This window comes from Sceloporus undulatus, chromosome 3 (genome assembly GCF_019175285.1).
Source record: "Sceloporus undulatus isolate JIND9_A2432 ecotype Alabama chromosome 3, SceUnd_v1.1, whole genome shotgun sequence".
Taxonomy (NCBI): domain Eukaryota; kingdom Metazoa; phylum Chordata; class Lepidosauria; order Squamata; family Phrynosomatidae; genus Sceloporus; species Sceloporus undulatus.
The window spans coordinates 177,713,267-177,857,445 of NC_056524.1; the positions used below are offsets into that span (position 1 = coordinate 177,713,267).

Here is a 144,179-nt window from a genome sequence, read left to right on the forward strand (position 1 = left end):
CGCATTGCTTTGGGGTGAAGTAATGACCACAGTTCTGGGATACATCAGTCATGAAGCAATGATGTGTGGTTTGAAATGTTAATTCTCCAGTCCCATAAAGCAGATTGATAGATGAGGCATAAAATGGTTCCAGATGCTGTGTTTTCCTAACTGTTCAGCTGTGCTCGCTTTCCCTATCTCTATAACCTGGAGCTATGTTACTGTAAGTAGGCCACCTGCAACTTCTGATTTACCTGCATGTGAAAGAATGTCCTTGAATGTATTTGTGAATTAGTTATGTCACTGTTTTGCTTTCTCTCTGAATGGCAGAAAAACTGTTAAGCAGGTAACCTAACTTGGCCAGAACTACTTACAATATCACTAACAAGGAAAAAATGCATCTGAGGAGGCAGACTTAAGCCCACAAAAGCTCATGCTGCCAACTTCTTTCTTTTAGTTAGTCTCAAAGATGCTACAAGATCTCTCTACATACATACTGATTCCACAGACTAATACGGCTATATCTCTGAAGAAAAAAAAGTTCGATAGATTAGTCTGATAGTAATGTGATTTGTCAGAGGTTGATCCTTGAGTAAATCCATATACTGTACCTTGTTATAACATATAACAAACAAACAAACAAACCTGTCATACCTAACAAATAAATACCTAATAACCTTCTTCCCCCGTCCCAAAAGCAGCATAGTGAGGACTCAACATACTCTTTGGGGAAGAGAGAAAAGAAGGCTCAGATTCCCCTCCACAGATCCCTGGGCGTCCAGGCTCTCCTGTGTCTTCCCATAGTTCCTCTGGAAGGAGCCTGCAAAACCCATGCCAATAAGCAACAATAGAAATAGTCAACAAATATCACATATTATTGAATTATAAGTCAATAAGGAAAGAAAAACTAGGAATAATAGTGTTAAGTGCCACACTTTGTTGAAAGTCTATTTATTAAAGCCACATACAGGCAGGTCTCAGTTTATGTCAGGGCTGTATTCCTGGACTTACAGTGTAAACTGATGTAAATGGAGGTAGCCATTTCAATAGGAAGTAACTTGAGATCGGGAGAAACATTCTGACTGAGGTGACATAGCCACAAAGTTAGCACTTTTACTCAACCCACCACTAGTTTTAAAGACTTTTTAAATCATAAAATATCAGAGCTTACTTGTGACATTTTCAGATGTTCTCCAGTGGGACCACAAGAGGCAGCAATTGCTGGTCCCCAAGAGGGCTGGGCTTGAGTGAGGTGGCTTGATATTAGACAATAGATGCAGCTACACTGTAAAAATAGTGTAGTTTGACACCACTTTAATGACCCCGGTTTCATTCTACAAAATTCTGGGATTTGTAGTTTTGTGGGGCACCAGCACACTTTGGCAAAGAAAGCTAAAGTATCTTGTAAAACTGCACATCCCTGGATTCCATAGGATGGAGCTACAGCACTTAAATTGGTGTCGAACTGCTTTATTTCTACAGTGCAGATGCACCCAATACCTCCTCTTCAGAGGAGCACATAGATAGAGAGCAAGTGGTAAGACCTGTTTTCTTCTGCTGTGCCTTCTCCAATAAACTTCCCAGATGGAGAAAGTACATTGGGAAAGAGAGGAAGAAGTAGCACAATCTCCTACTGTGTCTTTTGCAGCTGGTGCAGAGGGCACAACCAGAAGAGAGGCAGCATATCTCCTGAACAGTAAGCAGCTGTGCTAGTAAAGTTTTAAAAAGTACCTTGCACAAAACCTCCCACTGATTTCTTCCTACACAGTCTTGAATGATAAGCAGCCTTTAAGAGGCCACAAGGCTCTTTCTTTGTTATTTTTTTACTGTAGTTACCCATTTTGACATTGATATTGTGACAGGGTTACCCACTTGCTCTTTTTCCACATCATGACCCTGCTCCCCTAAGCAGAGGAAACTCTTCCCTCCAGTCACATCCAAACATCAAGATTCCAGTTTCTTCCTCCCCCTCGCACCTAAACAGACAAAGGAAAGCCCACGACGGCAGTTGCTTTCCCCCAGTCTCCAAACGTGTATTGTATGTGTGTGTTTGTGCCTTCAAGTGTTTCCGAGATATGGCATCTCTATTATGGGGTTTTCTTGGCAAGATTTGTTCAGAAGAGGTTTGCCATTGCCTTCCCCTGAGGCTGAGAGCATATGACTTGCCCATGGTCACCCAGTGTGCTTCATGGCTGAGCCAGGTATCGAATCCTGGTCTCCAGAGTCGTAGTCCAAACTGGTAAAATAAATCCAATCCAGTCATCCTTTCTTACACCAAAATGCCAACTTACTTCACCTGTCCCACTCAACTTCTCAGGTGCATTGGGAGAGCTATGCATTGTGGGTGAAATTTTCATTTGTTTCTTTATTTCTGGAGAAATGTGGTAAATGTGAAATACTTTAAATAATATAAATTAGGACTTGCCTGTATCTCATTATTAAAGTTATATATGCGTCCCAGTAAAAAGTCACAGTATCACCACATTGGCTAAGTATATCCTTAAGTCTGCCCCTAGTGTTATGATATCTCTAATACTTTAATTCTGACTAGATCATGCCTGGATAATCAGAAGAACAATCCTAGGGCCCATTCAGACTCCCTTTTACCCTGGATCAGAAATCGATCCTTTCACATGAAGTTCATATTCGCTCTGAATCTGTCACAATCCATTTCGAGGCATGCACAAGGAAATGCCCTTTAGCGCAGGTCATCCAGATTCGGGGAAACGGGTTCCGCAAAATATGAACTTACCCATGATCATGATCAGGGTCAAGTTTAGGGGAGGGATTAAAGTCAGAGGGCGGGCAAAGGGCAGAGCATTCCCACCCCTTCATCAGAGGAGGAGGAGGAGGAGGAGGACGGAGCCTTGGGATTGAAAAAGGGGTAATGAGAGGAGGCAAAAAAAGGGTAATCAGGGTGAGAGGAGACTCAAGGGTGACAGGAGGCAAAAAAGGGAAATTGGGGTAAGAGGAGACTCAAGGGTGACAGGCTGCAAAAAAGGGGAATTGGAGTGACAGTGGTTTTTGCTTCAGGGAGGGTCGGAAGGAAGGAGGAGGAGGTGGAGGATTGCCAAGGGAAATCCGAATGCAGAGCCAGAAGGAAGGAGCCTCTCTCTCTTTTTTATTTTTGACAGTCTATGTGCATGATTTTTTGGGTGACATAGAATGTGTGTGTGCTTGCTTGTGCTACTTTCATTCCCTCTTGCTCCTGGAACTTAAGAGCCTTTATTATTATTATTATTATTATTATTTGTGTTATATGCAGATGCTACAGTCAGAATGCCTGCGCTGCATTTCCCTTTTATTCCCAATTGATTCCATGGGTCAGTTGGAACTGACAGGTCACTCTCTCTCAGCCTCAGTGGAAGGCAATGGCAAACCTCCTCTGAAGAGAACGTAAGCAGGAGGAAAAGGGTCAGTTCAGTTCAGGTCAAATGCAGGGCATGAACGGCGCTCCCATCAGGTACCTTCCCCCCCCCCTTTTTTTGTTTTAATTTTTTAAAATTATTTTTGGCAAAAAAATGCACATGTTTTTTTGCTTGAGGCAGATATATAAATAGAACGTGGCTAGTCGCTTGTTCACTTTCCCTTTCATTTCCTTGCTTCCAGCAAAGGAAATGTTGCAAAGAGCACTTTGCAAAATACTTTCTTTTCCTTTGCGAATGAATGCTACATTTCGAATGTTACAATGTTTCTCTTTCCAATTTGGGCAAATTGGCAAATTGATACATGCCTTTGCTACCATCTCTAAGGAATTCAGGGGCATGGCATCGCTTCCTTTTCTGGCATTCTGAGGTGAGGAATTTATTATTATTGTTGTTGCTGTTATTACATGTGTATGAGGCATTCTGGGGTGGCAAGGAGGAGGGATACAGGATGCAGAGATGGCATTAGCTTGCATTTTGGGGTTGAAAATGGGGCCAAGGGCAGATCATAACCTGCACTGACCCAAATGTCTACAACACACACAGGAGGTTTTTACATTTTACAAGTGGTGCCTGGTCCTTTAAAAAAAAAAAAAAGGAGGTGGAGAAGCACACTTCTGATGCCCCAATGAGTGCTGCAAACTTCACCTATGACGATCGCTTGATTGACAGCAGGTGCCTTCATTTTAAACCTGATTTCCCCAAGAGGGCATTCGGGTTAAAATGCCCCTGATTTGTAGTGGGCACTTGCTTATGGAGAGATTCAGGAGGCCCCCCCCCAAATCTGCCCAGTTTCTTCCAGGTAAAAAGTGCCAGTGAGAATGGGGCCTACTAGTTTATTTACTCCACTGCAGTAACACATAGGGTTTTTAACTCTGTTCACAAAACTGGGATTAGATAAATAGGAGTACTGTATATCCAGTTTTGCTAATGACAAGGAATGGAAAGTGGATGTGGAGAACTTTTACCCACATTAAATCCTACCTATAATAATAATAATAATAATAAATTTATTTATATCCCGCCCCTTTGAGGTCAATCGGGGCGGCTAACAATAATAAAATACAATACAATATATACAAAAATGTCCCTCTCCCCCGCTTAAAAAGTTATTAAATCACTTATAATTAAAACCAACAAATTAAACAACATAACACATACACACCATTACAAAACAGACAAAAACAAAACCTACTGATTTCCAAAGCCACTCATGCTAACTATGAGTATATTAAAATGATTTATTCATGCCTTAGGCTACAGTAATATATAGAGGGTCCTTGGTATCTGATGGGTGTCTGGTTCTAGGACCCCCATGGATACCAAAATCCATGGATTCTCAAGTCATATTAAATACAGTGGCATAGTAAAATGGTGTCCCTTATATAGTATGCCAAAATCAAGGATTGCTTTTTTGGGATTTATATTGTTTTTGAATATTTTTAAGCTATGGATGGTTGAATTCATGGATTAAAAAAATCTGTGGATATGGAGGGCCAACTGTATGCCCATGCTTGGGAGAAACTCCCTCTGTATTTAGTAAGATCTATTTCCAAGCAAACAAGTTATTAACTCACCTACAGAATATACATGTTTTAGTATCTGGCCTAGACTGGGCTATTGTTATGTGCTTTATGTGGCGCTGTCCTTGAAAACCACATGGAAACCTCAAATGGTCCAAAACATTTCTGCTGAGGTGTTGTCTGAGACTGGACCGATGGAGCATATTACCTTCGTTCTTTGTTGGCTGATTGTTTGGGGGCCTCATACAGGATGCTGTTTCTTTTTTTGTTGTTCTTGTATGCCTCCAAGTCATCTTTGACTTATGGGAACTCTAAGGCGAAACTATCATGGGGATTTCTTGGCAAGTTTCTTCTGAGGGCATTTGTCATTGCCATCCTCTGAGGCTGAGAGTCTGTGACTTGCCTAAGCTCACCCAGGGCTTTTTTTTATGTTTGAGCGAGGAATGGAAACCCGACCTCCAGAGTCGTAGTCCAATACCCAAATCGCTACACCACACTGACTTTCCTGTCTGCTTTAATATTTGCTTCATTATGTAATGCTTCTCCAAGTAAAGTTCTGCAAAGGTTGAGTTACCTGTAAAGCCCTAAAAGATAGGGACCTGGGACCTTGTAGATTATATCCTCCCATACGTTTCTTTTCTGTGTAGGCTAGGGATGGAGCTGGTTCTGCTATGATGCCTGCCAGAACATTGAGTCCTTTATTTTTGTTCCAGGGTCTAGTGGATGTAGCTTCTAGACAGATTTCTGTCATTTTGCTGCTGTTGTGCCAAGGATGTATCACCATTTTCATACAACGTTTGTGATTGTCCTGATGTTATGATTGCTCTTTTTTATATATTAAAATCTGCTGCTGTTAACCACGTTTGACTTCCATTTAGAAAGAAAATTTAGATTATTTCCCAGAAAAGGAATGAATAAAAGTCCTCATCAAGTAAATATTCTGTCTTCCCCCACTAATAACAGAAACAAATGGTGTTATTGAGATAAGTTTGAGATCTATATTTTTAAATCTGTCATGTAAAACCTGTAAACTGTTGGTCACGCAAGCTGCAAATGGCCATCTAATTTCCATTTAATTTGGTTTATTATGTAATTCCACACACTCTTTTATCTCTTTTGTTGACATTCCCTAAAAGAGAGTTATGTGACTCATCTTGTCGTGTTCTTTAAAGTGGGTGGGGGAAATGGAGGGAGAGCTGTTACCAAACCAAACAAAAAACAGGCTTAGAGGAATCTATTTCATTCCACTTGAGAGGCGAACAGTTCATTATAAAGCTCATATATCTTTATTACTCCTGGACATTCCACTTTTATGGGACTTTAAATTTACACTGCGCTTTGCAAACACAGATTAAGATGTGTCCTTTACCCAAAAGAACTTGAAATATAAATAGCCACTGTTAAAGGTGACCTGCAAGAAGAAAGCTTGAGTTGATACCATTTTGCCCCTAGCAAACTTGATGTACAAAAAGGCAACTTATTTGTAGTAAGTTGTTATGCTGTGTGTCTGATTTAATATTTCCTCCATTATTTCATGCTTCTGCAGGTAGGGTTCAGCAAAGGGTGACTCTGGACTTGAATTGGGACAAAGTAGGGCTGGAAAACAAGATGGGTAGCTTGCTTTTGGTCATAGGAATACAGAGACATGTTCTAAATGGCGAGCAATATGACAAACTCCCTAGCCCACCTCAGGGCTTGGTAATAATTGTTTTTACTATCCCTGCCTCTTCCTCCCCAGCCTCCATACTATCAGTTAGAGCCCTTTACTGGAAGCTTGTTTCATTAATAGAACTGCTCCTATCAATGGGAACAGGAGGAAGGCAATTCCTCCTTCCATCTCCCCAGGGCTCATGATCCTCAGGTTTGGGAAACCTTCCATAGCAGATTTTCAGGGGAAGTAGGTTTGGCTGATCATGCTACGTAGTCTGACACTAGAGTTATTTTTTGTCTTCAGCTGGTGGGTTTGGCACTTATTTTTGCTGCCACTGCAGAATTAATGTAATTTGGCACTGCTTTAATTTTCATGGCTCCATCCTAGGGAAATCTGGGCTTTGTCATTTGTTCTGGGCACTAGAGCTCTCTGACAGATAAGGCTAAGTATCTCACAAAACTAGAAATCCCAGAATTTCATAGCTTTGAGCCATGGCAATTCAAGCGATGTCAACCTGCATTCCTTCTGCAGTGTAGATGCAGCTGGGTTGTACTTTCAGCCCGTCTTTCTTTATGTAAGGATTTCTTTAATGGGAGAAAGTGAGTGACAAAGAGCAAAGACAAGACAGACACCTATGGCGAAAAGTTAAAGTGAGTCTTCTGTTGTAAGCTGGGACTAAGCATGACTTCAAAAAGGGTTGAAAAAGGGTCTTCATTATAGATCCTTGTTTAATATGGTTCATTTGGCAAAGGTAAAACAAAACAAAGCTCAGGACTACTAAGTCAGCAGTGAAAGGGCAAGGTGCCAAGCACCTGTTCTTAATCTTCAGAGAAATCCAGCTTCCTCCTATTGTAACCATTGCATGCAATCGTTAGGAAATCACTGATGAGGTTTAGCTTTCCCCCGAAACATTGAATCCGTCTTCCTCTAAAACCAATTGTCTTCATAGCATGCTTTCCCCCCTTTTTTTTGTAGGCTGATGTTCTTTGGAGGTGTGGATGATGTCTCAGGCCCACATATCTACACTGTAATGGCAACAATGCCGTTGCAAATAAAATTGTATTGTCCTACATAGGGGTTTTCCCCATTTCTGAAATGTTTGTGGACAGAAACCTGCATACGGCAGCAGCTCTGGCCTTTGGACAGACCTTGTCATTTTAAGTGTTTTTATCACTTCATCACTTCACTCCATCTGTTGTTTCTGGCTTTATATACGCATTTATGTAACTTCTATCCTGCGTCTTCGACATTAATGCGTATTCTCAAGACGGCTAACAAAGTAAAAAGAAACACTAATGGTTAACAAAGTAAGGCATTTTTCTCTCTTTTTCAATACTCTCCTCCCTTGCACAATCTAAGGCGTGCACTAGATGTGTCCCTGGAGTCTCCTAGATAGGAAATAACCTTGAAAATGCAAAAGCGTTTTTAATTAAAAGCAGGTACAAATGGGTTCAATGAATACACAATTGCACAATACTCACAAGAATCTTTGGGAGGTAGAGGATATAGGAGAACAATTGAAACTAAACCACACCAAATAAATCCCAGAGGGTAGCCAACTTGACTTACAACAACCAAATATGTGTGGGCATAAAAAAACAGTTTCTAAAATGTAGACTTTCCCATCTATCACTTTTTGTATGGTCATAAATTTCACATGATCAGCTCACCCCCACTCTGGAATATCTCCTGTTCTCTTTTAATCTTTTATTTGTATATCTTATATATCTTTGTGTAATTTTTAAGGGTCCTAGCTCATTGGATAATATGACCCCCCAAAAGGAAAAACCGACTTCTGTTTTTGTGTGAAGTTTAAGCCTTTCCTTCCCATTGATGATTCCAGCACTACCTTCACTCCATGCCAAACAGGATGCCAATGGCAATAGCAATAACAATAGCATTTACATTTCTATACCTCTTAATAGTGAACTCAGCACTATCTAAGTGGTTTACAGTTTGTAAGCCAGTTGCCCCCAACAAGCTGGATACTCATTTTACCAATTTATGAGAAAAGATGGAAGGCTGAGTCAACCTTGGAGCCCTGGGATCAAACTCACAATGTTGTGGCTGCATTAACAACATTTAACCACCGCGCCACTAAGAACATGCCAAGAAAACCCTATGATAGGTTAGCCTTAGGGTTGCCTTAAGTCAAAAATGACTTGAAAGGCATACAACAACAACAACAACTCCGTTCCAAGTACTAACCAGGCCTGGCCATTCTTACCTTCCAAAATCAGATAGGATCTGGAGTCTTCAAGGTATTTAGGCCTCATGCACCCGTACCACTTGCATTTGATGTAAATTTTTAAACAATGCACCCAGATAAGGTGGTTCATAAAACATCAAAGTCAAGGTAGGAACACAACAACATAACATGGAATAGCCATTCTAGTAGTTTCATTTTGGGGCTCAGTGCAAATGTTGTTGTTGTGTGCCTTCATGTTGTTTTTGGTTACTGGATCAGAACATCTACAGGGTATCAGACTAGGGAAAACTGAATTAGAAGAAAGTAAAAACGAATGCTCGCTCTCTGTAGCTTTCTGTGTTCCTGTTAACGTTTGTTCTTCTGCAACAAAACAGATAGGGAAAAAAAATCTTGGGAGCTGGAGGTTTTTGGTATGGGAGCTGCTGGAAGGAAAACACGTGTATAGCATAAAACACCGCAAATGAAAGACATGAAATCCATACATTATGACACTGTAAAGAGAAGCTTGTAACAGTTCACTTAAGGTAGGAAAATTGCCAGAGAACCAGTCAGGCCATCAAGCAACAAAGGCATGAGGCAACCACCCAAGGCAGGAACACTGCAGAGAAACTAATCAATTCTTTTCATCTGCCCCCACAAAAAGGAGACGGCAAAGGACCGTCAAGTGGAAACATCATTTAGTAATATAAAAATTGTTTATAATAAAATATGTGTGTCTGTTTGTATAGGAGGGAGAGGACCCCAGCTTATGGACAGTCCAGTAAGACATCTCAAGCTTCTGTGAGAGAGACAACAGGACAATTGGTTTTTAAATACTGGCAATACTAATTATTATTATTATTATTAGGACACGAGCAAATACAAATGCTCGAAACACTCATATAAATATAAATCAAGTCATGCTCAAGATGGAGGACCTTTTGGAATTCCTCCTGGGTGGAATGATGAAACGTAGGAGGGCATGTCCTGGAAAAGGAGGACATTTGCTCGCCCTAGATTTTCTTGGTGAGATTTGTTCAGAGGTTAGGCATTGCTTTGCTCTGAGGCTGAGAGAGTGTCACTCGCCTAAGATCACAACCGGTGGGCTTCATGCAAAGTGATCAGATATCCTAACCCCAAAGGAGGGCAAGGCGCCTCAAAATGTAGGGCCTGTGAGGGAAACGGAGGACACAAGCAAATAAAAATGCTCCAAACACTCATATAAACTCAAGCTTTTCAGTCATGCTCAAGATGGAGGGCCTTTTGGAATTACTCCTGGAGGGAAGGTTGAAATGCAGTATTTATTTACTATATTTATATGCCGTTCTTCAGCCAGAAAGGCTCTCAGAGTGGCTTACAGATATGTGAAGTCGAAGGCTTTCATGGCCGGCATCCATCATTTCTTGTGGGTTTTCTCTGTGGCCATGCTCTAGAAGAGTTTATTCCTGTCGTTTCGCCAGCATCTGTGGCTGGCATCTTCAGATATAGTTCATTAGACATTTCCCTGGTGCCCTCTGGCTTACAATCTAAAAAGACATGGCACAAAAGGAGAAGAAGGGAATAGCAGTGTCGGAGGGGACTAAGTCCAGCGGTTCTTCTCCCTCTCCCTCTGAGGCCTGAACCATGGCAGATGGACTGGAAGGAGGGCAGGTCCTGGAAAAGGAGGACAGGCTCTCTGGCCCCCCTGAAGTGCCTTGTCCTAATGGTGGTTTCCTCTTCCGAGGCAATAGGTGGCGCTGTAGCCCTCCTTCCTTCCTTCCCTCCATGTCTTTCAGAGAGAGACTTTCCAGGTTGGAGGGAGAGCAGGCTGGATGCTTATGGCTGGCACTTTCCGCCTTTTCCCTCCTCCTCCTCCTCCTCCTCCTCGCCCAGCTTCCCTGTTTGCTGGGCATGGGAGACTTTCCTGCCAGCTCCTGGGCACTGAGAGGGGATCAGGCACTCAAAAGCCAGCAGGCGCCCTTTTGCAGGCTTACAAGTGTTTGTGCCTAAGGGACAGAAAGAGGAGGGAGGGGACAGACACATATATGACCCACATCTGATCATACATATCTATATACAGTATATATAGATGGGTCATATATATATATATAAGGGCCTCTGAGAGACCTCTGACTCAGAGATGGGTCATATATATATACAGTATACTGTATATATATATAGGAAAGAAAGAGGAGGGGAGGCAAAACCTTCATGGTGCAGATGGATAAGACTGATTGACAGATTGATACATCTGATCGTATATATATCTATATGCAGTGTATGTAGATATATATGCCCAGAGATGGGTCTCACACACACACGGGTCCTCAGCTCTTTCTCTCCCTTAAGCACAAATACATAGATAAGACCAGAGGTGCTCCTCCTTTTCCAGGATGCATCCTCCCTTTCAGCTTTCTATCCAGGAGGAGTTCCAAAAGGTCCCCCGTTTTGAGCAGGACTAAGAAGCGTGGATTTACTGTTTCTATAAGTGTGTGGGTTTAATTTTAATAGCGACCCTGCAGTTTTATTGTAAATGTATGTCGTTGTTGTATGCCTAGTAAAGGCTGACTGACTTTGCTTCATCCCGAGGATGACTTGAGAGGCACGAATGTGTATTTCTCTGCTTGCCATGCCCTCCATTTTCCTTCAGTGCCCTCCATTTGGAGCAGGACTAAGAGGCATGAGTAATAATTTCTATTGAGTGTTTTTCAGCTTTGAATTGGGTCATGTCCTCAATTTTCCTCCAATATCCTCCATTCTGAGCAGGGCTAAGAAGCGGGGATTTAACACTTCAGAGTGGTTTTGCAGCTTTGCATTTGGTCGTGTCCTCCATTCTTGTTCAGTGTCCTCCATTCTGAGCAGGATTTAGTATTTTTAGTCAGTGCTTTTCAGCTTTGTATTTGGCCATGTCCTACCACCTTTTCCTTGAAGGTCCTACATTTTGCGGTGCCTTGTCCTCCTTTGCGGTTAGAACATCTGGTCATATATATATATATATATATATATATAATCTTTTCATCTTATGGTTTTTTTCCTTGGCCAAGACTGCAGGGAAGCAAAACACCCCACGAAGCTCATGTGGGAGGATAATAACACCCCAAATCCACAGAACAGTGATACATGCTAGATAGGGCCAACCAAAATTATTATTTATTACTATTGTTATGCTTTATTTATATAGCGCTGTAGATTTGCACAGTGCATGCGTGACAAGAAAGGATGGCTACCAGGTCAATCAATCAATCTTATTAATCTGTCAATCAATCTTGTCCATCTGCACCATGAAGAGGTTTGTGCCTGCCAAAAAGGGAGCAGAGCAGCAGACCCCCCCCCCAAAGTCATTTGGCACCTATATGTGTATGTATGCATGTGTATGTATATATATGGACCCCCCTCTCTCTCCTTCTGAGAGGATGATGGTATATATATAATCTCCCATCCTCCCTGCAAATATATATGTATATAGGGTCCTTTTATGTATATATATCCCATCCTCCCCTCAGAAGAAGAAATATATATACTGTATATAGAGGGGGGTTCCTTTTACACACACACACCCTTCAGAAGTAATATATATATATATATATATATATAGAGAGAGAGAAAGGGGGGTCCTTTCCTTCCTCTCTCTTTATATATACTGTATCTCCTATCTTCCCCTCAGAAGAAATATCTATCTCCCATCCTCCCCTCAGAAGAGGAGGAGGAGCGTGGAGCCGAAGCCTCGTCACGTGACCCCCGTAGGGAATTAGTCCGTCGTCGTCACCGCGACGATGAGGCAATCGCCTCTGGTATATCCCTCCGCCCCTCAGAACGTGTCGACGCCTGCGCGCGCTCCCTTCCCTTCCCTCCCTCTTTTCTCCCCTACTCTTTCCAGGAGCGGAAAACGCAAAGGCAGACCCATCTGGCTTTATAGAAGCCGTGGAGTGGGGGGGCATCTTAAAAAGAGCCTAACGTAAAGAAAGCGACGGAGGAGGAGGAAGAAGCGGTGATGTGGCGGCGGAGAAGGACTCGTTTCTTGGTCGGCGGCGGAGGGAGCTGACGAGAGGAGTGCTGCCATTCCCTCCCTCTGCGTCCCCCAACCTAGTCGTTCGGCGCTGTGTTCCCCTTTTTGTCCCTCCTCCCCTCCCTTACATCTTTCTGTGTCGGAAAAGCTGCAGCCATGATGGTGACTAGAGGCTGAGGCGGTTGGCGCTGGGGAGGAGGAGGAGGAGGAGGCGGGGCGGAAGGGGCTCGAGCCACAGCCCAGCTGAGGGGGGAGGGGCAGAGGAAGAGGAGGAGGAAGAAGAACGTTCGAAGCAAGCAACCAACGTTCGGAAAGAGAGAGAGAGAGAGGCACACACAGGAGGGGGGGAGGGAGAATAAAGGGTGCTTCACGCGCACGCGCAGAAAGAAAAGAACATTCGGAAAGGAGGAGGGAAGAGGGAGAGAAGAAAAAAAATTAACAAGGGTGCCTCCCTCGCGTCCGACGCGCACGCGCAGCTAGAAAAAGAGGGTGCCTCGCGCCCAACGCGCATGCGCGTCAAGAAAAGAACGTTCGGAAAAGGAAAAGGAGGGAGGGGAAAAAATTAAAAGAGGGTGCCTTGCGCCCAACGCGCATGCGCAGTAGCAGCAGCCTGCCTATGCGCGAGGAAGGAGGAGGAGTGCGAGCGAGAGCGAGAGCGCGCGCACATCGCTGCGCCGGATTGACTGCGCGCGACAGACAGAGAGACAGAAAGGAAAGGAAGGAGGAGAAGAAGAGGCGAAAGCAGCGGCCGAGGCAGCGGAGGAATGACACTGGACCGCCGCCGCCGCCATAGGAGCTGAATGCTGCCGTCCCCTTCCCCCCTTCTTTCCAGGCCCCGACGCCCATTTTGAGGAGCCGCCGCCGCCGCCGCCGCCGTCGTCTTCGTGGGAGAAGAAGAAGCAGAATCCCTGCACCCTCCCGACCTTTCTTCTTCCTCCCCCTGAGGACCGTCGCCTGTTACCCGGCCACCGGCCCAGCCCCCCGCCCGGCTCCCGCCTTCCCCGGGGGTGCGGAGCGGGGCGGGTGAGGGAAGGAAGGAAGGAAGGGAAAAAGGGGGGCTGCTTTCTCCGGGGGTCCCGCTGGAGCGCAGCCGAGAAGCCAGCGGAGGAGGAGGCGGAGGAGGCCTTGGCAGCGACGACGGTGGTTCCTCTTTACCCTCTTCTTCCTCCTCCAAGGCCCTCATTGCTTCCCTGCAACAGCCCAGAGGAGGAACCGCGTCGGTGGCGGCAGCGGCGGGAGGATCTCCTTCTGGCCCGGCCCCTTTGTGCTCAGCCGCCGCCGCCGCCGCCGCCGCTGTGGGAGGCGGAGGAGGCCTGGTCCACGGAGCGGCGGCGGCGGCGGTGGCTTCTTCATCCTCCTCCTCCTCCTCCAGCCGCCGCCGTCGCCCTCCTCACCGTTGGCGGCCAGAAGAAGTGGGAGCCCCCCTTCCTCCTCCTCCCCCTCCGCCTTCTCAGCCTCGGCTCCGGGCCATCTGTGCCCTGCAGCCGCCGCCGTGCTTCTCCGCGCTGTTCCTGAGCGGCGGCGGCGGCGGCGGGGGCCGGCTCCCAGACATGACCGCCATCATCAAGGAGATCGTCAGCAGGAACAAAAGGCGATACCAGGAGGATGGCTTCGACCTGGACCTGACATGTATCCTAGCAGGAGGACGGTGCCAAAGGATGCATCCACGCTGCAGGAGTCAACCCGGTCTGGCACCGCTTTGTCTGCCTCTTCGCTATGGAATTCTGGGAGTTCAACAAACTCCAACTCCCAGAATTCCATAGCGAAGAGGCAGACAAAGCGGTGCCAAACTGGGTTGATTCCTCCAGTGAGGCTGCTGTGATTTCCCTCCCCCCCCTCTCCCTTTCCTATAGGCCTTGACGCTCAGAAGGTAGAAATTATATACGTGTATATGTAGATATATGTCTTCCTTCCAAGTGGAAATGGGTTCCTGCAGGTACAGCTCTTGCATCAGAATCCCACAGAAGCAGCAGCAGTGGCAGCCTGACAATGCATCTGAGGAAGTAGGCCAGAGTCTATGGCAAGGCTCCTGCTGCCACCTTCTTCCTTTCAGTGAGTCCACTCTCACAGGGGCTGCAAGGTCTCTCTCTAGATGAGGAGGAGGAGGAGGATCATGATTATATCCAAATGCATCTCAGGAAGTAGACTTAGGTCTAGGAACACGCATGCTGCCAATTTCTTTCAGTGAGTCTCAAAGGTGCTACATTACTATTATATCCGTATTATATATTGTAGACTGCGATCTACAAAAGCTCATGCTTCCAACCTCTTTCTTCCAGTGAGTCTCAAAGGTGCTGCAAGATCTCTCTGCTTACTGTTTCCACAGACTAACACGGCTATATCTTTGAATTCTACATCTCTTTTTGGAGAGGCTGCCCTGGTGGTATTTATGAGAGCAGTTGTGTGTCTCTTTTGTGTGTGTGTGTGTAAAGATTTTATCGTTCACGCTGACAAAAGATCTGGGCACACGCCACAATGCCTTTGTCTTCTGGGGGACTTTCTAAAAAGGGTTTCTTATTGTGGCATACAAAAATGCACACTCCAGGTCAATATATATGTATTTTCCCTTCCCTGGCTGTAAGGACCATAGGCACTTAGTAATACTCTGCTTTTTGCATGATCTACTTCCTCTGCAATTAATAGCTGCTAAGGAATGTAGGATGTGGATCAGGGTATATTTTACACACAGCAAGTGATCGCGAAGGCGTCACTGTCGATTTTGGGATTATCTATTTATTATTTACTCTATTCCCCACTCTTCAGCCCTAAAGGCTCTCAGAGCGGCATTCAGACAGTTCCTTGCTCTCAGTGATGTGGTTGTCTTTGCTTCTTTTGTGAGAGTTAACCTTCTGCTGAAACGATGCTCAAACGGGGTTCAGATAGGATTAAAATAATTTTTTATTTCAGTAAACTCTTTTTTCCCCTTGCGATTTCTGGAAAGAGAACTCGGTTTGAATTCAGCCAAAGCTTATTCAACCGAAGGCTGTTTAAAACCTTGCACCATTGGAAGTTTTGATTTTCTGGTGACTAGGAAAGGCGACGTTATTTCTTCCTTTCTTTGGTAGATTGATCGCTGGAGGTGTGGCCAATGTACACATGAACATAACTTCTTTGTGTCAGCTGATGGAGTCGTTTTAAATAGGTAGGGATGCAAAGATTGTCAGGCGATAGCCAAATGCTGCATCCTTGCAGCATTTGGCCATCGCCTGACAATACACTCCCAGCAAACAGAGCAGGAAACTGGGCCTTTGAACGACTTTTTAAAACAGTCTGTGTTGCAACTACAACAAATATTAATATTTCTTAGAAAAGTTAAAGCAATAGGGTCGAGCCTATCGAATTATTTCACTTCTCTGGCAAGAGAATAAGGTTTCACGTAGCACAGTATAGTGGTGGCACTGTGTCTTAAAGGATACTTTGAACGTTTAGGCAGCGTTAACTGAAAGTGGAGGGGCATTTGTTCGTTGGCAGGTTAAATGCCAAAGCAACACTTTAAGTGGACTACTGACATGGTACACAATTCTGTTTTCTTCATCTCATACGTATTTATTCATTTTACCCCTAAATTCTTAGGAATCTGTGTGCTATTCTTTGGATATTCGAGGTATTCTGTCTTGTCATTTAGATCATCTCTCTTACACTATTATGCAGTTATCTGAAAACCAGTTAATTTATTCACAGTGTACAGCACTAGATATCACTTCTATTGAGCTGTATATGAAACATAAATGATATAAACAAATTATGGATGCCAAAGTTTACTTCAACTATAGATGCCATCATCCCCTTTTCACAATGATAAGTGGAAAATATGAAGGGTCAAACTATTATTTTAAGATGAGTACAGCTGACCTATGAACTAGATATAATAATTTATATGCATCAACATCAAGGTATTAGCCTTTCCCTATCAAAGATCTCTACAACTCTTTCCATTCCTCAGCCACTGTGGCTAATACAGTATTCAGGCATTTGGGGGCTTGCAGAATAGTGATGAAATGTGCGGTTCGTAGTTGTGTTTGGAAAACGCATGGATCCTGTGCTTCGAGAGAAGGCCCTTTTGTCCTAGGCTTCAGTCCTGGGAGAGTCACCTGTCCAGGGTTGCTTGCAGAACTGGCTTATGCCATTTGATAGCGTCTCCCATCTTTTGACACTTAGGCACACCAACTGTTTTTTCATAATGACGTTTCTGCTGATGGGCACGTATTCATATTTTAAAAAGCAAAAGGTTGTTAAAAATATTGAATGCAATTTACCTATTGGCTTCCCACATCTGCGGTGCAATTGTATTCATACTTTTAACTCCAAAGATGGTTCATCTGTACTCAGTGGAGCTTCTGAGTTTGTCTAACGCTCGGATGTTAGAATGCAAGTGAGTGTTTCACCCGTGAATGGAAGTGATAAAACTATTCCCCTGATAATACTGATTTATATGTAGGATAGGATTTGGTATTTGAGTGAGAAGATTCAGGATACCTGTCTTAATATGTGTGTGTGTTAATTAAAAATAAAAACTATGTTGTCCCTGTCAAATACTGTAATATTCTGCAGCATGGGACAGGAATTTACTTGGACTTTCTTCTGACTAAACATAGCTAGGATTGTGCTGATAGATTCGGAAAACTGGTGCAAACGACTTCTTCAGGAATATTCCTTTGGATCCTAAATACAGATTAAATTATATACAGACATACTCTATTAATTGGCAGCGAATACAAAAATGAAATTGCTTAAGTAATGCAAGAAATTACTTCAATATTTTATTTGCTGCTCCTAGTGAATAGGCCTGATTCAGAATTATACTTCTGGAATGAATTGCCTGGAGATTCTGGCTGCTGTAATGTGAATTTTTCCTCAGATGTAGTAGATCATTTTTTTCTTTTGGGGGAAAAAGATACGATTTGACTTTCATGGGATTATGAGAACAAGACATCGTGTGATGTGTGTGTCAGTATAAAAGGCAAGCGAACACCGTCAAATAATAGTCCTATCCGTAGATATTATGCAATTAAATTCAGGAAGATGTTGAATTATTTTGAAGAAAAATAACCATTTTTAATTTATTATAAATCCCATTCAGTTGTCTTCAGTGGAACATAATATAAACCTAGACATAAATTTGCCTCTAATGTATTGGCGTTTTGTTTAAAATTAACAAAATCTTGACTTCATATACATAATTTCACATAGTGTAGTATGTTCTGGTCTGGAGTGTGTGTGTGTGTGTATGTGTGTATATATATATATTAAGAGAAGGGGGCATTGTCAGACCATCAGATTAATACTTACTTACAGTCCAAATATCAGAGTAGCAGGGTATATTTCTTTGGATGTAAGCCTCTCTGTGCAGTAAGATTTACAGTACTTTAAGATTCACAATAAACTTATTTAGATCCACAAACTAGTATAAGGAGACATTTTAATTTGAGAGGCTTGCATGTGTTTTTCCCCAACGCAGCAGTTTGTGTAAAAAGTGTCTATGCAGTAATGTGTGACAATGCAAGTGTGTATTTACTCCAAATGCAACTATCATGCTTCTTAAAATATTCAGTTCTTTAAGGCGTTTGACAAAAGGATATTTTTAATTATGCAGTTTTCCTAATGCAGACGTTGCTAAAATTAATATTAATTCCCTTTGCGTCTGAGATCCTAGTTTGATATATCTGGCATATTGAGCCATTAAATATCTATTTAGTCATTTCTTCTAATTTTGTGAATTGTAGTCTGTCAAATACTGTGGAACAGTATCCCTTTAAGTTGGCATTAGCTGGCTTCTGTGCTTTAAAGTTGCAGTTAAAATGTGTGGATTTGTAAGGTTATGCAAACTAAATCTAAAGTTAAAAATTAACAAGCACTGTTTGTGTACACAGTTAAGTCACAACTCCTGGTCTTCTTTGGGTCCACAGTAGTTGACAGTGCCACTAGTCTGTGTTTTAATAATTGTGTGAAACAGAACTGAAATTGAACACAAGTCTTTCTTGGTATATTTTTATGTTTGCGACTGCACATATTATGTATGAAACTCTTATATACAGTCGGGCCATTGGTCCACATAGGCTGTTATTTCCTACTCTGATGAATAGTGGGTCGGTCTCTCAGGCCTCAGGGACAACTCTTTTTCCGCTGTGACACTAGAGATCCTTTTAAATTGGAGATATGAAATATTTAACTTGGGAATCCGCGGGTGCAGAGGCTGTGCTGTACTCTGCCGCTTATACATTTATAATCTTATTTCATTTTAGTTTTGGGAGTCTGCTGTCGTATGGGAGTGCGAATGTTAAGAAGGATTTCTGAGTAAAACCAGAAAGGAATTATTAATAAAGCCGGGCTTTATTTTAGATCTGAGCGGGAGTCATGTAGCCTTCCAGATGTTGTTGGACTACAGGTCCCAGGAGCCCATGCCAGCAATGAGAAATACTGGGCATTAAGTCTCCAAATACTGTACCTGAAAGGATGTGTTATTTTTAGCCATTTTACCCCAAGGGTTTTTAGTTCAAAACATCACATTTAAAATATTTCTAGATTTTAAACTTCATTTGAGTCAGAAGCCACTGCTATCAAGGCAGCCTTTTCCACCTTAGAGCCAAATGTTGTTGGATTGTAAGCCCCAAAATGCCTAAATATTAGCCACAGTGGTTGAGGAATGGAAAGAGTTGTAGGTTGGGAATTTCTGGAGATCTTTGATAGGGAAAGACTAATGCCTTGATGTCGATGCATAGAAATTATTATATCTAGTTCATAGGTCTGCTGTATTCATCTTAAAATAATACTTTGACCCTTCGTATATTCCACTTATCATTGTGAAAAGGGGATGATGGCATCCATAGTTCAAGTAAATTTTGGCACAATTTGTTTATATCATTTATGTTTCATATACAGCTCAATAGAAGTGATATCTAGTGCTATACACTGTGATGCTAACACCTTAATGTTGATGCATATAAATTATTATATCTAGTTCATGGGTCAGCTGTATTTATCTTAAAATAATAGTTTGACCCTTTGTATTTTCCACTTATCATTGTGAAAAGGGGATGATGGCATCTATAGTTGAAGTAAACTTTGGCATCCATAATTTGTTTATATCATTTATGTTTCATATACAGCTCAATAGTAGTGATATCTAGTGCTGTACACTGTGAATAAATTAACTGGTTTTCAGATAACTGTATAATAGCGTAAGAGAGATGATCTAAATGGCAAGACAGAATTCCTCATAGCGCACAGATTCCTAAGAATTTAGGGCTAAAATGAATAAAATTTCAAAAATACAAACGAGATGAAGAAAACAGAATTGTGTACCATGTCAGTAGTCCCACTTGTGCACACAAGTAAGTGTTGTTTTGGTATTTCTTGGGAACTGCCTTGGTGTAGTGGTTTGAGAATTGGATTAGTTCTCCAGGAGTCCAGAGTTTGAATCCTCATTCTGTCGTGGGGAGTCACACTCTCAGCCTTAGAAGAGTCCAATGGCAAATCTCTTCCAAATAAATCTTGCTAAGGAAACCATAAGTCAGAATCAGTTTTAAAGTGTGTAGCAACTAAAAGCTGGCATGGTGCCCATATTGGGAGAAAGATGGGAAATAAAATAAATAAATGAATGAAATCCAGTGCTTCAGAGCACACTGCTCACAGTGGAATAAAAGGGCACAGCGATGACTCTGGGCCCATACAGACAGGCCAAAATAAAGCTGCTTTGGTTCACTTTGAAGGTATACTGTTTAAACAATGCATACGTCCTAAAAGGCCAGAAGCTGTGCTAAAGCCACACTCCAGTCCTAAGGACATGAGTGCAGCTTTGGTGCAGCTTCTGACCTCTTAAGATGCGTGTGTCATTTAAACAGCATACCTCCAAAGTGACCCGAAGCAGCTTCATTTTGGCCTGTCTGTATATGCCCATCCATTTGTAGATGTAGTTTGTAGTGGGATTTACTACATGATGCCCATCAAGAAGTGGAAGGGCATCACAGGCAGAAGAAATTTCCCTTTCCCTCTTGAGCTCCATGAGGACCTTCACCGTTGTTCCAAAAAGTGTTGAAGCAGCATCAGTTAGATTTGGGTGAACTATAGGGCAATGAATGTCCACTTGGAATAAATAGGGTGCAACCTCTCATTAGGTGCATTGTGTAGTATAAACATGATGAACATGTCCAGTAATAATCTGATCTCATCCAGAATAGGACGGTTCGTTTTCAATGTTACACAGTTTTTAGCTGAAGTGATAGTTGCTCTTTATGGGAAGTTCATAAAATACCGCTACAACAAATTCAGTTTCATTGATAAAAAGTCAGTTAATAAAATAATTGATAACTAACATCAAGTGATGGCATTGTGCTAATTCCACTAGAAAGCTAGTAGTTTTTAAATATGAAAGTAGATGTGAGAATGGCCTCTTTTTTGGTGTTGCTGTATCAAGGAGCACTTGATTCTGACTGGCATCTATAACATGAACTGGCCAAACAGTAATGTTTCTGTGCATACCTAACTATACTGATAGGACTTAAAATAAAATCCATTTATATCAGCTAGTTTGTCATTATGGTTTCTGATTGCTTAGCTTCCATATTTTAATCACATTTTTATTCCTGTCTCTCTAAGGCTCTTGAGAATGATATATATATTTGCTATTGCAGCAGCCCCATGGGACAGGATATGCTAAGAAGAGTCCAAGGTGAGCTTCATGAGCAGTATTTGAAGCACCTCTTCTCACCTGTATGTCAGATATTTATTAGCTGCACCATAATGGCTTTTATCATTGAAATAGATAATCTTCTGATAGATAGAATATCATCTGCTACAGTGGAAGAAAGGCACTTGGAATTGTAGCAAGAAAGACTTTACCTTCTTGGAGATTCCACCCATATATACAGTGTATGTTGCTAATACATAATTTCAACAACATATTTTGGCACCATTTTGGCTCTGCAAGAACCCATATTTATGAAAAATTTAGTGTGTATGTGTGTTTAATGGGAGAGTTATAGATAACAAAATCTTCCCATTGCAGATGTATGGTGGGCAACTCAAGCCATCACCCCAACAGTGTTTCCAAGCTATACAGTTTCCTGTTAGAAAGAATGCATCATTTGGCAGTGGCAAAGTTTGGCCGTGTCTTCCACTTGCATCTATCTGATTTAATTTGCAAAAAAACCAAAGAGAATTCTATTCTAGAGCTGACATTTATCTGAATTTTCCAGAAAGTTGCTAAATGGCTTTCTTACAGGCTTCATGCTTACCAATCTCTCTCTGGCTTTGCTTTGCGAACGAAAATTCAGGAAGGACTCATCCCGCGCTTTGTACAAGCGCGTTGGTGACTAAAAAGACCAATCCGGGATAAATGGGTCCGGTTGCAGAAAGCACAGCGGAAAGTCTCCTTGGGTGATGTTTCCAGGTTGCGGTTCTTTCTGCATTGTCGTTTCTCTTCAAGATTCATTCGGTGTGGGCTTTCGAAAAAGGCTGCAGCATAGTGGATAGTGCGTCTCCATGCCTCCTGATGGCTTACCAATACTGATAAGTGAAAAAAGTAAGACTGGTTCCTTTGATACTTATTGGTTTGGCCCTTAGTAATCATATTTCTTTATTTACATCTTGCTTTTCTCCTGACTTGGGAACTAAAGGTAGCTTACAACAAGATGAAAGCAAGGTGCAACCAAAAACCTGATAATGACATTGAAAAGCAATTAATATAATAATTTACATGTAATATAAAAACACCAATAACTTGAAACAGTATAAAATGCTTTAAAAATAGTACTGTAAAGATAAAAGGATAAAAAAGCAGTGCACCCACCCCATTGGATGATTCTCCTGCACAAGGAGGGTATTCACCAAATTCCTGTTTTACTAAGAAGGGCTTTACCTGCTGGCAGAAGGAGAACAGAGAGAGGTCCAGGAGTTCCACAGCCTAGGAACAGCCATGAAATGTGGTTGCTGCAGGGGGAATACTTTATGTCAGTATGGGTAACTAAAAATACTGTGGTTGTGCTTGTGATGTATATGTTCTTTGCTTTCCTCAGTTGAATTTTTCTAGGAGTAAATTCAAAGCTATGGGTTTAAAAACAACTATTTTAGTACCATTTGACAGAATTATTCAGAGTGAAACCCAATACCAAACAATCAGTTCTAGCTAATGCATGCTTTTCATGGTTCTGTCACAGAAATATTGGGAGGGGGGAGTATTTTCTTGGACAGATACAACCTGTGCTGGTTCTTCTGTGAAATACGTTTAAGTTGGCTGATGAGACGTTAAAAAGGTGACCTGTTTTAACATATATGTTAATGTCAGCTGAATAAAAAAGCAAGAAAAGATAAGTATGTAGCTGGAGACTATATATGGGGTATTTTGAGTAGATTGCATGTTTTTAAATTGAAAAATGTACTTGTCATACATGTACATACTTTCAAAACATATATTGTTGGATACATCTTTTAATGTAGACAAATATCCTTTTAATATTTTCCATGGAAAGTAATTCTTCTGGGGAAAAAATATGCAAAATGAATAGTGAATGAAAATACTTTCGGTTTGGCTTAGGAGATCTTTTTTCTGGTGTCTTTTCTAATATTTCCAAAGGAAGTTGTTGTCAATGATAAATTAATAATAATGCCCTAGTGCTGCTTTGGTAAATGTTCTAGTGGTAGCAACGTAGTTCAGTAGCGTTAAGAAGGTGGTGGAAAATTCAGATAAATGCCAACTGTACACTGTGATTTTCTTCTTGCTTTGATCCTGGTTTTAAAAGCCCTTTATATGTAGCCCAAGTCCATGAAACTGATGGATCTCTTGTATTTCTTGTAATGCAGTTGCCCCCCCTAACTCGCAGATCTAAGATCTGCAACCTCGATTATGCGCGGAGGGGCGACCTCCATTATTTCTAATGGCGTACGTGCCATATTTAAGCCTATGAGACTGTTTTCGCGGGCCCCCCCCCCCCCCAGAATGGATCCCCCATGCAAATAGAGGGCCAACTGTATAGTACTCTGGCAAATTTGAAATCTTTAAGCATCTGAAGAAATATAACAGAAGAATTAAAATATGTGCAAGGTTATAACTGAGTCATTAAGACATAAATGATGCACAGTCTAATTAAAATGTAAGTTTTTAGACGTGGTGTATTTGTTTGCCTGCACTAATATCCTGAACTGTTTTCCTACAAGGAACTAAGCTAAAATGCATGCCCACACTCTAGGCTGTGAAGTCTCAGCTAATATGCTGAAGGTTTCTTTGAAGTAAGCCTACATTAGGCTACAGTCCCATACCCACATCTAGAAGTAAGACCCATTGAATTCCCTTGGACCTCCTTCTGAGTAAGCCTATATAGGGTTGTGCTTTTGGTTTACCTGAAGTGGAAGTTCCAAACTGATTGCTGTCATTTCAGCATTTGAATATAATATCCAGCCATTTTTTCCTATGTGCCCTTACTACTATTAATATTTAATATTGTTATTAGAGTAAACAAATCAAGGTGTGAACATTCTTGTTTAATTGCCTGGACAGTATTTGGCAGAAGTTTTGTTTGGTTTTCTTATATGTATGTACACAATGATTTCTACACAGGCAACCATTTTCTTAGGATAAAAACATGTCAAACATATTACAAAGAAACAGCCAAATTATTGTGGAGTGATTATCATACTTCTATGTGGCAACATGTTATGTCAGTATTTATTCTGACACAAACTGTTAATATGCACATTGTCATGACTTTACTTCCTAGCATTAGAGAAGTTACTTGCTGCTTTGCCTTATGAGGAGTTGGGACATTCTCATAAATTAATGCTTTTTCTGTACAAACTGCTTGGATTAAATTTTTCATCAGCATCATGCAAAATGAATGTTCAGGCAGACTTCTTAAAAGTATTTGTGCCATTGTTTGCAAAAGAGTCCATGGATTTCTTATTCCAGGGGCCTCCACAGCAGTTGGTGAACCCTTGCACCTTGCCACTTCCAAATTTACATTGCTGTAGAAAGCAAAGCACTGGTTTTTAGCTGCCTCGTGGCTCATACACTTGGGGGGCTAGGGGGGACTAGCTGGAGATGCTGAGAAAAACAAGTTGGACCTTCTGTCTATACCTTTTGAATGCGTTTCTGTGCCGTCTTTCTCCCCAGAGGGACCCAAGGCGGCTCACAGATAAAACATTTAAAATCTCAATAAAATTCAAAACAATTAAAACACCTACATCCAGTATAAAATCACATAACATATACAGATGTTAAAAACAAACTGATGGCCCACCTGCTCCATAAAAAAACGCCCTGCTATGCATTATATACAAAATGCCTTCTCCTGCCTCTCGCAGGTTCATATGGGGAGATTTGTGCTTTGTATTCATGCAGTTCTCTCGGGAGTATTTTGCCTGTTTCTACTACTTGCTTTCTGTGGGGTGTAGGATTTGGGGGCACTTATGTGGAGGTATGTGGTCTTTCAGTATGTATTTGGGGGTACATGTTTGCTTATGTATAGTGTGCAGCAGCATCAGTCCCCCCCCCCCCCCCAGCAAAACCAGTATTTTGTTTTGCTTTATTTTGGGACTGTGGATAGTTTGATGAAAATGTGGGGACAATGCATGGTTGCTGTAGAAAGAGAGAGAGAAAGAGATACAATTAGAAAAGGTATAGAAAATAGAAATGTTGTAGTATAAATGTACATTGCAGTTACATCTGTAGCACATAAAGTTCTGGTGACTACACCAGAACAAGAACACTGTACAGTACAGCTGGAAATGGAAAAAGAACAACCAGAATGTTCAAGGAGTGGAATAACTCCCCTATGACAAAATATTGCAATGTTTGAGCATAGGAATCTGAGGAGTGACTTTCATCCACCAGGCCTCCCTCACCGTAAAGGGCCTCTCTTTCTTACATCCATCTGAGGAGTGACTTTCATCCACTAGGCCTGCCTCAAGGGAAAGGACCTCCCATTCCTACATCTATCTGAAGATTGAGTCGGATCTATCGGGCCTGCTTCAAAGGATAGAGCTTTCCTTCCCTGCATCCATCAGCCACCTCTCCTTCCATCACTCTCAGCAGTTGGGACCTTAAGCAAAGGCTTCCAATCCCACCCCTTCCTTCTTTATTAAATCCCTTGTCCCTTGTGATATTTAGGCAATATTACCAAGTACAGTTGGCTATTATATTGCTACTTTTGTCATTGTTATATTTTCTTCTTTTGATTATCGCTTACTAAATCCTTTCCTCCCATGGCTCCACGCATCTCTCCTAACCTGATCCCTATTCGACCTCTTCCTATCTCCCAGCTTCCATTCCTCTGTTCACTCTGGAACTGTCGCTCTGTTGCTCCGAAAGCGACTGCTGTCCATGATCTTTTTCTCTCTAGATCATTTAACCTTCTCGCTCTTACTGAAACCTGGCTCCCGGCCCATGATACTGCTACCTCCGCTGCCCTTTCTTTTGGCGGTCTCTCATTCACTCACACAAGCCGCCCTGAGGGTCGAGGAGGAGGGGTCGGTATACTATTTTCCAATTCCTGCCAGTTTCAAGTTCTCTCTTCCCCCCCCCCCCCCCGCTATTGTTTCTCTTCATTCGAGTCTCACTGTATTCAACTCTTTTTTCCTTTACAGCTTCGGGTTGCTGTCATCTATCGCCCTCCTGGTTCTGCTACCCAATTCCTGTCTGACTTTGAATCTTGGCTGACGTTTTTTCTATCTGATACAGTCCCTTCTCTAATCCTAGGTGACTTTAATATTCACCTTGACAATCCCAACAATCCTTCTTCATCTCGCCTTAGCTCCCTGTTTGCTTCTTTTGGCCTTCAGCCTCATTCTAACTCCTCAACCCATTCCTCTGGTCACTGTCTCGACCTAATTCTTGCTGCTAAGTGCGTCATTTCCGACTACCTGGCATCTGATTTTCCATTGTCTGACCATCATTTAATTTCTTTTACTCTTACTTATATCCCACCTCCTCGTCGTACTGTCCAGCGCCATTTCCGCGACCTTCAGTCTGTTAACTCTGACCATCTCAGTCAGACTTTGAATTCATCTCTCTCTTCTCTTGATCTTGGGGACTCTGCTGATTCAGCAATGTCTTTATTTAATTCCACTCATTCTTCAACTCTTGACAGCTTTGCTCCTGTATCTGTACGTGTCTCTTCCCCCATGACTAGGCCTCAGCCCTGGCTCACTCCCACTATCAGGTACCTCCGGTCCTGCTCTCGAGCGGCCAAACGTCTTTGGAAAAAGTCTAGGGAACCGGCCGATTTCATTCATTATAAATTCATCCTTTTATCTTTTTCACGCGCTCTGTCTATGGCAAAACAGAACTATTTTAAATCGCTGATCTGCGCTAATGAGAGGCGTCCGCAGCGTTTGTTCTCCTGCTTCAGTACACTACTCAAACCTTCCTCTCCCCCTGTCTTCTCATCTTTTCCCCCCACTGACTTCACCAACTACTTCATCACAAAAGTCACTACTATTCGATCTGAAATACACTGGTACCCCGGGATACGAATGCGCCGCGTTAGGAAATTTCCGGGTTACGAAAAAAATGTATTTAAAAAAACTGTTCTGGGTTACGAATGTTTTTTCGGGTTACGAAAAAAAATTTGGTGCTTTTCGGCGCTATTTCACACCAAATCCCCCATTAGCGCCTATGGGTTTTTCGGCTACGAAGCCTTTCGCGGTTACGAAGCGGCGGCGGAACGAATTATTTTCGTAACCCGGGGGAGTAGTTCCTCCCGACTTGCCCCTTACCACTAACCTCCTGGTACCTTCTACTAATAAACTCTCTGTGTTTCCCCCTGTTTCTCTGGATGAACTCTCTAAGCTGCTAAATTCTTCCAAACCTACTACCTGTTCTCTTGATCCTATTCCCTCCCGTCTCCTAATCTCTATAGCCCCTTCTCTTCTGCCCTCGCTCCTCTATATCTTTAATCTCTCTCTCTCTTTGGGTTCCTTCCCTTCTGACTTCAAACATGCTCTCGTTTCCCCAATTCTGAAGAAACCCTCTCTCGACCCCTCTTCTTTGTCTAGCTATCGTCCAATTTCTCTTCTTCCTTTTCTTTCTAAGGTCCTAGAAAGGGTCGTTTATTCTCGCTGTATTAAGTTTCTTGAAGCCAACTCCATCCTGGACCCTTTCCAGTCTGGCTTCCGCCCACGGCACTCTACAGAGACAGCCCTCACCAAGATCTCAAATGATCTCTTGCGGGCCAAGGCAAACGGCCTCTACTCTAGTCTCATTCTTCTAGATTTGTCTGCAGCCTTTGACACTGTTGATCACTGTCTCCTGGTCGATTTACTTTCTGACCTTGGGTTCGTCGACTCTGCTCTCGACTGGTTTAAATCTTATTTGTCAGATAGATCTTTTGCAGTGGTCACGGGTGGTCAGACTTCATCCTCCGTTCCGCTATCTGTTGGAGTTCCCCAAGGCTCTGTCTTGGGTCCCCTTCTGTTCTCTCTATACACACTGTCTCTAGGTAAACTCATCAGTTCTTTTGGTTTCTCCTATCATCTGTACGCCGATGACACTCAGCTGTATCTCTCCACCCCTGACCTTTCAACGGGGCTTGAACAGAAAGTTTTCTTCTTGTCTGACTGCCATCTCTCATTGGATGCGGCTTCGGCGCTTGAAGCTCAACATGTCTAAGACTGAGCTGCTCGTCTTTCCACCTAAACCCACCCTTCATTATTCCTTTTCTGTTTCTGTCGACGACACTTCTATTCAACCGGTTCATCAAGCCCGCAGTCTTGGCTTCATTTTTGACTCTTCTCTGTCATTTATTCCCCAGATCCAGGCCACCGCTAAGACCTGTAGATTCTTTCTCCACAACATTGCCAAGATCCGTCCATTCCTCTCAATCTCTACTGCCAAGACTCTGGTCCATGCCCTAGTGGTTTCGCGACTAGATTATTGTAACCTCCTTCTAACAGGGCTTCCTCTTTCACACCTCCATCCTTTAATCTCTGTCCAGTATTCAGCTGCCTGTATTGTCACATCCGCTCGCCGCTTTGACCATGTTTCTCCTCTTTTATCCTCTCTTCACTGGCTCCCCTTCCCCTTCCGCATCCGGTACAAGCTTTTGTTACTGACTTTCAAAGCCCTCCATGGGTTGGCCCCTCCTTACTTATCTGACCTTCTTTCTCCTTACATTCCTACTCGCACCCTCCGCTCTGGTAGTCAGGGTCTCCTGTCACAGTGTAGGACTACCACTGCCCCCCTCCCGAATTCGTCCCTTCTCCCTTGCTGCCCCTTACTCCTGGAACCTTCTTCCCCCACATGCACACCTCATCACTTCTCTACCCAGTTTCAAAACTGAATTAAAGACTATATTGTTTAGAGAAGCGTTCCCAGAGGTGAGCCCCTCTCTGACCCAGGAAGCCTCCTTCTAACCATCCATCAAGAAACCAAGCCCTTCCTCCAGTCCATCTGCCTTGGTCCAGGCCTCGGAGGTGGAGAAGATCTGCTGGACCTGATCCTATTCCCCACCACCACTCCCTTCTCCTTTTGTGTCGTGTCTTTTAGATTGTAAGCCTGAGGGCAGGGAACCGTCTGACTAAAAAAATTTATGTACAGCGCTGTGTAAACTTACAGCGCTTTATAAATAAAGGTTAATAATAATAATAGGAATAAGGGTAGACATGATAGAAAAGTCTGATTGCATGGTATGAAGAAGGTGGAGAAGGAGCAGCTTTCCCCTCTTTCTCATAATAGTAGAACCTGATGTCATCTATGGAAAGCATAATGCTAAGAGAGCCAAGAAGGGAAATATAATACTTCTTCACACAGTGTATAATTAAAATTGTGGAATAGACTGTCAAAAGAAGTAGTGAAAGCTGTAAATTTAGGCTCTTTTGAAAGGAGTTTAGAAAGGATTCATAGAGGATAGGGCAGTAGTGGCAACTAGTCAGCATAGCTGTCACTTCCAGGATCAGAAGAATAATGCCTTCATATATCAGTTGCTGGAGCATATGTGAGGATTGCAGTTGTGCTCTGCTGTTTGCTTTTCTATAAAGTGTTCTATTAGAGCAAGAAACTGATTTGTGAAATTGGTGTGTTGTGGTAGTAAATTTACCGGTTAGCTACACCTTTTACAGCAACCATTTTTTTATGTTGCTCCTTATGTGCACTCAACTTCAGATATGCTCTTGAACTCAAAAAGTTTGAGGAACTCTGTCCTGAAACAAACCCTGAAAGCAACTTGACATCTGTTAACCTTCCCATCAAAGCCTCCAAGGAAATTCGTCAGATCTTCCATTGTTGAGTTGTTCTTAACACTCAGCAAGATTTTCAAATTTTTAAAATCAACTTCCCTCTATTTTTATTATTTCTTCTAATTGTCACCATATCTCCATCTTTGTTGAACAGAATCAGTTCATAAATTATTTAGTATTGATAGACCAAGTTAACGTTTTAAGTCTTAACTCACTTCAGATTGAGATTACACAGAACGATCAAGGATAAATTTGTCAGCATTCATTTTTCCCATAAAGCTGTGATGGTATAGCAGAACTAATGGGAATACCAATATGAAAGGGATTATTTTTTAAAAAAGGAATATATTTTACTAGCATAAGTAGAGTACACACACATTTCTTGAAGCATATGTCTCTGTAGTGTTAGGAACAACATGTTGGGTTGGATGGGCCTTTGGACTGCTCTTACTATGTTGCAAATCCTTTCCTCTTTATATACTGTACATAGTTTTTTGCGTTGAACACAAATTAGACATTCACTACAGGTTGATTGCAGTGGTATGAGTAATTGTTTCAGATTTTCAGGACACTGTTACTGTATTCTCAATGCAATATGTAATGGTCTCAGAGCTTTTTTTGTTTGCCACTATAGCATTTGACGCATACTTTGTTTATTTGTTGTAATCTTTAAATTTACCTAGTTCTTTAGCCTCCCCGATTGCATCTTGTAGAGGGGCAGGATATAAATAAATTTTATTATTATTTTATTATTGTTCTTTCTTCTTCCTTCCATTGTATGCTTGTGCGTTCCCTCTTTCTCGCTTTTCCTTGCACCGACCTTTTCATATATGGGTTTTCATTTTAAAGGTACAACATCTGTCCTTTCCCTCCCCTCAAAATGTAACATATTTAATTATCCCTGGAAACATGCTTTAGTTTGTTTTCTATGCGGTGTTTGCAACACCTCTAATTTGATTACTATATTGTCAACCCTTTCAGCTCATCCATTGATACAGTACATAAAAGAACCCCACATTGCACTGCTGGGTGCCTCATTTGATATTGATCTATTTTACCAGATTCCTTGTGCTACTTTTCAACTAATTTTTATTCCTTTTCCAATATATTCTTTCTATCACAGCATTTCCTGTGAGGTTGTCATGGAGATAGTCAGAAGACCTGGTAAAGATTTTTCACTTGGTTATTCTTCTCCTGATCGGTCATATTACTAAAAAGCAAATGTATTTGGATTGGTGCATCTTATTGCAAACTATTTGACAGCTATCTATCTCTTCATTTCCTTAGAGGTTGCTCTCTTCCATGGAAACCAAACTGTAATCTTGCTGCTTCCAAAATATCCACACTGCATTTTTGTTCTTCATTTCGTTTGGGGCCATGCCAGTTTTCCACTAGTTCACACGCATAGAATTGGTAATGGTTTTGAGAGCCCAACTAACTCTTGTTGAATGTCCTTAGACTTCTCTGACTTGAATGTGTTTATGTTTTCCAAGATTTCTTAATTTGATCCTTATCATGACTTGTGACTTTTCCTACCCTGGCTGTTTAGTCTGTTTGTTAAATATTCTAAAATAAAAATAAAATAACTGCATGTAAATTATTAAATAATTTTACAGTTATTTTATGCCTTTTATTTCCTACTGGCCTGACCTTTTTAAATAATTTATTTTTAGATACCTCTGCGTTTCTGTCGAAAACTTCATTGTAGATAAACTAATAATGATAGATCTTCAGTTATGTGTTCAACCAGGTCTCCTTTAGGTATTTGGTGTTGTTTTTTTTCTCCTTTCTTTTTTTAACGGCACAGATATCTTGAAAGGGAAAAGCTATCCTTGGACCTACTTCCTGATCAGTATGTACTCCTGTGTGTTTTCTAAATCACTGGTGCAGTGCTGGTCCTAACATGCTGATAATGAATAAATCCTGTGATATGTTTTCTTTGAAGAAAGTCCCATTGATTTCAAACTTACAAATGTCTAAAAAAGTGTGCAGTTTAGTAATGTAAGACTATATTTTTGCAGGCCCTGTGTTGTACTATGCAACTTTAACATAAGAAAAACAAATTATGTTCTGATATCTACTGCTTGGGCAGCCCCAGCTACACCATAGTTCCAGTATTTCTTCCTGTTAAAGGCTGAGAGAGAGAGGGAGGGCCTTTCCTCTTTTAAAACACCTAGTAGACTTGCAATCAGAAGTAAACTGAGTTAATTTTGGAGTTGATAAGTAATGGGGAAAAAACCCAGGTGACTAGAAGGTTTGCACACCACATTTTCCTGGAGATCAGTTCTTTTGGAGTTAAAAATTATAGGCGGGTTACAAACCGCCATAAAGTACGTATTGAATACGTATTAGGGTTAGGAAGGGGCGGTGCTTCCGCACCTCCTAACCCTAGTACATAGTCAATACGTATAATATGGCGGCGGCCGTTCCACACAGCCGCCGCCATATTGACATAGCGGACGCTGTGTGTCCGCACGTCGCGTGGCGCTTATGACGTCGCGAGTGTGCCATTGGTGCCTCGCAGCGTCATAACCGCGCTGCATGAAGAAGCTCCATTTGGGAGCTTCTTTTTTGCTCCGCGAGGGAGTCGCACGGTTTGGCTGCTGCGGCTCCCTCGCGGAGCAAACAGCAGCGCCAGCAGACCGCCACAAAGCTGCGGTCTGTAACGCTCCATAGTTCCCAAAATATGGCTCTGTTGTCATATTCTCCTTGTCCTGATCGCTTTGTTGCTATATCATACCATTGTTATGTTCTGGTGTATAGGTAATAGGCTGATGTAACTAAGCTTGCTGCTAATAATTTGGTCAGTCAATGAGGGAGAGAGGCAGGTCATTAGATACAGTTGTCACATAATAAAATGGGATGTACATTTAATATATTCATGTACATAACTGCACTGATAGAATATGCTTAAAAGAATTCTGAGACCTTTTTTTGTGTGTAGTGACACCAAATTAATCAATTTTTCTCTGTAATGTTAATAAATTAGTAATTTTTTACCATCAGAACCTTTTCAATTGCTAGTCATTTATTCACAAATTACAGATAAATTACCATATGTAAGATATATATGTGTGTGTGCGCATGCGTGCAAACACATACACACACCTTCAAGTATCCTGTTACTGTATGGTGACCCATAAATTTCATAGGGTTTTCTTGGGCAAGGAATACTTAGAGATGGTTTCTGCTGTGAAAAAAACAATGTAAGGGGACACAGATTTGGAAACTATTTCTTATCAAATCTTGATTTTATTATTTTTGCAGCAGAACAGAATGACAGTTGGAAATAATTGTCTTTGTAGCTTTCTTGCCCTGTTTCGTACTGTTGTGTAACAAATGGTGCTTTTTTTTAATTAGGAAAAAAAATACAGTAAAGCCACTACTTAAACTTCCAAGGTACAATAAGACCGGATTATATAGTGACCCCACTGGGGCCATTCCTGCTTCCCCATAAAGTGTTGGAAGGAAGACAACACAACAACATAGCATGGTGTGCAGTTGAATGAATGGCTTTTCTACACATACTTTGTGGAGCCCTATTCACTGTGAGAAAAACAATTGGGAAGTCTTTATATGTGAGAAAGCTCAGCAACGGAGAGATTCTAGTAATGTCTGCTTACATTGAGTGTATGCCCAGCTCTGCTATACTTTCATTTTTCCCCAACCTGCCTACTGTTCTACTCCCACAGAAATCACAGCAATTTCTTTTTGGTGTTGTGAGACTTACCAGGAACCTACAGGTGTTACAGAGTTAATTGTCAAGCATTACTGCTATAGTAGCATGACTTTTATGTCTCTTTGATTTGCAGCCAAAAGGGAGATGTAAGGTAAAACTTACAGGTATAGGAGAATTTTATTGTGTTTTTCTTGCTGTGGAAAAATGCAGTAATATTGGGGGGGGGGGGGAGCGCTTAAAGATCAGTCAGTCTTTTTGAAGCCAGAAAACCAAGAAGGTGGTGCAGTTCAGCAATCATCTATTACATTTGAGTCCTAAAGTAGTGTTTCAGGAAAAACACCACAAATGGGTGTTGGGTATGTGTATTTGAGAGAGAGAGAGAGAGAGAAGGAGATATAATCTGCTCTTTGTTTGGGAACAAATGCTTAGTGCTGGAAAGTAGCAAATTATATGGCAAAGATTATGTTAAATTTTCTTTCAACAACAGCCATTTATCATTTCTAAACTGTATTCCTGTGCTGGCCAATAATAATAGTCTAGATGCCTTCCAATAATATTGAAATGAAACTTTATAGAAGCTATAATGTAATGTAAAAATTCTAGCAGCAGACAGTAAAATTAGTATAATAAAAATAACCAAGCAATAACTAAGTGTAGATGTTAAAAAGATAGATTTCAAAAGGCTTGGAAAAATAAGCCCTTCACCTGGCACCGAACAGTTCAGAGTTAAGTACCAGTCTTTGGGAGAGGATTCCACTAAGAACCACTCCATTGTCACCAAAAAAGGCCCTTTCTTTACTAGCCTTCCACTATATCTCACCTAGGCAGCAGAGTTGGTGAAAGGGCTTTGAAGACCAGCTGGTATTCATTCCTATGTTTATGGAACTGTTTCTTGTTACTGTAATTTTTGCCTTCAACTCATTCCTGACTTTGGATGACTCTATCACAGAGTTTTCCTGGCAAGAGTTGTTAGGAGGGGATTTGTCCTTGCCTTCTTTTGAATCTGAGAGAATATGACTTGCCCAAGGTTATCTGAAGCCCTTTGGTAGGAGGCTTCAGATAACCTGGTTCCAGGTTATTTGTACATTTACGTATCTGTAATAATACTAATTAATTCAATTAATTTAGATTAATCAAAATTTTAAGGAAAAGTAAACTTTTCCCAGGTACTCTGACAGTATTTCTCCTGGTACCCCATCCCTGCCAAGTTGATGGAATGACACTTTGGATTTGTGTATTAACAAATTGCCGTATATACTCGACTATAAGTCGACTTCATGTATAAGTCGAAGGCAGGTTTTGGGACCAAAATTATGGATTTTGATATGACGCATGGATAAATCAAGAGTAAAAGTTAGGGGGATGTAAAGGATGAAGCAAAGGAAAACAGTGCCAAAGAACTTTCAAAATTCAAGTAGACATAACTATTTGTGCTCATACAAAAGTCTGAATGGTTGAGAGAGTAGAAGGGGGTCAGTGCTTCCAGAGTAGATTAAAGTCTTGCCTTTCACCAGAGGATGGTTTTATCTTGCATGTTTTATATTTTTGTGTTTTAAAGGCAGAAAGCTTTGTAATATTGTTTTATTAAGTCACTAACTGTTATGATTTTGATTCTGTGTTTGTTTCTGTTAAATGCATAAAGTAATCCAACTAATAACAATGAGCATGTAATTGTTCTCCCCCCATATGCTGTTATAGTCTCTAGATTTTTTACCGTTTGTAATCCCTATGTGATACAATATTGTAGCATAATGTGACAGTGTGAGAACTATAATGTTAATATAGGCCCCATACAGACAGGCCAAAATAAAGCTGCTTCGGGTCACTTTGGAAGTATGCTGTTTAAATGATGCATGCGTCCTAAGAGTCCGGAAGCTGCGCCAAGCCATGATCTAGTCCTAAGGTAGCTTATTTTGGCCTGTCTGTATGGGGCCTTAGAATAACTTGCTTAAAAGTTGCATTTTTAAAAATTCTAGCCATATGGATTAGTGGTTGGTGTGATGGAGATGGGGTTGGAAGGGAAGCCACCATTGTAATGTAGTACTAACTGTTAGTAACTGTATTATCTATTATTTAGTATTAGTAATACTAATTTACATAGTCCTAATTAGAACATTGAACAAACTGAATCATGATACTCTGTTTCATGAATTAAGTTTGACATCAGGTTGGCAATTAATATTGCCAAAGGGCCACTTTTAGAAAGAAGCTAGAGTACTAGACTTGCACACCAGTGTGGTTTATTTCCTGTCTCTGCCCCTGCTAAGGGAGTTGGTGGTAACTTCCCTCAAGTCAATTTCAACACATGGCAACTCTGTGGATGAGAGATTTTCAAGAACCCCTTTGCACTTTCTCCCTTGATCTTTCTTAGTAGTTGTTCCAGGTCTTTGAGGTTTTCTGCTAGTATTATGGTGTCATCTGTGTATCTTAGATTGTTGATACTCCGCCCTCCTATTTTTACTCTTCTTTCTTCTGTGTCCAAGTTTGCTTTTCTTATAACATGTTCTGCATTATAAGTTGAACAGGTAGGGTGATAAGGTAGTAGGAGTGGAAAACAATGGTCCTCAAGGAATTGTAAGTTGTTGTTCCTTGCTTTATGAATTTGAGTGTGGGTATGTATGAGGATTGATTCCCAAATATCTGTTCTGTGTGCTTATTTGCATTTGGTCACATGCACCAGCTCTTCTATGCTCATATTCAAATGGATGAAATTTTAGAGAGGTACAGTCTCCAGGATGTGGAGACTTATTAAGGGATGTTGTTCTTAGTGTAGTCCTCACCTGCACTGCAGTATGCAGTTAGGGGGGCATATTTTGTTTGTTCTGTACAGTAATATGGATGAGAAAACAAATCCTTGTTTATTAGACTACTGTTGTACACTTCTTTTGTGCACTTAATTTGCCTTGCTGTGGTAAGAGATTTTTCTCTCCTTTTCCTTAATGAGTTATTACTACTTTGAATTTATTTTTCAGTAGAAAAATTCTTAACTACAACATGTCATTAGATCTTTTAAAAATACTTCTTGCCTCTTAAGTTTATAATTTTTCAAGCTGTTGTTGTGTGTCTTCAAGTCATTTATTATTATTATTAAACTTTATTTCTAAAGCGCTGTAATTATACACAGCGCTGTACAAAGTCAGTAAAATTAAAGAATATATAAAAGCCTGCCCGAGGCGTATGCTCTAAAAGTAATAACAATTAGATAGAGGAATAGATAAAATTACAATGTCGGAAAGAAAAGACAAGTTAAAAATATCAGATATAAAAGCAAATCACATCAAATATTATCAGACAGCCAGATGACAATCACAAATTCCCTGAGAACGCTTCCCTAAACAATATGGTTTTCAGCTCAGCCTTAAAGCTGGTTAGGGAAGTGATGAGCCGTGCATGCAGAGGAAGAAGGTTCCAGGAATGAGGGGCAGCAAGAGAGAAGGGGTGGATCCGGGATGGGGCAGAGAAAATCCTGGGTTGAGAGAGGAGACTTTGGCTACCAGAGCGGAGAGTGTGAGTAGGAATGTAGGGAGAGAGAAGATCAGTTAAATAAAGAGGGGCCAGCCCATGCAGGGCTTTAAAGGTGAGTAACAAAAGTTTGTACCTGATGCGGAAAGGAAGAGGGAGCCAGTGAAGGGAAGACAACAGAGGGGAGACATGATCATAACGGCGAGCGAGTGAAATAATGTGTGCAGCTGAATGCTGAACAGAAATTAATGGGTGGAGATGAGGGGAAGCCCTGCCAAGAGGAGGTTACAGTAGTCTAGATGTGAGCCCACTAGGGCATGGACCAGTGTTTTTGCGGTAGAAGCTGAGAGATATGGACAGATTTTGGTGATATTGTAGAGAAAAAATCTACAGACTTTGGCTGTAGTCTGGATCTGAGGGATAAATGACAAAGAGGAGTCGAAGATGAAACCAAGTCTGCGGGCTTCCTGGACCGGCTGGATAGAAATGTTATTGACAGAAATAGAAAAGGAGTAGTGAAGGGTGGGCTTAGGTGGGAAAACAAGAAGCTCGGTCTTGGACATATTGAGCGTCAGATTTCTGACATGGTGACCCTATCACAGGGTTTTCTTGACAAGGTGTGTTCAAAGAGGGTTTGCCTCCCTCTGAGGCTGAGAGAGAATGACTTGCCCAGGATCACCCAGTGGGTTTCTCTGGCTGGTTGTGGTTTCCCTGTTCTCCAGAATTTAGTCCAACACTAAAAGCACTGCACCATACTGAGTTTCTGGTTTCTTTCTAATGTCAATAGTTTAATAATGGTACTTGGTCTTTATTTACATAGAATTGCAGAGCTTTTCATCTGAGTGCTTTCTAAATCCAATATATAGCTAAATACATGAAGCATATTAGTTTATTTTGTTATGTTAATATTTGCCTTAACTTGAATATTCAGATATTTATCCAAATATAATTGCAATGGGCTTTCCTGCAGAACGACTTGAAGGAGTATACAGAAACAACATTGATGACGTTGTAAGGTAAAGTGTCTTCATTAATTGTTTTGACTGTTTTAATATGTTTGTGGTTTGTCAATCTGTTTAGCCTTTGAGTTCAGTTTTTGTTGCAAATGATGCATAAGATATTAGACGAGAAAAGTACTGTATAAATTTTGTGATGGACCTCTGTTCTGCTAAAGGAAAAAAAATCCCACTGTACTGGGAAATCCTGAGTTTCACCTCAGAGAAAGTGTGCAAATTTTATTTAGTTCAAAAATATGAAGAGCGAATTCTGTTAAGGTGTGTTCTTGTCCACAGGACACTCAGTTTGTGAAATTATATCTGATTTGTGAAATTATAGCTGATTTCATACAAATTTCATATTAGGCTGGATTGAATTTTATAAAAACTAGATTTTAGACAGTTGGAGCATGGCAGCTAGTTCTCCTAAAGAGAGTATTAACTATCAAGATCTAAAAACATATTTCAGTGCTGAAAAGTGAAATTTATCTAAAATAGTATAGCAGCATTAGTTCTCTAATTAATAGTCCCCACATGCATGATCAACTCCAGCCTGAAGAACCAAAGCCATTCTAGGAGTGAAGTGTCATTAACTTCATAAAACTATTAACAAAGTTGTTGGGTGCAATTTGTAAACGTGACTCTCTGTGTTGCCCTTTCAGATGGCTTTCTAAACACTTGGCAGATAGATTCTTTCTTTGGTTCTCATCTTTTAGTGGCATAATGCTGTTGGTCACAGCTTTAAAGAGTTATGAGAAGCATCTGTAATAGGGCTGCTGATGCTGGGCTTCTTTCAGCCTAGATTAGGGAAATATGTTTCAGGAGATAGAAAAGATGATGAGGCGCAGCCTTTCTCTTTCGGCTGCCTGATATATAGTTTTGTACAGGTTTCTTTTTATAAACTGTTGTATTTGAACGCTTTAATTTTAGTTTGTTTAATGTCAGTATTCTTTAAAACATACAGCATGCACACAGACACACCAAAATTGGTTGCGCATGAAACAACATGTAAAAGGATGTCTTCTACATAGACCTAAACATTTGATTCTCATTCCTAGAAATCTTGTCATATTATGTTTACTTTAAATATGGAAGGGTATGTTTTACAGGGACTATGGTCTTTCTTGAGGCATGAGGATATAGATATAAAGTTTGAAATGCGTGCTTTTATATAGAGGGATACACAGATTTTAGGCTCTTTAAGTATATATTTAGCATATACAGATTTAAGTAGTTGTTGCTTGTGATAGTAATTGTTGTTGGGAAATTTATCTTGATGCTGCAAGTTACATCTGTGAAGTTGAGATATTCTTAACACAAAAGGTGAAGAGGGTTAAAGAGGGGAAAAATCATTTAAGGTCAAAGCTGAAGAAAAGTGTTATTCTTCCACAGAAAACATATTTAGTGAGTACCAGATGAGTCAAATAGAAGAATACTGAAACAGTGACTCCTGTGTTGTTATATGCATTGTACATGTACAGTCATCCCTCCATATTTGCGGCTTTGATATTTGCGGCTTTGATTAGTCACAGATTTGATTAATATGTTCTCTCTAGAACTGTCTAGGTCCTCCAGTGCAACTCTGTGGTCAGCTTTAACTAAAAGTTGCACTGAAAGACCATTTGTAGCTACTCCAGTGCCATTCTATGGTCAGTGTATGTTGGACATTGACCACAGAGTTGCACTGGAGGACCTAGAGATTCCTAGAGAGGTGTCCTTCAGGTAAAAACAGTGTTTTTGTTATTTGCGGTTTTTCCATATTCACAGGGGTCTTGTTCCCCTAACCCTAGCGAATATGGAGGGGCAACTGTAGTTCCTAGTTAGTTACATTCATCTCCAAGATTATATAGAAAGCAGAAAAGGCTTGTCCTAGAATGTTGACAGTATAAAACTGGGACAATATAAGGCTTGGGAGCATGGTGTAGGGTTGTGAAGTAGACTATGATAAGAAGAAAACTATCAAGATGATAGTCATTGTTTGAAATTAGGTTGGTGACAGTATTCTTGAAAGATAGGTGGAGCCTTTTTAACATACAGATCGTCTAAAAGGTAACCTGGTTTAAAATAAATATATTAATTAAACACGCAAAGATACCATCTATGTGTGAATCTGAACTGCAGAAATAATCCAATTTGATTCCACTTTAACTGCCATGGCTCTGTGCTATGGAAGTCTGGGAATTGTAGTACAGTTGTACAATTGCCAGAATTCCATCACATTGAGATGTGGCAGTTAAAGTGGAGTCAAGCCAGATTATTTCTGCAGTACGGATGCAGCCAAAGAAAGTGGAAGTTAAGGCTCTTGCAGAATGAGACAAGTATTGAAAGCATAATTGTTGTTACTATTTATTATTATTATTGATTCATTTACATACCATTTACATATCATCATTTCTCAGTGCTGAGATTCAAAGCAATGTATAAAGTATTAAAACCAGTACAGATTAAAAAACATTACAGAAGCAGCAGTAACATACACGTCTGTGTGCTCATACACTTTATTTAAAAAACAATCTGAAGAATTAAAACCATTTAAAATTCAGTAAAATACGGAATATAAAAAATTATCAAAACAGCGCCCACTTAAAAGCCATTGCAGTAATTTGGCAGAATTGGAAAGATTTCACTTGCTGGGAGAAGGAGAGCAAAGAGGGAAGCCATCCTAGCCTTCCTAGGGAGGGAGTTCTGAGAGTAATCGCTGAGAGAAGGCCCTTTCCCTTCTCTGAAGATGTCAGCCACAGATGCTGGCAAAACGTCAGGAATAAACTCTTCTAGAACTTGGCCACATAGCCCGAAAAATCCACAAAAAACTAAGGCCCTTTCCCTTGTTCCCACCAAATATGCCTAGGAAGGTAATAGGAGAAAGAGAAGGGCCTCTTCGGAGGATCTCAGACCTCAAACAAGCTCATATAGGGCAGTACAGTCCTTCAGGTAGCCTAGACTCAACCCATTTAAGACTTTGTATGTCACAGACAGCACTTTGAATTGTACCCAGAAACAGACTAGGAGCCAGCAGAGTTATTTCAACAAGGTAGTTGTATGTCCTTGTAGAAGACCCCGGTTAACATTATGGCTGCCTCTCTTAAGGCCAACAGAAGTTTCTGAGCACTCTACAAAGGCAGTCCCACATCATTATAGTAGCCCAAATGGGTTGAAACCAAAGGCATGTGTCACCATGATCAGATCAAACATCTCCAGGAATGGAATGGTTATAGGTGGTGCGGTAGCTTTAACTGCAACGTTTGTTGATCTTTATATCAGCCCCACATTTCATGTACTGATGTGGCTTGATACTATGCACCAGAAAATAGCAAGTCTGGACAGGTACTATAATCCAGATGAGGCTGTTTCATATTTTGCCAAGATTACTGAATGTGCCCATATGGATGATCTTCTGTTTTATACCCAAATATCTGAGCGCTTTAGTGTCTTAAACTATTTATCACTTAACTGAACCAGAAATTTGATTTGGGCCAAAATGTAAAAATTTACTTACAGTGTCTCTTGTGTACTTGAAGTCATGGTTATAGTTAGAATATGTTTCATTAACTGCAGTGGGGGAGTTAACTGGGATATGTGGATGAACTGATAAGTTAGCACCCTATAAAAGTGTGATGGGCTGGCCCCAGGGTTTATATTCTAATTAGTAATATGTGTGGCAGCTAGCTTATATAAAGCACCAAGCAATGCAGATGTTGTTTACACTTTTGTAAGTATATTAAACTTTTTTTAAAATCAAAGAACCATTATTGGATAAATTGCTCTGAACCAGTAAGTTTAGGTGGTGGTATGAGAGAGCATAAAATCATGACAGTTTACTGAGTGTGCATGCCGTATTGGGGTTGATTCAATACCCTGTATTTTTATTGGTTACTCGGGGTTCAGTATGATGGTTATATCTAGTAGCTTCTCCAGTATCCACTTTTAAAAACCCTTGTTTGTGGATGCTTCCACTTTTTAAAAATTTATAGCTGGGTAAGCATGATAATATTTTAGATAATTCGCAGTTGCTACAATTTGATGCTGAGACTTATTGCAAGACATCTAGAAAATTTAACATTGCACAAATAATATCTGGCCTTAATGTCCAGAATAAACTGTGTGTGCAGTGTGGCTGTGACTATCATTATTTCCCCCAAAGTACTTCATTTTGCCTAAGCCTACTTTAAACCATGGTTTAGTGGCTTGATGTGGGCCTGTGAAGTTGTGCAAAATACTGGGTTTCTATCTTTTCTTTCTTTTGGAGTTTGAAGAGCATTGGTTCAAGAGACCAGTTTTATCAAGGATGCTTCTTTGACTGGCATTTGCATCTATCCTAGTGGAATCCTAGGTTTGCTTTTTCACTATAGTCTTATCCCCACATAACAAGTTCAGAAAGTGTGCATAGGCAATGAGATCTGGAGACTGATCAGATTAGAGTTGTGCTTCAACTTTTTTCATCTTAATCGGGGAATAATCACCACTGAATTTAGAACAGATATTTTGGTAAGTATGAGCAAAAGTAGAAGAATGATAATATAGTCTGTGGGAACTGATTCTGAATTGTTAGTTTGATTTGAAATTAATTCTATGAAATCCAAAGTTAAATCTTACTTTTAAGAATTCCAGTTACAGCTATAAAATTACTTAGGAACAACATTTGCAAAATGGTTTTTACATGGTGTTACAACTTTAATTCTGAAACATGAATAACCAGACTGTTTCCTAGATTTAAATATGCAGTTAAATCTATATTTAACTTCTATGTTTTTCTTTAAGGTTTTTGGATTCAAAACATAAAAACCATTACAAGATATACAATCTGTAAGTATGTTTTTCATTTATACCTGCTGTCATGTACTAGCCTTGAATATGATTTGTAGATTAAATGAAATTTGTTTTAATATTAAGCTAGACTTCAGAAGTACTCTGCTGAGTTAAATATTCAAAAATGATGAATGTAGGCATGGTTTAATTATTTGATGGGGTGATGTTATTGGAAAGATGAATGTTAGTGGCTTAAAGAAAGCCCATGTTGAATCCTGTAACATTGTGATAAAGGAAGATTATTCAAATATATTGGGTTGATTTGATGATATCTTCACATTCATATAAAATTATTGTGTATTGTTTCATTAGTCTTTTTTCTGGAAAGTGTTAGTTTGCTATTCTTAGGCTATATTTGTGTGTCAGATTTTTTCTCTTTGTTGTGTAGTTAAATTTAATGTAAATGAGTCTTAAAGTTTATTTCAGGGGTGGGGAAAGCATGATCCATGGGCCACGTGTGTCCTCCATAATCCACATTTACAGTCCTTCTGGAACAGTTCTCCAAATTCCCCTCCCCCCCCCCCAGTTAAAAAAATCACATTGATTTTCAGATAATTTGTTTTCAAAAATTGCTCAAAAAAGTCTTCTGGTTACATAATGATATTCCCAAGACCCCAATGCTTCTATTTTTATCACTTTCCTTGCCAAAATGGCAACCAGAAGTGATGTGAGGTTACTTCTGGTTGCCATTTTGAGAAGATGTAAGTATTATTTATTTATTTATTTATTTATTTATATCCCGCCTTTCTCCCAAAATGGGACCCAAAGTGGCGAACATATATACACATAAGTTAAAATTGTACACTTAAAATCATAATATAAAAATTACAAATATAAAATTTTTAAAGCATACAGAGTTAAAATTAAACAGTCCAAGTCCAACCCCTCTCATCTCCCAATAAAACCAAGCCTGCCAGATCTCAAAAGGCCTGTTTAAACAAAAATGTTTTTGCCTGCCTAGGAAAGGCCAGCAGTGAGGGGGCCAGCCTAGTCTCCTGTGGAAGGGAGTTCCGCAGGGAAGGAGCAGCCACTGAGAAGGCTCTCTCTCGGGTCCTCACCAGGCGAGCCTGGGATGGTGGTGGGACCGAGAGTATGTTGTGATGCTCTGTGGGCAGTGTAGTCCAAAGTGGGTGGGGGAGGAAATGAGCTCTGGTCCCTGTGCAGTTTCCAACTCACTAGTCAGTAGTAATTTTGGAAGAAACTACTCATCATTTTTAATAATTTTAAAAAGAAACGTTATTAAAAAAGTAGTTTCACATCTGATTTTCTTTTACTGTTATGCTGAAATCATAAATATAATTTTGAATCCAGCTTTTAACTTAAGATACTTTTATTAATTTATCACTATGTTGAAGAAATGATGCATTTTTCATGATTCAGAGGTTCTGATTTGAGAAAGTTGAGCTTTCACTAAACTAGCAGTGGCAATGTTATCTGTCTTCTAGGGAGTATAAGATCAGAGTAACGTCAGTTACCAGTCCAGAATGTTAATCAATAGTAGTAATCCCAGTTGAACTTCCAATACACACCTCTTCACGGCCATACTATCCTACTGGTTTCCAACTTCTTGTCTTTTAGGATTCTGCTTTTCATGCTGTATGTGATAAATTCTTAGACAGAGAACAAACAGTACATGGAAATGAATGACTTTAATTGAATAAAAATATTTCATTTCAAACAAGATATTATTTTTACAAGAAATGTGTGCTCTGTGGTAATATGGTTCCTGACAGCTACTGTATTTAGTGTATCTATTGTATTGTCTGCTTGACTTTATGTAAGTAAACTGGTTGCCAACATACATAGTTTAAAAGATGTTTCCTATGATTTAGGTAGCCCTATTTAGTACAAAATAAGAAAATCAGAATATTAAATTCCTCCAAAGATAGATGTGCAATGTATTTGCAAAGTTATCTCTCTGGATTTGCAAACTAATGAATCATATTGGGAGAAATTTGAAATCCTTCATTATGTAGAATTAACAGTGCCTAACTGTATTTTAAATTAAAATACAAAATAGGTTTTTATGATACTATTTAAGAAGAACTATTTACATCGAACAGGTTCCATCCTATAAATATTCAGGAATAATTACGCATGAAAAGGGTCTTGCTAACTTACACCAAAAAAATAAAAAAATAAAAAAAAATGCGGTAATGAATGCCCAAAGATGCATCAGAGCACAGAATAAGTAAAAGGTAGTACAGGAATATCTGGTTAATCTAAATGAATTTATGTCTCCAGGGCCAAATGAACTACACTTGTCCCTCCACATTTGCTGGGGTTAGGGACACAGGATCCCTGTGAAAGTGGAGAAAAACGCAAATAAATAAACAGTACTTTTTTAACCTGAGAAAACACCTCTCTAGGAAGTTCTAGGTCCTCCAGCAGAGCTCTGTGGTAAACATCTGCCAGAATTTGACCATAGAATCATGTTGCACGACCTACAAATGCCCAGAGAATATTTTAGTCCTCTAGTGCAACTCTATGGTCAACATCTAGCAGAATCTCTCTGGAGGACCTAGAGGTATTCCTAGAGACAGTATATTAATCAAATCCACAAATAATCAAATCTGCAGAAGTCAAAGCCACAAATGTGGAGGGCCAAGTGTACATCCAATGGTATTAAAAGAACTGGCAGAAGCAGTCTTAGAGCCATTGTCAATAACTATTGAGAATTGCTTTTAGCTTTTGTGGGACTGCAACTCCCAGAAGTCCTAGCCAGCATAAACTGTGATGAGTAATTCTGGGTGTTGCAACCCTACAGCATCAAGGGAACTACATGATTCCCACCCCTGATTTAAGCTTTAGGCCAGAATCCTGTTGAGCACTATCCCAGTGTAAGAACTGTGCAAGCTTTTTACTTTGTCAGAGGTTGCATAAGTGCAGTCCTTAGTGCAGCCAATCATTCTGCAAACATACACGCAACCCCCCGCATTAGCCTCAGTTGTTGATGAGCTAATCAACAATTGCACAGTGGGGTACCTCTCAGCTTGTGGTGCCGGTCACACCGTCACTTACACCAATGTGGCATCTGCTATAAATATACTTTCCTGTGATGAAGCTGCTATTGCTATTTACACTATGCTAAAAATGTCTATGAATATGTATTAGAATTTGTACTATCACAAATGAGAGAGATGCAGTTGTGTGTTAAGCCTTCCTTAAGAAAAGCTCCAGTTAATATTTTAGATTTGATGTTCAGATGCGTGTGTGTGTGTGTGTGTGTGTGTTTCTTGGAGAATATCTAAAACTTCTACTTAGTAAGATATTAAGATTAACATACACTTTTTTTTCTATATGCCATTGTTATGGTTGAAGTGTTAAATTTTAGAAAGTCTTTGAATATGGTAAATGTGTCTTCCTGGTAGATGTTAAATTTGTACTTAACATATTGTAATTTTCTTTCAGATGTGCTGAAAGACATTATGATACCGCCAAATTTAACTGCAGAGGTATGTTACTTGTATTGTATTCCTCCTAAAGAAATAAATCAAATACTTTATTGAAAATGCTTACAGAGGAAGATTAGTGTTTTAACAAGCTACAAGTTCCCTATTAGTTTGATATCTTTCTGTGTGGGTTCTAGATAGTAAATATTGAATAGGTAAGGCATTTTAACTTTTTAATGGCTATAGCTGTGTATCAATATTCCATGTGCTTTCCCTGTTTGATGTAGCAGATTTTTCCTGTACTGGCTAAGCGTTCTGTGTCTGCAAATGCCTATATTTGAAAGTAAGATCAAATGCAGAAAAAGTTTTTTTTGGTTTCTTAATAACCCCCAGCTCTTCCTCGCCATGACATAGCCATGGTTTTTGCATAATATAGTGCTGCTATTTCAAAGCTTTCTTAACTTGTTACCATCAAATAGGTTTGGATAAACAGTCTTAAAATATAATATTAAATTTTCATACTTAAAGTATGAAAACTGAAAAGTATTTGTGGTAGGTGAAGGGAGGAGGTACATCTCTAGCAAAACAGTAAAACTGCGACTTTGTAGAAGATATGTACAACAATAAGTCCAGTTGACAGTTTCCAGAATATACTTGAATGGGAAGAGTCTTTTGAGAGGCACAGAATTTTTTTTGCTAAAACATATCAGTATAGTTTGGACTTAAACCTAAATTTTGATTTACTTTTATGTGCATAAGATGCCTGTTCCTCCCTCTGTCCAACCTCCTTTCAACATGGCTGTCAGTAGGAACTTGGGAATTTTTTATTCAATTTTCAGTTAATCTTAGTTTTGTGTTCTGTCTGACTTTGAACTGTTCCTAGACTGTTTCTAGGCACAATTCCAAGTGTTGAGTATGACCTATAAAATCCTACAGGACTTTGGTTCACACCGCTCAGTGGATGTAGTCTCCCATAGTCTGTCCGGCCTTTTGAGATAATGAGGAAAGCCACTCTCTGAGTCTCATCAATATCTGAGGTTTGCCTTGGGAGGAAGGATTTCCACATGTCTGACATCACTACCAATGGAGACTTGGCTGTGATTTTTCTAGCAGGAAAACACTTGATTATTCAGATAGACTTGTGGTAGCTGTCCTAACTTGCTGCAAAAGCGGCTTTAGTTGGGAGAAAGTCTTCTGTTCTTATATTTATTTTAAGTTTTCACTGTATTTGTTGTATTTAATTTTAAGTCAGCTTGAGTCCATTCTTGGGAAAAAGGAAATAACATAAATTGAATAAATAAATAAATAAGATATGAACAAAGTGTGGCTAATCAGAATTACAGAGACAAACCAACGTTAGAAACTGCAATTTATAAATTTCTTTTTAGAATAAGCCAAACTAAAGATCAAATTTTTAAAAATTAATTAATTAAAAAGAGACACGCATGGTTCCAGTGTCTGTGTTGCAGTATATGAGGAGCAGGGTTGGGGAGTAGATGATCTTGAAGCTTCCTCACATGGCACTAAACCATGTGGTATGTTGCTGCTGTTTCTTTGCATGGTATTTTTTGCTCCTGTTTCTTTGCATGGTGCCTTGGACATCTCCCCTATTGCCTGCCAAATTTACCTCCCCTCAGGTTCTTTTTGCTGGTGGTTATTATTTAGTACTGGGAAGGAGGCATTCTGCAAAGTGAGTTGGTCAGCTTCTAGTTCCAATTTGATGCCTAAAGTTGTTTTATTTTGGATTTTTTAGGGGGAAGGTATTGTATTTTGTATGTACATGTGTGTTAGAGCTGTGAAAGTCTTTTGGTTCCTACATGGACATCTTCACATTTATGGTTGGCACTTTTCCTAGTATACACTTCCTGCATCTTTCCCATTGACTAAATAATGTTTGTGACCATTTTTATGTGTATATGTATGTATGTATGTATGTATATAAATATATCTTGTATAAATATGTACTGGTTGAATATCTCTTCTGAAATGCTCCAAAATTCAAAACTTTTTGAACACTGACATAACGCCACAAGTTAAATAGTTCAATGTATACACATTTTGTTTCATGCACAAATTATTAAATATATTTTATGAAATGACCTTCAAGCTTGTTAGAAAACATAAATAATTTTGTCTTTAGGCTTGGGTCCGATTGCGAAGATCATGAATTAGATACATTTGTAAACAGATTTCAATTATTGCAGCTTACTTTTCCATCCGTAGCATCTGTTCTTTGTTTCTGTTTTGTTGTGACTCACACAAATGGGTTATCTGTGCCTGTGCACTGCATCATTTGAGAACCTTCTAGAGCTAGGAAATAAGCATTTTGACATCAGCCCTCCCTGCCCCCTTGGCGTTTGTGACCAGTGCAGTTCCTGCTCAGCCCCTCGGTTCCTTTAAATAAATAAATAAATAAATAAATCTTTTATTTTTATCCTGATTGTCTGTAATAAAAAAAATCAAAGTGGCTAACAAACAAGTTAAACATCCACATACAATATTACATCACAACACCCCCCCTTAAAAAGAATTAAACACAATACATTTAAAATAGAGTATTAAAATATCTATTAATAATGAACATAACATGGGTAATGTGGTAGCATAGTACATGGTGTGAGGGGTCAGTCAAACTATAGCAAGGCAGTTTTATTTGGGAAAGGTCTGCTGGAAGAGATCCGTCTTGACAGCTTTTTAAAAGCTGTCTAAGCTGGTCATTAGATGGATCTTGTCTGGCAGGTTGTTCCATAATTTGGGAGCAATTGCATAGAAGGCCCTCTGGGAGGTTGTGGTTAATCTGGTCTTTAAGGGCTGCAGTAGATTCCTCCCAGAGAACCTGAGTGTGTGAGGTGGATTATATGGAAGTAGGGGATCCCTCAAATAGGTTGGACCCAAACCATGTAGGGCTTTAAAGGTAATTACCAACACCTTGTACTGCACCCAGAAACTAATAGGCAGCCAGTGAAATGATTTCAAAACAGATTTTATCTGGTCATTCCTTGCTTTTCCGGTGACTATCTTGGCTGCCATGTTTTGCACTAGTTGAAGTTTCCGGACTAGGCACAAGGGTAGCCTCATGTAGAGCTTTTCATTTGCCACCACAGCAGAATCAATTGGAACTAGCTCTTCTGTTTGTTTTTTCTCTTAATGTACTTCAGATTAATGGACTTGATAATAGACATACCTGACTTCTCTCCTTTGTCTATTTTTTTGGCTTCTTGCAAGATGGAGGAGAGAACTCAGATAAATCTAGATAAGTGGCAGAGGTGCCTTGGTTCAGCATTCTTTGATGTACCAAATATTCTTTTTCCTGAGGTTAGATCTTATGATATGCTATGGTAATATATGTTTTAGGCCTGGAACACACAGGTCAAAAGAAGCAGCTTCCGGCTGTTTTGGGGCCATGGCATTAGATGACACACTCCCCCAAAGTGGCCAGAAGCCGCTCCGACACCACTCTCCGGGTTCAAAGGACCAGATCAAAAAGGAGTCGGTTTAAACAGACTCCTGGCAGTGCTGGCTTGGGACTGCAGGTGGCGGCCCCCTTTTTGGCCTATGTGGTAGCTGCAGTCCCAGGCCAATCTTGGCAGGAGAAGCCAGAGTCCTCTCCTTCCCGGCCATCTGCTCCGCGTCATACTTATACCTAGATAGTTGAAGTGTAATATATTGTGTATAATTACCTTCAAAGAGTTTTTAAAATTTTAATCCATCCAAAATGCAACAGCAGGGATGCTAAGGGATGCTTGCCTTTGGGATCATGTTATACCTTTCCTGTGGTAACGATGTGTATTGGGAGTTGTCTTGAAAATCAGAATAATTTGGGTTCTGGTTACTTAATATACAGGCTTCTCCTGTACCATCTTACCTGCTCCGATTGTGTGGAAGCAAGATTTGCTCTAACAAGGGCCTTTTCCTGTGGCCCAGTTCTGGAACAGCTTGTCCCATGAGGACCAGCTGATTCATTTTCTTGCATCCTTCTACAAGGTTGGTTTTTATTTCTTTGTTTACTTTACCAGGCTTTTGCCGTACTGAGCATCGGATTTTTATCTATAATGCCTTCCTATACTGGATTGTGGTTTTTACTTGGTATTGTTTTCTTTGGATGTTATTTGTTGTAAACAGCTCTGAGTGATAAGCTCAGTGTAGAAATTTGTATGAAATGTGAAATGAAGATAGAAAAGATGCCACTCCTTATATGTCTGGATATTGGAAAACATAGTAGAACTTTTGGATTTTTCCTTTTTGGCTGTATGCTGCAGCTTCCACTCTTCTCCCGTCCCTTTAGTAGGCCAACTCCATTTTGTCTTTTCTTCCATTACTCTTAAAATTTATTAAAATGTAGTGATAGCTTTTTGGATTTCAGAAATATATCCATTGCATTCAACACAGAGTTACCTAGTTCCGAATTGTCAATGATATTGTAAAATTCTGAATTGTAAATTGCTTCAAAATATTCCTAGACTAGTTCTGCACATCTTGTGAAACACCAGGCTGAATTCACATTGTGTATGGACTACCTGTAGAAAGTGAGGAATAGGAAAACTCCAATTCCTGACTGCTGCATTTTGCATTGTGGTTTACAAATTGTACAAGCCTGTTCCAGACTTTTATAACTTGTATAAAACCTGTAATCACTTTTAAGATCTAATAATAGCATGTTAAACATAATAGTGATCTGACTCTTGGTTAATCAATGCAATCTTTTTGTTCTACAGTTGCACAGTATCCTTTTGAAGACCATAACCCCCCACAGCTGGAGCTTATCAAACCTTTTTGTGAAGATCTTGACCGATGGCTTAGTGAAGATGGCAATCATGTTGCAGCAATCCACTGTAAAGCTGGAAAGGGACGAACTGGTGTAATGATTTGTGCATATTTGTTACATCGAGGAAGATTTCACAAGGCACAAGAAGCCCTAGATTTCTATGGCGAAGTAAGGACCAGAGATAAAAAGGTAAGAACTTGCCTTGTCCACACATACTGTGTCATTTCGTTTGTAAGTTGTGTAGAATGTCATGAGACACAAAGAATTTTTTTGGCATTTTTGAATTAGGTTTGGATCATAAACATACTGTATCCCTAACATGTTGTGGTATGGTTGTTATTCTGTTTTGCATAAACATACTGTATCCCTAAAATGTTGTGGTATGGTTATTATTCTGTTTTGTATGTAAGGTCACAAACAGCTATCATTTCTTAGTTTCTCCCTTCCCCACAGGTGTACAATGTATTTAATGTACAAACTGCCGCACAGTGCGGATGATTTAAAACATGACAAATTAACTTTCTAACCCTTTCTAAAGAAGTATCCCACCTATGTTACAGAAGGTGAAATTACAGTGTATGCATTCTGTGGTACTGACAACTTTAATCATACACAGTTTTTAAATAATAATAATAATGACAGAAATATATCTCAATAAATTGTTGTCTTTTGCCATTAGGGTACCTTTTCCGCCTGTCCAGCTGGATGAAATGTATATGATGTGTTTTATTATTAAGAGGTTAAGAGGTGATATGATAGCCCTGTTTAAATATTTGAAGGGATGTCATATTGAGGAGGGATCAAGCTTGTTTTCTGCTGCTCCAGAGAACAGAACCTGGAACAATGGATGCAAGCTCCAGGAAAAGAGATTCCACCTCAACATTAGGAAGAACTTCCTGACAGTAAGGGCTGTTCAACAGTGGAACATACTCCCTCGAAGTGTAGTGGAGTCTCCTTTCCTGGAGGTCTTTAAACAGAGGCTTGATGACCATCTTGTCAGGGATGCTTTGATTGAGAGTTCCTGCATGGCACAGGGTTGGATTAGATGGTCCTTGTGGTCTCTTCCAACTCTACGATTCTATGATTCTATGAACCATGATGACATGTTCCAGTTGTCAGTAGGTTAGTTCCATTCAGGAGGACAGTGGAATACTCATTTAAGTAAGGAAATGCAAGAAATATAAGTTAAATCCTAATCCTTACATTAATTATGATCCTGACCCTACCACTTACTGCTCAGAAAATACTCTTCTTCTTTTTAAAAAAAATCATGATGTAGGAGGATTAAAATGCTTTATGTGTTTGTTTTAAATTTTGTATTAACATTTCTCTGTGTAACATTTCTAGTTGCTTTGAACTATTGAGGACTATCTTTAATGAAATTTGGAGCAGGAATGAGCAATATATCAATTTGGCTATTGAGCCATTTGGTAAATGGCATTGATCTCATGTATATAAACAGGGATATGATGACTTCATGGTTACATGCATGATTATTTATCTCTGTTGTTTATATTTTACAATACAGTACTTAGTTCCATCAGACACTTACATACTATGATGAAGATAAATAGTATGTTTTCTGAATACATTTTTGTTTGCTGCACAAGCAAAATGAATCCTGACACCTTCATGACAACCATTTTTCATGTTTGATGTTTAAAGTGTTTGTGTTTTTGTAAGGAGGCAGGCAATATTCAAATAGTCATATTTTTCCTGACTTCAAACTTATATTCTAGTATTCATGTAGCAGAACAGTATTGAACTGCAGGGGAAAATGTAGCTCTCCTGGCAAAAGTCTAAAGCACATTGGAGAATTAATCCAGTTTGAGACCACTTTAATTGCCTGGGCTCAGTGCTAGGAAATTATGGGAACTGTAGTTTTGTGAGACATTTATCCTTCTTTGTCCAAGAGCTCTGGTGCCACAATAAACTACAGTTCCCATGATTCCCTAGCACAGCCAGGGCAGTTAAAGCAGTCTCAGACTGTATTATTTCTGCCGTGTTATTTGGACCAAAGAAGAGTTCCATATCTCTCTGTACATATATAAGGTAAAATAGTAATTGGCCTTTAAATTATACCATTGAAAACATGGGATAATAAAAATAATAACTTGTTTTATTTATATACCGCTATTCCAAAGATCATAGCGGTGAACAGCAAGTAAGCTAATTAGCAAGTAAGCTAATTTGCCCCCAACAATCTGGGTACTCATTTTAGCGACCTCGGAAGGATGTAAGCCTGAGTCGAGCTTGGGCCCTTTTGCTGGTCTTGAACTCGCAACTTTGTGGTTTTGAGTGAATGGCTGCAGTACAGGCATTTAACCACTGCGCCACCAGGGCTCCCTGGTGACAGATTTTGTATGGAGTCAGAAACTCTAAAGTATACTCATTGATTCAAGACCCTAATTTGAGATTATTACAGAACAGTAGATTGTAATTCTTATCAGCTTCCTATGGCTGTACTTAATAGAAAATGTGGCATTAAGTCTGAAACATACGAGCCCAAAGGAATGCAGTGAGGCCACCAGGACCATGGCAACCGCATGTGCCCAGTCCAAATCTGTTTTGCCCATGTGTTTCAGGCCATTAATTAAATAAATAAAAATACTTAAATAAAAACACTGTGGTTCAAAAACTATAGCTTAAATTATTTTTTTTTAAAAAAGGGAGTTGTAAAACCCTTTTTCTTCTCGAAATTGTTACCCATCAGTCTGTCTTTATAAAATTCTGTTCCATATACTTGCTTAGTTTTGTGTAGACTACATGTTGGAATTCACCTGTATAGATTGACTGAAGGAGTTGTAGAGGTCTGGAAGGCTAGGAGAGTTGCTGTCCCCTCCTACTTACAGCCATGTACGGTAAGTTTCCAGAGGTGAGCCAGTGGTCTCCCCCTCACACACATAATACAGTAGTTACAGAGAGAAACATGTCACTGCTATTGAATTAATATTTATTTATTTTAATATTTTCTTGCTTTCACCTTGCATTTAGAGTGATCAAGCCTCTGAACTAAGGTCCAAAACACACTGCAAAAATAACCCAGTTTGAGACTGCTTTAACTGACCTGGCTCAGTGTTAGGGAATCCTGGGAACTGAATCTTATTGTGGCACCAGAGGTCTCTAACAAAGGACAGTAAATGTCTCACAGAACTACAGTTCCCAGAATTTCCTAGCAGTGAGCCTAGACAGTCTCTAACTAGATTATTTCTGCAGTGTGTTTTAGACCTAAGAAATGCTGCAAATCATGCATGTTCCCAGAAGCATTATGTTTGGTTTATGGAGAGAGTATATTGTGAGAACAAGGAGGAATTTTATGGGTCCTGTACCCTACAGCCATCATGTGGTTTATACTTTAATAAGCCTCCACCTTGGATGCTTCCTCTGGTACTCTCTTCTGGGATTCACTCACTAATTCAGTTTGCTCACCAATGCCATGAACTTCTTCAAAGTGTTCCACTATAATATGTTTAGGTCCAAATGTTTGTCAGTGAGGTCTCTTACCCTTGGTTATTTCAAGTTTATCATTGTATCCCTTTACTTCACACATATTGGTCTACACCTGTGCAGAGTAGCCATTTGGAACCTTCTAGAAAACTGAAATTTTGACACGTGTGAAGCATCATCTCCTCAATTCAACTTGGTCCACCACAGTGGTAGCACCTGTGATAGGTGTTTGTAAGGTGTTTTTTTTTTTAATCTAATTGCCAGTATTTTTCTAATTATCTTTCTGATGTTTATGATCAATGAAAACAGTCATAATCAAGGCGTAGTAGGCAGTTCTATCTTAGGGCAATATTCCCTGTGTTCTCTGGAGAATTTTTTTTATGTATACAGGACAGCTAGTAAGGATGGCTAAGTGCTTTGCATTACATATTACAGAACTTTGCTCGATCCTAATAAATTTGATCTTGGTATCATAAACTTTAACATTTCCCAGGTAGTGGCCAAGCCTCTCCTGGATGTCTGAACAGCTCAAGTTATCTTCATTTCTGCCTGCATCTAGAAAGTTAAAGAACCTCCACAGAGACTCCTCTATCAATGTCTACAATTTATTTATTCACCTTTTGATTATTTTTATTGTGGATGCAGTGTATATTTGTCTCAATCACCATGGCCAGAAACACCACAGATTATGGTTCTTTTGTTGTTGTTTTTAGTTTGTTTTTGAGGACACTGGGAGATACAGGGTGGAGTATGCAAAAGAGGGCTGGGGTTTTGGATATGGCCTGCAAGCTGGGTGATTCCTATGATTCCTATGATGCATAGAAAGAATGGAGAGTTGGTTGGATGTAACTGACTTTAACAGATGGAGGCTTCAAGCTAATTCAGCTGTCTGTGGGAATGATTGCACTAGTTGTTTGTTTTAAATTGGTGTGGGTATTGTGCAGCCCAACTCTCAGCATCCCTAGCCAGCAGGTAGTAGATTCATTGAATCATTGTTAACCTACACTTTTAATTGGACTAAGAATAAGATTGAAATATTTGCATACTGTTGCCCTTAATTTCCATGTTTTTCTGTATTCCAAAGTTCTGGAACCCAAAAGCCACCAGGATACTGAAGCTGTCCCATCTTGTGGGACAGGGCTTAATTTAGTTAATGTTCAAATTGTGAAGATAAAACAGTTCATGCTTGGAACTCCTGCATGTTCTTTTAAATATAGACTGAGTTAGTCACTGCTCCATAGGCACTGTGATTATTCTTTTCAATCTCAGCATCTTACAGGTCATCATAGCAGTTCAAGTCCTATCCAAATGCTTTCCTGAATCCATGGCCAACATAAACCAAGCCTTTCATGTGGATCAGCAGTTCTCCAAATTGAGTTTCTGACTCCATACAAAATCTGTCACCTTCATCCCATGTTTCCAACAGTTCTTCAACCAGAAGCAAATGTTTGGATGCAGATGATATCCCATTACACACAGCAGACACCAGTTCTGGTTCAGTGGACACTTGCTGTAAAATAATGTTTCATTCATCCTTTGCTTTGGGTACAACATTTCAGCCTCAGTTACAGTTTTTGACTTCATAAGACATTGAGTTTGGAAGATGGGTACAGCCTATTTTAACATCAGTTCAGAGATTCTACAACCAGTGTTTTACAGTGTCAAGGGGAGATGCTTTTCAGGGATAGCTATGTTTGCCATAAAACAAACACAAATCCATTCTTTGGTGATACTGTTAGTGGACCAACATGGACATAATCTGAGTGGGAACAAAGACAGCAAAACAAGCAAGAAATGTTTACTTCTCCAGTTGGAGTTACAAAGTTCTGTCCCTCACACACACTCTGTATTTACATCTTGAAGACGCTGTCTTCTGTGTTTAGTTGTCCAAATCACTAGATTACAGTCCAGAAGTTTCATGTGCTGTTATCTTTGCCTTTTTGGATACAGGAATATAGTTTCTGTCACTGGATTCTTAAAAAAAAAAACTTGCTGGGTTGTTACTACTGTAGAGAAACACTCTTTATGTCCAGTTTGTGGGCAACATTATCTATGTATCCTAACTTTTCATATCTACCACTTATGCCTGATCAGAAGAGTTTTTAAAATCTTTATAGTTCTTTGTATCTTAAGTGAAAACAGTTGGCTTGGATTTCTTCATGTGACTTTCTATAGTAGACGCCTTGTAGTATTTTATTTTTCCTTTATTTAGTTAATACATTTAACCCATCATGGTTACTGTTATCAGTGCAGTATATAAATATAATGAAAGCACTAAAATGAAGATCAGCGGCAGATAAAATAAATAGTTTGGTACACAAACTCCACTCCTTGAAGAAGAATCATCTTCAGTAAAAGTGTATGCAATAGCATATTGGGTTTTCCTTGTACTTCTGGAAATCATGCTGTTGCCCACACACTGTAGTGAAAGTATTCTTGATGACTTGATTATAATAAAACAGATGGAAGCACTGCAGCAGGAGCTTGTCTCCGCCTCAGTTGTGGGCAAAACTTTGGAGCTGATAATCAGTACAAGTTGCAAACTGATATTCTGTGAGATTATTGTCTCGACAGCCCTTAATTCAGCCACACACATGTCAGTGAACTGCCAGCACTGCAATTCACTTCTCCTTACCTGGAGCTTTCTAAAGATAAATTTTGTGTTTTCACATTCTGTCTTCAATCCACATTTGTTTGTTTTCATGTTCCTTAGCAAATGGTACTTCCCAGTATTTCTTCCCATCTAGCATAACTAGGAAGGAAGATGTTGTAGTCCCTGGGCTTTCAGAAAACTTTAGCCTTTCTTGTTCTTAGCCATAGATTCTGTTGTAAATTTTACCTTTGTACTCATTTCTTATTGCATTTTCACAAAACGTTTTTCTTATGTCTGCCTGGTTTTTTAATTGGCTATAGAGAATTGAGAAACGACATCTGTTCTGTCAGTTCTCACATGTGAACTCAATGTGTTTCTACCTCTTACCACTTTTCTGACCACCTCTGTTCCTCAAGTACTGTGCTTCTTGTCTTCAAACTTGTTGTCCCAAACTAGGTAACAGCCTTATTTGGAGCTGGACAGCATCCCTGTGTCTGGATAGATCTTCCTGCATCTGATCAGTATAGATAACAGCAAGAATTCTAGCAAACTGGATATTATAGTCCTTTGATTTAGTTCTTACAGAAGTAGAACTCCTTCCCTTGAGTTTCAGAATGTTTGGATCTCTAGTGAGTGAGACAGCTTAATGGTGAGGTTAATTTCTGTAACAGAGTAGTCAGATGTAGGCTGGCAAATACATGGATTGTTCACGGAAGTTGTTATTGTTGTGTGCCTTCAGTTTGTTTCTGACTTACAGCAACTGTAAGGGTGAACTTTTCACAGGATTTTCATGGCAAGATGTGTTTGAAAGGAGTTTGCCATCACCTCCCTCTGAGTCTGAGAGAGTGTGACTTACTCAAGATCACCCAGTGAGTTTTCAGGGCCAATTGGAGAGTTGAACCCTGATCTCCAGGGTTGTATCCAATGCTCAAACCATTACACTGGCTCGCTGTATTCATCTTTGAGTCTTTTACTTGCATATTGCTCTCTGTAGCATCATTTCAGTGCGTTTTTTCTTAAACTTGCTCATTAAAAATTCTTTAAAAGTGTTGTCATTCTATGTATGACATAGAAAACTTAGGTCCAAAACAGTGCAGAAATAATCCAGTTGGAGACTGCTTTTATTTTATTTTATTATTTTATTTTATTTTATTTATTATTGCTTTAACTGCCCTGTCTCAGTGCTAGGAAATCCTGAGAATTGTAGTTTATTGTGGTACCAGAGCTCTTGGCAGAGAAAGCTAAATGTCTCACAAAAATACATTTCCCAGAATTCCCTAACATTGAGCCAGAGCAGTTAAAGCAGTCTCAAACTGAATTATTTTTGTTTTGGACCCTAGTAATAAATAGGAGTGTTTCTCTGATACATTTATAGCTCTGAAGTCTTTTCAGAAGAATTGACTGAACTAGTTTTATAAAAACTACGGGGATTCAAAAATAGTTGTAATTAGCTGGGCCTCAATATGTGGATACAATAAATATTACATAAAAAGAAATACTGAATATACTCATGTATAAGTCTAGAAATTTTATTTTTAAAAAGTGACCCCAAAAACCTGAGTCAACTTATCAATGGGTCAATGTAAGTACTTTACTTGAACGCTTATTTAAAAAGGAACCATCCCCTGGTGAAAGGCAACAGTATAATCTATTCTGAAGGCACTGGTGCCTTTTACTCTCTCATCCTTCCAGGCTTTAGTGTGAGCACAGTTATGCCTCCTGGAATTTTGTAAGATCTTTTTCCTTTTGCTCATCCTTTAGATCCTTTGTGGCATGCCCCTAAGTTTTACCCTCGACTTATTCGCAGGTCATAGCAAAAACATAAATTGGCCCCAAAACCTGCCCTCAACTTATATGTGAGGTCTTCTTATAGTTGGGTATATACAATATCTCTCTCTTTTTCTTTCTTCATTTGAGATACAAAGTTTGATGGACTGTGCTGAACTGGGAAAGTGTGTGCATTCTCAGATGGGGCTGCTTCTCAGGATTGTGTCATTAGCCTCCAGGCGATGGCTCACAGTTAGTGTGCCACTCTGTAGTGATTGTCAAGATTCTGCCTATTTGTTATTTGGAATTTCTGTGTTACATACTGTATGTGTTCAAACTAAGTGTATCTTGGAAATACAGTGGGCAGCCATCTGTGGATTGGAGCTCCTCTGGATCACCCCGCCCATCACTATCTGCTGTGGTGTCTGAAACTGAACCTCCACAGGTGGGAAAGGGTCTACTGTATATAAATAGGGAAATCTGAAGGAGCAACTGGAAGGTGACAATCTCTAGAACAAATTTTTTTTCCTTTCACAAAATGGTAATCCGAAATAGATCACAGGCATTCATGCACTCCTTAACCATAGAATGAAATTGGCACGAATCCTTTCTATTTTGCTGCTTTTTTGCAGAAATGGTTCTAAACAGTACAAATGTTGCTCTGTACTGATTAAAATCAAAATTATTTTTTTAAGTTATTTCATGCAAATTTCAAGAAATATCTTGTTTGTCTCTTGGATCTCATAGCACTAGCTTTGTTTTGAAGCCGCATGTTGTAAATGCCTTACTATATTGGATAAGGATGGCATTCTCTTTATTGGGAGAAAAGGAGAATATGGATTAAATAAATCCAGAAAATGTGAAGTCGAAGGCTTTCATGGCCGGCATCCATGGTTTTTTGTGCATTTTTTAGGCTATGTGGCCATGTTGTAGAAGAGTTTCTTCCTGACATTTCGCCAGCATCTGTGGCTGGTATCTTCAGAGAATGCTTGCCTGGAAAGGACATGGATATATACTGTATATTGTGTGACCTGGAAATCCAGAAAACACCTCCCATTTTAAAAAATAACTTATTTTCATAATTGTTGAATGCCTTCAAGTCATCTCCAAACTGCAGTGACCCTAAGGTGAACTCATTACAGGGTTTTCTTGGCAAAATTTGTTCAGAGGTGAGAGAACATGATCTACTCAAGGTAACCCAGTGGGTTTCATGGGTGAGCATGGAATTGTACTCTGATCTCCAGAATCGTAGTCCAGTGCTCAAACCGCTAGACTACACTGGCCTTGCTTTCAGAATATGAGAATAAAAATTGTTATGCCAAGCTGCAAAATTTAGTCATTAATACAGATTAAGTTCCAAACTTTTTAAAAACAGTTGATATATTTCAAAATTAGGAAAGAACATGTCCAACAGCAGAGAAATACCAGCTGTACTAGTGAAAAGCCTTTGTGGCTACAGAAGTGGATTTTCTTATATGTACTGTATAGAGTTTAGATTTTTGGGTTGTCTCATCAGTCCGAAAGATCATGAACGGCTAATATAAAGAATTAGAGTAAAGCTAAAGAAGAACACTAAGCCAGCCATCGCACCAAAATGCAACCTAAAGAGCTCCTTGTAGAATTTAAAGATAATGTAAAAAACATTTGCACTATTAAGACTGCAAGCCAAAAGAACTCTGGAATAAATCCAGTGATATTGTCAGGGAGGAATTCAGAAAGACACTATCTGAAGCCATAAAGAAAGAGAAGCCTCAGTGGATGACAGATGAAACTTCAAGCAATTAAGGATAGTCAAGAAGCAAATATAAAAGGTGACACAAATAGAGTCAGAACCCTGAATCCAACTGTTCAATGATTTGTGCACAAGGAGAAAGAGAACTACTAAAATAATCAGTGCACAGAAATAGGAGATGACAACAAAAAAGAACAAGAGACCTCTTAGACAAGATCTGAGAAATCAAAGGGAAATTTAAACTGTGAGTGGCGATGCTCTATGACCACCAGGGGAACACGGTACATGACCAAGTAGAAATAAAAAGATGATGGAGTCAATACACAGATGAACAACATAAAAGAGATGAAAGGACTACAGATTTATTTAAGGAAGAACCATTTGAAGATGAACCTACAGTTTTAGAAGCTGAAGTGGAAGCTGCACTGAGAACGCTTGAGAGAAATAAATTACTGGAAACAGATGGCATACCAATAGAGCTGCTTCAAGCTACAGAGACAGAATCTACTCTAGTTGTAACTAAAATCTGTCAACAAATATGGAAAACAAAATAATGGTCCACAGACTGGAAATAGTGTACGAAAGGAGACATCAAGGATTGACATGATCACAGAATCGTTGCATTAACTGATGCTCAAAATTCTACAACAAAGACTTTTACCATTGATGGAGCGAGAAATGTCAGCTGTCCAGGAAAGAAGGCAGCACAAGGGATCATACTACAAACGTTTGTTGGATAATAGACCACACCAAATAATAATAATAATAATAATAATTATTATTATTATTATTATTAAAAGAAAATCCGCCTGTGCTTTATAGATTATAGCAAAGCATTTGATTGTATAGATATGAAAAACTATGGATCACTCTTAAAGAAATGAGCGTAGCACAGCATTTGATTGTCTTGGTATGTAAGCAAGAGGCTACTGATAGGACAGAATACAGAGAAACAGAATGGTTTCCAATTAGCAAGGGGAGTCAGGCAAAGCTGCATTTTAGAATTGGTTCTTCCTTTCCATGGGTTTGCCATCCATGGACTGGAGCATTTGTTGATGGCTCCACTTTATTCTCAATGAAGGCATGTGCACAGGCTTGCCAACACAGTCGCATGCACATCGCGTATGAAGCCCAGCAGAATTTTCCATTTACAGGAGGATCCGGAGCGGAACCCCCACGGATACCAAGGGCCAATTATATTACCCTAATTTTATTTATTTATTTATACCCCGCCCTTCAGCCCTAATGGCTCTCTATTTAACTGAACTGAATATATCATACCTAAAGCAGGATTGAGAGCCAGCATGGTGTAATGGTTTAAGCATTGGACTATGACTCTGGAGATCAGGGTTTGAATCCTGTCTCAGCTGTGTAAACCCACTGGGTGATCTTAGGCAAGGCACAGACATGTATCCTCAGAGGATGACAATGGCAGCTCCCATCTGAAGAAACTTGCCATGAAAACCCCATGATAGGGTCGCCATAAGTTGGAAATTACTTGAATGCACACAGCAACAACAACAAAAGCAAAGATTAGACTTGGAGGGAAGGAGTCATGAAAATGGGAAGGAACATCAGCAATGTAAGATGCAAGTGTACCATACTATGAGCAGAAACTAGCAAAGACTTGGAACATTTATTGAAGAAAGTAAAGGATGAATGTGCAAAGGTAGGTTTATAGTTGTACATTAAAAAAAATAATGACCACAGATGATGCACATAACTTTAAAGAAGTTGATGAAGATACTGAAAGTAGCTCAAGATTTTCCATACCTTGTCTCAGCCGTTAATCTGTGGAGTGGAGACTGCAGATAAGAAATCAGAAGAAGACTAGGTTTAGAAAATGAGCTATGAAGGAACTAGACAAACTCCTGAACTATAAAGATATATAATTGAATAGTAAAGTTAAGATTGTCCATGCCATTATATTTCCTATTTATGTATGTGTATGGTTCTGAAAGCTGGATAATTAAGAAAGCTGATAGGGAGAAAATCAACTCATTTGAAATGTGGTGCTGGAGAAGAGTTCTATGGATACTGTGTAGACTGCTAAAAAGATAAATAAATGGATCCTAGATCAGATCAAGTCAGAACTCTCCCTAGAAGCCAAGATGACTAAACAGAGACTGCCATACTTTGGCCATATCATGAGAAGACATGACTCTTTAGAAAAGGCAATAATGCTTGTTAAGGTAAAAGGCACTAGGAAAAGACTAAGACTGCATTCTAGATGGATAGATTCAATTAGGGAAGCCATGTCCTTGAATCTGGAAGACCTGAGCAGGTCTGTTGAAGGTAGGGTGACTTGGATGTCTATCATTTATAGGGTTGCCATAAGTTGAAGTCAACTTGATGAGTGTTACCAACTGTATAATTGAGAATATTGTAGCATGTACCTGCAAGGCATTGTCTTTGAACAGTTTTTTCCTAACATTCCTCTCAACTTTTATTACAACAATTCCCTTAGCTAAAGGAAGAACATACTTTATGACTGCCTAGTTAATGTGATCATCTTTGATATGGAAAAGATCCAAACTGGCCTCCAAATTCTTTATGGATCATACATTATGTGCAGCTTCTTAAATTTTCTGTTGCCACATACATTAAACACGCAAACAAAAACCAGTAGCTGACTGTACAAATTATTGCTCCTTTATCTGTTTAAGGGTTTGTGAAGTTCAGTGTAATTAGATTGGTAGTGGGATGCTTTGTATAGAGTTTGTTTTGAACATGCAAGTGGATTTTATATCTTAAATGTTATTCTATGGCCTGTTACAGACAGGCCAAAATAAAGCTGCTTCGAGTCACTTTGGAGGTATGGTATTTCAATGATGCATGTGTCCTAAGAGTCCAAAACCCACACCAATGCCATGCTCCAGTCCTAAGGACTGGAGTGCAGCTTTGGTGTGGATTTTGGACTCTTAGGACTCATGCATCATTGAAATACCATACCTCCAAAGTGACTTGAAGCAGCTTTATTTTGGCCTGTCTGTAATTAGTACTTTTGTACATTGTAAAAGTCAGTTTTAGTAGCGTTCCTTTCTTTTTCATTTCTTAGTCTCTATTCCTTTTCTCCACATATTTTCTTTAAATGGTCTCTTTATGTATTAATTACATCTGTGCTTGCTTTAATGGAAGACAGGACCTGAATAACCCTCAGCCATCCATTACATGCAGCTCATCTGGAATGCAACATTGTATGTTATAGGGTGTATGAGAAAGAGTAGAGAGGTTAATTGTAAAGAGGAAGTACAATAAATACTGAATGTACACGGAAAAATCACACAAAAATCACAGAAAGTCTTGCATGGACAATTTTGTGACTTAATGTTATATTTGCTTTACTGTTTACTGTCTTCTAACATTCATAGAGTTCACTGATTACAACTGAACTATCCACATTAAGAAGAATAGTAATATGTTGTGGGTAGACCAATTTATGAGAATCATTTCAGATCAGTTTCATATTGGGAAAAATGAGACTCCATCTTCTAAGCTTCTATGTCACCCAGACATGGGCAGAAGCCAAAATTGTATTTGAATGATCTGTTTTCCCTTCTGGGGTTCTCTTCCCTAGTAGCAGATACAGAGTGGAGAAGGGTTCTAGACCTCTCTGGGTTGCTTATTTCAATTCATCAGAGTTATGCTAAATTTCTCACTCTGTGAAGAGTTTGTAGATATAGACTGATTTGCCTATGTGCAGCTGGTATGATTCATTTTTAGAATGTAATTCATGAAAGTCAATTCAGTAGCAAGCTTTGAAAATGTTACATATGATTAAATATTTTTTGCTTTTCTTTCCTTTTTCAATTTAGGGAGTAACTATTCCCAGTCAGAGGCGCTATGTATATTACTATAGCTACCTTTTAAAGAATCATCTGGATTACAGACCAGTGGCACTGCTCTTTCACAAAATGATGTTTGAAACAATTCCAATGTTCAGTGGTGGCACTTGCAGTGAGTTCCTTTTTAATCATTTCTGCTATATAAGATAGAATTTTGATTTTGATTTTCATATCATTGTACAAGTTAAGTATCCTTATTCAAAATGCTTATGATGAGAAGTATTTTAGAGTTGGTACTTTGGGGGGGGGGTCTTTGGTTTTTGGAATACACAAGTAGCATAGCACGTCCCTGTACTATATTTCAGAGGCTGGAGAGAGATGCAAGGGTCAGTGAAATGGCGGGAAGCATGGATTCACCCTGAGCACTACAATTGGATTCCTGCCATTTCACAGTAGATTGGGCTGGACTGGGTGAACTATAATACAATAGCTTCACCAAAAGCCAGTGTGGTATAATTTCACAAATTCTCAGTGTCTCTCCAGCCTCTCATCTTTTTGCCACCAGCCACCCACTTCTACCTTTGAAACAGCAGCTGCAACACTCCTACTCATTTGTCTCTCACTAGCCTTGTGTCTCATTTGTTCATTACTTGTGTTACGTATGAAATGTGAGGCTGGAGAGAAACTGAGGATCTGAGAGATGAACGAGCAGGAGTGCTGCAGCCACCATCTTGAGGGTGAACGCAAGCGACTGGCAGCTATGATAAAACTATACTACCATGACAAGCAGAATGTTGTACTTAATACAGTTACTTTACCATTTATCATTGGTACATTTATTAATTTTAACAACTTATTCCCATATCCTTCCACACAAATTAATATTTGACTATCAAAATGGTACTATTTACCACTGATATCTGAGGAGCTGGATAGGAATATAGTATGTAAATGGACAAAGTGTCTGTTTGCCTGCAGTGGGTCCCAGATTACTTACTCCCTTCAGTGAAAAGCATCTCAGATAATACATGATGGAAAAAAATATCTGCCAGAGTACTTTGGAAAGCAATGTCACAGTAGATCATGCTGGATTGTGTGAACAGTTATACAGTAGTTTCCCCACAAACCAATGTGGTATAATATCAAAATTGAGGACAGGGAGATCTGGTTTCAAATCCTGACTCGGTTAGTGGTTACTTTGTGACCATTAGGGAATCTTTATCACATGCTTAACTATTCTACATAATTCTCTCTTTGGGATAATTAAACAACAAAAATTGAGAGGCTGAGAAAAATAATGAATCTGCCATGATTAGAAGCTTGAACTGGAAATGTAGTAAATACATGTTATGTAATGTAAGAACAGTAGTTATAGTAATGTTTCAGGTCCTTTTAGAATTTCTTTTGTCAGCTGGTATATCATCATTACTGAGGTTGATTCTTAGCATTCGCTGTAGGAGTTTTCCATTGTCCCTTCAGAACATGGTACAGTCCTGTATGTTGCATGGATATGGTGCCCACACTATAACAGTTTGCTTTCATCTCTGAATACAGGGCTAATTGGAGACATTGCTGATTGACGTTAATTATGCACAAGACTATAGATATTGATAGGGATTAGCTATATTTTTTCACCTATAGGTTTCAGTTAATGGAAATTATTGATATGATCATGATTGAAACAAGGTCTGATCAGGTTCCATGGGGAGAAATAATAGTTATTAGAGCAGTTTACTGCCACACATGTGGCCTATCTTCCAGACTTTATGTAACAAGGTGTGTGTCATATCCTACCACAGTTATTGATTGATGAAACTGTTAGAATTTTTGATGTATGTGCACACTGGGGAAAATAGGATGCTTTGCTTTCTATGTGTGATGTTGGAAGGCATTTTAAATTGCTTTGTTTCATGGCTGCTTAATATGGCAAGTCAGTAGTGTCTACAAACTTTACATTTATAGAGGACTGACTTCCATCTCCTTTATTGTTACTCTTCTCTTTGACATGATAGTTTACTTGTGAATAGGTGTAAAGAAGATGATACACAAATAAGCTGTACACTGTGTACAGTACAGTACACAGTACAGTACACAGGGGCATCCATAAAGCCTGCATTTTACTTTCAATAATTTGCATTTCTATATATAATTGTGTATAAGTCTAGAAATTTTAGTCAAAAAATTAACCCCCAAAAATGTAGGTTAGATTATCCACGGGTCAATGTAAATACTATACTTTAACTTTTATTAAAAAGGGAACCATCCTCTGGTGAAAGGCAAGAGTGCAATCTGTCCTGGAAGCACTTCCTCTACTCTCTCTTCCATCCAGCCTTTTGTGTGAACCAAAACAGTTATGCCTGCCATTATTTTGTAGATTGTTTGGCATTGTTTTCCTTTGCTTCATCATTTAGATCCCTTGTTGCATGTCCCTAAGTTTTACTCTGACTTATCCAAGGGTCATAACAAAATCCATAATTTTGCCCCCAAAACCTGCCCTCGACTTATATATGAAGTCGACTTATAGTCGAGTATATACAGTATATCAGGTTTGCATTACGTTTCTATATCATGGTTAGTTTGGAAATGTTCTAGCCAGCACCAGTAATTCAAATGTTTTAGGTATGTAAACTCAGTTTTATTTTTATTTATTTTATTTTATAAACAAATACATATAATACATATAATATCCATTAACATACACCTAAACTCAGTTTTAAACAAACATTTTTCTTAAGAACTGTTAGGTTTGCTAGTATACATAAATTACATAGCATAACTTAATTCCTTTTGAACATTAATCATTCAGGTTTTTTAAAGTTTATGTTCTTTTAAAAATTAGTTCTTCTATAGTGATTGTTGTGGAATGCCTCTTTTTATCATGCAGATCCTCAGTTTGTGGTCTACCAGCTCAAGGTAAAGATATTCACATCCAATTCAGGACCCACAAGACGTGAAGACAAATATATGTACTTCGAATTCCCTCAGCCATTGCCAGTGTGTGGTGACATCAAGGTGGAATTCTTCCATAAGCAAAACAAGATGTTGAAAAAGGTTTGTTTGCTTTTTTAATTTGAGAAGTGTTTGATTTTCTATCCTTTTCTAGTTATAAATAAATTTGCCTTCAGTCTTCCTGCTACAGGTGGCTTCATTGTGTTGAAGTAAACTTAAATATGAGTAACTTATGCTTCCATGGTTAACCACTTGTGGGTTTTGTGTAGCACAGTGAAATGTGTATGCACCACCTACAGTACTTAGTTTTATCGTGTCTGAAAGACTTTAGAAAATCATTACAGATATGTCAGGTCTGCTTTGTTCCCATAGTATTTTGCTTTCAGAGAGGAACACCACTGAGTTTTGTGTTGTTTGCTCTCTTGTGTTCCAGTATCAGAAATAGGTTGGCAAATAGTACAATAAAAATATTGTATTATCTGAATTTTTCAAACTATGTTTAATGGCAAACAGTTATTTGCAGGATTATAGTTGTAAAATGGTGGTTGTTAAGCCCAAATCAGAATGAACTGTAATTTTTTGATTTGATAAAGGTATTAAAAAGTATTTCTTGCTGCCTCTAGTGGTAGTGGTGGTGGTGATCCTGTTTGAAGGCCCCTTGATTTTGGAAACTAAGCAAGATCAAGCATAGTTAGTAATTTGATAGGGGACCATTGGCAGTAATAGGTATCTTTTGATAGGAAATGTGACTATAGTCCTGGCAGTCATGGGATTGATGGTCCAATGGCCTGGGCACCTTCCTGTTTTCTAGTTTTCTAGATGCTGCACTTGATCTACTGTTTTTCCAAGGCTTTTGGGGCTGAGGACCAAATTAGATATGGCAGTAGCCTTGTGTTTCGCTCATTAGTTTGTCCTTTATTTGCGTAAAGAGATGAACGTAAGATAGGGATGGATAGAGTGCAGTCTGCCAAGGCCATTTTTGAGGACTTTCATACCCCCTTTTAAAAGAAAAGGATTGTGGTAGAGACATGGAGCAATTTTGCTATCACCACCTCCCCAACTGTTTTAGACTCTAGCGAGTGATGTAAACTAGAACTGGGCTTATTGCATTGAGGTTATGTACAGTTGCTTATCACTGTGGACCTTTTTTTCCCTTTTTTTTTTTTTTTTTTTTGCAAGCTATGAAGAAAATCACTTAAAAGGTTCTCATGGGACAAGGTTTTGTCTCAAGTATGCCCAGATTTCTAGCCTATGGTTACTGAGTTTCTTTAAACACAGACTGTAGGTGCATTTCAGTCAACAATGTAATCTGTCACACTGGATGGAAGCAGAACAGATTTACTAGGTCATCGGGAGTATTTATGTACGACTCTTTTCTGATGCCTATAAAGTGAAAAGTAGAATTTGCTGCCACCTACCTGACAGACTTTTTTTTTTAATGGTGGAGATGTATTCAGCCAACTGATGCTGGGTTGATATTTACATTCTAGTATGCTGAATTCCAAGTTTTAGTAGTCCGGCATACAAGAGCAATATGTGGCACTGTAAGGGTAAGGTAGTAGATGTGGTTAGTGCCATCCTTTTTTGAGGCCATCATCAGTATTTTAACTCGTTAGCTCCCAGAGAACTTTCAGGTCCACACAAGTCAGCCTACTACTAGAGAGATGTAAAATTGTCTCTCTGCCTTGAAAGCATGGAAGAGTAGGGGCTTGAGTTTTTAGAATATGGTCAGCCCAGCAAATGTGATGGTCACTTTTCTCCCCACTACCAGGCCATACCATGCCGCTTGTGATCAGAAGTAACTTACATTTGTGACTTCCAGTTCTTTGGCCATTTTGTGCAGGTTGGGGGTATAAATTAGATGTCCTGGTCTTAGAGTCCTCATGTTTGTCATGGAGGCTGTGACGTTGCTTTAGTGTATGTGTTGAACTTAATAAGGTGTGTTATCTTCAAGATCATGTTCAAGCTACAAGGTATCTTTATAATGTAGACAGTAGACTGGAATGCCTTCTGAAAATGGACTTCAAGATGCTTTCAAATGTATTATTTCAACTATTTTTTTGGTCACAGCGTGCTGTAAAACTGTTCAAGGTTTGGAGAATTTATTAAAAGCAAGATGTTTGTACGTAGATAAACATCAGAAAATATAAGTTCAACCTTCATGAGAGGCTGGTATAGAAATGGTAGATTTTGGGTTTTATGAGAAAAAGAATTAATATATTAAAAGCTTAGTTTTATATAATCAATTGCTGTGTTTGTGTGTGTTAAATGTATGCTCTTTATCAGAGAAAGTCTCAGACTAAATTCTGAGAAATTCTCAGAGCTAAAGCAAAGATTTCCAGTGATGGTTACATATTTCTATAGTTTAGTAATGTGTTTTGTTCAGCTATGTTCTTCCTGTGATTTAAAATACTTCCATTAATCAAAAAAGGCAAAATAGAAATTAGAGAAACATAATCTCAGATTTAAACAAGTATGAAAGTAGAATTTTGTGCATGAATGGCAGGGATTGTAGAAACAAGTGGGAGATTGGTAATGATTTTTCTTCCAATGGCTTATCACTCAGTTGTTCTCTAAACTGGGCACAATTGAGAAGAATTCATAAAGGCTGGAACATAATCAATAAATTACAATAAAAATACACAATAAAAATTTAGCAGTATATAAACTAGACTCAAAACCGTACACACACACAGTATCAAATCTCAGAGGACTAAAATAATTTAAAAGGACAAACTTCAGCTTTGCCCATAAAGTGAAAGTTAAAATAATACCTGCATTTTATATATATATATATATATATATATATATATATATATATTAAAGTTGAAAATAGTAATGTGATGACAAAAGTATCAGGTATTTGGGTCTCACTGCAAAGTCTTCTTTTTTGTTGCCTCCCTCCAACATCAGTTAGAGGGAGTACTCACAGGTGTGCATATAGATGACTGAAGTATTCTGAGGAAGAGGCAGTCCTTCAGTAGTGTTACAAATGATAATATTTCCAGTCTTTGGAGTGATGAATTCCTGGCCCTCCAAATGTTGGACAATAATTTACTTGCTGACCATTGGCCATGCTGGCTGAGGCTCCAACCACCTGAAGGGCCAACAGTTCTGCATATTACTATAACCCAGGGGTAGGCAACCCTTTTGAGCTGGGGGCCAGGTTGCTGTCCCTCAGACAACTGAGGGGCCGAAGCCAATAAATAAATAATCAAATAATTTAAAAAAAATTAAATAAATAAATAAACAAACTGGGACAAATGTAGGACAAAATTTTCAAATGGTGGACACTTTTTTTAAAAAGTGGAGGACACATGAAAAAATTTGCTGATTTTTTTTTAAAAAAATGTTAATATAAATGCATGTTTCTGAGGCTTCTATAGACAATTGCCTCTGCACGCAAGAAGCCAAAGGCCCCGGCGGCAATCGGTGGCAGGACCGGGCTGGGGCCGGTCCCAAGTCCTCGCTAGGCCGCATCTGGCCCGCGGGCCGCAGGTTGCCTACCCCTGCTATAACCCTTTTAGGGCTTTATAGAACAAAGCCAGCATTTTAAATTTTCCCAAACTGGTTTTTAACTTAAGTGTATGTGGAAGAGCGCTAGTATCTTTGGTTGCATGTGCACTGCAGAAATAATCCAATTTGACACTGCTTTAACTGTCATGCTTCCCTCCTGTGGAATTCTGGGAGTTGCAATTTGTTGTGGCACCAGAGCTCTCTAATAGAGAATACTAAGACCCGGTACAGACGGGCAAAAAGCACCAGCCTGTGGGCGGGGTGAGGGCTGAGCATCCCCATGCTCCTGCCGCTGGCAGGTCGCCATCTTGGCATGCACCCGTTTACATGGGGCATGATATGATGATGTACCTCTGGCGCTGCGTCCAAATGTCACAGCACCAAAGGGAGTTGCAGTGTCATCATGCTGCGCGGCAGTGGCTATGGCACCACTTTGAGGACACAAAAAGGAGCCGGTTTTTCTAGCTCCTTTTTGCGCTCTACAGAGGCCGGATTGGTGCCGCGCCATTTGGTTGCCATGGCACCAATCCGGGGCAGAAAGGGGCGACATCTCACTGTCCCTTCCTGCCAATCTGTACTGCCTCTATGTATCTCACAAAACTACAAATCCCAGAATTCCATAGCATTGACCCATGGCAGTTAAAGTGGTGTCAGACTAGATTATTTCTGCAGCAGCATTAGTTCTACTTTAAAGCTCTCATTATTATATTCTTCACCAGTTTATCCATATATCCAACTAGAGTTATAGATTGGATGCCAGCCTAAGCTACTTAGAAGCACTCAGTACCAAAGTGGTTACTTGTCCCTTTGGTGACAGATGTATCCGTGAGTCCCCTCAGACTACAAACGGCGCATCTGGACAGTGGACTCATTGACTAATAGTGTTGTTGTTATGACTGGATTGGACTTCTGATTGTTAGCCTTAATTGAGTCTATCACTGCAACAGGCATTCACAGTGTCTGGTTTAGCTTTATTTTAACATTTAAAATGTCCTTCAATATTAAGTGTATTTGAGTCCTATATTTCTGTCCTTTATTACAAGTCTACCACATTTGGTGAAAGGTCTCTCTGTCTTATGTTTACACTTTCAACATTTATTTGAACTATTTTTAAACATTTTTGATAGTCTGACCAGTATTAAATACCATCTATAAATAGTCTTGTAAAAGTTCTCCCTCAAATCATAACTCAAAGTAAATGTCAATCTCTTTGACCACATCTTTTCCCATTGTTTCACTTGAATTGAATTTGAATTGAATCTTTTACCTTTTGCCCTTCCGTTTCGAATCTCAGCAGCAATTTAGACATCAAATATTCATCATCAGTACATTGTTGGATTTCAAACTCAGCTTTAGTTGTTTCAAGGTCTTGCATTTTTTAATCCATTTTAAATCTTTCAATCAGTTTTCTCTTTAAAAAAGTTTAAAAAGCAAATCTTTCAGACTAATTTTTTTCTTGATTTCAATATATATTGACTATTTTCTGTTATCAACAAGTCTTTGTGTGTCACCCAATTAACTTTGGTATATTTTTCTCTTAAAATGCTTCCATAGGTGAACGTCAAACACTTTGAATGAAATTTGGCTTTTTATCAGTTCTAAATACACAATAATGATAATCTCACATAATGGTGATTAAAACTTGAGCCAGCTTTAGCTTTTTCATACCAGAGATAACCATGTAATCCAAAGTACAAGTCTCATCAGCATTGTTCAGTCACAGTGCGTATGGAAAGGAATTATGTGAAATTGTTGAAATTATATAGCCAATGATCTTCTCTCATCATCATCGTCATCATCATCATCATCATATTTATTTATATCTCACTTCTCCAAACGAACAAAGTGACTTACACTAAAGATCCATAAAATTCAATAATAGCATGTTTCATTATATCCCAAACCCTCCCTAACCTCCCATCCACAATAAAATACAATTAGATTATTGGACAGTTATTAAAACAATTGTTAAAAACAGGGGAGAGGCAGTTAGGACAATTGTCAAATGAATAAAAGCAAAGTTACTGGGAGTTCATCTTAATTTGGAAAGGCCTGCCAGAAGAGATATGTCTTGACTGCCTTTTTGAAGCAATCAAGACTAGTAATACTTTGAATCTCTTCCGGCAGGCTATTCCATAATTTGGAAACGGTTGAAGGAGAAGGTCCTCAGGGTAACTGCAGCCAGCCTAGTTTTAGCTGGCTGCAGTAAGTTTTTATTTGAGGACCTCTGGGTGCGGGGTGCATTATATGGGAGAAGGTGATCCCATAGGTAGGCTGGACCTAAGCCATAAAGGGCTTTAAAGGTTATAACCAATACCTTGTTTTGTGCCTGGAAATTAATAGGCAGCTAGTGAAGAAACTTTAATATAGGTGTAATGTGGTCACCTCTAGATCTTCCAGTGACCACCCTGGCTGCCATAGCATCTCTTTGTTTGTTTGGCTGTACAAGTAGCAGATCATGAAACAGCTGTGGTGAGGGATGGATGGTGGTTTGTCATCGGATTTAGTCTGAGAGTCTTTCTCTTTTTTTGTTGAATAGCCTTACTTAATATTTGGTTTGCCTTTCTTGCCATATATTTTAATTCTCTGACTCAGTCTGTGTGAAAGTATCCCTCCCTCCCAACGCCTACCAGTTTTCTCTAGATCGGTGCTACTCAAAGTGTTCATCCATGGTGCCAGTCCTGAGCGGTTGGCTGCTAGTCCCTGACATGTTTCCAGGAAAGAAAGAGAAATTTGTAGCCACTGGGCACAAATATAATGTTGGTTCCTGGTCAGTTAAACTATGTTTAGTTCAAGCCCAGAAAAAGTACTTAAGACATTTTCATCTTATTGCTGCCACGTCTTCCTACAAGAAAACCTGCTTTATTACCAAACCAGGGATTTAATTTGTGAATGGTTAAAAAAGCAAGCTGTACTTACATGTGACACTTGTAATGTTTTCAGGAAAAAAACAATTGTATCTGGAATTTTCTCAGATTGATACTGATAGGAACAAAAATGCTTTCCTTACAGAGATTTTGCAGGAGTCATAATGAGAATTAATTTTTCTAAGCCAGATTGTGTGATCCTCATTGAGTTATTAATTAAGATGAACTATTCCAGAAACATGGTTCCTGCCATTTCTGTGTTTTGCATCTTAATAAATGCCAGTACAAATCAAGTTAAAATACAAAATTATGGTTAATTTGAGGCATGGCTAATTGCTGTACAGTCATAAATGAGGAAAATACTGTTGATTTTCCCAAAAAGAATGTTTAGATGGCCCTGCCCCTGTCATTGCTCTTGTGTGTATGACAACATGTGAATTTAGAACAACAAGGAGAATAATAATAATAATAATAATAATAATAATAATAATAATAATAATTTTATTTATATTTTCCCGCGTCTCCTAATGGATCGAAGTGGGATTACAACCAGAAATCTCCATACAATGGCAATCATATCTAAAATACACATCATAAAAACATCAAACAGTATAAACAGCAATCACAGGACAACAGTCGAGTTATGTAATTTTAACCAAAAGTAGGGTTTTCTATATAGTTCTTTATAGAACGTCAGATGGGTAGGCCCTCTGGAAGAGAATAACTTACAGAAAAGTATGCCTGATTTTGTGTTACAAATTTCTCACAGAAAACCTACCAATGAATAATGGTATTGAAGGAATAAGTTATTGGCTATATAAAGGCCATCCCACAGAGTAGCTAAGTCAGCTTCAGTAAACTATACATCCTGTAAAAGCATTTTAAAAAATTCAGTGAAAGAACAGCATGTTGAGCCATAAATAGTGAATCTGCCTTGCCAAGTCTTAAATTATTAGATGAGCTTTAGAAACATTTTCAGGTTCTGATTTCATCAATTATTCTTCGCTGTTGTAATCCACTTCAGTACACCAAGTAGTACTGTAGTACAAGTAGACCCCTACTGGATACCTCATTCTTGCAATCAACAGAATTACCTTTCTTTGAAGCACACTAGTTTGTTGGTCATCAAAAAACAACAACAACCCGAACTTTTGATTTGGTGGTATTTGATAGTTTCAAAAACATTACCATAGTGATTTTGTGTTTCCTAAATAGAATAGATAACAGCATTTACAAGACTGTTTTAAAATCTTGTAAACAGAGATGCAACAGTACAGCCAGCTTTCCATATCCACAGACTCAAGCATCTACAGTTTAAAAATACATATTCCAAAAAACAAACCTTGATTTATCCATTTTATATAAGGGACATCATTTTATTATACCATTTTATTTAATGGGATTTGAGCATCCACTGATTTTGGTATCCACAGGGGGTCCTGTATTAGTTTCTAGGTGGGTTTTTTTTTTTTTTTTTGGCATAATATACCCACACAAGTAAAGTTACAATTACTGATGCTGTGAATTTTTTTCTATGATCGCTTCAGAATAGGACTGAGAAGTACCTGAGCTTATTATCCTTTTAAAAAGGAAATAAATAAGCTTTCTCTGTCACGAATGAGATAGTTATCCAGGCTTCATCTGAAATCCTTTGCATCCCTCACGTTCTTTATCTCCATAATTATCGTAACATCAGTTGAGAGTGATTTTAAACTCCCTTCATCGGTGTGTCTTTAATACTTATTGAAAATGTATGAAAATGAGTTTATTGCCCTTGCTAGGTCATAACGTTTCACCAAAAAAAAAAAACAAAAAAAACAAAAACAAAAACAAAACAGTAAATCATAGAGTTAGATGAGACCACAATAGCTATCCAGTCCAACCCTCTGCCATGCAGGAATACATAATCAAAGGTGGCCACTTAGCCTCTGTTTAAAAACCTCCAAAGAACATGACTCTACTACACTCAACGTATTTCACTGTTGAACAGTTCTTACCATCAGGAAGTTCTTCCTGATGCTAAGGTGGACTCTTTCAAGCCATTGCTGTGTCTTCCTTCAGTATGACATCTTTTCACATATTTAAACATGGCTATCACGTCACCTCTTAACCTTCTCTTTTCCAGATTAAACATATCCTAAACCACTCCTCATAGGGCTTGGTTCCCAGACCTTTCTTTGGTCACCCTCCTCTAGACATGTTCCAGTTTATCAATAGCATTCTTAAATTGTGGTGCCCAGAACTGCACACAATATTCCAAGTGAGCTGTGGCCAGAGCAGAATAGAGTGGTACTGCTGCTTCGCTCAGTGAAGACATTATACTCCTGTTGATGCAGACTAGAATCACATTGGCTTTTTTAGCTGCTGAATCACACTGTTGACCCATGTTTAGCTTGTGGTCTACTGAGGCTGCTGTAATTCTACAAACTGCATTGTAGAATTAATGTAGTTTGACATCACTTTAACTGCTATAGCTCAGCGCTATTGACTTCTGTGATTTGTAGTTTTGTGAGATATTTAGCCTTCTCTGTCAGAGCGCTGATGCTACAACAAACTACAAATCATAGAATGGATCCATGGCAGTTAAAGCTGTGTCAAACTGCATTCCAGTGTGGCAACAGTCTAAGACACCTAGACCTCTTTCACATGTACTGTTGTCAAACCAGGTGATCTAATATTGAAAACATTTCCCAGTGTTACCTGCCTTGTTACACTGGAGAATTTGGATGTCTTCATCATAAATATGTAATACTAATATTCAGCTAAACTAGTGAAAACTTTTTCCCCCTCACCATTTGATGTTATCAGTAGAATTATCAGTAGAATAATAACAAATGGCCAGATACTTACTCTGGCCAAATAAAGTGTCAGTGCTCTAGATCAGAGATATAAAAGTCTGGGAGAAAACTAGAACAATTACCAAGAGAACATTTTTGCTGAGGGTTTCCCCCCCTAAGGACATGTCCTGCAAAGGAAAAAAACTTTGGAGATTGTACAAAAAAACTCAATTGAAAGGTATAGTCATTTGAAGTTGCAAGAACTTAATAAGTAAGGCATACTAAAGGAATGGAGAACAGTAATTCCTGTGCATACTGTAGACATATACAGCACTCAAATCCAAGATGCACTTCTGCTCCTAATAGATGCTGTCATTCTCTGGATGGTGCAGAAGAGCAATCCACATCATATTGGTTATTTCATGCCAACTGAAAAGGCAGGAGTGGTCAAAAAGCTTAAGTTTTCTGAACTCCATTAACAACAACATTAATAATAATTTATTTCTATCCTGCCATAGGATCGAGGCGGCTCACAACAATGATAAAATATATACAGTATAAAAATACCACTATCTCCTCCTCCCCAACAAGAACACAATAAATCCTTCTTAACAGTAAAAAAATACCACTTTAAATCATTAAAACAACGAGAGACAGGACAATGGGCATCTTGGGATAATCTGTGAATAGTCTATATTAATAAAGACAAAGATGAAGACTCATTCAAAAGGCAGTCTTACAGAAACTGATTTTGATTAGAGATTTTTGATGCCAATATTTTCAGAGATTTGTATGTGGGTTATATGACAGATTAGTTCACAAATGCATGTGTATGATATTACACTGTTGGAGAGTTCAGTATTTTCAGTGTTGAATTAAACTTGATATCCAAATATGCTGCTAGCGTAGTCCCTAACATTATGGTTGTATGAGACATTTAGTTACATTTTATGTTACTAAAGTTGTAAAATAAGTCTAAATTTGATCTGGGGGAAAAAGTATTGCATGTACTGTATTTCAGTGTTTTCAAATATTTTCATTATTCCTCCTCCCCCAAAAATTCTGGTCATGTTTCATTATTTTTTATGTGTAGTGACCCAGAGCCCACTGTACTTGCAGGGGGACCATTTTTGGGAAAGTCAGTGAAAGGTCAGGGAAAGTATTGTGGATATGATTAATATTTACTTGGCCATGGGGTTTTTTTTTATTATTGCTGCAAAAGAAGAATCAGTACTTGTGGCAGTTGGCATATAGACACACCAGAATAGCCATGTAATATAATGATGCACACATGCTCTATAATATCATTATATTATTTTGAACATGTTTATTAGCTGAGGGTTAATAATTTATCTTGTAGATTGGCTTACAGTTTCAAACAAACTGTATCTGTTTAAATTGATTTCAACATGTTAACATTTTGATAGGACTGGTCAGTTGTGGTTGGCTAGACTCTTAGGAGCCAGACAATACTCTGTCCAGCTGTGAAATCCAGACTTGCTTCAGTGCTACTGTCAATTCACACACACACACACACACACACACACAGAGAGAGAGAGAGAGAGTTGAAAGGTCCAGAGGGGCGATGAGAGGGAAAAGGGGCAGCAGGGGTGGTGGTGAGGGGAAAAGGGGATGGCAAAGGGCCTTCTGTTAAAGTACTGATGCATAAGAAAGACAAGAGACCTTTAGGACCATGTTGGGGATGAGGGTTGCATGAAACCTCTTTTCAAGTTCCCTTAAAACCATCACAAAGCCTCACTTCATGTGGTGGTATCTCCCGCTCTTCACCTGCCTGCGTGAACTCATCCTCTTTGATGCATGTTTTCACTAGTGGTGGGAAACTCTTGCATGGCTTGGGCTCAAGGCATCATTTCTGTTGTTTGGAGCAGTACCGTTTGGGGACAGACTGACTGAGTGTAGCAAGGAGTTAGATTCCATAGCATTGGAGAAGAAGCAGTGCCAAAAAAGATCTTTCATGTTTGAGACCCTGCTTAAGCTTTATGTGCTCTAGCCTGCTTTTGCTTTATTTCATCAGACAGGCTGAGAGAAGAGGAACTTGACTGAGCAGTGGCCAACAAGCTTCTCGCCCGCAGTGGCCTTTGCCACAAAGCCAGAATGAGCCTTCTTAGACAATGCTCAGCCAGCTGCTTGGTTAGACTTCAAACCATATGGACAGAACTGCTCTGACGGTGATCTGGTGCAAAGGGAATAGCGACCAGCAGCCAGTCGAGCAGCGACTGAGTGGCCTCTTGCCTGCGCTGGCCTTTACGCCAAAGCCAGCACAGGCAAGATGATGATGGTGGTGGTGGTAATTATGATTATGATTATATTTACTATTTATATCCTGCCCTTTCCCCAAAACTGCGACTCAGGATAGCTTACAGTATTCAAAAAAACCCAGTACAATTAAAAGCAATGGTACATTAAAATAGAATTAAATTGTTACAATATTAAAACAAATTACAGTACATGTTAAAATAATAAAATACAATTAAAAAGGTAAAAATGTTTAAAACACTTTAAAACAATGCAACACCCCAGCTCATTCTTTGTGCTTCTTGGTTGCCTCTCAGTCATTTGCTTCTCCCAGGGTGACTCAATGCAAAGGGAGTAGTGACCAAGATTGGTTATTTTAAATTTGCAGTGGAACAGTAGACTTAATATCAAGAAATAGGTGTTAGGGGATGCTAGGATTGTCACCAAAGAGGAAAGGGGGTGGCAGTCCTAAAAAGTTTGGGGTCCACTGATTTAAATCATAGAATCATAGAGTCAGAAGAGATAACAAGGGCCATCCAGTCCAACCCCCGTGACATGCAGGAATCTACAATTAAAGCCCTCCAGACATATGGACATTCAGCCTTGTTTAAAAACTTGCAAAGAAGGAGACTACACTAGTCTCTGGGGCAACATGTTCCACTGTCAAACAGCTCTAGCTGCCAGGAAGTTCTTCCTAATGTTCAAATGGAATCTCTTTTCCTGTAGCTTGAATCTGTTGCTCCACATCCTGGTCTTTGGAGCAGCGGAAAATGAGCTTGTGCCATCCTCAATATGACATCCCTTCAAATATCTAATCATGGCTATCATGTCACCCCTTAACATTCTTTTCTCTAGGCTAACCATACCCAGCTCTCTAAACTGCTCCTCATAGGACATGGTTTCCAGACCTTTCTTTGGTCACCTTCCTCTGGACATGCTCCAGCTTGTCCATGTTTCTAGACATTTCACTATCTTGATTGCCCTCCTCTGGACACTTTCTAGCTTGTCATCCTTTTTGAATTGTGGTGCTCAGAACTGGATGCCATATTCCAGGTGAGATTTGAGCAAAGCAGACTAGCGTGGTACTGTTACTTTCCTTGACCTAGATACTATACTCATACTGTATTGATGCAGCCTAGAATTGCATTGGCTTTCTTAGCTGATGCATCACATTGCTGACCTATGTTCAGCCTGTGGTCCACTAAGACTTCTATTTAGACCAAAAGCTATTTATAAAATGGTAAAACATAATTTTAAACATGGGATAAGATCACTCATCTTCTTATCCCACAACTGGTACATTTTGTGAGCTGTCTTTGGTGTGAAACAAAACACTTTTCAAAGCCCAAGTATATAATATCAGCCAGATCACTCTTGTTGACATTTTTATGACATTTTCAAAGAACTCTACAAGGTTTGTAAGACTGTACATAGATTTACTGAAGCCATGTGGTTTTTTTGGGACTCATCTATATGCTTGAGAATCTTTAATAACACTTTCCATGAATTTACTTGAAATGGAAATTAAGCTTATTGGTTTGTAGATTCTTGGATCTTTCCAATATCACCCTTTGAAAACTACCACTCTCCAGTCCTGTACTGCGAGGCTCATCTTTGGGACATATTACATATTTTAGTAAAGAAGTTCAGCAGTTTCATTTTTGAGTTCTTTAAGAACCACCTGGACCTGGAAATTAGTTTTGTTTGTAATTTGTCAGTGAGGTCTTGAATTTCCTCTCTTGTCACTACTTTTTAGCTTGGAGCCAAAGTGGTCTGTATCAGCACCAGCTTTCAAGTGCATGTTTTTCAAGAACAGGTACCACACTATATCATCACCAATTTCTTGAATTCAGGCAGTAAACCATTTTAAAATGTTGATTTTGGGTTTGTTCTTTCTCTTAAAACAGGAGTTCAGACATTATTATATGTAGTTGAGCACAAAAAATGTCGCTAGTTCTTAAAAAACAAATCACAGCATTTCTGTACTTGAATGCTTTACATTAAAAAGAGAGAGAACAAATTAAGCAACAAAAGAAAGAATGCTCAAACCAGTTTTCCAAGATGTTAGAGAAAGCACCAATTTTTAATTAATTCTATATTGTATCTAAGTTTGTTTCTTGTAGGCTACGCAAGGCTCTTAACTTGAATCTGATGGAAGCCTTAGTAGTTTCTAGCTTGAAAACTGGCTAGTCAGTAATAAAATACATATTTTTACAGCGGCACTGGATGAAAGGAAAAGGCAAAAACAGAACTATTATTATTAATATTATTTATTAACCTTTATTTATAAAGCGCTGTAAATTTATTAAAGAAATGGGTTCAGGGTGACACTCAAAGTCAACTTGGCTTCATTCTGCGATTAAGAACATTTCACTCATTGCAGCAGCAGAATTTTACTCAGTTAAATGTAAACTGTAAATTTTCCGCTGGAACAGAACAGAACATTTCTGCTAGTGCTATATTGAATTTCCACTAATGTTGTTTAGAAAGTAGGTAAAGTAACTGAAAATTTTCAACTACCCCTCCTCCTAAACCTGGGAATAGACACTTCGATATATTTGAGGCATGCTTTTGAAGAGAGTAATCGACAGAAATTTGTGATTTTGTCTCCTGTTAACACTAGAGCTGAATGGAAGTACTGTATATACTCATGTATAAGTCTAGAAATTTTAGTAAAAAACAAACAAACCATCCCCTGAAGATCATATCCATCTGGAAACACTTACCCCTCTCTATTTTCTAGTTCTTTGCCATTTTTATTCTTAACTTTATCATTTACATCCTTTGCTACATGCTCCTAAGTTATCCCCAGGTCATATCGAAATCCATAATTTTTGCCCCAAAACTTGCCCTCAACTTATACATGAGGTTGACTTATAGCCGAGTATATACGGCATGTAACACAACACTTTGTATATGTTGCAGGGTGGAGGCAGAATGAGGAATGAAGGCCACACGGAAGAAGAAACAATTCATTAGAAATTAAGAGAGATGCAAAAAAAAAAAAGGGGAGGGGGAAGGAGAACTGCAGAAAATGATATCTTTTCATCTTTCTAGAATCATTGTTAAAATATTTATATTCTAGTTTCTAACTTGATTTTTATTGCATTTTTAAAACTAAGTTTCTTAATGTGGCCTCAGTTAAACCATCTTTGACAATGAATGTTCAGAGAAATCCAAATTTTCATATAATTGTTAGTCTGTTTTTAAAACGAGAAAAAAAAATGTTCTTGTCATTTGTCATTTTTTTAGAGCAGGGGTTGGACAACTTCAACAAATACAGGGGCCACTTTTCTGCTTAAAGACTTCCAAAAATGTTAAGAGGCAAAACTGAAATGTCTAGAATTCAGCTGTTTTATTTTATTTCCTTGATCAGAAAAGGGCAGCATGAGAGAGTCAAGTAAGCCAGGGACAGCAGAAATAACCATACGTTATCCACTTCTGTGCTGGACATTATTTGTAATGACATTTCCATCTTTTTGTAATTTTAATGCAGTTTGAAAACAGGTGTGTTTCTTTGGTTAACAGTCTATACTGAAAGCAGGTCATATTAAAACTTATATCTTGTCCAGAAAAAAAGGGGGGGATTTTAGTACTTGTGTAGCTTAAACCATTTAATAAAACCCTTATTTAATGTATGGTTTAAAAAAACAACAACAAATGTAGTTAAATTTGAATAATGGTCAAGGAAATTGACAAACGTTAGACATGAAATGTTAGACAAATGGAAATAAAATTTGTGTGGCTATCCTGACTTAATTTATCTTAATTATTGAAATTGACTCTAAAGATGCTGCTAACTTTGAATGCCCAGGCCTGAGCGATGAACTCTGGCTCATAATGCTGCCCTTGTTCAAGTGAGCAATCTGTACAACTTCTGGTTTATTTTGTAGCACAGAGTTTAGTATGACTAGAAGAAGAATTTGAAATTATAAATTTTAAAATACAGTGGTACCCCGGGTTACGAAAATAATCCGTTCCGCGGCGCCCTTCGTAACCCGAAATCTTTTGCAACCCGAAAAAGCCATAGGCGCTAGCGCTGGAAGCCACGATTTCGTGCGAAAAAGCGCCGAAAAGCACCAAAATTTTTTTTCGTAAGCCGGAAAAAAAAAAACGTAACCCGGAACAGTTTTTTCCTATAGAATTTTTTCGTATCCCGGAAATTTCGTAACGCGGTGCTTTCGTATCCCGGGGTACCACTGTATGGTTTAAAAGTGGTGATGATGATTAATAAGTTTTGTTTTATTTTTTGGCAATTTTTAAGCTGATCTTATTTTTGCTATGAAAGACATTTTGGGAAAAGGGTGGCATATTAATTAATTAATTAAAGGCAGGCAGGCAGGCAGGCTATCCTATCTAGGGCTTATGGGAATTATAGTTCAACACCCTCAAGGGATCTTACTCTGTTATAAATATTAAATACTGAGGAAATATTTAATTTGGTAATTGTGTTAATCATTAGGGGAACAAAACTGAAGTGGATAGCTCCACAAGAAACATGAAGCAGGATAACAGTGAAATTCCGTTTTCTGTGTCGATAGAGAAATGAACATAAGAAATAACAGAGGTTTCCCCACTATAATACTTCTCACTTCTGCCATTATTTTATAAACATGTTTGTGGTTTCAAACTTTCAGTAACTACCTATCAGTGTATATGAATTGTATGTTAAAGCAAATTCTCTTTTCTCTTTAGGAAAAAATGTTTCATTTCTGGGTAAACACATTCTTCATACCAGAACTGGAGGAAAATTCAGACAAAGTAGAAAATGGAAGTCTTCTTGGGGATCAGGAACTTGATGGGATTTTCAGTACAGAGCGTTCAGATAATGACAAGGAATATCTAATACTTACTCTAACAAAAAATGATTTGGACAAGGCAAATAAAGACAAGGCAAATCGTTACTTTTCTCCAAACTTTAAGGTGAGTATAAATCTGAGGCATTAAATAATTGAATTTGAATGGTGTACTGTACATGGAAGTTATACATTTTTTATTTTACATCTCATGGGTAAATGCTTTACAAACCAATTGAGAATGTCTGTAACTTTAAATAATGATAAGATAGCCAGATTTAAGAAAATCCTGCATCCTGTATTTAATTTAATGATCTTTCTTTACTATGGCACGTTATAGACGGGCCCATGAGGCGCCGTCATAGCACTGCGATTACGCGCGAGGGGCGGCGCTTCCGGACGCGCCTTGCCCCTCGCGCGTAATCGATACGTCAAAATGGCGGCGCCCTATACAGACGGGTGCCGCCATCTTGACGTAGCAGACGCTCTGAGTCCACATGTCCAAACCCGGAAGAGACGTCGTGAGTGCGCACTTTGGCACTTGCGACGTCTCTTCTGGGTTGCCGGAAGGAGCGCGATTTCTGCGCTCCTTTTTTGCAGTGCGGAGGAGTCGCGCGGTTTGGCTGCTATGGCTCCTCCCAGCTGCAACCGGCAGCGGCCCAAGACTGCCCCTTTTGGGCGGTCTGTAACGGGCCTATCTTAGCCCTGCCATGTCTCTTCCTCTCTTTTGGGGTGGATAGTGGGCGGCAGAGAATGAACATTTTGTCTGCTTGAACAGTCTTTCTGTTACATTGCAAACAAACAGAATGCAAACCTGCAACCTATGACTCTGGGAGCACAACCCCATCACGTATATTCTTTGCCTGATTAAATGCTAGTAAGCTTCAGAAGCTAGCATGACATTTTTTTGGTACTTTTGTATTGGCCTAATTATCACCAATATGTATTTGAGATTTGGGGTGTTATTTAATGGTCAACATGATTATTTCTGCAATTTTTTTTATTTTTTTATTTTTTTATTTTTTTTGCTAGTATAGAGCTATTATTGTACATTGACTCTACTGAAATCTACTGTTTGTGTTCCCCCATTTTTTATCAGTATTTGTATATAAATAAAACAGAAGTGTCAGTTGGAAGATGTATCCAGCTGATTTTGATATGCTGAATTCTGTTAAGTGAAGTTTGAAACATTATGGGAAAGACATATAATTTTAACCGCCTCAGTATTTTCCATTTCATAATTACATGTTAAATTTTAGAACACCAAAGAAATATATTTTTTCCCTAACAATTTTGGAGAAGAAATCTTGAAGAGGCTGCTAAATCTATTGAGAAGGGGAGAGTAACTGATGGAAGATCACTTAGGAGGTGCAAAAACCACTTTAAGTAAATATGTGGAGAAGCTATGTAGGTAGATCCTTACGGTACAAATGTGAAATATTTGATCAGTCCCTTTTAGAATAGTGCTACTCAAAGTGGTGGTCTGTGGACCATTGGTTGCCTTTCCACAGAGTGTTTTCCAGAGAGAACGCAACACTTTGCAGCCTTTGAGCGTAGCACTCCCAGTATACTGGGGGGGGGGGGGGAACCTGCTAGTCCCCCCGCCCCCGAGTATACTGAAATGGGAAGCTTAAAAGCAATAACAAGCCTTTCTTTTTGCTGGCTAGAATTTTCTTTTTGCCGGCAAGTCTTTATTTCGTTTCATAAGGTATATGTTCTCTGTGTGGGTTTCTGTATTATGTTGTTACAGTTTTGCAGTTGGCACTGTCTAAATAACTGAAGAACACCTTTACCTTCATCAGCCTGTCAGTACTTTACCTTTATCGCCTGTCAGATCACCAGGTGAAGGCGGGTTTTTAAGTATGGTGTATGACAGAAAGGAAAAGCACCTTCATTTTGGGTCTTCCTAGGTCTAAAACGTCCTTTCCATGTAGATACATTGGTGCTGATGTATTCTTTTCATCACTAGGTCGACACCTATTTGCTTGCCCAGACATTTTAAATTGCTTTATGATACTGAAGGTATAGCTATTTATTTTATCTCTTGTCTTTTTTATTCTTAATTGGTGTGATAATTTAAATTATTTATTTCATTTTGCAATGCATCCTGCTGCCTTAAGTTAAAGAGTGGTCCATAAATATTTTAGATAAATAAACCATACCTTCAATTTTCCCAACATAAGAATAGAAGTAGTTCATACCAGCAATGTGAAAGCTAAGCTTTTCTCCTTGGAGCAGATACATACTGATTTCTGTTTTTATTCCTCCTCCAGGTGAAGCTATTTTTCACAAAAACAGTAGAAGAGCCATCAAACCCAGAGGCTAGCAGCTCAACTTCAGTAACACCGGATGTTAGTGATAATGAACCTGATCATTATAGATATTCTGACACCACTGACTCTGATCCAGAGAATGAACCTTTTGATGAAGATCAGCATACACAGATTACAAAAGTCTAAATATTTTTTTTATTTGGGAAAAAATACCACAAAGAGGAAAACTTGAATAAACTGAATTATGGACCTTTTGAAATGGCAATAGGACATTGTGTCACAATTATCAGTTGTAGGAACAGTTCTTTACCTGACCAATCTCATTTGCCCTCTGAAGCCATTGGGCTTGACACTTGTTGTCCCGTTGAAAAAAGGTTACGTAGCTATGTTATGTATATACCTTTTTGTGTCAAGAGGACATTTAAATTTCAATTAGGAAAACACAAAGATGGCACTTTCCCATTTGATTCCAGTTTTATAAAAGTGGAGACAGATCTGATGTGTATACGTAGGAATCTTCCTTTTGTGTTCTGTCACCAATTGAGGTTCCTGTAAATCTCTTTCTAATACACAGGTTCACATCCTGCCCCTTTCTTTGCACTTTTGTGGCAACAGATAAGTCTGAAGTTGGCTCAGAGAAGTAACGGGTTTTACTGCATTCAAATGTATGTAATATGGGTAGGAGAGTGGAAAGAGAAGCTCAGAAAGGAATGTTTTTGCTGGACTGTGTACCATTTCCAGCTTACTTACATGCACCTCTTTAGCATGCAACAGTAATAAATCCTGGACATTTGAGGAATCGCCGCTGTCACTGCTTGTTTGTGTATTTTATTTTATTTTTAAGCATAATGGTGCTAGAAAAGGCAGCTAGAGGGAGTGGTTCTGTATTAGGGGTACAGGAATGAACCTTCCACACCATCATAAAAGATCTACAAATGAAGGGATATAAAAAAGTGGTTACATTTGAAACAGTAACAATGACTTAACCATACAAATGTGGAGGCTATCTGTCAGAAATGGGCATATACAGGTATTTGTGTGTTAAAATTGCCATTCCCTGAGCTGTGGATGATAAATGTAAGAGTAATATTTTTTTCTAAAAAAAAAGAAAAGAAAAAGAAAATCAAAAAATCTTGTCTTTCAAACATTTGGAATTGCTATTTTGAATTTTCACGGTGTAAAATCCCATTGGTTTATTGGCGTTGACTTGTTCTTTATTGGTTATTCCACTTGAGTAAAAGGATTTGGAATCCATTGTGCCCAGTCTCTATTAGCGTTAATAACAAGGGTATAAATGGTAAATAGTTGAGGCAGAACACAGGCTGAATACTGAACAAAGGGGCGTCATGCTCCTTTAACATTCATTGGTGAATTTTGCTCCCTTTCTAATCCTGTGTGTAGTTGCGTGCCTATGACTTCATATTGATTTTAGTGAGACTTGCATGTAGCTGCACAGGATCATAGCTTTCATCCATTATGTAAACTTTCTCAAAGCTAATGATAAGGCTTCCTAGGTTTGACCCAGTTCTACAATTCCATAGAAGTAACCGATTCGCAAGAGGTAACTAACGAATCACCTTTGACTTTTCTTCAGTGACTCACATTGTATCTGTTTTCTCTTGAACAATTTGAAAGCCTCATTAGCCAACTAAAAATCTTGTGCTTTAAAACTTTTGGATGTTGACAGTGTTCGGTGTCTTGTACTATTCTACTGCTTAACATGGAAGGGCCAGATTGGATATAGTTGAGTGGCCTTTTGCACTGTTGTTCTTCCTTTGGAATGTGAAGGTTTGAATGAGGGTTTGGATTTTGAATGTGTCAGTGGTTCCAAGAAGCCTTGCTTACATTTTTATGGTATAGTCATTGGAAAAGGAAAATGGCATTATATATATATATATACATTATATAATATATATTATGCATACTCTCCTATACTTTATTTCAGCTACCATCCCCATAGAACATGGCAAGAATTGCTATGACTGAAAGGTCTGAGTCCTAATTAAAACTTTATTTATGACAGTATTCATCATTAGCTTGAAAATGCATTCTTCTTAGGTAATTTCTTGAGTTTCTGGACTGTGTGCTAAATTCTTGGATGTGCAGCAGCTTACATGTCTGAAATTACTTGAAGGCATCACTTTGACAGGAGCTTACTCTTAGGCCCTGTGCCATCCCTAGTCATCTGTAGTCCCATTTAAAATAGCTTGTCACAGTAGCTGAAGGGCAGTTGTATAAAATAGCACCAAGGTTCTTTGCTGTGGCACAAGTTGTAAACTGAAGGGAGGTTTACATGCAGCATCGATTGTTTTCAGCTTTAAGGGGGGAAAAGTGTAGGGTGCTAGTGTGCAGTTCCATGTTTAAATTCTAGCAAACGTGCAATATGTTAACGATGCCTGTGGTTGCCACAAAGTGCCTCGTTTACCTTTTTAAAATACTGTTAAAAATGTGTCATGCATGCAGATGGAAGGGGGTGGAACTGTGCACTAAAAGGAGGCTTTAACTGCAGTGTTTGGTAGAGCTGCCTCTTTACTTCGCCAGTTCAAAATTCTCAGTCTGTTTTCATATAGAATATATATATATACTAAAAAAAAATCTGTCTGTTAAGCAGCCTTATTCTGATTCAGCCTCTTCAGATACTATTGTGCTGTGCAACAGTGGCTCTGTGTGTAATGCTATGCACTGAGGATACACAAAACAAGAAAATGACATGTACAGGATAATGTCTCATACAAATCAAATGTCCGTTTGTTATTGTGTTTAACAGCCCTTTATCTTAGTGTTAAAACTCCACTTAAATCTGATTAAAGTTTCATTCTTGTCACTGTGTTGGGTGTATTTTTATATGGAAATACATGGAATAAAATGGTTTATGCTTCTGTAAAATAATGAAAAGCACATGTGATTAAAGGAAAAGCTCATTTTATGCAAATTAAGAAATTTTCAGTTTACAAAACCAAACCAGTGGGATTTTGACAATTTATGATTGGACTTTAGAAGTAAACGGAGAGTTACCAACATTCAAATGACCTGCTGTATAAATGTGATTGCATATATTCCTCTTATATTATTGGACCTGTTCCTGTATTAACTTGGGTATAGGATGAATACCCCTTATCTGAAACTAGAAGTGCTCAAAAATTTGAAATGGGCAGGTGAGGTCATGACACCTTTGCTTTCTGATGGTTCGGTATACACAAATTTTGTTTTATGCACAAAATCTCCAAGATATTATGTACATAATCCAAAATACTGCTGGTCCAAAGCATTTTGGATAAGGGAGATTCACCTGATAGGATAAACTGCTTCATTTTTGGTGCATGTGAACAGATATAGCTCAGTGATAAAGTCCAAGTTACTGTGTTAAAACCATTACTTTCCCTTCAAGTTAAAAAGCACTATTTTGTATGCACCTTAAAATATAGTTTGAAGGTAATCTTATGCATAATATGTTTAGCAGTTGTGAATAAAACAAAATTTGCGTACACTGAACCATCAGAAGTCAAAGGTGTCACTATCTCAGCAACCAATGTGGACAATTTTGGAGTATTTCGGAATTCTGGATAAAAGAGACTCAACCTGTATGTTTGATTCGGTTGATGATAGGACAGCCCCTTTATATCCTTTCAGATCTAGAACATTTAAACTGTTTCTGTTGCTTTTTAAGTGTACGTTGAATACAGGTTCCCTTCCTGGGCTTTCTTCTTAATAAACTGCCAGCATGAGTATGCCATAGCTGGATATCTGGGATGGACTTTATTTTGTCACTTATATCATTATTATTGTCAGATAAACTATTCCTACGTAAGAGTCAAATGCTAAACTGATAAACTGAAGGGTAATTTTTGATGCTGAACTACTTGTTTTAAGGTACATAAAACAACATAACTTCTTTTATAAAACAAGGTTATCTAACTTTTAAAATACTCTTAAGTAAGGGATTCATTTCATCCTTTAAATTGTAAATGTGAGATTTTAAGAATATGTGGTTCCTACATGTGCTAGTCCTGAGTTCCTTTGTAGCAATGTACCAAATTATTGGTTTTATGTCTAAATAGCTTACCATTGTATAATATGAGCTGAGGTCCCAAGCCTCTTCTTACTGAATCCATTCTAGATTTGCTTGAAGTGAAAATCAAAAGGGATGAGACTTGTGACATATTAATAGTGCAACTTTTTTTCTGCTTTGTGATGATCTTTCCCATGTCATGCTGACGTTATTGCTATCTGTTGACTTAAAGCTGTTAACCTGACAGATTCTCTGTGCAAGTAGTAAAGGTTTTGGTGCTAACATGAAAGGCTTGGATGGGAATTGGGCACACATGTTTCTTCATTAGAAATCTGATCTCCACTATTATTCTTGAAAAATACATAATGAATTGTGATTTCTGGTTAGGTCTTTCTGGAAAAGTCGTGTTTATTACGTGTCTGTCTAAGCTACGGTTTTGTTGTATCTTTTCAGTATTATAGGTTACTCAAAATACTTGGGACTAGAAGTGTGTTGGATTTTGGATTTTTTCAGATTTTGGAATGTTTGCATATACATAATCTTGGAGATGGGACCCAAGTCTAAACATGAAATTCATTTATTTTTTCTACACCGCTTATCCACTTACCTTGAGGGTAATTTTATACACAATATTTTAAATAACTTTTTGAAGGAAACAAATTTTGTATACAATGAACCTTCAGAAAGCAAAGGTGCCACTATCTCAGCCACTGATGTGGAAATTTTGAATTTAGAAATATTTCACATTTTGGAATTCCAGGTAAGGAAGACTTCACCTGTAACAGATGGCTGCATTTTAGTAGGTTTTGTTTTCTTCCAGTAAAACACGTACTGTATGGTCATCTTTGGTTCTTCTCAGGTATCATGAGATCTTTAGTATGGACGGAATATTTCTAAGCATTTTTAATCAGTTTTAAGTGGAACTTGATTCTCGGTGCATGTACAGACCATAAAAACTTCTAAACCTCCTGTAGTCCTTTGTGCTCACTTTTAGAAGTGCTCCCTTTTTTGCTACTTTGAAGCAGAAACCACTGAATAGTAGGCTTAGTCACAGTTATGCAGCTGGGTTTCTGGTAGCTAACCTGAACTACAGTTAAGCATTAATATTTTACTGCAAGTGTGTGGTTATAATGTTTGCGATATTTACTTTATCTAAAAAGGAAATGTGGTCAAAAATAAGAGAAATCCTCCAGGCCCATTTCATTTTGGCTCTGTAGTGTCATGTTCAAAGTGGCTGTGTAAAACTCTGTTTCACACACAATGGACATATCGATGTTTTAGACATATTAAGGCTTTGTACCAGTCAATATTGACCAAGTAAAGTTCATAAAGGTACTGTCACAAAACCTGGAAATACTGCAGAATACTGGGATGTAATTCAGCTATTCATTTTGTTAACCACAGTTTTAACAGTTGTTTTAATTCTGTTTCCCATGTTTTGAGTCAACCTAGTTATTTACTGATGTTGAATGTTCCATCAAAACTAATGAGTGATCTTCAGTTTGATAAGAAAAGGTAAATGTTAGTACATTTTTTGTAGATAGCCTTAATCTGTCGTTAAATGTCTTCCCTTTTCTAAAAATGGACTTTGCTTTTCTGATGAATGCCTTCATCCTAACATACATTTGTTCCTTCAAGTCTTTTTCTCCTAATTGAAAAGGGAAAATATCTGTCTCTTTTTGCTGAATGCTAGCAACATGATGTAATGGTTTGATTATGATTCTAGAGACCAAGGTTCAAATCTTTGTTTGACCATGGAAATCCTCTGGATGACCTTGGGCAAGTCACACACCCTTAGCCTCTGAGGAAGGAAAAGGAAGCCCCTGCTGAACAAATCAAGAAATCCCTGTGATAGGTTTGCCTTCAGGTTACCATAAATTGGAAATGACTTGAAGGCACACAACAACAACAAAGCTGCACTGTGCTCTCCATCTGGGATAAAGGGCAGGTTCAGTTTGATGCTTTAATCCCTGATAGATGAGAGTACTCCCCCTATGCTGTTCAAGGATTACATTATCCTCTTGATTTTATATCTAGCCTGTCTAAAGCAATCACAAATAAAGTAACTAAGTAAATTACATCTCCTCTCTATAAGCCAATAAAACAAACAAACCCAGACCTACTTTAAAAATGACCAAGCTGGTTAGTATACCGTACATTTCATGCCAGTATCCTGAACAGTTGCCAAGTGATGATTTGGTGATTGGTACCGACTTAGTGTTGCCAGTATTTTTTACTAGCTTTGTTACTTTGGTCTTCTCACGATTTAGCTAATTTATTTTACCACATTAAGCAAGAGCAGAGAGCCTTAATTATGTTTAAAGGGGGGGGGGAAATAATTGTGTTTAGATTATGTGCATATGTGTTACCAAATTCATCCCACTCAGTGCCCTTCAGTGGAGCAAAAGGGAGGCCTTGAAGAGGAAATCCACAGCAGACCAAGTTTATTTTATTTATAATGTTTGTCTGCTTCTGATGACACAAAAAGTTCTGTGAGTAGTTTAAAATTGAGTATAAAAACAAATACAAAATAAAATATAAAGGCATAACAAACAGAATAAGCATAACAATAAAAAACAAGACCCACAGCAATGCTAGATGTGACAATGCTAGACTACAGTCATCCCTCCCAATTCACGGAGGATCCATTCCGGACCCCACCCCATGAATCCGAAAAAATACCAATATTGGAGTCGCCATTGGTTTCAATGGCAGTGCATTCCTGCACACGCCTTGGCCACACATACCATTTTGTCCGTCCCCACTTGCCGTCTGCAAATGGGCAAGACCACGGACTTCAAGTCTGCGAATCAGGAGGGACAACTGTATATTAAAACTCAGGCTCGTGAGTTATTTAAAAAGCTTTCATCTGGTATTGTGAAGATAGCTCTAAGATGGAAACTCCATCAAGGCTATTAGACAGGTGGGTACCACCACTGAAAAGACCGTCTCCCTATTTGTTACTCCATTTAAGATGGGAACAAGCAGGGCATGTGAAAAAGATCTTAAAGTACAAGTAGGCATGTGTGAGAGAAGATAAGTGATCTGTTAACCTGGCCCCAGTCTGTTTAGGGCATCAAAGATTAAAGCCAGCACCTTAAAGTGCCCGGAAATGGCCTTGGAGTCAGTGCAACTAACAAAGCACAGATGTAATATCATTGAATAGTCAAGGTGCAGTTAACAATCTTGTAGTCCTGTTTTGGACCAGCTACAGATTCTCAACCATGTTTCAGGGCATCCTTAATTGGCAATAGTAGACCATCTCTACCTGTTGGGAGCTTACAACCTGAAGCACACAACTTCCCTGCCAAGTCATCTTACTCAACATTTTGTGTCATTCATTACAATTGAACATTATAAGATAAAATGTTAGGTGTTCTTGAATGTTGCCTATGTTAGAAAATATTACCAAAAAAATCCTTTGACATTTATTAATCAAAGTCTTGGGCTGTTTACTACTTCAGTGTGGAAATTGGTATAGTCTTGGCAGAAAGAATTTGAATTTGGAGGGAAAAGGAAAATAGGTCCTTACTATTTTTCTTAGCAGACAGCCATGTGCACACTGTGTGGTTCATTCCTTTTCTACTGATGCTTGTTTAGTTGGTTTGTTTGTAAAATGAGCGTTTGTTTTAGAGATCTTCTACCTTTGCTGTATTCTGATGCATCTCATTGAGACATGGTCTTCATCCCAGTGCATAGTCCGTAGCCACAATGAGTTTGCATTCTGTCTCATCTTTCCACTCTTTGAGAGTGACTGTATTACTGGTATGCGAGGCTGGAGCAGAGGTTAAGGAGTTATAAAGGTGTGATAAATAGATGTGGTCCATCTCATGAGCAGCAAGGTTTATGCACATTTATGTTTAGAAGAAACATAAGCCTGGAAATACTGGAGACATTGCATATAGTTAGATGTAGTTGTGGTGAAAAAGTGATACAGGAAAGCCCTTTACAAAGGTCCCCAGAATTACTTCCACCATCTTCACAGCCTTTACCAGATACCATGGTTACCAGCCTCTGAAATTTCAAGGTAGCGTTTGAAAATAGAAATATTTTTAGGTGTAGAGAGTTCTGCAGGAATACGATAGACACTGAATATAATAGTTGAACTGATTCTAAGTGATTGGTAGGCTGCTCATCCTGACTGCAGTTTTCTGTCTTGTCTTTGGATCTCAGGGTTGGGTACATCACTTTCTCAGGCAGTCTCTACTTGGGCTGTTGGGAAGGCCAAAGCCTATTTTGTGCAAGTTTGGCACCAAGGGGCTTTATTGTTCAGCTGCTTTTCATCTAATCGATTAAGGAAAATAATTAATCATAGTGGCCAACCCAAGTTACCCAATAGAACAAAAATTTTAGCACCTAATATGCCAGGAGATTTTACAAGCTCTGAAAAACTGTGCCAACCCTTTTCTAGGAAGTTAGCTTTAAGATATTCTGCACTCAGGGGGATCCTTTTTCCATCTCAACCGATCTTCCACAGATGCTCTGTACTTTGGATGATCTGGCATTCCCTGTTATTTTGTGCCTATAAACTGAATTTGAAGAGCATCATAAAAAAAGCATCCAATGTTGAACGGCAGCTACACTTAGAGTTAACCGTCTCTCAGCACAGCATGTTTGCCATTACTAAACTTGAACTAAACCTTTCAAGGGACCTGAATTTAGCAAGCTACCATGTACGAGGTCAGATGATTTTACCAAACCAACTCAATACTGTCTGCTCAGGGTGACTTCTACTGTCTTGGGAAGAGGTCTTTCTCATTACCTGCTAGCTGTTCTTTTAGCTGGTGACAGTGTGGGTTTGAACATGAGCCCTTCTGCACACAAAGCATATATGCTACCACTAAGCTGAAATCCACTATTTCAGAGCATTGGGTCTATTTCTCAGTAATTGTAGAACTGCTGCATCACTCCACCATCTCCACAAACTCTTCCTCCAAATCTTCAAATTTTCAAGTTGATCCACCCCCATACCTACCAGGGGATTTCCTTTTCTATTTTACAAAACCTGCCTCAACTATTTAGCAGCGGCTGATCATGTGCCCCCCCCCCTTACAAGGATGTAGTGAAAATTACAATCAGATTGTGTTTTCTTCTTTGCTTGTTAGCCAACTGTCAACAACTTATTGCAGTGTTCCTCCGTAACACATGTGCATCACTTTGTTTTTACTGTTAAACGTTATGGTTTTGGTAATCGGGGCGGCCAACTTCAAATCTGATCTGCAGCAGTTATTGGCATATATTCCCCAATCCTTGGAGTTCAAGCACTTTGTTTAAACAGAATGGACTCTCTCTCTATACACACACACACTGTATATATGGCTACTTTTGAGAGATAATTGGACCCGCCTAGGTGATGATCATGGAATACATATATAAAACCCAGATATAATAGGGAAACTAGCTCACATGACATCTGGCAAGGTTTGTAGCAAGCTCAGCTTCACTCTGTAGCCAAGGGCTTTTAAGGTCTTGACTGCAAGAATGAGCAGGTCTGTTTTGAGTTTAAATGCTAATGTGTGAGTTCTTTTGTTCTAGTTGACTATAGCTGTGGAAGACTGAAGATAGTAAGGGACTTAAGGCAGTTAATGATGAATTTTCCTGATGGCAGTGGTTTGAGTGACGAGATACAGTGCCAATGTGTGTACTAAGCATGCAGTCTAAGCAGAAGTATTGTTTTATTTCCATGTTCACAAGGCTTTCCATTTTCAATAGTGTTACATTTAAACACTATTTTCTGTACACTACAGGGAAGTTGTGGTCTATTATGCATGTAGTTTCTTTATCAATTAGCAACATGCTGAGGAGTTATAACATTTTTATTTGTGGGAAGCCTTATTTTTTAATATGGGTTTATTTTTGACAGCAATTTAGAATATTTTTTAAAAAAAAACAATAAAAATATTACAACAGTAAAACCCCAGATCAGTACAATAACAATTGGGAAATATAAACGTGACAGCACAGAATAAAAGTGAGTTAGTAAAGGATAACAGGAACAGCTGAGTTTCAATATTGGAGAATTTTAAAAATCTAGCCATGGTGTTCACCTGGCAGCTGGCCATGGGGATAATACTAGTACCTCATGAATCTGGAGGAAGATGTTTCAGAGGTGAGTTGCCACCACTTAAAGGCCTTTTGATGCCATTCACCTGATCTCTAAAGGGCATTTGGAGAAGGGAACATGTATTTCAGGCTGTGCTATTTCAGAAAGGTGATCTGAATTGCCCCATGGGTTAGGGGCAACTGAAAGCAACCACGTTATAGGAGAGGCAAGTTGTAATTCTTTCTTCCTAACTTACTAGGTTTTTAGATATTAACAAGTTCTTTTAATGTATTATGGAACTTTTAGGAATGTCTGAGATGTCCCATGCTAGGAAGAGAGCGAAGCCAGCTTTATAGCACTCCAGCCAAGGAGCTAGTGGCACTGTTGGTGTGGCCCTGCCCCAAACTTTGGCCTACAGGGAGTCAATAGGTCACTGGCCCAATCTGCCACCCCAAACCACTTCCCTACTCCTACCTTAGGAAATGTCTTATCAGGAACGACTGAGGGAGTTGGGTATGTTTAGCCTGGAGAAGAAAAGGTTAAGGTGATATGATAGCCCTGTTTAAATACTTGAAGGGATGTCACATTGGGGAGGGAGCAAGTTTGTTTTCTACTGCTTCAGAGACTAGAACGCGGAACAATGGATGCAAACTGCAGGAAAAGAGATTCCACCTCAACATTAGGAGGAACTTCCTGACAGTAAGAGCTGTTTGACAGTGGAACAAACTCTCTTGGAGTGTAGTGGAGTTTCCTTCCCTGGAGGTCTTTAAGCAGAGGCTGGCCATCTGTTGGGGATGCTTTGATAGGGAGTTCCTGCATGGCAGGGGATTGGACTGGATGGCCCTTATGGTCTCTTCCAACTCTATGATTCTATGACTGTATATGTTGGGCCATACCTGTTCATCCCATCTGTATTGGTCACAGCAGCATGTTAGATAGGACACATGAACAATTGAGTCCATGTGGATTTCCATTTGATTTAACTGTTTGCAGTTAGAATTCTGGTAAGATCTTTATTTAAGGCAGGAGTCAGTTTTCACATGGTCTTTTACAGTTCACCTTTTTGTGATACAACTGGGGGGAGGGACTACATGATCAGTAATTTGAAAAAGGAATTCAAAGATGTAGCCATGTTAGTCTGGAAAATGAGTATGCAAAGGGATCTTATAGCATCTTTAGGACTAATGGAAAGAAAGAAGCTAGTTGCATGAGCTTTCATAGGATATTAACCTTGTTAATATCTAAAAACCTAGTAAGTTAGGTAGAAGGAATAACAACATGCCTCTCCTACAATGTGGTTGCTAACATCTGAGGATATAGACTCAAGTCTACGAAAGTTCATTACTTGCAGTTAGTCTCAAAGGTGCTACGAGATCCCTTTGAACAAGGAAAGTACAGAATAATCTCACTCTTTTTACTGCTACCTCCCACCCACATTTATATCTTGTGTTTCCCCTAAAACCAGGATTCACAGTAGTGAGTGGGTTTCTGCTCCAGGACCGTCATTTAATTCAGACATGGGGCACAGTTGTTGTTGATACCTTTTCTGTCTTGGATATGGAGGTCCTGGTCTCTATGGCCTGTCCTTCTGTCTTGCCAGCCTCTTCTTTGCTCTTTCTCCTTGTCCTACTCTCCCCCAGACCCCATTTCCTTGCTGAAGAGTTTCCCTTCTGAGCACACCATCTCTTCTTCCATGCCAAGAGTAGGGCAACTAAATCTCATCCTTGTATTTACAGACTGCATGTGTTCCCAAAGCTTTCCAGATGTGCACTTTTCATTGTAATTTGCTTCTTGATTGCTTAGAAATGATAGCAATCTACTTTTTCCAGTGCTGAGAACTTACTGGTATGGCATAAGTATTCAAGTACGACAAGTTTTCTGAAGTTTTAAGTTTGTTGTTTTAAGGGGAGAGTGGTAATTTGAGAGGGCCCCAGTGAACATACACAGCTATTCTAGACAAGATATTGGAGCTACAAGCTGTAAATTAGGTTTAAGGCTGGAGAGGGGATTGGTGAAAGGGGGGGGGGGGAGATGAAAATATTGGCTGGAATGAATGTTAGCAAGCAGGTTTTATTTGAGGCAAATTTGGGTATGTGGGAAAATGCCTTTTTGACCAAGAAAGATTAAAACAAATGAATAAACAAAGCAAATGCCTCAAAACCAAACAGAACACAGTAGATCAAAGGCACAGTCTTTCAGGAATGTAAGGGAGCCCTTAACCAACCTTAATGGAGAGAGAACTGCTGGCTTTACAAATGTCAGCCTAAGTTGTTGTTGTTGTTGTTCTCAGCATTCTCAGGGTCAGCACTGGGAACAGATGTCGGTTTCTGTGAAGGCCTTATTTTTTCCTTGAAAAACCACTCCGCAGGGCCGGCTCTACCATACGGCAGACTAAAGACTGCTTCAGGTTGGTGCATTCAGAGAAATGACAGTGGCAGTCCCATTTATGACATCTACAATGTCCTCTGTTGAAAGAAAAAGGTGCATTGTGTCACACAACCGGTTGTGAGACCTAAATCAGCCTACTTGCTTTAGGTGAGGTGAAAGATGATGTCCCATTGCGGGCGCTAAAGTAAGATTTAGCTGCCAGTCCAGTCAGCTTCTAAATGTGGATTGGAGAGGGAGTGTCCGATTGTTGTTGTTTTGCTGCAGGCAAGAAAATGCCTTAGGTTAGCTTTTGTAGTATTAACAGATGTGCCCTAAAACATAATGCATGCAGAGATACTTTTTATGAAAGCCAACATAAATATATATGCATAGTCTTACTTACCTGTCATACATACAAGGAAATTCAGTTAGGAAGACTGTACGATAAAAGTTAATTAAGTATGAGAAAGTAACAAATTTGAATAGATATATAATTTGTTTTTCCAGATTTAGAGAAAATAGGTTTGAATGAATCTGCTTATATTTTATCTCACACCCAAAGTAGATGTGTTGGCTGCTCATACAAACACAAGCGTGCACACATGCACAGAATCTGTATTATGGGAAATCCTTTTTTTGTTTTCTCCAGAACAACCAGAATGTCTCAAAACAATAAATACGTTTTCAAGTTCTCCAGAAATCTAGATCAGGTTAGAGGATAAAACAAAGGCTGAATCCACAATACAGAAATAATGCAATTTGACACTGCTTTAACTACCATGGCTCAATGCTATGGGATTCTGGGATTTGTAGTTTTGTGAGATATTTAGCCTGCTCTGTCAGAGCGTTCTGGTGCCACAACAAACTACAGATCCCAGGATTCCATGGGATGGAGGCATGACAGTTAAAGCAGTGTTACACTACATTATTTCCGCAGTGCGGATACAACTGAAATCATGGGAGGGGGGTGGCAGGGGAAAATGGCCATGGAGTATATTTTAATCAGCCTTAGAATATGAGAGGAGATTTTACTACCACCTATGATGGTGTTAGGTTTCATGCAGGACTATCCATGGGACTTTTAAGGATGAAGAAACTATTGCTGATTTCCAGTGTTTGCACGGTGGATCCATCTTTTAGCTGAGGCTTTTCTCTTTAATTATTACAACCATTTCAGCCAGCAATCAGGAATTCTGGGAGCTGAAGCCAAAACATTTGGAGGACAAAAGTTTGAGAAACACTGTGCTTAAACCATCCCTGCTGATAGTGTGCCGTTGCACTCTTTCAGCAAGAAGGATGGCATACATCATGGGTGGCAAACTTTTGGCCTCCAAATATTTTGGATGTAATTTCCAGAATTCCCAGGGTGACCAAATGTCCTAACTGCAAAGGAGGACCAGACATTACAAAATGTAGGCTATACAAGAACAATGGAGGACATAAGCAAAGAAAAGCTAAAAACACTCATATAAATGTAAATTTGCTCTTCTCAGTCATGCTCAAGATGGAGGACATTTTGGGATTGCTCCCGGACAGAAGGTTGAAATACAGGATGAGTCCTAGAAAAGGTGGGCCTCTAGTCATCCTGCAGAATCCGTTGCTAGCACATGGCAAGGGTTGTCAGAGGTGTCATCCAAAATACCTTTGATGATACATAATCCTCACCAGTGATTTTACTTCCCATGTTGTATTTCATTGAGCAGGACAGTCATGAATTTTAGTGCTTGTAGGACAGTTTAAGCTTTGACAATTCCTTGGAGCACCCTGTGACATCCAAAGGCTGGGTGACTTGATAAATTGTTGTTGGCTGTAGCAGTGCTGTCAAAGAACTTTATTTCTGCCTTGGCTCCATGCTATGGAATTCTGGGATTTGTAGCTTTGTGAGATATTTAGCCTTCTATCAAATTTTCAGTAGGCATCTTAGAACTCTCAAAACCCGTGTTCCTTGATCTCACTGGAGGTCACATACCACTTTTGTCATTGGTAGTGGAAGGACATGGTTTGAATGAAAGTCTGTCACTCAACTCTAGAAGCTTTCAAACTTTTTCTAGGTAGACAGAAAATCACATAGGTGAATTCAGAGATGCCCCATGACCACAAGGTATCCATTCTTCTCTATGTAATTTTTTAATCAACTAAACCCATGTTTTTATTACTGCATTTTGAGACTTCCATCAAGTAATGACCTGTAGAGGTAAGGAGTTTTGGGGTTGTGGTGACTTAATTTAAACTGCATAATAATGAACTTGGTATTCTTGAGTGTTCAAATCAGTTTTCAAAGTAATTTTTGCAGAGGAATAGCTGAGGATCTAAGGTCATCACTTTACTTCATGTATGATACTAGAGCCAAAGTGTCACGGCTCTCACTTATTTTGATTGATTGCCTGTGCATCCCATCTTTCTACCAAGATGCTCAAGGTGATCTAAGTTATGCTTTCCTTGCTCACATTTTGTGTGTTGCCTTGGATCTGATATTGGAAGAAAGGTTGGATACAAATAAAATAATATTAACATCAATGCTTTGAGGTAGTTTAGGCTGTTAATGAGTGTGACAGGCCCAGTATTACCCAGTGAGTTTCAGGTACGTGCGGATTTGCATTCATGTTTTCCTCTTGTAATGAGACAGAATAGCTACGCTCATGTTATTAGCTGATGCCTTAGCTGTCAATGGGTCTGTGGCACAAAATAAAGGCTCTGTGTCCCCCACCCCTAAACTTATGCATATGGATTGCTTCTCTTACTCAACTTGAGGCAGAAAAAGAAAACTGGCTAGCAGTTGCTTCACAAGGAAGGAAACAGCTATCCTTATGTTGTAGTCATCTTAATTTAAACCAGAACTGTACAATCTGAAATGTTTGGTCCACAAGATGGCATGGATTTGTATTCTAGAAGCCCCAGTTGACATGGCCAATGGTAAAAGCTGTAGTCCAAAATATCTGAAGGATGAAAGGTTCCCCAACCCTAGTTTAGACAGTAGATGAAAGAGACCAGAAAGGAAGGCAAGGATAAGGAAATAGGAAGAAGAGAAAAGAGGCAAAAGAAACAAAGGAAATCTTTGCAAATAGAAAAATCTTCCTTTGCACAAATGAAGAGATTGAAACTCCTTAAAAGACTCAGTGTTGCTCTTCATTGCTTGATCCCCCTTCCATTTACTTGTTACGTTATTTGTCACTTTTCCATTTAACGAAAAAAGAGGGGAAATCATGCCTATTGACTTATGGCTACCCCATGAATTTTATAGGCTTTTCTTAGGCAAGCGATACTCAGAAGTGGTTTTGCCAGTTTCATCCTCCGAAATACAGGCTACAGCACCTGGTCTTCATTGGAAGTCTACCAGCCAAGTACTAACCAGGGCCGACCTGGCTTAGCTTCCAAGATCAGACAGGAACTGGTGCCTTTAGGCTGTAACTTACATAGCACTGGAGGGGGAGAGTATCATGTTGATGAATGAAGGGTAGGGAATTGTCATTGGCAGACGAATGCTAAGGAGATATGTCAGTCAGGTCAGCATAGTTTTGCTAATTCTAGCTGTTTGCAATACATTTTTCATTGGCATTAAGGTAGTGAGCCCACCATTTTTTTGGGTCATCCTATCTGATCTTACCTAGCACCAAATGACGCACTACACAGACTTATATTCCCCCCTCCTTTGTTTTTGCATTTGTATTGAAAGAAAGAAAGCTTTTCTGTTTTTCTCCAAGCAGTGCTTGGCATGGAGCCCACTTAACTTTTGCAATGAGTTTCAAGCAACATCTGCTTTGCCCATTAAAGTGATTCCAACACCCCCCCCCCCCTTTTATACTGGCGATGAGCCCATGGGTTTGCTGCAACTCATTAACGGCAATTTCCTTCCCAAAGCAAAGAGTTCAGTGAACTCTAAATTGGGTTGTAGTCCCACACATCTATATCATCCTGTATGTAAGGTCCATAGTATAAGCAGGCCTAACTCTGTGTATCTGGCTGGTGGAAAACAAAGGGTGGCTGCATAACATGGCTGGAGAATGGCTTTGGCAAAGATGGTGGTGATTCAGGAGCAGTGGCAGACAGTGATGCAACATGGACCTCTTTTTTTCTGACACATCTGCCAGGAATTGCTAGTGGCAGGGCTGCCAGTCGATGAGCTACGTTCATGTTCTTCAATACAAAGTTAAGGCTCCACTTTCCTTTGGCTACAACTGACTGATTTGAGGTGCCAGCTGAAAAGGCTAGCATCGTCTGATAGTGAATGGTGGATAATAGTGTCTCATTCCCAGTGGCTTAGATGTCTTATGTCACAGAGGGACCAAACAGATTAGAATGAGGCTCCAGAGGTGGTTTAGAATGTGGAAGATGTACTAGCAGATTTCTACAGCCAACTTTTGCCTTACTTTATTGATTTTAGTTCAGTGAATTTTCCAGTTTTCCTTTTCTATTGGCAATGATCAAAACATCTTCCAAACTGAATAGTCTAAAATAGCCTAGTATAAAACATTGGGAAAAGAACACTTCTGACAACACAGTTTAATTTTAAAAAAAATTAAAAACAGAGCAGGGGCACCTTATATTTTCCACATAACAAGGCTATGCTTGTTGCAATGGTGGAATCTTAACTGCCATTTGAAAACCCAGTGTTGAAATCAGGTTAAGTCATTCTACATTCTAGGTGCCATTGCAAAAAAGGCCTTGCTTTTTCAGCTCGTCCACCAAGCATCTGATGGTGGTGATAAGAGACACCTGAGCTGAAGATATTGGTCTCAAAAAGGCAAATTCATATTGGAATTGATAGTTTGTTTTTTAAGTACTTTGGTTCTCAGACTGTCTAACTTGTGCAGATGAAAAGTAACCCTAAACTGAGTCTGAAAATTAATTGGTAGCTCATAGAAATGGTTGTGCGGTGATGTAATCCAACCTGTAGGCTCCAGTTAACACTCTGGCTGCTGCATTTTACACTTCAAAATCCCTATGCCAGCCTGGCACTGTTCTGCGTTATGGCATTGTGATGGCAGTGAGCCAAGATGTTTTCAATGCCAGAAGTGCTAATATGAGCCATAACCTGTCTTCAGTCAGATTTATCCTAACTTTGTTTTCACTTGCCCTCAAATGCTCTATTGAATCCAATCTTTTAGTTGATCGTGGGTTGGGTTAGCTCTGCCAGTTAGAAGAGGACATCTAGAGAAGTATTTCTTTTGACATCATGGGCCATCTTTCTGTTTAACCAGGCAGTAGTGTCACTAGCAGGATGCTGTGAGTGCACCATATTGGGTGACACCAAGTCACAGATGTGATGGCAGGAGAGATGGGGTGTTTCTTTGCGGCCCGGTGCATGCTTTTGCACATAGAGCAGATGACCATTGATGGTGGGAAGGATTATTGTGCATGTGTGTGCTCCCCAGCTGCCATGATGGCTGCCCCCCAACTTTTAGCTGGTGAGTGATGTATCCATGGAGGTGACACCATGAGCCACATTGGCATGACACCAACCCTAATGATGCCACTATAGCCACCAGCAAGATCACCGGACACCTCAGTAGGATCATGATTGAACCACTTTTTCTGTATGAAAGACTGCACACATTTTGTGCATTTTGGCTGGCCCCATAAAAGTATCACTGTTTTGCAGATTTTGAACATTATTGTACATCCAACATAAAGTTAGGCAGGCTGCAGTATCTTGAATGTTTCAGATGGTACCCCTAAAAGCCAGCAATGTGGGCCTACCCTCCATCAGAGTCTTTTCTCTCTCTCCCTTCCTCTGTCTTTTCCATCATCACTTTCCAAACTCTGGAATCAAGAGGCTTGTTCTCTGGAGCGTGTTTCATAGAGACAGATGTTTCCGTAATGGTCCAAATACATTTGAGTGCCAATCCCACATTTAGAGCTTGTTTCCACAAGCCATGCGTGCACTTGGTGTGTATAAAATGTCTGATATTGCATTTGTCTTATTTTATGTTGGTGTCGGGAACCAGAGGTCAGAACAAAAGGGTTGGTATTAATTACATTAAGTTATACTTTAAAAAAATAACACCAGCTACTTTTTCTCCAATGAAATTTAATGTTGAGGGCATTTCCTATACAATATGGTGGATACAATTTTTTGTTTCCAATATAGGAATTTCTTTTTAATCTCACTCACTCCTTTTCAGTGGGTGAGAAATGGGATTTTCAAAAAGTCAGGTAACTCTTTCCTTGTTCTGAAACATTGGGGAGGAGGGAGTAAAATCATGGCTTTTTTCACCTTCATTTGGACAAGGTTTTGTGAAACAACGTAATATAAATTTAAGCACCAACTTTGAACGAACATAGCCGCAATGAACACCCCTTTTTAAAAAGTGTAAATGTAAATTAATGTTTTTGTTTGTTTGCTTGTTTTAAAAAAGCTTTTTAGTACAAATAGCTATCTTGTCCAGTAATTTTGTGATCTTTGGAAGGAGCTGCCTGGCAAGGGAATTGGAAAGGAGAGGAGGGTGGCTGAACTACCAAGTGTCCATGAGAAGGGCTGTCAGACTCTTTAGAAGAGCTTGGAAATGCTAGCATTAACAGCAAAATGCTATATTAAGTCAATAAAGAATATAATAAGTCAACAGTAAACTGTTAGGGAATTATAAAAATCAAATCAATATATCTGTTAAACTTAAATAAATACTTAAGATTATTAAAAATGTCCGGTAATGAATTAAAACTTCCATACCACCACACTGGCTTCAGCTCTGCAGAGTTTTCCAACCCTTATCCCCCCCCCCCAAATGTGAGAGTATCTTTTCTGTAGGGGTTCCTCTTGGGAAATCCCACCACTGTGGCTCAATGTGGGGTTTCTACTACTTAACCCACCAATGTGAGTACTGCCATTATCAGGGTTTTTCTCTGATCTCCATCTCTGCCACAATGTAGGGACTTCCTCCAAGTCCCTTTGTGTGACACCAGTTCTGGGAACCGTCTAAAGGCCCACAAGATCCCTGTGAAGATTTATGCAACTGCTATTCCCAATGGACACTACCCTTCTGTGTTCAATGCTTCCACCATGGACACCTTGTCTGAATCCAACCGTTCATAGAGTTTTCAGAGGCCAAAGGTCTATACAAATAAAAAGCAATAATTTATTTACATAAGGCAGAATATTTTTTTAACATTTAAAAAACCATCTACTCTATCTCCCACTCCTCTCTAGCTAACTCAGACCCCTAAAAACCACCCACACAGATCATCCACACCCCTCATTAATCCCAAGTGTCCAACTAAACCAAAGCTGCATCCGCACTGCAGAAATATTCCAGTTTGACACCACTTTAACTGCCCTGGCTCAATGCTATGGAATCCTGGGAACTGTCATTTTGTAAGCCATTTAGCTTTCTCTGTCAGAGATTTCCAGAATTCCATAGCATTGAGCCATGGTAGTTAAAGTGGTGTCAAACTGCATTAATTCTGCAGTGTAGATGCAGCCTAAAACACCAACTGTCATTCCTCAGTCTTATGCGAATCTCCTCAAAACATGTATTCAACCAATCAGTATTCACTCAAATGTTTCATTTTCTCCCCACTTATAGAGTATTAGTATTATTATATATTATGCTTTATTTATATAGCGCTGTAGATTTACAGAGCGCTGTACATACAAACAATAAAATAGGTAAAGTAAACCTGCCCATAGTGTGCAATCTAAGAAATAATAGCATAATACATTTACATAATACATAACAATACAGGAAACGGTACAATAAGTAAAGCAGGTAGAATATAGTGCCTTACTTTCTATTCTATTTTACAAGCAATAAATTAAACAATATTTCTTAACACAAGTCCATGACATCACAGAAATCTGGTCTGGCAGGCTGTATCCACATTGCAGAAAGAATTTGGTTTGACAGCACTTTAATGGCCATGGCTCAAAGTTGTGGAATTCTGAGAAAGGTAGTTTGTTGTGGCACCAGAGCCTCTGACAGAGAAGGCTAAACGTCTCACTAAATTAAAATTGCCAGAATTGAGCTATGGTGTCAAAACTGGATTATTTCTGCAGTGCAGAGTCCTAGTCCAGCATTCAAACCACCAAACCACACTGGCTCCACCACCACTGTGATGACCACCTACAGGCTTACATCTTGAGACAACGGACCATAACCGGAGGCTATCAACCAGAGATCCCAGCCACAATGTGGGTCATTTTAACAAAATCCTCTCGGGTTTATTGATTTTACAGGTAACCACGCATGGTTGTGGTTACTTTGCAAACAGCAACCTTTGGAGAAATGTTCATAATGAAACTCTCTCATTGCTTCACAGCATTGGTTCATTCAGTGCTGGTCTACTTTGACTAGCAGAGGCTCTCCAAAATCTCAGCTTTCCAAAATCAACATTCTCATGGGAATTCTGGGAATTGTAGAGGGACATCCAATCTGTTGAGCCAGGTTCCTGCTGTGCTGTGCGGCATCTATGCCTGACCATTGTTATTGCTGTGTGCCTTCAAGTTGTTTCCGACTTATGGAGACCCTAAGGCAAAAACCTATCATCGGGTTTTCTTGGCAAGTTTCTTCAGAAGGGGTTTGCCATTGCAATCCTCCGAGGCTGAGAGAGAATGACTTGCTCAAGGTCACCCCTTGGGTTTACATATCTGAGCCAGGATTCAGCCATTAGGCACAGTGATTTCAGGCAGCAGATTGGGGTTGCCTTGAAAAGGTATAGCATTGTTAGGTGTTTACTTCATTGCATTTTTGCTACTGGGATGGGATTAGCAAGGTTGAAATTGATTCAAGTCACTAAAGAATCCACTGATATTTCCTACTGCAAATAGCACTGCAGCTCAGCCATCTCAGGTCCCAGATGAACAGGAAGGCCTGAAGAAAGCTTTCTTTGTGCTTTTTCACTTGGACACAAGTAGAAGGCTTCATGTCATTACGTAATGTAGTATCATTTGAAGTATATAATCTATTGATCTACCTATCATAAATCCTTACAGCAATAACCTCAAGGAGAGTTCAAAAATAATGCAGGCATCTCTCTCTCTCTTTCTCTCTCTTTCTCCCCACCCTTCCTCTCTCCCTCCCTATTTCTGGAAAGTTGTCATCTCTGCCAGGAATAAGGCTTTTGTAAATTTAATAGCTCTTGCTTACTCAAGATGAAGACATCTGAAAATACGTTGGATTACTAAGGCCTGTTACAGACTGCAAGAATAAAGCTGCTTCGGGTCTCTTTGGAGGTATGCTATTTAAATGATGTATGGGTCCTAAGAGTCCGGAGGTCGCGCCAAAGCCACTCTCCATTCCTGAGCACTGGAGTGCAGCTTTGGTGCAGCTTCCGGATTCTTAGGATGCATGCATCATTTAAACAGCATACCTCCAAAGAGACCCGAAGCAGCTTTATTTTGACAGTCTGTAACAAGCCAAAAGTGGTAAAAGTACCAATGTATTGTTGCTGTGAAAGTCCATTTCTCTTCCATCTACTGGAAAGGCTATGGTTAAATGGACAAGGAGCATCAGAGTCCAAGTGGGTTTGTGGTGGCAGATGATACCACAGTCCCAGAAGTTTTGAACCAATGCACCCTGGCTCTACTACACTACTGATCAGGACTTTGTAGTCATGCAGAAGCTTCTACTTATATTCAGGGTGAATACAATATATTTAATCTCTCCTCCTTCAAGCCATTTCCAGTCAACACAGGAAATGCAAAGGTGGAAATATTATGGACAGATACAGCATGTGTTAGTGTTCCATACTCAATATATCAAAAACTAGCTTGATAGAAGCCTTTAGATCTGCTTTTCCCAAACTGATTTTGCCCTAGGACTCCCAGAAACCCAGATTGGACTATGACTTTGGAGAGCAGGGTTTGAGCTTGGCCATGTAAACCCACTGGGTGGCCTTGGGCAAGTCACATTCTCTCAGCCTAAAAGGAAGACAATGGCAAACCCCCCTCAGAAGAAATATGTCCTTAGGGTCATCATAAGTCAAAAATTACTTGCAGGCACACAACAAACTCCAGCAGGGCTATCAGACAGAAAAAGTGGTACCAGTGATAGATCTTTAGGAAGACATCAAGTAGGGAGAAACTTTCTTCTGCTATTCAAGTCTAATGTATGTGCTGAGGATATTCCGCATGGAATATGAAATGAGAAGGCCCAGCACACTGATATTCTCAAGAAAGCAAGATTAATGTATGTATGGCTAGCAAGATTAACATATGTATGGCCATGGTGTGCACATGCCCATGTGGTTTTTAGAGAATATATATATATTTTCCTTCCCTTTGCTTGAGGTAACTGTCAAGTAAGTCTCTGCTTAGGCAAAGCAGGAATATTTTATGTTGTTCCACTCATATTTCCTTGTGTACAGGGACATTTTCTAACCTCGTTATTATGCTGTAATGTTTGCAAACCCTCCAGTGCTGTAAGTTTTTGGCTCAGGTCCGATGACAAGAATAACTCTTTGTTAAAGTAACAGTGTTCTTCTAAACCTTTCGCCGTGAGCCAGTCTCCAAACAGTCACATGCCTGCTTGACCATCTGCTGTTGGGAATCTTACATTAAGTTTGCAGTTTGTTCATCATCATAATTTTTCATCGCACTGGCAAATGACCATTTTGGAAGCACCGAGAAATGTTCCACAGACGTCTAACACAGGGATCATAACAGTGAGGGGAAAGAGATGGAATGGATATTCAGATGGACACAATGACTGGGAACCCTGGTAAGCCCATTGCGAAGGCCCTGTGGGCAGCATTGTAGCCATCCCAGCTGCCAGCTGTGGAGAGCCAAACAACAAGCCTGGGAAGAAGCCAACCAGATGCTGTTCTTGGGACAAGGCATGCCAGGATTTGACATCTGTTTGTGGTCTCGGTGGCTTGCTCTGATGCTAGAGCAGACCCGGCGAAGAAAAACTAAGAGCAGAATGTTCCTCCCCACAGCTTATAGACACTGATACATGCCTGGCTTGTGTCATTCGGTTATAGGGAGGCACTTCTACGGAGTCTGATGCTATTTTTTGAAGGGAACATTTAGCAGGATTAGAGGAATGGAACAGTAGTCTCTGGCTTCCCTATCTCTCTTTGTGTTATTGTTTTGCTTTATGGTTGAAGTTTTCAGAAATGAGGATGAGGCCAGGAAGAGAAAGAGCCTTGGCCTTGGAGGGAGAGAAGGAGAGACAGGCGCAGCTCCACCATGCCCAAGACCAGGAGCAGATGAAAGACAGAACACAGATCTGTGACTAACATCGTCATAATTTCTTTCCTTCCTGTATGATTTTTAACATCTTTGCGTGATGAAGAAGCCAATGGAGCTTCAAAAGCTCGCAATGTATATTTGTGCATTTTGGTCAGCCCCATAAAAGTATCACTTTTGTGGATCTGGAGTGTTGTTGTAACTTCCAGAAAATACTGTATACACTCATATGTAAGTCTAGAAATTTTTAGTCCAAAAATTGACCCTAAAATCCTGTGTAGACTTATCCATGGGTCAATTTAAGTACTGTACTTTAACCCTTATTAAAAAAGAAACCAACCATTGGTGAAACGCAAGAGCATAATCTATCCTATATGCACTGACCCTCCTCTACTCTCTCATCCATCCAGCCTTTAGTATGAGCACAAGCAGTTATGCCTGCTGGAATTTTGTAAATCCTTTGGCATTCTTTTCTTTTGCTTAATCCCTGACATAATTTGTTACAGGCCCCTAAATTTTACCCTTGACATATCCATAGGTCGTATCAAAATCTAAAATTTTGGTCCCCACATCTGCCTACGACTTATAAATGAGGTCAACTTATAGTTGAGTATAGATGGTAGGTAAAAGAATTAGTCGCTGAAGTTATGACAAGATAATGTGATGACATGATATTATGTATTTTTGTATATTGCCCATTTCCACACTACACAGTAGCAGCACTGTGATTCCACTTATACTGCCATGGCAACTTCCCATGGAATTCTGGGATTTGCTGTTTAGGGAATGTTACTTAGAATTCTCACTAGAGAGATCTAGTGCCCCAACAAAACACAGATTCCAGACAGAATGCAGTCAGGAATTAAAGCAGAATCATAGTGCTATAACCGTGTAGTGTAAAAGGACCTCTGATACTAGTTTCTGCTCATTTATTCTACTTATTATAGTATTCTGATAAACACTTTATGCAAAATTTTGTATGTGTGTGGTCATTTCAATCTACTATAGAAACATGAAAAGACACCTAACGTTGTAGCCTGAAAGCTGAACACTAATTTATTAGGCTTTCTTCATGGTCCTCAAAATTAAAAGATTGAAAAAGAAAGCTAATATCCTCAGGATTCTGAATGTGTTGCCCAGTACCATCTTCTGTAATTGTGAGGTTAAACTGAAGAATCCTACATGGCTTCAAGTGAAAACTGCTTCAGATAGCAGAAGTTTTCCTTTTTGCTTCCTATAACCTTAGAAGCAGCAGCAGCAGCAGCAGCAGCAGCAGCTGCTGCTTCCACTATTTATTTATTCTTATTTATTTGATTTATATCCATCCTTTCTCCTGATACAGGCGCTAAGGTAACTTGAAACATATATTAAAACAGAATACAACAACAACAACAATAATTGAAAAAATTAAGTTATCCCAGTAACAACAGCATTAATGTAGAAACAATTTAAACAGGTAACATATTCCACACATTGCTTCTGTATAGTGATCATTGCAAGTCTGTCATTAAATATTTCTCAGCACATTGTCCCTAGGTAAACTCATCAGTTCTTTTGGTTTCTCCTATCATCTGTACGCCGACGACACTCAGCTGTATCTCTCCACCTCTGACCTTTCGACGGGGCTTGAACAGCAAGTTTCTTCTTGTCTGACTGCTATCTCTCAGTGGATGTGGCTTTGGCGCTTGAAGCTCAACATGACTAAGACAGAGCTTCTTGTCTTTCCACCTAAACCCACCCTTCAATATTCCTTTTCTGTTTCTGTCAATGACACTTCTATTCAACTGTTTCATCAAGCCCAAAGTCTTGGCTTCATCTTTGACTCTTCTCTGTCATTTATTCCCCAGATCTAGGCCACTGCCAAGGCCTGTAGATTCTATCTCTACAACATTGCCAAGATCCATCCATTCCTCTCAACTTCTACTGCCAAGACTCTGGTCCATGCCCTAGTGATTTCGCAACTAGATTATTGTAACCTTCTTCTGACAGGGCTTCCTCTCTCTCACCTCCATCTTTTAATCTCTGTCCAGCATTCAGCTGCATGGATTATCACATCTGCTTGCCACTTTGACCATGTTTCTCCCCTTTTATCCTCCCTTCATTGGTTCCCCTTCCACATCCGGTACAAGCTTTTGTTGCTGACTTTCAAAGCCCTCCAGAGACTGGCCCCTCCTTACTTATCTGAACTTCTTTCTCCTTACATTCCTACTCGTACCCTCCGCTCTGGTAGTCAAGGTCTCCTGTCCCAGCATAGGACTGCCACTGCCCCCTCCAGGATTCGTCCCTTCTCACTTGCTGCCCCTTACTCCTGGAACCTTCTTCCACCACTTGTGCACCTCATCACTTCTCTAACCAGTTTCAAAATTGAGTTAAAGACTATATTGTTTAGAGAAGCGTTCCCAGGGGTGAGCCCCCCTCTCCCCCAGGATGCCTCATTTTAACTATCCATTAAAAAGCCAAGCCCTCTCGCCGGTCCATCTGCCTTGGTCCAGGCCTTGGAGGCAGAGAAGAACTGCTGGACCTGATCCCCTTCCCCACCACCATTCCCTTCTACTTTTGTGTCGTGTCTTTTTAGATCATAAGCCTGAGGGCAGGGAACCATCTAATTAAAAAGATTGTATGTATAGTGCTATATAAATAAAGATTAATAATAATAATAATCACAATTCAAAATGTATGATTTTCTGGGTTCACAAGTGGCTCACTTTCACTTCCCAGATTTTTGGACGACAGCTCCCACAATCTCTTACCAATATTTGTGTTGCCTGAACCTTCTGGGAGCTGAGGTCCAAAATACCAGAAGGGCCCAATTTTCTTCACATTTCTTCCAGTCTGTGCAGAGATCATTGTGGATCAAACCAAACAAGGTACAGAAATACAGTCAACCTTCCACATTTGCATCTTTTACTTTTGCAGATTTGATTATACATGGATTATTTGCTGCTGCCTCCACTGCTGCTCTATGCCATTTTTAATAGGGACCACAAGCCTCACAAGACTGAGAAGGTGCAGCGAGGCTAGTAAGTCTTGGTTAAAAATGGTGTAGGGCCACAGTGGCAACAAACTCCAGCAACTGCCCATTTCTTCCTTGCAAAAGAGCCCCATATCCTCAAAGGCATTCACAGCTGGATATGTGGATCATACTTTTTGTGTGTGTTAAATGTGGTGGTGGGGGGGGGGGGAAGGAAGGACAGGTTGCTTACCTGTAACAGTATTTCTTCGAGTGGTCATCTGCGAATACATACAAATGGGTTTCACTGCGCCTGCGCAGTGCTGCTCGGAACCTACTGGAATCACTGGGCAGAGTTAACTCTGCAACATATTGAAACTTTTTGGCGGTAACTCCGCCCACCCGTTATAAGGCCCCTGCCTTCCCGCTCTTTTCCCCAGTTCCGCAATTTTTCCGCCAAGCAGGCGATGGAAAGAGCCAATGTGAGCAGGACACTGAGGGGACGGACGGGTGGGATTTGTATGTATTCGCAGATGACCACTCGAAGAAATACTGTTACAGGTAAGCAACCTGTCCTTCTTCTTCGTGGTCTCTGCGAATCATACAAATGGGTTTAGACTGACAAGCTTAGGTATGCGGCGGAGGGAGTGTCCTGAGACCAAAGCTATGGTAAACCAAAGGTATATTTATTATAATAAAACACCTTGAACCATAAAGGTCAGTCTTTTGTTCATCAAAAAAAAAAACAAATAGCAATAACTTTGCTAAACCTGAGAAGGGAACAGAGGTCATGCAAGACCGATCCCATAGGACTTGTGCAAGCATAAATTCAACAACATGTAAACAGTGTCAACTGTACAAGTGTAGTAAACACAAAGAACCTCAGTAGTGCAATCAATGCAACCCTGAAACCAACACAGCCCTCCCGAAAGCTGCGTCTCGGATGGCCCTGGTGTCCAACCTATAATGTTTGATAAAAGTCAGAGGTTGGGACCAGACAGCAGCCTTGCAGATCTCCTCCAATGGGACTCCCGATAGGAACGCGGAGGATGCTGCCATCGACCTTGTAGAATGGGACCGAACCCTGCCAGGGAGAGGCTTGCCTAACAGTTCATAGCAGAGGTGGATGGTACCAGCCACCCATTTGGACAACCTCTGCGCTGACACAGGCAACCCTTTCTTCGGTTCCGAGTAGCATTGGAAAAGTCTCTCGGACCGACTGGAGGCAGCAGTTCTGTCCAGGTAAAAAGCCAGCGCTCTCCTGACATCAAGAGAGTGCAGGCGTCTCTCGTCATCCGATGTCGGGTTGGATGCGAGAGTGGGCAACACAATGTCCTGGCACATGTGAAAAGCAGACACAACCTTCGGCAGGAAGGAAATATCCGTGCGGAGGACCACCTTGTCTCTGTGGAACCTTAGGAACGGCTGGTCCCTCCGCAAAGCACAGAGTTCGCCCGCACGGCGGGCAGAGGTGATGGCCACAAGGAAAGCGGTTTTCCAAGTCACAAGTCTCAAGTCCGCCGTGGCCATCGGTTCAAAGGGCTTGGATTGGAGCGCGGACAGTACCGACTCCAAGTTCCAAGCCGGTGTCGGTACCGACACAGGAGGGTAAAGGTTGGCACAGCCCTTCAGGAACCCTTTCACCAAGGGGTCTTTGAAGAAAGAAACCCTCCCCCCGAACTGATATTTGGCACAAATAGCCGACAAATAGCATTTGATGGATGAGAGGGACAGCCCCCCATCCAAAAGTGCCATCAAAAACTCCAGCACCACTGGAGTGGACACCTGTGCAGGAGACAAACCCTTCTGGTCCAGGAAGAGGCAAAATTTCTTCCACTTTAGGGCATAAGAGCGCTGGGTGGAAGGTTTCCTCGCGGCCAGGATCACCGTCGTCACTGCTTCCGGCAAGGCAGTTAGGGCCGAATCCTCCAGGCTACCAGCGGCAGGCTCTCGATGTCGGGGTGGAGAATCCGTCCGTCCTGGATCGACAGCAGGTCCGGGCGGGGGTCGAGGCGGAGGAAGCATCCCCTGGAGAGGTGGAGAAGGGATGCGAACCACGGCTGTCTCGGCCACCACGGGGTGATCAGGATCGCGTGCGAGCGGTCCGTTGTCATCTTGGACACCACTCTGATGATGAGAGGGAACGGAGGGAAGGCGTAGAGGAGCTCCCCCGTCCAGAGGAAGGCGAACGCGTCTCCGAGGGATCCGTCGAAACGCCTCCTGGAGCAGAACTGGGGACAGTGGCTGTTCCGGCTGGTCGCGAAGAGGTCGATCCTGGGATTTCCCCACCGATCGAAGAGGTCGCTGACCGTCTCGGGATGGAGCCTCCACTCGTGGCACACCGATGGAGATCTGCTGAGGCGGTCTGCCAATTCGTTGTCTTCCCCAGGAAGATGAATCGCCTGGAGGAGGACGCGTCTCCGGATGCACCAGTCCCAGATGCGGAGCGTGAGGTCTAACAGGGTCCTGGACCTGGTACCACCTTGTTTGTTGATGTAGTACATCACGGTGGTGTTGTCCGTTCTCAGAAGGACCACTCTTCCTGAGACTGCGCCCTCGAACGACCTCAGTGCTTTTTCGACTGCCAGCATCTCCAGGGCGTTGATGTGGAGGCGCTTGTCTTGTGGAGACCACCTGTCCTTGATGACCAGGTCGAGCAGGTGGGCGCCCCATCCCTCCAAGGATGCATCGGTCGTTAAGGTGAGTTGTGGTTGGGGCTGGTGGAAGGCCATCCCGGTGCAGACGTTGGCGTCGTGAAGCCACCATCGGAGGGACGCGGCCACCGGTCTCGGTACCGTGAGCCACTTCGAAGGAGGGTCGTCCAACGGAGAGAAGACGGAGAGGAACCAGGACTGGAGAGGTCGGAGTCGAAGCCTTGCCCAAGGGGTAACGAAGGTTGTTGAAGCCATGTGGCCCAGGGCAACTTGGACGTCTCTGGCCCTCACCCTTCTGTGGGAGATGCAAGGCCTGATGGCGGTCGTCAGCGCCTGGAAACGGTCTGGAGGGAGAAAGGCGGAGCATGTCTCGGAGTCGAGAATGGCGCCGATGAACTTGACCTGTCTGGAAGGTGTGAGGTGGGACTTCTCCCGGTTGACCACCAGGCCGAGGGAGTCCAAAAGGTGTAAGGCGAATGAGAGTGCCTCCTGCAGCTCTCCTTGGGACTCGGCGGCGAACAGCCAGTCGTCGAGGTACGGGAAGACCATATATCCTCTTTGGTGGAGGTAAGCCACTACCGGTGCCATGCATTTCGTGAAGACTCTCGGTGCCGTGGCCAAGCCGAAGGGGAGGACGTTGTAGTGGTAAGCAACTGAGCCTACAGCGAAGGCGAGGAATCGTCGATGGGACTCCCGGATCCCGATGTGGAAATAGGCGTCCTTCAGGTCGACGGTCGCAAACCACAGACCCTGATGGAGCAGAGGCAGAATGGAAGCTAGGGTTACCATTCGAAAGCGGCGGTAGTCAAGGAACAAGTTCAATTGTCTCAAATCAAGGATGGGCCTGATCCCCCCATCAGCCTTGGGTACCGTGAAGTATCTGGAGAAGAAGGCTCTAGACACTTGGTCAGGGGGTAAAGGGGAAATTGCCCCTTTTTCAAGAAGGGTGCGCACTTCGTCGAGAAGGGTGTCCGAGGGGGAGGTGGACATGAAGGCTCCAGTTGGAGGGAGCTCCTGGAACTCGAGGGCATACTCCCTACGGACGATGTTAATCACCCACGAGTCCGAAGTTATGGAGGCCCAGGTGTTAGCAAAGGGCCTTAGGATGTCCAGGAAGAACAAAGGTGACGGGGAAACGAAGTGCGCTGCGTCCCTTCAGGCTCTCTTCTTACCCTGGTCGGTGTCCTGCCGGCGGGACTTACGGTACCGTGGCGGGAAGTTGCGACGGCCAGAGGAGGAGGAAGACTGAGAGGGATAACGGCGCCTCTGTGAGCCCTGTTGCTGGGGCTGTCGGTCCTGGGAGAAAGAGCCCTGGGACTGACCTTGTGATGGCCAAGGACGGTTCCTTCTTCTGAAGGGCGAGATGGGGTTGGAAGACATCCCATGCTTCTTAGCAGCGGTCTTCATTCTGAACTTGCGGTTCAGACGCTCATCGGTGTCGGCATGGAAAAGGCCGGTGCCGTCCAGAGGCATGTCCTCGATGGCCGCCCTCACATTGGTGTTGAGGTCAGATCCTCTGAGCCACGCGTGTCGGCGTAATGCTAGGGAGGCCGCCATCCCTCGTCCCGCACAGTCGGCAATGTTCCTGGAGGCGGTAATGATCCAGTTGCCTATGGAGTGGGCCTCGTCGCGGATCTCGACCAAGCGGCGCTGGACCTCATCAGGAACGTCCGGGACGATGGGCGAGATGGTCTCCATCAGGGCCTGGACGTATGCCCCCATGCAGGCGTTGTAATTAATGGCCTTTACGATGAGGGCAACAGAGGAGTATGCCTTCTTTGCCAGGGCATCGATCTTCTTGGCCTCGCGGTCCGCCGGGGAGGTCGCCTGTTTTGGCACAAAGGTCTGCTGTGCCCCCTCTACAATGGCCGAATTCGGCTTAGGGTGGTCGGTCAGCCACGAACAGACCGGTGGCGCAATCTTGTAGAGGTTCTCGACCTTCCTCGAGGAAGCCACCAATGAGGCCGGGGTGTCCCAGGATCTCTGCACGATGGCCTGCAGGGACGGCAGCATCGGGATGCAAGGTGGGGTGGGGACGCGTCCAAGGACTCGGCGCTCGACAGGATCGCGGGCCTCCTCCTCGGGTGGAGACGGGTCGATGTCTAGGGTGCGACACATTTTGATGATGTGTTCACTGAAGGCGCGAACATCATCAGTGGGCGATGACGAGCCCGGGTGGTGCATCTCCTGCGGTGAGGGTGGGTCGGATGGGTCGTCTTCCACGTCCGAAGGATCCCGCGGTGGTGACAAGGGTTCCGGGTCGGACTCGGAATCTGAAGTCAGGGGGATGTCAGGTACCCTGGCCCGGGATGGAATGCGAGCCGGGATATTCGGTGCCGACGACTCTAGGGACTGACGGCGAGGTGCTGAAGTCTGGGAAGCCGCTGGCCTGTCAGCCCGGGGCATCGCAGGGCGCAGGTTGAGCCTGGTGAACTCCCTGAAGGCTTTTTCCTTGGGAACTGACATGTAGTACCTCTGAGTCTCAGTGTCGAAGAACATGTCAGCGTCCATCTCCCAAGGGTCTTCAACCTCCGAGAAGGGGGGCTGCCTCGTCCGCACACGAGTGGACCGAGCGTGGAGAAGGCTCTCTAACCGGAGAGGCTGGCTGACTGGCGGCGACCAAGTCATCGGCCCGGGGAAGCGGTGTGGCCAGCTCCGTTGTCGGATGTCTCGGAGTCATCACAGCGGTCTCCCGGGGAGGAGAACGATGCTTGCGAGGAGCTTGCTCAGATGACTTAGCCGGGCGCTCCGACGCTGGGTGGTCCTTAGTCCCGGATTTGGACTTGGACTTGGATTTTTTAGGAGAGGAGGCCTCAGTAGCCTCTGTGTGACGTCTCTTCTTGGAGGAAGTTGGAGTCGCCGCCTTGTCCTCGGACGGGAAGAATGGATTCTCCGGCAGGTCGAGGAGGACGGTGGTCCGCTTGGAGTGGGCCTTAGATGGTTTGGCCCTTTCCGACGGTGTCGGCCTCGACGAGGAGGATGGCTCGGTCACAGAAGACTTAGGGGCGTGTCGGGATGGTTTCGACGACGCCTTGGAGGACGGTATCGGTGCGGCACGACCCTCCGACTCTCGACGTCCTCCCGAGCGCGAGCCCTCCGGGGATGGCTTCCTCCCGGATCTCTCCTTGGGCTCGGAACCCTCAGTCCCCGAGGATTTATGGGGGCGCTTGGAGGGTTCGTCGGTGACACTGGGTCTTGAGGGACCACGGGTCACATCGGAGGTGGTCGGAGACCGTGTCCCGGCCGGGACAGAGACCACACTAGAGGCGCTGGCCCGTGAAGAAGATGCGGGCGGAGCGGCTGGAGGGAGCGAAGAAGAGCGGGGACGACCCTCCCGGACCTTTCCCATGGCGATGGCAGAAGTGAGCCGGGATTCCCGGTTTTTCCTGGCTTGGGAAGATAGAGACTTACAGAGATGGCAGGCTCTAGCGTCATGATCTCTTCCCAGGCAAAACAGGCAGGAGGAATGAGGGTCTTGGACAGGCACCTTGCCCCCGCAGCTGTCGCACTTCTTAAAGGGCGCAGGCATATTTTCGAGTCGTCAAGTCCAAGGGCAACACACGAGTGAAGTCAGAAACAAGCCGAGAGGTCCGAAGTTACCGGGGCGGGAGAGTAAGAATGGTCAAAAAGCGGTCCGAAGGTCAGTAAAACGTGAAGTGATTCCAATCAGCAAAGCAGCGAAAGTTCCTAGAAGCAGCTAGCGCGGCGGAAAAAAGGAACTGGGGAAAAGAGCGGGAAGGCAGGGGCCTTATAACGGGTGGGCGGAGTTACCGCCAAAAAGTTTCAATATGTTGCAGAGTTAACTCTGCCCAGTGATTCCAGTAGGTTCCGAGCAGCACTGCGCAGGCGCAGTGAAACCCATTTGTATGATTCGCAGAGACCACGAAGAAGAACTGTAGTTATTCATGCCTTTTCCACTTTTGCAGGAGTCCTGTGCTCCTAGCCCCAACAAATGTGGAAGGCTGACCATACTCTTACCACCTGGATTTGTCACTTTTCTCAGTAGATATTACAATGGAAGGATCTGGATTGTGGCCATGGCATAGAAGAAGAAGTCTAACTCTTGTGCCCATATTGTAGATCTTAGTCAAATCACACACAGAGACACACACATCATATTGCTGTTAGTTGCATAGGGGAAATAATTGATTGAAAAGCTTTGTGAGTTATCAGGGTTTAACTTCCCATGTTTTGTGGTGCTTCATGATGAGAAACCAATCAGCTCCTCTGAGGTGCAGACCATTTTAAAGGAGTCTGGTGCAAAAAGGATGAGCTTGGACATGGTTTGCACACTGGGAAACTCTCCCATAATAATGCCCCAACACATATGTGGATTTTGACTTGGGTCTTCTGCTATAGCTTATTCAGCACTGTGGATGTTTTGGCCCTGTGGAGGAGCTGATATTATGAAACACACTATGCCTTCTCCTTAGTTGTTGGATGCCAAGACACTAGTCACTACAAGCCCTAATCACTTGGAACTGTCTACTTAATTATAATCAAGATCAAATGTAGCCCCTTTAAAAATACATTTACTTACATTAAGTCATCTGGCAGGATTTATTTGGTGTTGGATGTACAGTGTGTGTGCATTAAACATGCTATTTGGAATAATAGATGTGGCATAGAGGCAATAGACCAGGATTATGTTTCTGCTGCAACTACGTACTTAGGCATTTAGTGTCTAAACTTATACTCCAGGACTGCAGCCTAAATAAGCAAAAATAATGAGATAACATTCCTATTATGTAAATGAAACTTCTGTAGATGTAAAAAAATGATTTCTTTATTATGTACTGAAGATTAATGGGTGCTTTGCAACAGATATAAGAGGATAGTAGAATAAGGTTTTGTTCAACAATGGTAAACTACTTATTCTGGATGAATCCTCCAGCTTTAGGATTAGTTAATACCTCATGTTTTTCAGCACTGATTCTAAAGAGATGCCAGCCACCAATTCCCTCATTCTACTTGGCCGCAATGCCTAAGGATTACCTTATATACTCATGTATAAGTACAGAAATTTAAGTTAACAAATCGGCCAAAAAAAACCCTGTGTTGACTGGTCCACAGGTCAATGTAAGTACTGTACTTGAGCTCTGATCAAAAAAGAAACAATTTCTTTGAGTAAAGTGTCAAAAGGCGAGAGTCTGAAGCACTGACCCGCTCTACTCTCTCTGCTCCACTGCTACGGCTGACCTTTTTGAATGCCTGGCTGGGAAAATGGTAGTGGCTGTTTGGAGCTTCCCCTCAAAGAAGTGTAATCAGGCTTTGAAAGATATGAATAAGACATTTGGGTACATTTGTCCACTGCACTGGGTTAAAATCAGGCAAAGTTATAACATTAAAGTTAAAGGCTATAATGATTACTAACATAGTTTGCTTTGCTTTGCCTTTTCATCCTTTTTGAAATGTGTGCATTTTCTTAGCCTCACTTGTGCGTACTAAGTTTTACCTTCAACCTATCAACAGGTCCTATCAAGATCCATAATTTTGCCTTTGAAAACTATGATGGGCAGAATCAAGACCAATTTAGTATTCTCAAAAAAAATCTTTCAACATCAGCCAAGGAACCTTAAATGTTTTAGAAGTGTATGGAAAATATATTAAGGTGTACTCTACAATTGCGTGTAGCACTGGCCAGGAAGTTTTACTGTTGTTCTACATGATCCACACCATGTTCTTTTGTGTACATTGTGGATCAAAATTAGTAATACTGGATATTGATTAAGCTATTGTTCAGAGATGCTTGTCTGCCAATATTGAACTGTTCCTAAATAAGCCTTGGTGGAATCTCAACTTTTCTTGCGCCATCAGTGTGCACACAGCTTACTCTTCAAGTTCATGGTTTGGACTAGTTAAAACCTAGAGTTATTGTTGGCCATGATCCCTCAAAAGTCTGTGTACATTCTGTGTCTTTCAAATAGCATACTGGAGGTTCCAGAGCTGCTTGTGAATGATACTTCCTTTGTGTTTGTTGACATTTGTGCCAGATTTAGGTTGTGGTATCATGCAATGTTCTTCTCGAATCCCCTCATGCCTACATAGGTCAGCCAAAATAATCTTGCATCCAAGATCCGTTTGAGTTTGTAAAATGGTTGCTTCTGCAGGTCATGAAAAGTTTGAAGAAAGATAAAAGTGAAATTATTTGAAATCTATTTTCATTTAAGTTGTGCTTTTGTAGTGCCAATTTTTAATAACACTTTTCTTTATCTTACAGAAAGGTCTTTGGAAACTGAAGGGCAACTTTCTATGTTGCTCAGCAAAACCTGCATGTTCTGATTAGAAAGTGGTCTTCCTTTGGTGATATGTTGGATTTTTTCACCCTTTTGTCCTAAAGTAAACTCTTCCATATCACCCTGTGTGCCAAAGAAACTTTGAATGTCTACACAGAATCCCAGTGAGTTGGAGAAGTTTGTGTTACATATTTTGGGAGGAGGGGTCAGAGTGCATCCAAATATTATGGTGTCCAAGACAGCCCATGTCATTATCTCACATGCAAGTGTGCCCTGGAATATACTCAACAATAACCATGGGTAATGTATGTTCCACAGGCAATGTACAGCCAACCAGCTGTTTTTGCAGGGCTCCCAGGTCCTCGTTGCTGTTGACAATTTCCACTGCTGCTACATCTGCTGCTGCTGCAATGACGAAAACATCACATTTTCCTTGAAAATAAGGCACGTACTTCTCCATACACACAACATATACAGTTTGTATCTACTGCTTATCCATAATGCATGTACACATTATGGAGAAGTGAAACTCCACTCTGCATTAATTTGGGAGGAACATGCACTTTGGTTTATGAGAAGGAGAGACCTTTTCTGTAGTCACTCTCAAGAAAATAAAGCAGTGTAAAGGTATGTGTGTGTATGCAACAGTACTTTCATAGGTACCAATATAAATCCTTCCCCCACCTGGCTTCTGGAATTTGCTCATCCCTGCTCCTTAATGTGTCTGTCTGTATTTTCTTGGTTTTGGTTATTGAATTGTTAAACTACCTTTCAAAACAGATTATCCTTCCAAAAAGATTTATAATATTAGGTGGTAGGATTAGCACTCCCCCCCCCCAGTATTGATCCTTTTTAAAACCTGGGATTTGTAGTTTAGAGAAGAGTATTAAGAATTCTCAGCCAGACAGCTCTAATGATCACAAAACTACAAATCCAGGATTCCATAGAGTGAAGCTAAAAGTGGAATCATAGTGTAGTGTGAAAGGGCCCCAGGTACCAGGCATTAAAAGACCCTTCAGAATGCTAACCACAAGCACAATGCGTACAGTTTGCATTTCTTTTAATTGCTTATCCATAATACATCTATATTTATACGAAGAGATCAAGTCCAGATGTGACTATCTCAAAGCTATTTATACACAAGATAGCTTCTGTCTATTTCTTTCCCATTTGACATTACCTATTTTTACTCCCCCCCCCCCCCAAGATCCCATCTGGCCAAAAAATGTCAGTCAATCTTTAAGTCAGTAGTGAGACGACTTTGGTCTTCTAGATACTATGGATTTCAATGCTTAGAATCTGCAGGCAATAGTAAGAGATGGTAGTTCAAGCCTGTACAAGACCAACGGGTCTGTATCTTCCTACACTGAAGAACCTATTTGAGAACTAGTATTTGTGAGCCAATGTTTTGGAGCAACATTTAGTTTAGTCTGAAGTAGTAGTTATTAGTAGTTTGGAGTGTGATGAATTGTGAGATTTAGGGTTAAGAGTATCCTGACCCTGGAGTTGCCCCTATTTGCCCCCATTACCTCAGGTCTGGCTGTTCACCCACACATCCCAGTGTGCCACGTAGTGCATCCAGCACCATGCTGTGGCACTTTGCTTTGAGGTCAGAATGAGGCACCCAGGTGGTAGAGCAGGATGCATTTTAAACAGCTGTCTAGCATCAGAATGGTGGGCTCAGGACCGTCCAGGAATATCTGGAAGAAACAGGGATGTTGTTTTTTAAACATCATATTAAAATGGTATACCCTGGGTTTGGTGCTGAAGAGGGGCTGGACATTGTCTGTTTGCACCAGAGTCAGGGTTTGGGTCATGCTTCATCTGGACTCCCTGTCAAGATAGGATGAACGAGACTGATTTATTTGGCCTTTGAAAAGAGGACTTCAGTCAAGTTTAGGAATTGAGTGAGATTATTTAAGAGTCTTAAAAGATTATCACATAAGCTTCACTGCTGGTATAGACCTGGGATGTAACTTTCTTAAGGCAGATCTTATCGCATTCACCCATTACCAGGCAGTATGCAACCTGTATACAACCCAGGCTTCTCTGGGCTTATCCCACATCTTTTCAAAAGAAAAGCTGCATAATGCCCGGCGATGGGTGAATGCGATAAGATCCACCTTAAGAAAGTTATATCCTGGGTCTATCCTGGCAGTGAAGTTAATGCAATAATCTCCTAAATTATCTAAGAGAAGAATGAGAGTGACACATAGTTGCTTTAAATGTGTTAAATTATTAATCTGCTTTGTTGTACAGTGAACCCTCCACATTCACTAGGGTTAGGGGCACAGGATCCCTGTAAAAGTGGAAAAGCCACAAATAACAAAAAAAAAAAACATTTTTTAAAAAACCTGGGAATTATTCTCTAGGAATCTCCAGGCTTTCTAGCATGACTCTATAGTCACCTTCCAGTGGAAGTTGATCATAGAGTCCTGCTGGAGGTCCTAGAGTTTCCTAGAGAGAACATATTAATTAAATCTGCAAAAGTCAAAGCTGCTAATGTGGAGAGGTGACTGTATCCAACTTCCATTAAGAAAGTATTGTGTTTGTGTATTTATATGCCTTTGCCCTCCAGGAACACTATGTATATAAGGATGAGGTTCAGACCTGGTGTTTGTGGTGGCAGCAGAGTATAAAAAGAGTTGGTGTCCAGTGAGGATGGAAGTTCCATAATAAACCACAGAGGAATCTTGAGAGTATCTGGTAGGTCTCCACACAATTGGTAGCCATTGCAGTGGGACAGGAGAAGGTCTTGACATTGGTATCAGAGGCAGGAATAAGGGAAAACTCTAATTCTTGAAGATAGAAGTGAGATTTGTGGAAGACTTCACGTGTGGTGGCAGTGACATAAGCAGAAACTTACACCTGATGCGAAAAGTGGTGGAATAAGGAGAAGGAACAGCCTAATCAACTTTTCATTTTTTCTGACTAGTTATGATCAGCTGCATGCACAGGAAGGAGAAAAGATCACTTCTTGACTCCCTTTCCTCAGAACAGAAAGGAAATAGTCATTTTAAAGCACTTAAATAAGATTTGATCATTCTTGCCTCTTCATAAACATGAACTTAGTAACTGCATAAAATCTTGAGAAACAGAAACAAAATGCAAGCTGTATCTCAGTCACTTACAGCAAGCCCTCCCTACTAACAAGTTTTATTAACCTTTTAGTTTTTTCACTCCAAGTAGTTGACAATGTGGAGTCAACTGCTCTTGTAGTCTGTAAGAATGCATATCATGATATAATATCAGACTGATTTTTCAAAAAACACCCTCTTTCCTCCTTTAATTAGTGTTTTTATTTTTAAAAATGCATTTAACAATTCTCGAAGTTGTGAGAAAGCTGTGGCCTTCTAGACATTGTATCCACACCCCACCATTCCCATACATTGGACATATTGGGAATCCACCCAGGAACAACTGGATAGATTATCTTTAGTACCTTAGACCTGATCCAGTCAAAGCTGGAAAACACTCATTTCTAAAGGAAAGATATAAATCCATGCTTAGATCTCCTGTAAAACTTAGTAGGAGTCAAATATGCTTAACTTCAGAGTTAAAACCTTTTAACAGTGCTTTGTTCTAATAAAGAGGATGTTTTACTGTATCTACTGCTGAGCTACATAAGGAACTGAAGGTTCCGGTCAACAGGACATTTTGCTTTTACAATGAGTTAAACAACATGACTGATTCCCGTAGGATTATGCTGGATTACATTTAAGTATTTCAGATGAGTGTTTTGTTGACTGGTTTGGGTCACATTGCAGTGCTGGGTTATCTTGACCTCTTCCTATTTGCATCTTCAGACGTTTTGCTTAATTGTATACGAAAATAGCTAAAATGCGACTGGCGCCCCGATCTTAAGCCACTTCATTAGCCTATCTGCTTGCAACTATGTTGTAATCAAAGAAAGCTTCCAAGGCAGGGCTATCTCCCTAAATTCCCCAATGGGCTTACTTATTCATAGGTCAAAAAGACAGTATGTGCTGTATAAAGATTAATATGTCCCAGAGCCTGCTAAATAAGCACAATATTTGCCCCTGCTGTCCATCTTTTTGTGTAGTTAGCAGCACGTGAACACTACTTAGCCACATGGCAGGATTAGACCAAATGAGAACCAACTGGCTGGTCCCCAAGGGTGAGTTTAAGGTGAGGTGGACCAGAAGCATTTATCTGAGCCCTGAAAGTGGCTATTGGACCATTTTCAATGAGTTTCCAAAGTTCAGGCATCAAAAGGACAGAACTAAGAGATATTCAAAATACTTAATATAGATTTAGGTCTTGGAAAAAAACAGGTCTGTTTCAGTTTCTTGCTGCACTTTCTATCATTCCAGTCATTGAAAGAGGAGGGGAATGATACATCTGAAAAGAATAGGGCTAGATTAAATTATCTACCCCAGGAGTGGCCTTTCAGACATTTTTGGCCCATCAGTTCTAGTTAAGATTGTCAATAGTGAGAGATTGTGGCAGCTGGACTGCAGCAATATCTGGAGAGTTATGGGTGCCCACTGTAATCTAGCCTAATTCAAGCTCTGTTCAGGTGTCATAAAATGGGAAGCATTGAAGACATACTCAAATGTGCCTCCCAGTATTGGCTTCTCTCCCCTGGCTATCTCCATGCATTGAGCCAGAAGACCTGATGAGACACTATAATAATGTTCAATGGTTACAGTCCTCAACATGACTGTGAATGCTACTTGCACAGACGACTAGCCATGGTGTTCACCTAAAATGATGTAAAAAGGCTAAGCTATGAGAGAACTAGAAAATTTTCTAAAATATAAAGTCATACAACTGAAAAACTTACTATGTCAAGGAACAGCTGGAAGGCAACCTGAAGGAAACTATGCACTGCTTGGTTGTGGAATATCTTGATCAAGGTGAATGTTGAATGATAGATGCTGCCCAGTCCACACCCATATTACCCATTGGTGATCCCGCACCAAGTGTCACCTGGTGTGTGTGTGTGTGTGTGTGTGTAGGACTTCTGGGGGTGGGACCTCAGGGCATAGGTGGTCGGAAGTGCCTGCATGGCCGGAAGTGCACCTGTGTGGGCCAAAACGGTGCCAGTGCAGGCTGGAGCCTTACTGTGAAGCCCTCAAGGATCACCCACATAGGTCTGGGCAGCACCTGCACAGGCCTTGGCAGCGCACACAGGGGCAGGGGGCCAACTGGATGTCAACCCATCTTCTGTGGTGTCATCTGGTGTGGCCCACACCCCTGCATCCCCTCAATGATGCTACTGTTACTACCTGGTGATGACAGCAAGATATATCATGGAGAATAAAGATAAGAGCAAGCCTACATTTGAGGCAGGGTGAGAACGGCAGATGGTCTTTAATACTCAGTCCCATGATCTATTTCCACTGATAGTGCCATAGTACATGGCCTGATGGAGGAGATTTGATAGGTTCCAGATAGCTGAAGGATCAAAAGGAAACCAGAAGATGAGCAGATAAACATGCTGATACAGTCAGCCTTCCATATCCACTGATTCTTTATCCATGGAGTCAAGCATCCACTGCTTGAAAGTATTAAAAATCATACACACACACACACACCCCCCAAAAAGAAAACCTTTATTTTGATCATTTTGTAAAAGGGACACCATTTTACTTCCATTGTGTTTAATAGGACTTGCGCGTCCACGGATTTTGTTATCCACAGTGGGGTGGGGGGAATCAAATCTCAGTGGATACCAATGGCCCACTGTATATCTAATACAGGATCACACAGAAGATATCCTGTTCTAATTCAGGCTGAATAGGAGGATTTAAACAAATATTTTAAAAAATTGATAAAGTTTAGCATGTAAGGCATTGCATTTATTATACTTGCAAGAAAAAGGGATTTTTATAAAAGAATGCTTTTCAGTTATAGTGGCATGACTGGCTTTCTTGGAACCTTGGTAGATAACCAAGACGTTTCTTGTAACATTGGTGTATAACCATGTGGCCAGAAATCAAGATGAATGGACACGAGATAAAATTCAAACTGGACTCTTGGACAGAGTTTATGAATTTGTTATTTCATTTCATTTCACTTATGTTCCATTTTTTTTACCCCATTTGAAGCCCAAGGAGGCTTACACTATATGCCACAGTGGTATCCTTGGATGTTTAAAGCAGAGCCTTCTAAAATTAGTTAAAACCTAAAGGAACCAGCTTTCTGAGCAGCCTCATAGAATAACAGCAAAAAATATGAAGACAAAGAAATCAGATGAATGATATATGTGGCCAAAGTATTAAAATGATCAGGTTTAAGAGCATGTGAAGACCTGGGTGATTAAATGCCTATGATAGTAGCATTACGTTGTCAGCAGTCATCCCACAGGCAGAATACCTGTGCACTTTTCCAGAGTCTGGGTTGGATTTTTCTATAAGATGAAATTGAAAACAGACCATAGCCTTTTTTTCTATCCATGTTCCTAAACACAGTGTCAATAACTGACAAAGTAAAGAAAAATAAATAAATTATTGAAATAGAGGTTACTGAACTTGGTCAAGAGCCCACCAACAAGCTCTAGCAGTTATCACTGACAAGCTAAATAGAAATATACACATCTTCATGAATGTGACCCAACTAAATAAAAGTTTGAAAAAGTCATTTCCTGTGGAGTATCTACAGGTCATTTGTCATAAGAACAATATTATGACTGCAGGCTGTAATATAAGATAGCATGATACATAAATGGGATAGGTTTTACAATGTCTCTGGTAAGCAGATGTCACATTCAACAAGGAAAAATCTTTGTGTAGAGTCCAATGGATGCATATTAGGACTTTCTGACAGACAGTATATCTGCCCTGAGAATGAATGGCAATTGAGAAATATGCAACTGTAAAATTAATCATGGCAGTCCACCAATATCACTGGGAAGGCACTTCTTGTATAATCTATGAGATCTTGCAAACTGTTATAAAATGAACTGTTAAGGCTGGCTGAGGGTTTGAATCAGGAAAATTGAATCAAGAAGAGTGCCATTCCCATTTGCCAAGGTTGTCAAGACAATGGCCATCTTTACTCAGGTTTAGTCTGAAGGACAGTCTCAGCACTGTAGGAAATAATTATGTCTGTAATTGGGAGAAAAAAGATTCTTTTTACTAGCGGATACTAGGGGATACTGGGGCAAGTGGGGTGAGGCTCAGTGGGAGGAGAAAGAGGAGGCCCAAGGCTTTTTTTTTTAAATTTAAATTTCAAATTTCAACCAAATTAATTTTTCATTTTTTATTTTAAAAATTATGAATGAGAGACATCCAATTCCCCCTATTTTCAACAGTCCTGCTCAGGTAATAATAATAATAATAATAATAATAATAATAATAATAATAATAATAATAATAATAATTTATATCTTGCCTTTTCCCAAAGGAATCAAGGCAAGTTACAGAAGAAAAAGAACAATAAAATACAACACACACACACACACACACACACACACTTAAAGTAAAACCCATGCCCTAGCCCCCTCTCCCCGACCCCCTTCCCAATTATAAAAAAGTATATAATATAAAATCCATTACAATATAAATATTTTTTTTTACAATAAGTAAACTAATATTAAAGTGGTGAGGCTGAGGGGGGAACTTCTATCTTTGCGGGGTGGTTAGGGTAACTGTGTCAATGTCACAGAAGGCTAATCTGGAAAGGCCTGCCAAAAGAGAGCCGTCTGAACACCCTTTTTGAAGGCTTCTAAGGTGGTGATGTGATGGATCTCATCAGGTAGGCCAAAGCCTAGGACCGGCAGGAGAAAAGACTCTCTGGGTTGTCACAGATCTTTCCCAGAGGACCTTACAGTGCGGGGAAGATTATGTGGAAGAAGATGCTCCCGCAAGTAGTCTGGACCTAAGCCATGTAGGGCTTTAAAGGTTATAACCAACACCTTGTACTGTGCCCAGAAACAATGCAGAGATTTCAGTACAGGTGTTATGTTTTCAGTTCTAGGTGTGCCGGCGACCAATCTGGCTGCCATATATTTTACCAATTGCAATTTTCGAACTTGACACAAGGGTAGCTCCATGTAGAGCGCATTGCAGAAGTCAAGTTGAGAGATTACCAGTGCATGTACCACTGTTTCTAGGTCACCCGGGTTCAGGAAGGGTCACAGTTGGTGTATCAGCCGAAACTGATAACAGCAGACTCAGAGCTGCAGCTTCTTTGATCGAGTCTATCCATCTGTAATGCAGTCTTCTTCTCTTTCCCTAGATTCTATCTCCTTTCCTTCTTCCATTCCACCCTCATTACTCTTTCAACTCACTGTCTGTTCCTCATCTTTCCTATCCCTTTGACACTCTAAATGGGACAAGAACAGCACTGGAAGAGGCAAGGGGCAAGGGGGGAAGAGAGGTGAGAGATGAAGAAAAGCGGGGAGGGAGGGAAGGAGAGAGAAGGAGGAGGAGGAGGAGGAGGAGGAGGAAATGATCTTTCCTCTTTGCCACTACAATCCCCTCTGTCCTGAGGTTCTGTACTTGCTTAAGCTGAATAGCTGTAAAGAGCCATTGTGGTGCAGTGGTTTGAGTGCTGGATTAGGACTCCTAAACACCAGTGTATGAATCCTTTCTCCCCCAGTGAAGACCACTACATGACTTTGGGCCAGTCACTCCCTCATCCACAGGGGAAGGCAATGCTAAATCCTCTCTGAACAAATCTTGTCAAGAAAACAAGGGTTGCCTTAAGGTTACCACAAGTCAGAAACGAGTTGAAAGCACACAAAAACCACCACCACAACAAAAGTAACTGCAGCTGTCAGATAAAGGTGTTGGGGATCCCTGGCATTTGGGACTAGGGAAATCTGAAGGTGGTTTTAAGTATGTCTGACAAGTTATGTTTGTATTTATGGAACATTTTCCAATTCCAATAAACAGTTTGCGCAGCAAGTGATGGGAAAAAATGGTCTGAGACCCTGGGAGCTATTGAATATCAGAGTTGACAAGGGAGAAAGTGGGGCAGGCAGGGAGGAGGGATTCTGCTGGAAACATAGAGGGCCATCCTGCTGGTTTTGCATTGTAGAAAAGTTAACACTTGGTATGTGTACTTCTGCCCAAAATAAAAGAGAATCTGCTTCACTAAAAGTCACGACTTGAGATCCTTTCTGAATTCTTTAAATTCATAAAAGGTGCCACTGTGTCAGTGAAAGTCTGGATAAACAGAATTCTTGTTTATGCAAATGCATGGCTCATTGCATATTTTGGATGTTTCTCCAGGACAATTTGAATTAGCTAAGAGACAACAGCATTTTCATGATGAGCAGTACATGCTCACAGTCTCCCCAATCCATGGCCTTATTACATGCTAATGCCTGTGTCATTTTTGTTCTTACCATGGTCTTCTTCATGTGGCCCCATGGCTAGTTTGAGTTAGCAAATGACTACTCATGTTGCTGGATGACCATAGGCTCTTTGATAAGAACTCAAAGTCTAGGGGGACGGATGCATAAAGTTAAAAAGAAGACAGGATACAATGAGAAGAAGAATCCAACTTTGATTGCCAAAGGAAGCTTTTTCAACTGTGGTGGCAAAGACCAGTTCAAAGAAGGGTTACTTGCTCTCTTCTACACACAATGGGTAGCCTCTGGCTGCAGTGCATTATAATCCTCAACATATTGAGGCTGATGGGAGTTGTAGTATGAAATATCCAGGAAGCATGTTGTTAGGAATTGCTGATCGTCTTCTCTATACATTTTCCCCTCACTGAAACAATTCTTAACATATTTTCATTAGAGATTTTAATAAATACACAAACCATATCTTTGGATTCAGCTGGAAAACAGACACAATTCCCACCCTACAGTTATTCACTCAAATGGCTTCCTTGTGTTGGGTGACAGTTCTGTCATTCTCCAGAGATGCTTCTTAACTCCACATTGTTTTTAGAGTTTTCAAGTAGTGAATTAGCTGCCAGAAGGAGTGCCTTGTTTTTTCATCCTCAAGGCTTTTTTTAAAAAAAGTTTCAGGATGTGACGTACCTGAAATGAAACTACTTTTGTTTGATGTTTTTGATGTTCTCATAGGTCTGATGAAAACTGCTCAGGCTGTCCGTCTTGACTTCCGCTCCCTTCCTTTGACCTTAAAAAGTTCACTCTGTTCTAGATAATCATCAACATACTTTTTGTAATAGGTTTTGACATCTCTTCCCTCCCCGCCACCCCACACCTTTCTTTGGCAGAGCTGCCTCGAAATGGAAGATTACACAGCAGATACAGACACTGATTCACAAGTGAGGACAAATATGAAAAGAGAGAGAGAGAGAGAGAGAGAGAGATTACCCATACATACCATGGAAGTGATATATCCTTTTGTTTCTTTCATCTCGTCTTGTTGCTGAGTAGACAGAAATACCAAAGAATTATTTCTCATGTTGTTATAGTTCTGCCCATGGTGAACCAGCAGTGGAGTCCAACCAGCAATGGGGCAGCATTCCCCAGTTTTACTAAGGGCCCCAGGCTAGTTTAAGGGGTGAATCACTTTCTCTTCCAGCACTTTACTGCCATCTCCCAGCATCCTTCACCCACGACAAATTCCTCCTTCAAGGAAGCATGCAACCAAAATGAATGTTCAGGTGTCTCTCCAATGGTCCCAGTAGGCTGGATGATACAAACAGTATGCACATACAGTATGGGTATGGGTAGCTCTGTATAACGAACACTCAATTCAGGCAATCATTTTCCTTCCAAAATGTAGTATTCGTTTCAGTGGTGTCCATTGAAAAAAGCTGCCTTTCAACCCTGACGGCTTTATCTGGGGACTTGACTGCTCAGTGCAGAGATTGGCCTGTTGAGTGGTGTCAGCCACATACTGGCCTTGAAGTTGAAAATGGGATGATGTGATGCTTCTGGTGGTAGTATCCGTTTATATCTGAGTGGAAAAGCTTTGAGCCAAATATAAATTGATTAGAAATGCTATATATAATAATGTAGTTTAGCGTCCTCTAAAGTAACCTCCTTTTTCAACAGGAACTTGCTATGTTTTGTATTATTATTATTATTATTATTATTATTATTATTATTATTATTATTTCTTCTTCTTCCTCCTCTTCCTCTTCCTTTTCTCCTCATTTTTGTTTAAATGGGATTTCCAACAAAATGTTGCCATGTAGAGTGCTGTACTGGACACAGTGTTAGATTTCAACTAGGGTGTCTAAATACTGTTTCACGCTGGACATTGCATCACTTTGATGGCCATGATTCCATCATGTGGAATCCTGGGATTTACAGTTTTCTGAGCATTTTGGAATTCTTAGAGCGCTCCAGTGCCTCACCAAACTAGACATCCCAGAATTCCACTGACTGTACCCATGACAGCTAAAGTGGTATCCATGCTACAATACTGTGTTATGAAAGAGACTTAAAGATCAAGCGTGCAACCAGCTAAACAACTTTCTGAGGTATCTTAGGACAGTCCCTAATTCTCAACTTTACTTATGCCATGGAACATCTGTGTGTATAAAACAGCGAAAGGTCATCATATTCGCTCAGACCTTTTTTACTTGCAATAAATTATATGGCCCACAAGTGACTTAATGTTGGGTTTTACAGCTGTTTGATCTCCATTAATCTTTTAAATATTTATTTTGCATCTAGCCTTTGCTATTTTCAGCAGTGTGTGGACCTGCCCATAAGAGTTGTGTTGAACTGTGATGCAATTAATTGGATTTTGTTATGCTTTGTTTTGTGTTTATGTACCTCACCCTGGGCCTTTGGCTACATAACAATTCGCAAGTTAAAATAAAATTAAAATGCCACCCTGATCTCCTTGGGAAGGGTGTGATGCACTTGCATGTGGGTTTAATGGGGAAATGGGCTGTTTTATCCTATTTAGAATTATCAGCAATAGTAGCTGAGAGGTAGACAATTATTTTATGTTGGGGTGGGGAATCTTTGGCCCTTGACATGTTTGGACTACAGTTCCCATACTGTCTTATCACTGGCTATTCTGAGGAGGGACTTGGTGCTGATGGGAATTGTTAGGGGCATGAAGCATGTTCATAGAGTTATTCATTCTTTGTGAAATTGGGAGTGAATCTGCACTGTGCTTTTATAATAGTTCAATCCCACTTTATTTGTCCCGGTTGTCTCCTATGGAATCATAGAATTTGTAGTTTGTGTATTTAGAATTCTTTGCAAGATACAGGCAGCCCTCCACATTTGTGGTTTTTACTTCTGCAGATCTGATTATTCATGGGTTGGAGTAATATGTTCTTTCTAGGAGTCTCTAAGTCATCCATCACAACACTGCTGGATGTTGACCATAGAGCTGTGATGGAGAGGGTAGGGATTCCTAGAGAAAACACTTCTCTGGACATTTATAGGTCTTCCAGCATTGATCTACGGTCATTTTCTATTGTATGTTGACCACACAGTTACACTGAGATTCCTAGAGAGGTGTCCATTCAAGTAAAATAATATATAGTGGGTTTTTTATTTGCACTTTCCCCACATTCACAAGAAACCTGTACCCTTAACTCCAGTAGATGTGGAGGGCTGTATATCTAGTGATGCAGTTCAAGAGACTGGAACTACAATTCCCAAGATTCCATATGATGGAACCATGACATTTATTTTTTTTTATTTTTTTAAATTTTATTGATTAAACACACACACAAAAAAAACACCAATATAATACCATTACTTATCACTTTTATTATTATTATTAACCTTTATTTATGAAGCGCTGTAAATTTACACAGCGCTGTCCATGCAATCTTTTTAGTTAGACGGTTCCCTGCCCTTATCACATATATACCATTTACACTCTAAATCAGTTCTATTTTATCTTTCACTTCCTTAGGCTAACACACAAAGTCCCTCCATTCCTATCCTATCTCTTATAACTAACTCTCATTGTATGAATTAACTATTGCCCATTAGATCTATAAGTAATGATAATAGTACTTAGATGTAATCTTTACACCAATTCTGTTCTACTCATTCAGTCACTTAGTATTCCTTTATCTCTATACACTTCTCTATCAGAGCTTGAATGATTTGCATTCTCTTTTCATGTTTCTTATATATTCCTTCCATGGATTCCACACCTCATAATATCTATCTAGTGTCTCATTACTTAATAACGTGGTTAATTTTTGCATCTCACAGATTTCCATTATCTTTAATCTCCATTCATCTAAATTTGGGGTTTCTTCGCTCTTCCAATATTTCCCGAAAACCAATCTCGCCGCCACGATCAAGAAGAATATTAGTTTGTCTTTATTTTTGTCTAGTTTTAGTTTGTCTGAGATATTTAAAAGATACAGTCCTGGATCCAAACCTCCTTCAAAATCTATCATCCTTTTAATTTCTTTGTGTATAATTTCCCAAAATTTCCTTGCTTTTTTGCACTTCCACCAGCAGTGTAAGTATGTGCCCACATTTGTTTTACATTTCCAACATTTCTGGCTGTTGTTTTTATACATTTTCCCTAGTTTAAACGGTGTCAGGTGCCACCTATACATCATTTTATATAGATTCTCTTTTAAGAGGACACACATGGAATATATTTTATCCTTACTTGCCATAGCTTGTCCCATGATTCTAACTGGATTTGTTCTTCGCAATCCTTTGCCCACTTTATCATAAAATCTTTAACTGTCTCTTTTTCTAATTCAAGTTTTCTAATTGTACTATATAGTTTTGAAACTTGTTTTTTTTGGAGATTTCAATATATTTTCTAATCCCATTTCCATCGGGCCAAATCCTCTTTCTTTTAAATCTACAAGGAAACGTTCCTTCAATTGCAAATAAGTGAACCAGTTACAAGATAGACCTTCTCTATTCAGCTCTTCCTGTGTTTTCATCGTTACCTCATTCCCTCTTATTTTTATTAGATCTTTGTATGTCACCCAGTATTCCTTTTTCAGAATCTCTCTTTTATATATGGCTTTGTTTGGTGAGGTGTGAAGTGGTAATTTCGGACACCATATTTTTTTGTATTTGTTCCAAATTCTCAATAGATTTTTCCTTATTATATGATTATCAAAATTTTTGTCCAGTTTTAGTTTATCATAAAAGAGATATCCGTGGAGACCAAATTTTAATTCAAATTTTTCCATATTAATTACCCTTTTATTTTGTAGTTTTATCCAGTCCATAAGCCAATCAAGCACACATGCGTAGAAGTACCATCTCAAATTTGGAACAGCGAGGCCCCCTTTATCTGTGGCATCCTGTAATACACTAATTTTAATTCTCGGGTTTTTTTTGCTCCAAATGAAATTCGACAAATCTTTTTCCCACTTTTTGAATATCTGGTCTTTATTTATTATTGGGATGTTCTGAAAGAGGAATATCATTTTAGGGAGTATTGTCATTTTAATAATTGCCATTTTACCAATCCACGAGACATTCATATTTCCCCAATTTTGTAGATCTGTTTTAATTGTTTTCCATATCTTTTCATAATTGTTTTTAAATAGGTCAATATTTTTGTTCGTTATGTTAATTCCTAAGTATTTGATTTTTTTAACCATTTGGAAACCCGATTTTTCTTGCAATTCCTCTATTTCTTCCTTCCCCATGTTCATTGTAATGATCTTTGTTTTTTCAAAATTTATTTTATAACCTGCTACCTTGCCAAATTTCTTTAGTAGTTTCAGTAAATCATCTAAACTTTCATTGGGATTTGCAATAGTTAAAACCAAGTCGTCAGCATATGCTTTTAATTTATACTCCTCTCCGTTTAATTTAAAACCTTCAATTTTTTTATTTTGTCTGATTTGATTCAGCAGGGTCTCCAAGGTTATTATAAACAGCAACAGAGATAAGGGGCAACCTTGTCTAACCCCTCTGTAAATCCCACATCTTTCCGTTCTTTCTCCATTAATTACAAATCGGGTGTCTTGCATGTCATATATTGTTTCTATTGCGGTTATAAAATTTGTCCCCATTTCTATGTTTTTTTAATAATTCAATCATATATTCCCAGTTCACATTATCAAAGGCCTTTTCGGCATCAATGAAATATAGTGCCAATTTTTTATCGATTCTTTTACTGTGAATTTCTATCAAGTTTATAACGCTTCAATGTTATCTTTAATCATTCTACCAGGGAGAAAACCCGATTGGTCTGTATGTATCCATTTGCTTAATACTTTTTTTAATCTTTCGGCCAAAATTGAAGCAAAGAATTTGTAATCAGAGTTTAACAATGTAATCGGTCTATAATTTTTAGTTAATGTCAACTCTTTATCTTCTTTTGGGATCAGTATTGTTTCGGATTGTATCCATGTTGGGGGGATTTTCCCTTTTAGACAATCGTTCATTACATCTACCAGGGGTCTCACTAAACTTTCTTCACACGCTTTGTAATATTCATTAGTGAAGCCATCTGGACCCGGTGTTTTCCCATTTTTGCTCTTTCGTATGGCCTGGGAAATCTCACAAGGCGTGATTTCAGAATTCAAAATGGCTTTTTGTTCCTCCGTAATTTTTGGAATCTGCAAAGACTTGATAAAATTATTAATTTTAGTCTCCTTAATCATAGGTTTCTTATAGAGTTCTTTATAATATTTGTAGAAACAATCTTTAATTTGGTTTTGGTTAACCACGAGGTTACCATCTTCTCTCAGCACTCTTATAGTGCGTTTTGCTCTCTCTTTTTTTGGATAGTGAGCTAACAATTTCCCTGGTTTGTTTGCAAATTCAAAAATTTTTTGTTTCGAGAATTTAATTTTCTTTTCCAATTGTTCAACCATTATATTCGAAATTTGGCTTTGTAAAAATTTGGTCTCGCATAAGGTTTCTTGATCTTTAGGGTTCTCTTTCAATTTTCTTTCTTTCTTTCTTTCTCAATTCTTCAATTAATTTTTCCAAATTCTCATTCTTATTCTTTTTAATCTCTGATGCTTTTTTGATCAGCCATCCTCTTATAACCGCCTTGTGAGCATCCCAGGCCATTTGAACGTTTGTATCTTTATCCAGATTTTCTTCGAAGTAGTAATTAATACTCTGTTTTAGTTTTTTAATCAATTCCTCATCTTTTAATAATGTGTTATTTATTCTCCATTTGGGGTCTTTATTCCCTAATACCAAATTTATTTGCACTGGGCTGTGATCTGAAAGAATTCTTGGAAGGATAAGTGCTTTCTTCACTTTTGGAATCATATGTACAGATACTAAAATCATATCGATTCGTGACCAGGATTTATGGGGATTAGAAAAAAAGGTGAAGTCCTTATTTGATCCATTTTTACATCTCCAAACATCTTCTATGACTAAATTGTTCATCATATTAAAGAATTCGTTTGGCAATTTCCCTTGTTGTTTTTTAATTTTTTTTCTGAAAATTTATCCATTTTGGGGTCAATTACCCCGTTCCAATCTCCTAACATTATCAATGAGTCGAATTCTATACCTAATATTATATTCTTAAGTTTTTTGTAAAATTTGTTTTTTCGTTCTAATGTTCCATATACTCCCACTACTAATATTTTCTCTTCATTACAATTTAGTTCTACTATTAAGTAATGTCCTTCTGGGTCATTATGGATTTCTTTCGCTTCGTATTTTGTATTTACATAGATAGCCATCCCCTTTTTTTTATTTTTAGAAGCTGAGATAAATTCCTGGCCTAGTTTGATGAATCTTAAGTGCTTTTTATCTTTTTCTTTGATTCTCGTTTCTTGCAGACAAATCACATCTAGGTTAAGTTTATACAAATACAGTGGTACCCCGGGATACGAAAGCACCGCGTTACGAAATTTCCGGGATACGAAAAAATTCTATAGGAAAAAACTGTTCCGGGTTACGTTTTTTTTTCCGGCTTACGAAAAAAATTTTTGGTGCTTTTCGGCGCTTTTTCGCACCAAATCACGGCTTCCAGCGCTAGCGCCTATGGCTTTTTCGGCTTGCGAAAGATTTCGGGTTACGAAGGGCGCCGCGGAACGGATTATTTTCGTAACCCGGGGTACCACTGTAATGACATATTTTTTTCTCTTTTGGGGCGTGTTTAATCCTTGTACGTTCCAGGAGATTATTTTTAATTGATTTGCCATTTTCGGGCTGTATCTTTCAAAAAAAAAACAGACAGATCGATTTTCTTTATTTATTCTATTCAAATTTATTTATTGACTTCTCAATTTAAAAAGAAAACAAGAGAGTAATAAACTTGAAATTTACCATGACATTTAAAGTGTTAACAGACTGATGTAATTTCTTGTGAGATAACATCCCAGCTGCCATTGAGACAACCTATGGAGAAATTACCAGCCTCCCTAAGACTTCCCATCTGCAATGGGATAATGCGTCATTTCCGCAGTTGGGCAGAAAGTGCAAAACTACTGTATCTTCTGTTTGTGAATAAAACACACCACACACACAGAGAGTAAGCATAGAAAAATTGCCTAACTGATTAAAAAGTTGCAAACAACTCAGTCCAATGTTTCTCATTTGTAAGAGTCAATGAGAGCCAGCATGATGTAGTGGTTTGAGCATTAGATTACGATTCTGGTCTTTGGCAAGTTATGGTCTCAGCCTCAGAGGACGGCAAAGGCTTATTGATGCTATCAGAAAACAGTTTGTTATCTTGCAGGTGATAAGCAATTTTAATGTGTTTTTTGGATTTGATTTTCTTGTTATTGTTGCAAAATTTGAAAGAGAACTGTGTATTACTTTCTGCATAGCAGGGACCTGTGGAGGGTCTGGGGCCATTTTCCAACCCAGCAAAAGCCCCTGTTTATGAGACCAGCAGTTTTCAGTTTTCAGAATCAAAACAAGGTGTGGCAGAGGAAAGGAGTTGTTTTTTTTAATGTGTTCCAGGAGGCTCCCAGATGTGTAATCTTCTTTTGGCTATTTTGTGTGTATGTGTGTGGAGGATATCACACGACTGAAATTGAAAGTATAATCTAGTGTCATCCTGAACGCAATCATGCGTATTCACGTTATTGCATGAAAGGTTACCACATGTGATCGCTGGCAGTCCAAACGCACTCTGAATGCAATCACATGTCAATCCACAGCTAAGTACATTCGGTGAACTAGCGAAGTCACAAACCCTATCCCTAGGCAACTTCGCACTCAGTGCGCTGTTGTTTGGTGTGATGTGCATGTCTCCTTTGGTCCTGGTTCCCCCCTCATCTGGAAGGAGGGGTTCCCATGAAGCCACGCTGCAATTCAGCTTCAATTTTGCTTCTGCTTGTCCTTCAGCATTGCTGAGGGGGGCTGCTGCCTGCTAATTAAGAGGCATGGACCGGGAGCTATTGGATAACCATCATATTCATGTTTTAACGTGACAAGAGTGAATATATGCTTGTTTTAACGTGAATAGAGCATGTTCTTTCAACCATTCTTCCCGCCCCCCTCCAACCTCTTTTGTAAATTGTGGGGTTCTTTGGTTCTTCTCTCTCACACACCTAAATATGCTATGCTCAAGTCATCTGGAGTCTCACTGAGCATGCGCAAGGGTGCCAATTTGTAATTAAGAACCCACCAATGTGCTGGCTTACTTTGCACAGAATCTGGGTCGCATTCGGGGAGGCCATTACAGCGAATTTAAGGTGTGATAAGTAATCACGTAATTGTGTGAATTTTTGAATTGACCTCGCTATCTTCTCTTTCGAAATTGAGAGCCTCCCGTCCCTTTGGTAAACTCCTGTGTGAGATCAGGGTTCCAGGAACCCACAGAAATGGCCTGGGGAAGAGAATGCATGATTCCCACCCCCATATATTGATTTCAAAGTATGAAATCAGGTAAATTTATGCTGAATTGTGAACCTGTCTGATTTTGCCATACTTCCTACTGAAGTACCAGGTCATTATTGGTCCCATGTACCACTATATAGGCTATGATACAAAGGGTGTATTCATGTGCATGCTTCTTTCAAAGTGTATTTATTTATTTATTTATACCTTGCATTTCTCCCACCAAGAAATCCAAGACAGCTTACAAAATTTAAAACAGAAGCCTATTAAAATATTACACATTAAAAAACCCAACATTATTAAAAGCAGACAGTTATAAATAGTTTAAAATGCATTTTCAACATAATTAAAAACAAAAGGACAAAAACACACCACAGAACTATGAATATATTTATTTATTTAAAGCTGTCAAAGTCCCACCCCATTCTGCTGACCTCAGGAACTGGAATGTGTAGTGACAACTGGGAACTCATAACAACAGCTATGGACATTGTTCTGCCCATTTTGTCCCTTTTGTTGCGGAATCCTTTTCCAGTTGCTCATCTCTAGCACTTAAGCATCTTTTGTCAGTATTTGCACCATGCATCCAAGGAAAACTAATTCTAGTAGTTGCACTCATTCCAGTGTCTAAACTGTAGTCTTGTCTTGTTTTTGCCTAGACACTAGAATTTTTGAATAAAAAATTGGCAGTTATAGATGTTCACCATTTGCAGGGACAGAAACTCTGAAGCTCCTGGACTGATACGTTTCATAACTAAGGCCCCATTCTCACTAGCTCTTTTGCTCTGGATAGAACTGGGTAGATCTAGCTGCCCCCATACTGAATCAACCCAGTTACAAGTGCCCACTACCCTTTGTCTTGGTCGGGGCAATTTGCCCCTCTGAAGTTCACATTTGCAGTACCGCTTTAAAATTAACTTCCTTTGTTGTCAATCAAATTCACTTCTACTTTCATCAAAGGTGACATATCCTATAGCCATTGGCCAACCGAATGGGTGCTTTCTCCCCTCCTTTTTAAAAAAACCTGGTGGCAGTGTGTGCTTATTCTGTCAACCTGTCAAATTTAAAAACCTCCAGGTGTGTGTGTGTGTGTGTGTGTGTCTGTGTGTGTTGTGTGTATTTGGGTCATTACAGATTATGGCAACCCTAAAACCACCCCATCCTGGGGTTTCCTTGGCAAGATTGGTTCCGAGGAGATTTTCCATTGCCTTTCTCTTGAGGCTGAGAGAGTGTGACTCCCTCAAAGTCATGGGTTTCCACCTTCCCTCTTATTGTCAGCCCCTAGCTTCCTCCTCGCTTCCGCCCAGCATTTCCTCCTCTTTGGAACCTCTTCCCTTCCCTTCACTTCCAGCCCAAAGCGTTCACATAATCTGTCAAAATAATAACAACAACAACAACAACAACAACAACAACAAATGTCACTTGCAGGGGAGGCCACCTGAATGCCATCTCTGCCACCCCAGAATGCCACTTCTCCTTACATACACACATGTAACGCAGGCATTCACCCACTGTATCAATTTGCCAAATTGAAAGGGAAATATTTGTAACATTCACATTGTAGCTTTCGCATATTACACACAAAAAAGTAATTTTAAAAAAGCCTCTTGCAAAGTGAGGTGTCATGCCGGCAGCAAGCAAACAAAAGGGAAATGTAGCACAAGCAGACACATTCTAGCAATATGTATCAACCTGTAGAAAAAGCATTTGCACAATCTGTCACAATAATAATAATAATAATAATAATAATAATACCTCACCTCAGAATGCCATCTCTGCATCCTCTTTCTTTGTTTTCCCTCCGATTGCCACCCTAGAATGCCATTACATACACATATGTAGCAAAAGCATTTACACATTGTATCAATTTGCCAAATTTAAAAGGAAAAATCACTCTAAGGGGGATTTGCCCTGGATCAGGTGTGAAAAACCCTAATGCTGATGTGTTTAAACTGGTGCCGATGGGAACTTCCGACTTTTACTCTGGGTTACAAATAGGTACAAAAGGTATTCTGAATGGCCCCAAAGAAATAGCCAGAGGCACATCGGCATCAGAAAAGGAATCTTGGAACATCAAGGAGTCACAGAATTAGGAAAACCTTCTTCCTGGACCATCTCAGAAAGAAACCATCAAGATAAACTTAATTTCCATAGATGCAGAGGGAGAAATCCAAGGGCTGAACTTCATCCCTTGCTTTTTTAGCATTCCTTGTTCACTTCAGCAGAGACTGATAATTTCTACCCCAAATCACTCTCCTTCTCATTGTATTCCCAGAAACAACTGGAATTATTTCAGTCTTCTTAGAATGAAGATCGCAAACCCTCCTGTGGTGTATCGACACTTGAGGCAAAATGCCTTTGGCATTACTCTCACATGGTTATGTATTTCACATCTTGCAAAGTCACCATGACAAGGCATTTGAGTGCTTTTGCAAAGCCATCACCAGATTTTGTCTAAATGTAGTATGGTGCTGGTACTCCAGGGCAAGATCATCCACTCCCACTTCAGAAGATTCAGCTGTTCTGGCAACAGATCTCCAGAATTAGATCCTGTCCTTTGAGGGGAAAAGCTGACCTGACAGCCCCTGGGACAAGTTTTCTGAGGCTGCATCTGCACTGCAGAAATAATCCAAATTGACACCACTTTAACTTCCATGGCTCAGTGCTAAGGAATTCTGGGAATTGTTATTTTGTGATATATTTAGTCTTCTCTTTCAAAGGTCTGGTGCCACAACAAACTACAGTTCCCAGAATCCCACAGCATTGAGCCATGTCAGTTAAGATGGTGTCAAACTGAATTATGTCTGCAGTGTGGATGCAGCCTTGGAGTGTGAAAGCATTACAGTTGTAGAATTATCTGAACGCAAACCAGAGGGCAGCTTATAGCATAAACCTAGTCCCAACTAGAGTAGTCCCATTGAATCAATGAAATCTATATAATTTGACTTGCTCACCTCCCATTTCTCCATATTGATTGACTCCAGTTGGGACAAACAACTGGATTTATGCTCAGACTTATTGCCTACCCTCGGTTGACCTATATCACTAAAATAAACCCATACTGTACTGCAGCTAGCAATGTTCTGACTGAAATTTGTATCTGTCTGCCAGAGATCAAATGCTATGGCACTGCTGAATATGTGTCTTCTGGCCAGTTCTCTCTCATGCACATCATTATTAGCTCTGCCATGGTACGAACTTTTATGGCCTTTATTTGGTTGTAAATACATTCCTTGTCTTGTATGTAACACTGCTAGCTATTTCGGTTTGACGAGAGAGTAGTCTTGGGTTCTTACTGTTTTTCTACAAGTAGGCTTAAATACCCTAAAGGCACCAGATCCTGTCTGAACTTGGAAGCTAAGCAGGATCAACCCTTGTTAATGTTTGGATGGGAGACCACTAACAAATACCACATGCTGGAGGCTATATTTCAGAGGAAGGAACTGGCACACCATTGAATATTCCTTCCCTAAGAAAACCATATGAAATTCATGGAATCACCATAAATCAACAGGCGACTTGAAGACACACACACACAGCCTTGGGTTCCTATTATTTTTCTGAACCACCCCAAAACATTTACTGCCTGAGACTGACCAGCTGATCATTCCATACCCCCCCTTACAAGAAACATAGTTCCCTAAGTCTAGTCAAGTTATTTTAGCACACAAAGCAGAAAATCCCACAAGCAATTTTCTCCATCACTAACAGTAAAACTACAATAATAACAAATATGAGTCAGTGTGGGCTAATGGCTTGAGTGCTGGACTCAATGCTGGGAAACCAGGGTTGGAATCCCAGCTCAGCTTTCGAAATCGATTGGGTGACCTGATGCAAGTCACACTCTCTCAGCCTCAGAGGATGGCAAGGCAAAGCACCTCTGAACAAACCTTGCCAAGAAAACCCTGTAATAGGTTGCCTTAGGGTCATAACAAGTCAGAAATGACTTGAAGGGACACAACACCACCACTGACAATTTGCTTCATTTTCATGACACTTCAGATCTATTGCATGAAGCAGCTTCATCGCTCTGCCTTAATAGTAGGTAGCAGTCCTATCAGATAGCCAGTATGGGATAGTGGTCTGAGTGTTGGACTAAGACTCTGGAGACCAGGGTTTGATTCCCCACCTGGCCATGAAACCTACAGGGTAACCTTGGGCAAGTGACATGCTCTCAGCCTCAGTGCTGAACAAATCTTTCCAAGAAAATCCAACGATTGGGTCACCTTAGCTTTGCCATAGGTCATAGGTTGACTTGAAGGCACACAACAATAACACCAAGCCCTGCCAGATAAGTAGAAAGCAAAAGCCAGATTTTGGTATCTCATGCTAAAGCAATAGGACTTGCTCATGGTTTGGTTGATGCCTGAGAGGAAATGGACAGGACTGGAGATTT

The 144,179-nt window shown here is 40.1% G+C and overlaps 1 protein-coding gene across 1 annotated transcript; it reads left to right on the forward strand.

The window, feature by feature from the left end:
* The first annotated feature begins 14,064 nt into the window (after positions 1-14,064).
* Positions 14,065-89,507, forward strand: PTEN (phosphatase and tensin homolog). The gene is made up of 9 exons (XM_042456995.1): positions 14,065-14,380; positions 37,987-38,071; positions 42,809-42,853; positions 46,268-46,311; positions 50,964-51,202; positions 64,368-64,509; positions 67,222-67,388; positions 83,398-83,625; positions 85,772-89,507. The coding sequence occupies exons 1-9, from the start codon at positions 14,302-14,304 to the stop codon at positions 85,955-85,957; spliced, it is 1,215 nt and encodes a 404-aa protein (XP_042312929.1). The 5' UTR covers positions 14,065-14,301; the 3' UTR covers positions 85,958-89,507.
* The last annotated feature ends 54,672 nt before the right edge of the window (positions 89,508-144,179 follow it).

Excerpts from the sequence above, each read along its gene's own strand:
- PTEN (XM_042456995.1), top strand. The coding sequence starts at position 14,302 with ATGACCGCCATCATCAAGGAGATCGTCAGCAGGAACAAAAGGCGATAC. Across the intron at positions 14,381-37,986 it reads CTTCGACCTGGACCTGACAT|ATATTTATCCAAATATAATT; the intron begins GTATCCTAGCAG and ends TTGAATATTCAG. Across the intron at positions 83,626-85,771 it reads ACTTTTCTCCAAACTTTAAG|GTGAAGCTATTTTTCACAAA; the intron begins GTGAGTATAAAT and ends TTCCTCCTCCAG.